The sequence below is a fragment of the Salvia splendens genome, chromosome 17, assembly GCF_004379255.2.
Source record: "Salvia splendens isolate huo1 chromosome 17, SspV2, whole genome shotgun sequence".
Taxonomy (NCBI): Eukaryota; Viridiplantae; Streptophyta; class Magnoliopsida; order Lamiales; family Lamiaceae; genus Salvia; species Salvia splendens.
In genome coordinates this window covers 23,423,409-23,567,587 of record NC_056048.1, presented here as the reverse complement: position 1 = coordinate 23,567,587, position 144,179 = coordinate 23,423,409, and the positions used below count along the sequence as shown (strand labels likewise).

The following is a 144,179-nucleotide window of genomic DNA, read 5'->3' as shown; positions in this document are numbered from 1 at the left end:
GTTGGAAGCAATGATGGGTCCACGCTAACCGTGGCGTCAAGCAGCACATCCTCCCAATAAACCACGGTGCGGTTTAGAGAGAGGATGTAAGGCAGGGTTGAGTTGATGAAGATAGAGAGGATCTGGCTGAGCGTTCCGTTTTTGGAGAGGAATGACTGAATGGAAGGGTCGAGTTTCCAACAGTTTGGAGTGACCTCGTCGGCCCCGGCGTGGAAGAATTGGTCCGGAAACATGGAGGCGACGTCGTGGACTATGTTTTGTACCACTTGGTAGGTCTTCGGGTGCAATGGGTTGAGTTGGCCGGTTCCTGGCTCGGCTGCGTACCGGTCGTCCCAGCTGGCTCCTGCGGGCCACCAGAATACATCGGCGCATGTGATGATTTCTGGGTAGGCTTTGGCCCATGATCCCGTGTGTGCTGCAACAAAACCAACCCACAAATAGAGATTAATTTTGGTGGACAGGATAAATGAGACTAAACAACAACTTAGCAGTGGACGAGACCAGTTTTAGTACTATAAATAAAATGCACTTCTAATTTTGGTTAACGACTCAAAATGGAGGAAAAGCAAGACTAATTTACAAAAATCTAAACTCACTTACAAAAATTTAGTAGTAAATGATATGGGTTTTAAACTTTTAATTCAAAATTTAGTAAATGAGACCAGTTTTAATACAAAATCGATAGACTAACCAGGCATATCAATTTCCGGCACAACTCTAACGCCGCGCTCCAGGCCAAACTCCACCACTCTTTTCACATCCGCCACCGTGTACACCATACCCTCGCCGTACGCTCCTTTCTCCGCCATCTCCGGCTCCGACGGCACCACCAGCGGGAACGAATGTGAGTCGGTAACATGCCAATGGAAAACGTTCAATTTATTCATGCTCATGGCCGCAATCAGCCGCAGCAGATCCTCCACTCCGTAATAGTTCCGCGCGGTGTCTAGCATGATCCCCCTGTGCATAAACAGTGGTACGTCCGAAATGTACAACCCGCACCCCACCCTCGACGACGGACTCGCGTACACCAGCTGCGACAGCGTCTCCAGCCCTCGCATCGCGCCCCACGCGGTCTCCGCCGCCAGCGCCGCCGCGCTGCCGTCGTCGGGGATGGTGAGGGAGTAGGATTCGTTGACGCCGTGTGCGAGCGGAGCGGAGGCGTCGGAGATGGTTATCGTGAGCGCGGCGAGCGGAGGCGACGAGGTCAGGTTGAGATTCGGGGTTACGAGGGGGCGGTGGTGCTCGGTTAGGATCTGGTGGAGGTAGCGGCGGACGGCGGGGGTGAGGTGGGGGTGGGGCGGGGCGGAGATGGTGAAGTTGGGGGAGAGCGCGATTGCCTGTGGGCGGGGCCACAGGAAGGTGGTGGGCTTGGGCCAGACGTTGATTGGGAAATCGACGGCTGAGATTTGTGGAATGGGAATCAATATTGTGGAGATGAGAATCAAGGATAAGTGGTGAGAAAATGAGGGGTAACTGATGTGATCCATACTAGGATGTTAAAATTGAATTGTGCTATGATTTTTTGTGAATGATTTGGACCATGTAAAGGGGCTACTGCGTATATGTAGCGTTTGTGTTTTATTTAATCGTTGTTGTAGTAGAGTCATGTGGATTATAATTAAACGAAATTGAAGAGTTTTATGTCCAATTGTAGCTACAAGGTTGATAGCTCAATTTTCAATAGTAGTCAATCACGAATTGTGTAGTTCAAATGGTATTCTTTACTTTTGTGAGTGATAAATATATATGTTCAATCCCCATTCTCCCAACTACAGTATATGTATTTAGTTGCAATTGAATTTCGGCTTTTTATAACTATACCAAATTAATTTGATAACTCATTGAAGTTATGAGATGGTAACATTAAAGAGTCACTAGCTAGATTGTACGTATAACAAATGTCAATTTTCAACATAACTGTCGATTACTTCATATGTTCCCAGTTAGGTTGAGACGTCTTTTGGACATGAGATTTAAATTGGTGTTTAAGATCAAAGTGGAAAAATAATAAAGTATGAGAGATAAAGAGAAAATAAAATACTCCAATAAAGTTTTATCCAAAAAGTGAAACGATTCAACCACTTTGAGACAGTCCAAATAATAATACGGCTAACTATCATAGGATGGAGAGAATATTATTTTTTCAAAAGATCAAGTGTAAAATTATACTCCTATTTAGAAACTAAAAGTCATAGTTAAATATGCAAAATAAGTAGTACTCCCTCCGTCCCATAATATATGAAACACTTGGGAAATGACACGAGATTTTAGGAAATATTATTTTGTGTATTAGGTGGAGAAAGAAAATAGTATATTTATATTAATGTGAGGGGGAGCTTTTTCCAAAAAAAAAAAGGAATGTGACATCTTTTGTGGGATAAACTAAAAAGGAAAGTGCGACATTTATTATGGGATGATAGGCAAATCTCTTTTTTTTCACAATTGAAGAGGTAAATATAATCTAGCTCGAATGATAAGTAACAACAAAATTTTACTATATAGAGCATTTGGTTGTATAGTTATTCTAGCTTCAATATCCCACATCAATTATGGAAGTTTATAGACTAAATTATGTAAGCCAATAGATGTAAGTTTATAGACTAAATTATGTAAGCCAATAGATGTAAAGTTTATAGACTAATAGTTGTTTTAGGTGAGTTCTATTATATGGGCTCTAACAATTGTTGTTTTAATTGAGAAGAATGGCGATTTTGAGTATTATGTTATTAAATGTATAATAATAGAACTATTAGTGTGCATTACCTTTTTTTATTTATAAATGAATAGTATAAATTTAGGTCGTATCAGAATAAATTCGAATTCAAGACCTATAACATCGGACATTAACCATACTATTATTAAATCAACACACACTAATATGCATTTCTTCACATGAGTAGAAAATAGTACTCCCTCCACATATCTTGACCGGCACGAGATTTTAGGAGTTATTGATAATGTGTTTAATTTGAGAGAAAAAATGTGGGTGCAAGTATTAAAATAGAGAGAAAAAGAAAGATAAATATTTTAATAAGAGTGTGAAAAAGTGGATGAGTGACATCTTATTTGAGATAAATAAAAAAGAAAAACGTGTCATTTTAAGTGAGACGGAGGGAGTAGTACTAACTTATGCAAAGTGGAAAGAAAAAAAATATTATCATGTTGTACTATTACTTTGTCCGCTTGTGATTTGGAGCTATGGGATTGTCTACAGAATTTCAGCATTAAAATTTTTAACTGCATTCTTTATCATATATCAGAGCCTTATAATCATTATTTAATTATTTATTTTCAAAAGTAGGGTCATACATAGTCATTAGTTTAACTTTAAGCATGTCAGTTACGGACAAATCAGCGTTATTAATAGAGTAAAGTAAACTAAAAACTAACTTTTCTGTTTTAATTTAAATGGCCGGCACGGCAGGCATAGTAGTCTTCGAAGTTTTAGCCGTCAAATATGATATATTATTAACTAACAAATTAATCTTCCTATGTCACATATAGACTCGCAGGGTAACTTAAAATCAAGATTATTTCACTGAGATGTTGACAAATAGTATTACTCAAAAAATGGCTACATATATTTTAATATCGTGTATCGGCTCTTTATAGGGTGAAATAAACTTACTAGTTAAAGTAAATTAGATGAGATTATTATTATAATATAAACTCTTAGCCATGCTTCATTTGGATACTGATCCGAGACATTATTTTCCGTGAGATGTGCAATAAAGGAATCAAGCCATATCTACTTTTTTCCGTAATTTTTTCTCATTGTTAATCTGAGAAGTGTAGTGTAATTTTATTGTAGAAAAATGTAGTAGGAGTATTATCTAAATGTCAAAATTTTCTCATGCTTAATTACAGTTTTTGACGAGATCTCTGGTCTGAGTCGCAAATGTGAACCGACATTGAAAATAGATATAATAAACCTTCACTTTTAAAAAAGTTGCAAATGTGACAAATGGCCAAAATTCATTTTTAAAAACTTGCAAATGTGACACAATGACAAAATTTCAACTTTTTTTTATTGACAAATAAACATAATTTTAAAATTCGCGTCACTGGTGATGCCGAACTAAAAATTTGCAACTTATGGATAAACTGGTAGTAGTAGTAGTACAAGTTATTTTGAACTTGAGCTTTGTGTAGTTCGCAATATTATCCATTTTTTTTAGATCCATTTTTGCATGTTTAATTTTTATAAATCGGTCTAAAAGCAGAGCCATAAAAATATATTCATTAAATATATTTGATTATTGGAAATATAAATGTATTGTTACAAGACAAAGGATGTATATAGACTGATTTGCGTAAAATTAAACAGAAAGAAAGAAGAAGTCGATCCATTAAGTCGAAATAAAAGCCCAAAAGTAAGATATTTGGGCTGGAAATTTTAGCAACTCGAGATTTGGGGCATCACATAAAATCAGACCCATTATGATTTTAAATAGTGTCTCTAGTCTGTACTACATAAGAGTAATATGGGCCATCAAACAAAAAATATATGTATTTGCGGTTTAGAGAAAATGACAGAAGGTTTCGATTCTGGAATTGAAATTGTAAACATGGGCCTATCAAAGAAAATAAAATTGAAAATAAATGATTAATCGTCAATTCCCGAGGTTACAAACAAAGCAAGTCTATATGCAAGATGCATACTTTCGTAAAATTGGTGGTTTTCTTATATACGTCAGCGATTTTAATTCAACAAATTGATTTTCATTTATTTTGTGAAATCAGTACATGTGAAAGTTCGGTTCAGTCTGAATGAATCATCAAAGAAGCTAAAAGCTAACGCAATGTAGTAATTTTCATTTATTCTACCTAAAGATCAATTGATTAAGTGAGCTTTGAAAATTTTGCATACGTTCTTGGTAAATTAAGCTAGTTGGTGTATTGTTAGGGTATCCACAGTAGTAGAGCCCGTGGCACTGAGCCAAGCTACAAAACTTGGTCGGGCCACCAAAAATACTTATTCACACTATGGTGGACAAACCCAAGCCACCAAATGAATTATTTTTATTTTTATTTTTTGTATATTTTAATTTAAGTAGAATACAAATTATCGGACTATAATATTTATAAAAAATGCATAATTTAATAAAAAAATTAAAACCAAATCTTCGTTGTATTATAGAAAGGGCAAAAATTACACAGCAAAAATTATTGACATCACACAAACAACACCGCGAACGCATATCACGCTCTGCCCCCGCCCCTACGATTCCAGACCTCTTCAACCAAATCAGCCTGCAGTGTCGTATGCGATGTTTCCCTCCGCATATCGGTGAACCGTTGGATCAAGTATGCATTAGTACGCGGTACACCCATCTGCAGTGGGGCGGTGGCAATACCTTGACTCGTACTAGCACCCTCTTCCGGTGCCCAGCGCTCAGCAGCAAATCTTTCGTCATCTATTATCATATTGTGCAATATGATACATGCATACATGACAGAGGCGACATCATTTTCGTGCCAAACTCGTACCGGGCACCGTAGAATGGCCCATCGCGATTGGAGGACACCAAAAGCTCGCTCAACATCCTTCCTAGCACCCTCTTGTTTTGCCGCGAAATAGGATTGCTTCGGCCCAACCGGTTGCCAGATCGTCTTGACAAACACTGGCCAACAAGGGTATATCCCATCGGCCAAATAGTATGCCATGTTGTACTGCGTGCCGTTGGCAACTCGTCATTGAAGAGATGAGATGACTGTAGAACGTTGATGTCGTTGTTCGACCCTGCGACACCAAAATACGCATGTTAGATTCTCAAACGGTAGTCAGCAACGACTTCCAGGATCATCGTGAGGTGTCTCCCTTTGAATCCAGAAGTGAACTGCCCCTTCCAAGCCACCCGGCAGTTCTTTCACTCTCAGTGCATGCAATCGATACTACCCAACATCCCTAGAAAATGGTGCACCGTCCCGTGCATATCTATCAATCTCTGGCATTCATCGGCATTTGGCTTCCGTAGATACTCCGGACCGAAGATATCCTGGATGTCATTACAAAACTGTCTCAGCGTCTTTAGGGAAGTTGTTTCACCCATCTGTAGGTATTTGTCGAATATGTCAGCGGGACCGACATAGGCAAACTGCCTAATTGCAGCGGTACACTTATGATACGTCGACAATCCCATTCGGCCGCTAGCATCACGTCGCATGTGAAGCACCTATACCGCTGCGCCAATATCGTCACTATATGGATGAAGAGCCGTTGCGACATTCTAAATCGGCGACGGAAAATCTCTGTCGGATAATGAGGGTTATCGCCAAAGTAGTCTTCCATCAGCCGCTGGTCGGCCCCGACATGGTCTCGGTGGATTGTCCGCTGATGATGGATCGGCCGAGGGACAGCCGCCGCCGCCGCCGCCGTCTCCTCGCCAGCTTCACGTTGCACCTCTTCAACCAGTTCATCGAACTCCCTATCGATCAATTGTTGAAACTCATCGTCGGAACTCATTTTTTGAAATTAGAATTGAGATAAATTGAAAAGAGTGGAGATTGGAATGAGGTAAAAAATGGGAAAAAATGGGTAGGTTTATAGAATTAAGAAAATGAAAAAAAAATCAAAAATGGGTGAGACGCGGCTCTCGGCCGCTACAATAGGGGAGCCGCAGCTCGTGCCCAAGCGCCGCGGCCGATCCGCCGGCGTGGCTCTCCCTGGCAACCCCCCAGCCGCGGCCTTTGGTGGCGCTCGCAATCAATGGCGGATCCAATGTATAACAAGGGGTACAACTGTACCCCCAAATATTTCCTATTTAATTATATATGTAGACATTTTTAATACTAACACCGAATTGGTATAGTGGTATTCGACCTCTAATGTTAGGTGAGCCATCTGGGATCGATTCCCAGGAGCTGCGGTTCTATTTTAATATTTTTTTATACACTTATTTTGCTCTTTTTAATTATTTTTAGATCTTTCCCTATTTATTGTATAATTGTTACTGTATAGCAAAATATTAAACTAATTCATACGTAACAAATAATTTATGGTAGTTATTATATTTCTCTCTGCTCAAATATTTTGTGTTCTTTCAAAGAAATTCATTTATTTTATGTAATTTTTACATTTATATTTATATACGACATTCACAACTAATAAATATATAAGACATTTACAACTCACAAACTATTGGTATAAAATATTTAAAATTAGTAGTAGAAGAAAACTTATCGATTTTAAACTTTAAAGTCCTATGTCTCTATTGTTAAATATCGTACCCCCGAATCAAAATTTCTGGATCCGCCACTGCTCGTAATAGGGAGCCGCGGCCGAGCCACACGCGAGCCACGAGCTGCGGCTCCCCTATAGTGGATACTCTTAGACCTTAACATTTTGAATTAAAATAAGAATAACTTGATTTGGAGATTATTTCTATTGTCATTTTCAGAAAAAGCAAGCAAGGAAAATAAAGAAAGACTTCAATCATCTGAGAAAGGAAAAGTGAAAATAAAGCGAACACGAATATTCATTACTTGAAGTAAGTTGTAACGGACAAACTGCGGTAACTCCAAAATTTAATGAGTGCACATCAATTATGCTTATATGGTATAATGATATGTATCGTTGAATAAATGAAACCTATGAAGTGCATCAATAATTGAATGCCCTTAATATCATGCAGAAAAAACTTATTATATTGTTCAATGTTGAAACCCCATTTCAGTGGCGGATCCGGGATTTTTAATTCGGGGATACGACATATACATTGAAACTTTAAGCTTTGATCGATCACTTTTCTTCCATTTTATTAGTTTTTATATGAATATTTTTATTAATTATAAATTATTTATATAGATATAAATATACTAATTACATAATACAAAAATACTAAATCTTTTGAACATAAATTATTTGAATAGAGTTAAACTATTTCTAAAAAATAAAATAATATAATCACTAAACAATTGATAAATTATTTGTAATCATATATAAATAGGAATATAATAATGATTCAGGAAAAATTCAGTTCTTGTCAAAACAAAAGAAATTTTATCATAACTATAAATACTGCAAAGTCACATATAGATAAAAATAATATTTTCAAAATAAATAACAATATAATAACTACTCCACAAATAGAAAGTAGATTAATGAATTAAATGAAGTAGAAAAAAGGAATACTATTACTTACTACCATCTAAATAAAATACAAGAAAATGAAATGTGAGAAGGAAGGACAATAAATAAAATGCAAGAAAACCAAAATATTATGCAATAGCCAAGATTAGAACCCTAGTTGTTGTTGAAGAGAACAAGCAACACTCTAGACTACTTAGCTTCATTTTGAAATAACATTACAATATATATTTAACATATCAAGTTTTGAGGTACAGTTGTATCCCCGTCCTACGCTGGATCCGCCAGTGCCCCATGTGGATATGGAACTGTAATAATCGTTATCATATCATTAAAGTACGTAATTGCAATTAAATAATCACCCTCATCAAATGTTTACATACATGCAGCTTCATAATCATCATGACTGTCCAACTCGCGATTCGCCCATCACTAAATCTGCATTTTCAATTTTTTAATGAGAATGGAAATTTGACATTTTAATAGTATAAGATTTCATATGGTTATTTCCTCACGAAAACATTACTGAAACCTATTTCTTACTCCCCAAAAATAATTAAAATTTTTAATTGCATGCAACTTTTTCTATTTAAATTACCAATTTTTTTTATAGAAAAGTATACTACCAAAAAGTGATTTTATAAGGACTAACACAATCCAAATTACATGATATTTTATCAAATGCTGAAAAGGTAATATTATAAGATAAGAAATACTCCATCCGTCCCGCTTTAGAGTCCCGGTTGGAATAAACTAATAAAAAATAACTACAAAGTAGCCATAAAATTGTTAAAAGTGGGTCCCAACATCCACTACAACATTTATTTATTACACACTCAATTAAAAGTGAGTCTCAACATCCACTACAACATTTGTTTATTACACACTCAAATATTTTCTTAGAACATGTGCCTTACTCAATCGGGGCTCCTAAAACGGGACGGAGGGAGTATCTTTTAAGTGATGATATTATGTTTGAGTTAATGATGAGGTGATGCTAAGAAAATGAGGTTCTTTAGATATTTGGCTTTCCTGTAGTCAATGATGAGCTTTTGCGTCTTGTGTAGAAAAGAATATGAAATAATTGATCATATCATTTTGTGGTAGATTTTCTAGTAGCATGTGGTATTTTGGATGCAATTGCTGGAATATCATCTTTTGCATGCCCAAATATCCAATATCTTGCTTTATTACATGGATGACTCACCGTTCAGGAGATTTGATAAGAAAATTTGGAGCTCTCTCTTCTACGAGATCTCTTGGTCAATTTGGTGGATCATGAATAAAGTAATATTCGAAAAGATGAAACCAAATTGGAATGTAGAGAAAAAACTACTTCGTTGGAGGCTTGGATTTTTTTTTAAAATTTAAAGGAGGATCGACGGTGGTTTCCCACCTACCCCCGAAGTGACTCGGACCCCCGGCCTAACGGTTGGAGGTGAAGCGTCTTACCAAGCTGCGCTTCGTTGTCAAGGTGGGACCCAATGGGTCCACCAGCCCCGCAGGAACGGGTCCAGGATTTTTCACCTCTCCCAGCTCCTGGGTCCAGGCACGGGTACAAGATTAATCACCTCCCGAAGCTCTGGAGTCAGGCCAGTGAATCCACTAGGCCCCAGGGAAATTAATCCCCAAGATGGGCCTCCCAGGGGTCGAATACGCGACCTCTAGGATGACGCAGTATCCTTGCCTCTCTTCTCAACCAGTTGAGCTAAGAGGCTTGGATATTCATTGGAGGCTTGGATTATGGATTAAGGCCATCTCCAAAAACTCAAACTCATTTTTTAGTATATGTCACACCAAAAAGTAGTTTTACTCCAACCATTTACCCCATATTTAAGTCTTACACAATTTTTGAGTATTTGTCTCATGAAAATTTTGCAGTATACACCATATTTGGTGTTATTCCATTGAAAAACTCAAAAATGGGTTTGAGTTTGGTGTATGGTTGGAGAAATTATTTACACAAAAAATGAGTTTTGGTGGGTTGGAGATGGTCTAAAGGGTGGTGTCCAAATTTTCCTTACTCGCCCGGGCAAATATGCGAAGACTTACCTAAAGTTAGAAGATAGTTGGGACACAAAAAAAGTATACCTATTGGGTTGTGGCTTTTCAACTTTGTTGTGGATGTTTGACACTTTGCTAGTGGTCTTTTGGTTTGTCGAGTGCTCTTATTGGGCTTGTTTTTTAGGTGGTTATAAGTTGTGCTTGGTATGTTAATTTTTGTGCTGTTTCTTTACTTTTTGGGAACTTTAGTTTTTGTTCAAGCTTTTATAATTTTTTTCGCTCATCATTTTTAAATGGTTAGAGCCTCTTTTTTTTATCAAAATAAATAAATAAAAATAAAGTAAAATTAATATTGGGAAATGACATGATATTGTGTTGAATTGGAAATTATTTATATTAACAAAATGAAATTTTGGTGAAGTAAATGATGTTAGTATTTAGCAACAATGATATTGTGTTGAATCGGAATTGATATTTTGTTTTGCTTTTGATAAGATGATGTTTTTTAATAAAATGATATTCTTAAAATTACACTGATCTACAACAATAATAGTATTGAGTCAAAAGAAAAATGATAGTATTGTAATACTAATAAAATAGTACTATAATATTTTGAAGATGGAATAATAATAATGATCTTCACTCTTCAGGAATAATGACACTGACTCAAAAGGAAAAGCGTGAACTACAAAAATGGTCCTTGGACTATGGATTTATCTCGCTCATAGTCCCTGACTTTAAAAATATCGTAAGACATCCATGTACTAAGGGTTTATCTCAAATTTGGTCATTTTGCCATTTTCTGATACGAAAATACCCTTTTGAGCATTTGGACAATTTGATCTTTTTACACTTTTAACATTTTAAATCTTATATTATTTCAGTGATATACTAAATTTGATATTATTTCAAAATTATCATTCTCTTCCCTTTTGTCATCTTTCATTTTATTTCTTTATTTCAATATTAGATTTAATTTTATAAAATTAAATTTTAAATTTTGATTTTTAAATATCAATAAATTTTATTAATTATTAAAATGATTAAATAACAAAAACTAATAGTTTTAATCAATATTTGATATTGTCTAATATTTAATCAATAAGGTATGCCGACGACAACTTAGATTTAATCAATATTTAATAGTTTTAATCATAAATAGATCATATAACACTATTTATTCTGAAATAAATATGCATCTAATGTAAGACTAACATAATTTTCATTTGTTTATTTGAAAACAATCAAAACTAACTAGAAAATTTCAACAAAAATACTCCTATATAAAATTTTTAGTAGTATCAAATTTTTAGTCAACTTCATAATATTTAATCACAAGCAATTATAACAACCAAAAGAAGGCTAAATAGAATAGCTCCTATTTTTCTATCATGATTAATATTATTTTTCTGTACTTCTTCAATTAATTTTTAATATTAATATTAAAAATTGCTTGTGATTTAGCCTTCGTTCGGTTGTTATAATTGTTTGTGGTTGAATATTATGAAGTTGACAAAAAATTTGATCCTACTAAAAATTTTATATATGAGTATTTTTGTTGAAATTTTCTAGTAAATTTTGATTGTTTTCAAATTAATAAACGAAAATTATATTAGTCTTACATTAGATGCATATTTATTTCAGAATAAATCGTGTTATATGATCTATTTATGATTAAAGCTATTAAATATTGATTAAAACTAAGGCGTTGTCATACCTTATTGATTAAATATTAGACACTATCAAATATTGATTATGTCTATTAATTTTTGTTATTTGATAATTTTTATAATTAAAAAAATTTATTGATATTTAAAAATTAAAATTTAATTTTGTAAAATTAAATCTAATATTGAAATAAAGAAACAAAGTGAAGGATGACAAAAGGGAAGAAGAATGATAATTTTGAAATAATATCAGATTTAGTACATAACTGAAATAATATCAGATTTAAAATGATAAAAGTGTAAAAAGACCAAATTGCCCAAAACACCCAAAAACCCCCCAAAAGGGTATTTTCGACCGAAAACAGTGAAAAATGACCATTTTCGAGATAAACCCTTAGTCCAGGGATGTTTGACGATATTTTTAAAGTCCAGGAACTATGAGCGAGATAAACCCATAGTCCATGGACCATTTTTGTAGTTCACTCTAAAATTAAATCTAATATTGAAATAAAGAAACAAAGTGAAGGATGACAAAATGAAAAAAGAATGATAATTTTGAAATAATATCAGATTTAGTACATCACTGGAATAATATCAGATTTAAAATCTTAAAAGTGTAAAAAGATCAAATTGTTCAAATGCTCAAAAAGGTATTTTCGTATCAAAAAATGGCAAAAAGACCAAATTTGAGATAAACCCTTAGTCCAGGGATGTCTGGCGATATTTTTAAAGTCTAGGGACTATGGGCAAGATAAACCCATAGTCCAGGGACCATTTTTGTAGTTCACTCAAATGAAAAATGATATTGTAATTTTTTTTTGGTGGAATGATGTTTATTAACAAAATGATATTCTGATGAATGAAAAATGTTGTTGATCTTCAATTGCGCATGTTGATCTTCAATTGCGCAAATTGAAAATAATGTTGTGTTCTATGTAAATATCGGATGCATGGGAGCATATGGAATGAATAAAATATCCCAAAATTGATATTAGCATATACACAAAATGATATAAAATCTGGAATAAATCTGAATGCTCCATTTTCAAATCTTATGGCTTAGATTAGTAGTTGACTATTAATTTAGGAGGGTTTTTGGACTACTATGACTAGTTGTCTTTAGAGGGTATTCGGTTTGCAAGATTATATCTCGGGATTATATCTCGGGATTAAATATGCATTGTGTCTGATTCATGAGATTTAACTTCACAACTCAATTTTAGATGGATAATTAGTCATAGCTTATCCCCCTCCAACTAAAATAATCTTACAATCCAATCTTATATGTATTGAAACCGAACACCATCTATACGTATCGAAAATCGTTGGTGCACACACGACCACAAGCCGCAATGCAGTCCGTGTCACAAAAAGTCTGAATTCAATTGAAGTATGAACGTTTAGAATTTGTTTGAATTAATTTTTATACACCAACTTGAATGAGTGGACTTGCATAGTTGCATAATGTGAAGGCATGGCATATACACGACTATATTTTATTTATTTATGCAATAATTCCATAATGGGTCATTGATTTTTACCTAATATGCTCCCCCAGTAATTAAAATTAATCACAAAATAATGTTTCTTCCTGATTGACCAACCAACCCAGAAATCTGTACCTATTTAACTACCTTCGCCGTATTAAACAATGTTCTTTATTAAAGCATAATAATAAATTAATTCCCAAACCACTATTATAATCATAAATTAATCATTAATTGAACGAGTACAGCAAATATATCATTTCTGATGCGATTCTCCACAATTTAATCACAATCACACGTCAATAGCAACGTTCAAAACAATGCCTATACTATACACAAAGAGTTAAATCTTGCACGAAATCCAAACAAACCCCAAAAGTAATCTTGCTTGGCACTTGGTTTTTGTACCTCTTTTTTTTACATATATTCCATTTCATGATGTCCAATTTGTCTCGTCCGTGGTCCTTCAACATTATCCACACAATTTATTTCTTTTTAGAAAAAAATTATTTTTTTTTTCCAGTTTAGAACAAAATCATGAAAAGTGGAATAATATATATGTGTAGCAAGATGAGTCGCATTTTCAAGAAAAAAAAGAAGAAGCCTCTTCCAATCGAAACCCCGTTCGTGCTCCCATCTGCATTGCCGTCGTGGCCTGCAGGTTTTCACCATTTTCGGTGTTAAATGTGTGTATGATCAACAATCACCATGCTTCAACACATTTTACTCTGTTTCTTCCTCTGTTTTGGCTCAGGTGAAGGCTTCGCAACTGGAATCATCGACCTCGGAGGCTTGCAAATTCGCCAAGTCTCCACCTTTACCAAAATCTGGGCCGCAAATGAAGGCGGCCTAGACAACCTCGGGGCCGCCTTCTTCGAGCCCAATGCAATCCCCGATGGCTTCTTCATGCTCGGCAGCTACAGCCAGCCCAACAACAAGCCCCTCTCCGCCTCTGTTCTCGTCGGCGGCGGCGGCGCCTCGTTGAAGCCGCCGACTGATTACACACTTGTTTGGAGCAGTGAGGGTTTGAAGATAAACCAAGACGGGGTTGCCTACATTTGGCTCCCGACTCCTCCCGACGGGTACAAGGCCGTCGGGAGCGTCGTCACGAGCTCCCCCGCCAAGCCCGCGCTCGACAAAATCCGCTGCGTCCGCGCGGATCTCACGGATAGCGTCGAGCGCGAGGATTGGATTTGGGGGAACTCGAGTGGGTTCAGTGTCTACACGTCAAGGCCTAAAAACAGGGGACGTGAGGGTTTGGGGGTTCCAACCAACACGTTTTTAGCTCTAAAAAATGGATCTGATTTTGGAGTAGTCTGCTTGAAGAATGCTGCTGCTGCTGCTGCCAATGCGGCAAAGGAAGATGATTCTGATCAGATTAAGATCACAGCAATGCCTAATTCTGATCAGATCAAGGCTCTGATTGAGACATACTCCCCACGCATATATTTCCACCCTGATGAGCAATACCTCCCTTCCTCGGTCACATGGTTCTTCCAAAACGGCGCACTTCTGTACACGAAAGAGGAGGAGTCGAAGCCCGTTCCCATCGATGCAACGGGCTCGAATCTTCCCCAAGGAGGAGGCAACGACGGCTTGTACTGGATCGATCTCCCGGCCGACAATACAGCGAGGGAGAGAGTGAAGAAAGGTGATTTATCAACCGCAAATGCCTACATTCATGTGAAGCCGATGTTTGGTGGCACATTCACTGATGTCGTCTTCTGGCTGTTCTACCCTTTCAACGGCGCAGCAAAGGCTAAAGTGGAGTTCTTGAACATTGGCTTAGGCAAAATAGGTGAACACGTTGGTGATTGGGAGCATGTGACTTTAAGGATCAGCAACGTGGATGGGGAGCTGAAAAGGATGTATTTTGCACAGCACAGCAAAGGGGAATGGGTGGACGCCTCGGGGTTGGAGTTCGTGGACGGGAATAGGCCGGTGGCGTACGCGTCGTTGCACGGGCACGCGGCCTACCATAAGGCCGGGCTGGTGCTGTCGGGGAACGGGAGCGTTGGGATAAGGAATGATAGTGGGAAGGGGAAGATGTTCATGGATTGTGGGGAGAGGTATGAGGTGATAAGCGAGGGCGAGCCGGGGTGGGTGGAGTATAGGAGGGAGTGGGGGCCGAAGATTAGCTATAGCTTTGATGAGGAGGTGAGGAATGTGGAGAAGGTGTTGCCTGGGAAGCTAAAGAGTGCGTTTGATAAGGCTGTGAGGAGTTTGCCTAATGAGGTGTTGGGGGAGGAAGGGCCTACTGGGCCTAAGGGGAAGGATAGTTGGCTTGGTGATGAGAGCAGTTAGTTTCTCAATTCATTATTAGTAATTACTAGTAGTAAATTTTAATTTATGTTTGCTTCTTGTTGCATTCAAAGAAGATGCATGAGAGTGTGAGTAGAGTTTTTCTATTAAAAATCTGCAGGTGTGTTAGTAATATTTTAATTTTTGAGAAATACATAAATGAAAAGTGAGATCACATGATTTGTCGGAACTCTGAAGTAAGGTGGAGACAGTTTAGCTAATTTGATGTAATGGATCATCCTAACTACTTTCTTTTTGGGAACGGTTTGAAATGTGAACTTTTAACTTTTAAGGCATCCATTATAATATACCCTAAATAAGGTGTTGTGGGAGTCATGACATGATTTGTAAAGTCTTAAGGTTTAGTCATATTTGGGTAAAAGAAATTTGAATAATGAGAAGGAATGTTGGGAATTTGTGAACCTGACTATACATGTTCTGACACAGTTACAATTGCAATGAACCTTTAACATTGGTCATTCAATTTTCATCTCACGTAAAGTATTACTAGTGGGATAAGAGTATAAAACGTGCTATTAGCTGAGCTAAACTAATGTGGTGATGATGATCAGAGTAACGATAAGCAATACACCACTATGTACAATTAAGGTCCACTTCTCATAATTTAAAGGAACCTTTCCCAACTATATAAATGAAAAAAGAATAAAATATCATAGTGAAAGGTGTACCTAGGAAACCTCCAAATTGTCATGATTGAGTTGACAAAATGTATTTCCCACCCACCACTATCTAATTAGTGCTGATTTTTCCTCAAACGACGGCAATATGGAGATTGTCGGTAAATCTCATTGGCGGCGGTCCTTGGGCTGAGACGCGTGTGGAGCCCTCGCGGCTGCTGTTTTGCTAATTTAATACTCCCTCCGTCCCGCACTACTCGCACTTATTTCCTTTTAGGGCGTCCCAAGTTACTTGCACTCTTTCCATTTTTAGTAAAAAATTTCACCTACAGCCGTCATTTTTGACTTTCCTATACACTCATTCCTTAATCTCCGAGCCGAAAAGGAAATGAGCGAGTAGCCCGGGACGGAGGGAGTATTATACTGTTATTCACTTGCCCCAATTTAATTGGGCTTACAATCCAATGGCTTCCTTTTTATTAATTAAGTATTTAGTTAATTTTTTAAGTTTTACTGATAAAATCATAGTGTATTGAAAATGGTTCTTTGCTTAGTTAGTTATTCTTTGAAAACTTACTTATAAATTTATATTAAACTTAATGCTGTTATATCGTATAAAGCTTAGTTTAAGGCTACGTAATGTCCCAACAATTGTTTGCCGATAGTTGATGTAAACAATAAGTAGGTATAATATTAATTAGTTTAGTATCATATGAAGTCGTTTCACATGTTGTTTTGATTGATGTACATAAGTATATTATTAAGCTATGGCATTACTAGAATTTACATGATTGCAAAACCAGAACAAATTAAATAGTTTTTCTAAGTAGATTTTAAAGCTAAAGTGCAAACCAATTTGACAAATTTACGGCCAAATACCATTTTCATAAATGGATTTTGGAACGATAACGCATCCGCTGATATGTTCCTTTAGAAAGCGACTAAAAAAGAGAGAGAATTTGATAAAATTAATTTGCAAACTCCTGATTTTAGTGGAAATATGCAAACTCCTGATTTTATTGTCAACACATATTTTTTTAGTACTTTATTTCATCTCCAAGTATAAATTGTACCTTAGGATCTGATTTATTTTAAATCAATTTTAGTCAGGAATGAATGTTATGTAGACCTCTTAAATAGTGTTCCCCATTTGAGTGGAGATTATGTTTAATTCCAAACTTACTTTTTAGTCATCCTCGTAAAAGTTACTCCATTTTTGGTATATAAGGCCATTAGCAATGGGGTGCCCTATGGCGCGCCACGTCATCAGTTTTATCCTCCTACCCCCACCTACAATGTGGCGCCTTAAGGCGCGCCTTATGGCGCGCCCTATATGTTTACTATTGTTTTGTTAATTAATTTAATTGTTTTCAAATATGTAATGCAAATTAATTAAAAAATACAACGAGTAACTAAAAACCGGTGAAGATTGCATTGATTAAAAATTAATACATTTATAAAAATTAATACATTATAAAAATTAAAAAATTACAATACGAATTAAAAACTAATACATTTATAAAAAACCTTCATTTCAATCACACAACATAATCATCTTAATAACTCGAAGAAGCAAATTCTCGTTTCACCGAATTCTACTTTTTAATCATAAATTTTCATTTTTTTTTATCACATTATCATCTTAATAAATGTATAAAAGAATTTAGTTTTCAAGATATCTCAACTATTGTTTGTAGTCCAACGGTTTGGATTATTGCCTTCCAAGCAATAGACCCGGATTTGATCCCCGGCAAACGCATTTTTTAAAGTAAAATGTGGGCATCGTCTGCGCACACAATGGCGAGGACGATGGCGGGCACCCACAATGTGGTCATCATCGTCCGCGCCCGAGGACGATGGACGCCATCGGGCGCCCCATTGCGAGTGCCCTAAGTATCTTATTTTGCCATTTTCATCCATCCACCAGTACAAGTCTCATTTGCCTTTTGTCATTTTTGGTAATGGATCGCACATTCCACTAACTTTATTCCACTCACATTTCATTATAAAACTAATATATAAAAGTAGAACTCACCTTCCACCAACCTTTTCTCACCCATTTTCTATTACTCCATTTGTCCCAAATTAGGAGTCTCGTTGACTTTCTACGCTCGTTTTATAAAAATAATAATAAATAGTTAAAGTGTAGAAATGGTAAAGTAAGCGAGAGAATAATGTAGAGAAGAGTCTTCTCTAGAGGGAGTACATTTCTTAAAACTCATGTCTGGTCAAATGTGGCTTTATAATGGTCGACAGATAGAATATTAATTAAAGAATTTAGCATTATAAATGTTATAAAGATCGATTCACATGCCACTTATTAAAAGGTTACTCCCTCCGTCCCACAATAGAAGTCCTAATTAGTTATGACACATGTTTTAAGAAATATAAAGAAAAGTGAGTTAAATAAGTTAGTGGAATAAGAGTCTCACTTATATATATTGGTTTTATAATAAAATGTGAGTGAAATAAATTGGTGGAATGTGGTGCCTACTTACTATTTATGGTAAAAATAAAATATGACTCATATTGTGGGATGGACAAAAATGGCAAAACATGACTCTTATTATGTGACGGAGGGAGTATATAGAAAAAGTAACAACGCAAAACGAAAAAAGAAAATAAGTCTATAAAAAACCCCACTAATCCACTATTGCTATAGTAGAGGTTAGTAATTCCTAAGTAGACTACTCTTATAATGAAGTTACATTTTACAGTTTGAATAAACTTTTAACTCTGCCAATATATGTGAATCAGTGCCAAACTAGTGTGATGATAATGGAATGAACTCATATTTCATGAATTGAAGTATAAATGAAAAAAGAAAATCTCACTTTTAATAGAATAAAATGTTCAAAATGATAGCTGCACCTAGAGGCTAGAAGACTTCCAAATTGTTGACAAATGGTTTTACCCATCCACCACGGCAATACAAAAATTCTCTGTTCAGCATGAATATTTATTTAGGTTTCTGGTTAGATACTTTAAAACAACAAACGAAGAATTGAGAAAAGAAAATAATGAAAGTTTTACCACATCGGAAAAAGAGTAGTATTCTTTATATAATAGAAGGTAATTAATTTACATCTTGGCATTAGATGAAGTGGAGGGGTTGAGGCCCAGTGTAAACGGCAGAACCCAGGAAAGTCCCCAGGCCACTTACCGCAGAGATGCAGGCTTGGAAACAGGTAAATCCCACGGGCCGGTGATCCTCGGTTGAGCCTTCGTGGTCATCTTGCCCATGGTGAAATTTGGCCAATGCTACGGTTATTCACTTGGCCCAATCTAACCTAAAGATGGCTTAGGCCATCTGCAACGCTGTCTCTTATATTCGTCCCTTAACCGTCTCTCTTAAATTACTATTCATGGGCCCCACTGTACTTTTTTACTTCATCTCTTAACTAAGGGACGAACCTGCAACCCTCCATCTTTTATCCGTCTCTTAAATTACTAATCATTCAATTTCATTTTTTATTTTTATTTCCAACAACTTCATTTAATAAAAACACACTTCATTAAATAAAATAAAATAAAATTACAATATAAAATTCGTAAAATCCTAAAAAAATTAAAAATACATAATTAATAATTTCCTCAACCAAATTTTGTCCAAATGTGCTCCATTAGATCATCTTGGAGTTGGGCGTGGGCGGTAGAGTCACGTGTCTTTGCCCGAATAGATAACCATTCTTTTATAGACGGATGCACTCCACTGCGAGGCGGACTACTTGCGGTAGAGCTTTCGGGGGCTTCAGGGTTGAACCAATTTCCCGCCTCAGGTCTTTCATCTTGGACAATCATGTTGTGTAAGATTATGCACGTATACATGATGTCGACCATACTCTCCATGAACCACGTACAAGACAGGGCTTTGATTATGTTGAAGTGTGCTTGGAGAACCCCGAACGACCTCTCCACATCCTTGCGAGCAGCCTTCTGCTTCTGCGCAAAAAGAGTCTGCTTTGCGTTCACAGGCCTGTTGCACGTCTTTACGAAGGTTGGCCTCTTCGGGTAGATGTCGTCGGCAAGATAGTACCCCATTTTATACCGCCGGTTGTTAGCGAGGAAGTTGATGGCCGGCGCTTTACCATCCAAAACTTCGGCGAAGAGGTCGGATTGGTGGAGCACGTTTACGTCGTTGATCGATCCGGGGACCCCGAAGTACGCATGCCAGATCCATAGCCGATAGTCGACAACGGCCTCGAGTATAACGGTGGGGTGGGTGCCTTTGTGGCCGCTAGTATACTACCCCCTCCACGCCACATGGCAATTCTTCCATTGCCAGTGCATGCAATCGACGCTGCCAAGCATCCCGGGGAATCCGTGCACTTCTTCGTGAAGGTGGAGCAGAAACTGACAATCTGTCGTGCTTGGCCTCCGGAGAAATTCGTCGGTGAAGACTGCCCGGACGCCTTTGCAGAATTGGATCAAACACATTCTCCCAGTGCTTTCTCCAATGCGGAGGTATTCGTCGAACACATCCACCGTTTGTCCAGTCGCAAGTTGACAGATTACTGCAGTATATTTCTGCAGCTTCGTGTGGCTGGGACGACCGATGGCGTCGAACCTTTCTTGGAAGAACTCTTCCCGGGCTGCCAATGTATTTGCGATGTGGAGAAATAGCGGTTTCCGCATGCGGAAATGTCGACGGAAGTAGGTATCTCCCCAAACCGAGTTATCGCAGAAGTAGTCGCGGACTAACCTTGCGGCGCCTTCCAAACCCGTCTCCACTCCACTAGGTGTGTTTTATAGGGAGTAGTAAATATACTAAACAGGAACCTTTCATCTCTCAAGCAATTTTAGGTTACGAAGATAGATGTGAAAACGCGTATCTCTACGTGTTTATTTGAATGGTATGGTAATTTTGATGGATCAAATTTAAATTAAATATGTTTAACTTTGTAATTATTCAAATATTTATGAATTTATTGCCATAAAAGAAATAATATCACCATATAAAAGTATCATGAAATAGGAGAATTACTTATATCCAAACACGGTTGCATTTCGTCATCCTAAGCGGCTATTCAATCTAACAAAGAATTTCATAATTTAAAGTTGAATCATCTTTTTTTCTTGGCCTGAAGCTGCTGCCCCGTCACGATCATATCAATTGTAATAACTGTTTGAAAATGATCGACTAGCACTAACTTTACAAGAAACAAAAATTTATGGTTAAGGTTAACCGATTGCCAATTAATCATAATTGCATGCAAAACCCATCTCGCTCACTCCCTAGCTAATTTTAATATCTGCAAATCAATTTGTTTTTAAATTTTCATATAAGCTGAAATTGTCACATTTTTATGAAAACATCCACTTCAGACTGATTTTTCAAGTTTCCTACTTATATCTAATTATGTAGTCTTGTAGATGTGCGTGAACGTACGTGTCTCTTGTTATTTATATAAGGGGAAGGAGATTACTTGAGTTGTAATGTTGTATGTAAAAATTGTATAGTTCCTTTGTTCTATTATTGTCAATGTATAAAATATTATACGAATTATTAATATTTCACCTTTATTATATAATAATTTCTTTTGAACAATTATATGAATGGACATATATTCATGTCCGTGCATTCGTGTATTTGTGCGTTGAATTTAATTTTTTTACATATTATAATTGTGACTACTTTTTATCAATATTATAATAAAATGTAATATCCAATTTTGACTTTGCAGATGACAAATAATATATATGATGGTTAAGAAATTAGAGACGGTTGCTTCACAATCGACTCTACTGCAGTTCGGCACCATTGACTATTATACATATTTAGGAAATTAATCACCATATTCCAATCACTAAATACACAAAAATCACTAAAAAAAATCCATATTGCACTACATTTTTTTAATTATTCTCCCATTAATAGTATAATTTCCACGGTTTTATGCAATTTACAATATGTATAATACAATGTACCTCCGAATTCTCATTAATTACTTAATGATGACGCAGATCTTCTCAAACTAAATCATATTGTAATAAATAAATGCAATTTTCCATAGTAAGACGCAATTTAAATAAAAAAGAACCCAGATCTATTTCCATCTTAATAATATACCCTACGATTGGATAATAGGGAAGTCATTAAACATAAAATAATGCATGCATATATTAATATCAAGGGGAGTTTATAATTAAAAAAAAAAGTTGGTCAAAAGCTGCTGAATATAAATAACAATACACTCCGAAATGAGATGAGTAGACCAAGTTCACCAAATTTATATATTCTTATAGTTATAGATATAATCCAAGCCCCATATTATATATAACAAAACCAAAATCTAGCAATGCCAGTGTGTTTTTCCTTGCAGAAAGTGAATCAAGAGATCACAATTATATTGTAATGATCTCTTCATCCCATGATCGTTTCGATTCTTGCAAGAATTTCCATTGTTTTGCATTATTTATAATAATATATAAGTATGTACATGTCGTTGTAGGCCTGCAATATTTGATGCATGCATGTTTTTTACTGATTATTTTAATCCGACTCTTGTGTTTATTTTGTTTTGTTTATGTTTTAGAATTCCTTCTTGTTTTTGTTCCATTTCCCAAAAAAGTGAAATAGTAAGAGTGTATAGTTTATTCAGAAGCCTAAAAAGGAGACAGTTTTGTTGTGTTTGTTGGCAGAGCTTTCGAGAGAAGGATTAATGGAGATACAACAACAAGGTGGCACTGAAGTGAGGAGGCTTCACATCGTCTATTTTCTGAGTCGAAAGGGCCGTATCGAACACCCTCATCTCATTCGAGTCCATCGCCTCTCTAGAAATGGCGTTCGATTGCGAGGTTTGTTTGTCTCCTAATTTTAAACTCACAAAACCACATGTGTAAGTGTGTATATATGTATGTGACATTGTGAGATGCAGATGTGAAGAGATGGCTGGCGGAGTTGTAACGACCCGCTAAGCCGATATTATTAGAAATAATATTATTAGCTTGATTATTTATATAAGTGAATTTTAAGCGTTTAAATCCGAATTGCGATGGATCGTCGTTGTTGTTTGTTTTGACGTTAGGTAAATGAAAATAACACGTAAATATATTACACCTATATGAATATAATAAATTTTAAATAAATAAATAAAGTCCCATAATCAAAATTTTAATGTTAGTTACATCAAACAAAAGTCCAACAAAATTTAATTTTTACATCATATGTTATAAGAAAGCGGGTACTTCGACACGGAGGACCACGAACTTGAACCAAGTATACCTACACCAAATTCAATGTATAAGTAAGCAAATACTCAAATAATTAATAATAATAAAAAAAAAATTATTATTAAAATTTGTTTAGCTTATCCGAGAAGGACCATAGTCATGGCAGCATTAAATGTTGCCTTGATGAGTAATAGACATAATGAAGGTTGCATTAATGAAGTGTGGAAAAATTCTTCATCCTCTGACACATGGTAATTATTCTTTGCAATAATACTTGCAAGTTACATCATTTGCCATCTTATATAAATCGGTACATGCGCTTTCTTTCACCATAAACATCACCATCATATATCCTAATCATCCCTTCACAAACCCCACATAATCCCTTCACACACCCCACATACTATTTCCTCTGCCACTCCAATTCCACGTCGAACAGAGGAGTCGAGGAAGGAGAATTTCGCACAATCGTGCAATCAAACGAAGGTAAAAATCTTTTTCCTTTTGATCGGTGTTATTCATATCATGTTCGTCGTACATCATTCCCACACATAACTCAATCATCAATCGAACACTGCCGTGGCTAATCGAAAACACGAAAGAATATAACCTTGTTTTAAACTTATCTTTCGGGTTGGTTTCGGGGCTGTTCGGAGGTGAATCGGGGCTGTCCCGTCTGAAGTCGGGGGCTGCGACCGTGTTTCGGGGCTACTGCGACAGCAGCGGGGCTGTTCGGGTTGGTTTCGGTGCTGTTCTGATTGACGTCGGGGCTGTCCGAAGCCGGTGAAGAGTTCCCGTGGCTGCTCACGAACAGCGGCGGCAGTTTCTGGTGTGGAACGGCGGCGGTGTCCTTGATTCCGCCAACGAGCAGCGAACAGCTGCGATTTCCGCCGGGGAAGACAGCCGCGGTGGCTGCGGCGAATCGACGAATCAGCAGCAGCGGTGGCGGCTGAGCGACGACTTCCTTCTCCTCTCGCTGCATCAGCGTTTTCCGCGGAAGATAAGACGGTGGTGGTGGCGAAACAGCGTAAAGGTCGCCGGCGTAGGACGATGGAGGCCGACGGATTTGGGATTTCTCCAAATGAGGATCTATGGAAAATTTGGGGGAAAATTTTGTTAAGGAGAGTGAGGGAGGCGGAAGTGCCGAGAGAGAGAAGGGGAGTATTTTTACTCCTTTTTCTTTGACTTTTAACTTGGGCCTTTTGTTTTTTTTAAGATTGGGCTTTTGTTTTGTTTTAAGAAATTGGGTTAATAAATTAAAATTAGAGGATTTATTTAGTTTGGGCCATTCTTTTTTAGTTGGGCATTACAAAATAAAATGGAGAGATAAGGATGAGTTAAAAATTGTTTTGGGGCTTTAAAATATTAATTTGAGTGATAAGGTGGAGAATTTGGGTTTTGTAAATAAATCATTGGGTTGATAATTGAATTAATTGTGGGGACTTGTTTATTTAGTTTTAGAATATTTTTTCCAAGGCCGAAATAAATATAAATTCTCGGTGGGAAATTATTACGATAAGTTAATCATGGGATTGAATAAATTTTTAGGAGTTATTTAATTAATTTCGAAATAATTTTGAAGTATGAATAATTTATCCCAAGCCCGGAAAATATATAATTTTTCTTAACAAAGGGGAAATAGTTGCGATAATTCAATTATGGGCTTAAATAAATTTTGAGATTTTTGTTCGATATTGTGATGAAAAATACGAGGAGCTACCGGAGGAATTATGGGCGTAAGCGGCCGACCGGCATCGCCCCGCGACGCCTCGGGCGGCCACTAAGGAAATGGAAAGAAAGAGGGAGACGATGTTCTCAAGTCACATAAATAATTAAGGTTAATAAAGAAGTGCTATTACTTAAATTTCTCAATTTAATTAATATGCAAGTTTCTAAAATTCTTCTGACGGTGAACAAATGATAAAAGAAATAAAGTAGGAGCATGCATTCCTATAAGTATGTGAATTTCTCGAGTCTTATTAGTACGTTATTTGTTTTCAAAAGGCTATCTCCGTGAGTTAAGGGTGGAGTCAGGAAAATTCAAGTTAAGGGGTTTTAAGCAGTCGAGGTGAGCTTTCTTATACTAAAATACAAATCGTATTTTATGAAAACACGAACACATGTTCATCATTTTTTTTAAGATGTTGTCCTGCCATAAATGTTTTGTGTATGATGCCTATCTGTTTGGCTAAGGCCAAGTGAAAATGATGATATAAGTCGAATTCGGGTCCCAGTGAGGGTGGTGTCCCCGCTCGGACTAGTGTACACAAGCTACCTCTGACATGTTGGGCAGAGCAGGTGACCGAGGAAGGTGGCCACCTTCCCGGCACAAGGATACCTCTGACATATTGGGCAGAGAAGGTGACCGTGGAAGGTGGCCACCTTCCCGGCACATGTATGTAAGGTGACCGTGTGAGAACACCATCTCAACGGCACAATGTGATCAGATATGGCTAAGTACAGGAAAAAGGGACTGCAGTCCAATGTGATATTTTTAGTAAGCTCGGGTCTTTTCAACAACACCCCGAGTGTTACTATGATGATGGCTTGACAATATGTTCAAATGTATATGTGTAATTTTCGGCAATGTGTTCACTGAGTACTTTTTGTACTCAGCCCTGCATATATTTCTAAATGTGCAGGTTGAGCAGCGAAGTGGTGGAGGAAGTGCTATTGAGACAAGACATTCAATTCAGTCAGATTTTGACTCTCGGAGGTTCATGTCTTCATACATGGAACCGCGTTCATTTGCTTCCGTTGTGCATCTTAAAATACTCAGGTCTAATTTTGTTCAAAACTCTGATTTTATTTCAAGCTCTTCCCAGTTGTTTCGAGCTATGGTCGATTTTTGTTTTCCCCTTTCTTCCCCGTTTCTTTAATCCTCCCCTAGTCCCGATCAACCGTGTTTTCTATCCTTAGAAAATGCGGTCGTGACAGAGTGGTATCAGAGCATTCTTTCTCGCTCTGAACCGAGAGTCTTCTTTGAAAATCTTTGGTCTAGCCTTGTCCCACTAGGCTGTCTAATCGATGAAAATGCTCTTAGCACTTCCCTCCCATCGCGCTCAACGAGGAAAAAGGTAACTTGTTTTTTTTTTCAAAAGAAAGTCAATATATTTAAAAGTTTGAAATGGAGAAATAGCTAATGCAGTTAATTTGAGTGAACAGATGAAAATACTGAGTTTAAAGAAAGAGTTGATGTTTCTTGATTTGGTAGCATGCTTAAAGAAAGAGTTAGTATGTTTTTTTCTTGGCTAAAGACTGTGAATGTATGAATAAAAGAAGTAACTTTCCTAAATGGAAAAAGGTACTGAAATATGAAAGTATAACGTATACGAGTCTGGTACCAATTGGTGAAATGACATCTCTTTTTGAGTTAGTCATTGAATCATGTTGCTAGTATGGGGAAATCAAAATTCCCAAGAACTTAGAATACTTAGGTTTGCGTTCCTTCTAGAACACAATATGAACTCGAACTTAGAAAGTACAGTATGAACATTTCTCGCTTTCCCGAGCGACGAAAAGAAAAGGGTGCGATAAGAAAGAAACTTCGATAAAAGCAATCTAACATAGAACAAAACGATGTTTCTGGAAAGATGATAGAAGTTGGATGCCATTTTCTACGTCCCAATGACATGAATAAGTTGGGTTAGCTATTGTCTTTCTTGACAATCCAATCACTACAAAGGGTCGTACCTTCGATCCAACTAAGTGATATAAACATATTTAGCAAGAGAATTGACTGCAACGTAGACAAAGAATCCAGTCTTGCAAATAATAAGTAAGCAGAAACGACGTGTTACGAGGATGAGCGTTATGACGAATAGAGAGTACCAAAGAGTCGTATTCCCAACATATGGTCATTTGACGTGATCATAAAGTGAAATTAGCTTGTGACCAAAGTATCCCATAACTCATTTACCATCCTCTATAAAGAATTAAACAATGGAGTATTACCATTGTAGTTAACCAAGAAGATTCATCAGCAATGTTTACTTGGATTCCCATGAATTCCATTTTTTTTTCTCTCTCGCACCCCCCTTGATCAAAATACTTTTATTGAATTAAGATATCAAATGACTTCTTTTGCAAGGTAATGTGCCATTACTTTCCCTCTTCTATGTCAAGGTTGTGAATCGCTTTCAGTTTTGAGCTTACTCCCTCATGTTTTCTGATAACCTACAGTGACTACGGTCCTTCTTTACTCATTCTGTATAAAAGCAATACTTTGACTCTCTGAATTCTTACCACCAAACTCCTATACTCGAAGCTGCTTTATTTATAGCCTTCAGAATGAACATGTTTCCCTAAACTATTGTCTCTTGAATAATAATATATTCTTCAAAGATCGTTAGTAGACCTTTTGTGATTTTAAATGTGTTTGTTGACAAGCTCTTTAATTTATAAAGAACAGTCCCCTCTTCTTAATACCACTATGATTATTCCATCATGCTTTGAGCTCTTTAGCAACTCTAAGTCTAAAGTAATTTGTTCTCTTCCCAAACTAGTTTGCTCTGGTTGTCTTCTCTACTAGTTAATTTCCGTGATTGGATTATAAACTTTGTGAATTCATTAACGTGATATAGTATCACGATGTTGTTGACCCAAAAGGGTAGTTCCTTGTTATTCTTCTTTCTCAAATCCACTTGAGACCATTCATTTTCAGTCTTACTATTTTGGAGCAGCCATCTGGTGTGACCTTAAACCTTTTAATTTGACCCTTTGTGTTTTCAGACATCCTTATTGACAAGCTCTTTGTTTTACCTGAATACTCTCATCTTCTGAATTCAAATATGACTGTTGTCTCTTGATTTGAGCTTTTCTGCAAGCTCCACGTTAAAGCTGGCACATTGCTTCTCCCTTGGCTAGTTTCCTCTTGTTGCTCTCTTTATTAGTTAGTTTCCCTGGATTGCTTATAAACTCTAAACATTTCGTTGATATGATATTCTATCGCAGTGTTGTTGAGCAAATTGCAATTGTTTGTTTTTTTCTATTCTTTTTAAATCCATTTGTAACCCACCATCTCAGGTCTTCTTGTTATCATCTAGGGATACTTGAAACTTTTCTACTTCACTGTTCATTTTGATTATATTATTGGCAACCTATTATTGACATCTACATTCTATTCATCATACCATCACTTTCACAATTTATTCCATCTGACAAGCTCTTCCCTCAATAAAATTTCCCAAGCTCTATGGGTATAGCTAAAACCCTTTGAAGTTGTATTTTTCTTTTCTGTGAGTAAGCATAATGAGCCCAATTGAGCCTAGTCTTTGCACTTCATGAAAACCTTTGTTGCAAGCTACTGGTGAGAGTTTGTGGTGAACCAAACACTCACGTAATTGAAATAATTATAATTGTTTTGTTTTCATGGTTACCTTGGAGCCTACACAAAGCAAGAACGATTCGAATATTTCTCTTGGGATCCCAAATTCAGTTCCTATCAAAGTTAAAACTGTTAGACCACCTCTAAATTTCCTCGCGTGAGACCCTATGAAATTCTATAGGAAGTGGGCATAGTAGCTTATCGCTTGGCATTACCACCCAACTTTGGGAACACACACAACGTATTCCACGTCTCCCAACTTCGAATGTACGTGTTTAAAAAAAATGTGATGCGCCACGAAAAATCGCTCTAGAGTCTGACCTGAGTTACGAAGAAAAGCCGGTGGAAATACTAGATTGAAAGACGCAACAGCTTCGGAACAAGTCGATTACTACAGTGAAAGTTTTGTGGAACAAACCACGGACCAGAAGAGGCAACATGAGAGCTAGAAGAGAAAATGAAGGAGAAATATCCCGAGCTTTTTGTCTAAATACTCCCTAAATTTCGGGACGAAATTTCTTTTAAGAGGGGTAGTATGTAACGACCCGCTAAGCCGATATTATTAGAAATAATATTATTAGCTTGATTATTTATATAAGTGAATTTTAAGCGTTTAAATCCGAACTGCGATGGATCGTCGTTGTTGTTTGTTTTGACGTTAGGTAAATGAAAATAACACGTAAATATATTACACCTATATGAATATAATAAATTTTAAATAAATAAATAAAGTCCCATAATCAAAATTTTAATGTTAGTTACATCAAACAAAAGTCCAACAAAATTTAATTTTTACATCATATGTTATAAGAAAGCGGGTACTTCGACACGGAGGACCACGAACTTGAACCAAGTATACCTACACCAAATTCAATGTATAAGTAAGCAAATACTCAAATAATTAATAATAATAAAAAAAAAATTATTATTAAAATTTGTTTAGCTTATCCGAGAAGGACCATAGTCATGGCAGCATTAAATGTTGCCTTGATGAGTAATAGACATAATGAAGGTTGCATTAATGAAGTGTGGAAAAATTCTTCATCCTCTGACACATGGTAATTATTCTTTGCAATAATACTTGCAAGTTACATCATTTGCCATCTTATATAAATCGGTACATGCGCTTTCTTTCACCATAAACATCACCATCATATATCCTAATCATCCCTTCACAAACCCCACATAATCCCTTCACACACCCCACATACTATTTCCTCTGCCACTCCAATTCCACGTCGAACAGAGGAGTCGAGGAAGGAGAATTTCGCACAATCGTGCAATCAAACGAAGGTAAAAATCTTTTTCCTTTTGATCGGTGTTATTCATATCATGTTCGTCGTACATCATTCCCACACATAACTCAATCATCAATCGAACACTGCCGTGGCTAATCGAAAACACGAAAGAATATAACCTTGTTTTAAACTTATCTTTCGGGTTGGTTTCGGGGCTGTTCGGAGGTGAATCGGGGCTGTCCCGTCTGAAGTCGGGGGCTGCGACCGTGTTTCGGGGCTACTGCGACAGCAGCGGGGCTGTTCGGGTTGGTTTCGGTGCTGTTCTGATTGACGTCGGGGCTGTCCGAAGCCGGTGAAGAGTTCCCGTGGCTGCTCACGAACAGCGGCGGCAGTTTCTGGTGTGGAACGGCGGCGGTGTCCTTGATTCCGCCAACGAGCAGCGAACAGCTGCGATTTCCGCCGGGGAAGACAGCCGCGGTGGCTGCGGCGAATCGACGAATCAGCAGCAGCGGTGGCGGCTGAGCGACGACTTCCTTCTCCTCTCGCTGCATCAGCGTTTTCCGCGGAAGATAAGACGGTGGTGGTGGCGAAACAGCGTAAAGGTCGCCGGCGTAGGACGATGGAGGCCGACGGATTTGGGATTTCTCCAAATGAGGATCTATGGAAAATTTGGGGGAAAATTTTGTTAAGGAGAGTGAGGGAGGCGGAAGTGCCGAGAGAGAGAAGGGGAGTATTTTTACTCCTTTTTCTTTGACTTTTAACTTGGGCCTTTTGTTTTTTTTAAGATTGGGCTTTTGTTTTGTTTTAAGAAATTGGGTTAATAAATTAAAATTAGAGGATTTATTTAGTTTGGGCCATTCTTTTTTAGTTGGGCATTACAAAATAAAATGGAGAGATAAGGATGAGTTAAAAATTGTTTTGGGGCTTTAAAATATTAATTTGAGTGATAAGGTGGAGAATTTGGGTTTTGTAAATAAATCATTGGGTTGATAATTGAATTAATTGTGGGGACTTGTTTATTTAGTTTTAGAATATTTTTTCCAAGGCCGAAATAAATATAAATTCTCGGTGGGAAATTATTACGATAAGTTAATCATGGGATTGAATAAATTTTTAGGAGTTATTTAATTAATTTCGAAATAATTTTGAAGTATGAATAATTTATCCCAAGCCCGGAAAATATATAATTTTTCTTAACAAAGGGGAAATAGTTGCGATAATTCAATTATGGGCTTAAATAAATTTTGAGATTTTTGTTCGATATTGTGATGAAAAATACGAGGAGCTACCGGAGGAATTATGGGCGTAAGCGGCCGACCGGCATCGCCCCGCGACGCCTCGGGCGGCCACTAAGGAAATGGAAAGAAAGAGGGAGACGATGTTCTCAAGTCACATAAATAATTAAGGTTAATAAAGAAGTGCTATTACTTAAATTTCTCAATTTAATTAATATGCAAGTTTCTAAAATTCTTCTGACGGTGAACAAATGATAAAAGAAATAAAGTAGGAGCATGCATTCCTATAAGTATGTGAATTTCTCGAGTCTTATTAGTACGTTATTTGTTTTCAAAAGGCTATCTCCGTGAGTTAAGGGTGGAGTCAGGAAAATTCAAGTTAAGGGGTTTTAAGCAGTCGAGGTGAGCTTTCTTATACTAAAATACAAATCGTATTTTATGAAAACACGAACACATGTTCATCATTTTTTTTAAGATGTTGTCCTGCCATAAATGTTTTGTGTATGATGCCTATCTGTTTGGCTAAGGCCAAGTGAAAATGATGATATAAGTCGAATTCGGGTCCCAGTGAGGGTGGTGTCCCCGCTCGGACTAGTGTACACAAGCTACCTCTGACATGTTGGGCAGAGCAGGTGACCGAGGAAGGTGGCCACCTTCCCGGCACAAGGATACCTCTGACATATTGGGCAGAGAAGGTGACCGTGGAAGGTGGCCACCTTCCCGGCACATGTATGTAAGGTGACCGTGTGAGAACACCATCTCAACGGCACAATGTGATCAGATATGGCTAAGTACAGGAAAAAGGGACTGCAGTCCAATGTGATATTTTTAGTAAGCTCGGGTCTTTTCAACAACACCCCGAGTGTTACTATGATGATGGCTTGACAATATGTTCAAATGTATATGTGTAATTTTCGGCAATGTGTTCACTGAGTACTTTTTGTACTCAGCCCTGCATATATTTCTAAATGTGCAGGTTGAGCAGCGAAGTGGTGGAGGAAGTGCTATTGAGACAAGACATTCAATTCAGTCAGATTTTGACTCTCGGAGGTTCATGTCTTCATACATGGAACCGCGTTCATTTGCTTCCGTTGTGCATCTTAAAATACTCAGGTCTAATTTTGTTCAAAACTCTGATTTTATTTCAAGCTCTTCCCAGTTGTTTCGAGCTATGGTCGATTTTTGTTTTCCCCTTTCTTCCCCGTTTCTTTAATCCTCCCCTAGTCCCGATCAACCGTGTTTTCTATCCTTAGAAAATGCGGTCGTGACAGGAGTTGCGTGGGAAGGAGATACCGGAGTCATTTTCTTGGTCATACAAGAGGTTTGATTTTTGATGAAAATGGGAAATTTGGAGATTTTATGGTTTTTTTTTTTTTGGTGAGATTTTGATTGATTTTGTTGTGCAGGAGATATAAGACAGGATATGTGTGGCAGGATTTGCTAGATGATGATCTCATTACTCCCATTTCAGACAATGAGTATGTACTAAAAGGATCTGAGATTTCATCCATCAATGTTAAAGGTTGTTATTATGATTGATTGATTTGGTTATAGTTAATGGAATTGGATTTGTTTGTGTTTCTCAAAATTGAATCTTTTGTTGTGGGATGATGATGCAGAGTATCCATACACAGAGGAAAAGTGTGGTAGTAATAAAAAAGATGAGTTATCTTTAGAAAATCAGACACAACTAACAGATGCATTAGTTGATGTCTCAACGAAACCGCCGTCTGAAATCGAGGAAGAATCGCCTTCTTTTGGGTCGGAGACATCTACATTTACAGATGACTCAGGAAAAGCTGAGATGGAGAAAAGTTCAGACACAGTTACACAAGAAAAACCAACTGTGAAAGAAAAAGTAAGCCGCCTTGTGCCTTTTTACTCGACACTTTTGATGAGGAGGAGCAAGAATATCGCGGTTGATGAAAAGAGTGTTGCATCCACTGCTCCTGAGGCTGAGGCCGGGGCTGTGGCTGTCGAGTCATGCAAGAACGTGGCATCATCGGAGCCTCAATGCACGAAGAGCAAGAGCAGCAAATCAAATTTGCTCAAGAGCCTGATCACTTGTGGGGAGATAGGGACGAAGGATTCCGCGGTCTTACCAGTGAAGACGCAGAACAAGCCTTTGCTGAGCACGTGTTCGAGTGAGGTGGAGAATGTTCGTTCAGACGCGTTGTGCAGAAGGGATAGCGGCTTCGGAGGCTCTCAGAGGGTGTTTGGGAATTTTAATTGGACTCAGAGAGACTTTAGTAGAAGGTATTTCTTGCAAATTATAATAATGTTAAATAACTTGCTTTATGGAAAAATGGTGAATGATTGGTGTGTGTTGTTCTTGAATTCTGATAGAAGGAGTGTTGATGGGATTGAGGATTTGAAGTGGAGCTATAGTAGTAAATCAGCAGAGCAGAAAGCAGCTTGTGCTGCTGCTTATAAGCCAATGAGCGGGCCGAATTGCTCGTGAGTAGATGTCATCATCTCGAGTTTTATGAGTAGACGAGGCACCGGAATGTACTGATGTGTTCGTTCGTGTTGCAGGCAATGCGGGAAGGTGTTCAAGCCGGAGAAGATGCATGCGCATATGAAGTCTTGCAAGGGGATGAAAGCTATGTCGAAATGTGGTGCTGCTGATAAGCCATAAAAAAGAAATGCAAAACGATCCAATGCTCTTAGTCTAAAGATATGCGATATCGATTTGGGGTTTTAATTCAGATATGTAACAATCACGTAAGCATTTTAACAATTAAGGCATAGAGTAATATATTAAGGGTATGATCAAATGACATGCTTCAAAACAAAGGCGAAATGAAAACAACCATACTACTAATATACTGCCTTCATGAAGTGATGCATCTTTTCTAGCTCACTGGGCTTAGAAATCCTACATACAAATTTCAAGAAGTTCATAGATTTAAACAGATATTATGATTTGAGACAAAAAAGGTCTATATCAAGATTTTGAATAGCTTGAAGATTTCCAACCAACAAAATGAAAAGGTTTAAATTGACAAAAATTGTGCATTAGTTCCACAAACAAACCTGTCCTCCAAATGGCAGTGACTCAAAAGGATAAATAGGAAAAGAAAAGATAATTAAGAGTAGAAATGGGAATATCACATCAAAAATTTATAGAACATAATACACAGAAGCATCCCCTATATTCCAAGTTCCCAATCTCTAGACCCTAAGATAGGTTAGAATATAACTTTTTAAGGCTCGGAGCCTCTCATCTTGCATGCATCTTCATCTTTGCACCACCTTCAAATAGGCTGAATTACTTGAACCTCAAATCTCAGGCAACGAACCAACAATCATGCAAGCACACCCCTAACTGACACATCATATAGACGAAAGAGTTCGCAAGCATCAGAGCTACAAGAAATAGTCGGGTGTCCTCCGAGTTACATCAGGTTCTCCTCTCCTTGGAGCTGGCTCAAACTACAGAGATGAAGTCACAATGAACATCATCAATCAACTGCTACAGAGTACAGCCTACATGCACCAATCTGGAGACCTATAATTGTTTTTGCAGAAAATGAACATACTGCAAGAGAATAGAGGCAAAACCTGGATAAATGTATGCTCCCTGCAATCATCAACTTCCAAAATGGATGCCATATTACCACAGCGATAACAATAGTTTGGTGCACTAAATATAGTGACAACCTTTTGCTCCTGTGGACAAATCAAAATCAAGGATGAAAATCCATTCCAACTCATGGCAGAATAGAAAGAAAAAGGTCTAATATGGATTTAAATATTTACATGAGCCCAGTTATATCCTTCCATAACCAGTTGATGAGCTCTGGCAATTAGTTTTAGGTTGTTGCTGTGGTTGAATTGCTCTGATATGTCCTGAGGAATAAGTAGGCATAATTAAAGGAGAAACTAATAAGTCAAGGTCCTTAAGGAAGAATGAAAACCAGAAACTTCATCAGGCGGATAAATACCTGCCCAAAAGTGTATCCAGCACCACGAGGAGATATACCCCAGCCACAACGGTCATCAGGATCAGACCACAAAAGATCACACATCGGACCTTCATGTGGAACTTCTTGAACACGGTCGAAGTTTCTTATGTTGTCAAGGGTCTCAACAGACGGGGACAATCCACCATGCAGACAAAATATTTCAGATTCAACCTACACAAAGATGACTCTCAGATTCGATTCAATTGCAAGCACAATAAACCAAGCACATCAAAAACAATCCGGGTGCATATAAACTATGATTGAAATCCTTCAGTCCTTATAAAACAGGTTCGCCAGGGTTAATAACAAAAGCAATCTTGCAATCACTGATGTCAAACAATACAACAACAAAAAATGCTCCAAAGAACTGTTGGAACACCCCTGATATCAAACATGCCAGTGAAAAACTTTGAAATAAGTTATTATTAAGGATGAGAGGGTTCTACGAACCAATGCAGTCAGGGGAAAATAATCGAACAGGTCGGTGAATATCTTCCAAACATTAGCATTTCCATACCTATAACAAAAGAGAGATTTTCAAGGCATTAGTATTTATGAAGGATGGAAATACTTGTGCATATTAGGCAACTCAATTGAAGAGGTTGTAAAAGCATCCTTGTGACGTTACAGATACTCGAATACATCATTGCTGTAATACATGGACAGAGATAAGTTATAGAAAACTGGATCCACTAACGTATCTATCAGGCCAACATACTTCACATAAAAGTCTTAAGTCCGTCCTCAGAAACTACTAAGAATTTACTTGTTCTAAGCCCTCTGTTCTCAGATTCAGTACTCCCTCCATCTCATTAAAATTGTCCTTGAGACCCGGTAATGGATGTTAAGAAACAAGTAGTTTATAATTAAATAGGAGAATGTAGCTTTTGTTGAAGGTATATTGGTCCAAAAAGTATGAAAGAGAGAACTAATAAATTAAGAGAGATACACAAAAATACAAGTGGGGCCACGATGGCATGTGGTGTTTGTTATGTTTTGAATTTCCAATTTAGGTAATGACCTATTGAAATGGGGCGTCCAAATAAGGTAAGGTGGCCTATTGAAAATTTGAAATGGGACATAGGATCATAGGAAGTATTTTGTAGGAAGACATGATGAATTGATGATAGACACGAATCTCCCAAGTAACATATCATGGAAACAGGAAACCAACTATAAATCATACCACCTAAATCTATTGACGAGATCATATCATAATCTTTGGTAAGGAAAGTTTCCCTTAACAATGACACCTAAGTAAGCATACTTTGCCAGACTATTCAAGCTTAAGATTTCAATATATTGAAACAATCGTAGAACGTATGAAAAAGGGTAAAAAAAACTCACTTGCGCAAACATTCATCATAAAAACCATATACTTGAGTAATCTGCAGGGATGACAAAAAAGAATACTCAGGCAATAGTACATGGATATTAGTTTAAGGACTGAACAATTACATTAAAAAAGGGCAAGTAGCTAAAACAACAATGGCCTCCTGAATATTAAAATAAATACTTCAAGTTCCTTGGATGGCGAAGAAGATACAGAAAGGTATGAATAATATAAAGAGCCAGTTAGATGAACACATATTCTGGGACAAATAAAATAGTCCTGATACAAACAGCTAACTAAAAGAAAAATGATGATTGGACAAAACTCAGGAAACAACGAAACCTGGATCTATAGCATTAGCTCCCCAACAGAGAGGTCAGGCTGTCAGCAATCTCAAACTTTAAGACTAGATCCAAATTTGGTTTTAACAAATGTTAGTAGTCCAATGCCACGCAAAACATCTTCTAATGTCATTATCTCAGTTGCAATGACGCTTTACCACAAAAAAGAATCTGGTATTAACTGTTAAAAGTTAGCTGCAGCACAAACAAAACTCATATTAACCATTCAAAATCAGCTGCACATACAATCAGAAGATAAAATAATGTTAAAAGATTAAAATGCACAAGGAAGCTATTGAAACACATATTTTTTCTAGCATACCGAGGTTGATATGTCAATTTCCAATAAACTCAATAAATTTGTAAAAATAAAAACAGGTTCCAAGCACTTTAAATATATAAAGAGGAACACTAATAAACAAAAAATAATCAGTACCTGTCTACTTTCATGGTTTCCTCTCAGAATAGTGATACGTTGAGGATAGCGCACTTTTAAAGCCACCAATAGCTGTAAAATAAGAGCATCTCTATAAAGATGTTTTTATAAAGCATTTGAAGGTGCACAACACAAGAACATTGGTGGCACTGGAGGAAAGGACAGCAAATAGAAAGGGGAAGATGAGTGTAGAATACAAGTAGAAGTAGAAGAAGTAAATCTCTAAGAAAACTATTCAACACCTACCGACTATCTCCTAAAATTTAAAGATGCTATAGGGATGATTCTAAAACCAGCGTCATTAGGATTGTTCTTAGAGTTAAAATTTTCACTTATTAATGCCCAAATAAAGTTATCAACATTGTTCCCCATCAATACAGAAGTAATATACATAGATAATTCAAAAATAGCAGTAACTGGACTTGTTCTTACAGTGACAGTCTCCACTGAATAATACCCCCGATCAACATAATCTCCCATGAAGAGATAGTTTGTGTCTGGACACTGTCCAAATGAAAGATGAACTAATATGAGAAACTACTCAAGCATTAGCAAACACTTTTAACTGAAAGTTGAACAAAAATAAAAGATAGCAAACTATAATGCACAAAGCAATACCTTCCCTCCGATGCGGAATAGTTCAGCAAGATCATGAAATTGACCATGAATATCACCACAAATTGTCACAGGACTTCTCACTGGCTGCAGCAACAAAGAAAGCAAGCTAGCATTTCATATTATACAGTTTTCATATATATCCTCAAATTACCCAGAAAAAAAAAAGACATTGAGCCACCTCAGTGAAACTCCAACTTACAGTGATATATAAAATGTAGGAATGTAGTGAGAAAAAAAGAAACTGTTTTTCCAAAAGTAAAACAGTTTAGATAGTCATAGATGAACTCATAGTATATTTAAAAATGTTAGTAAACATTAAACAGTAAGATGCATGTTAAAAAAACTAGAGAAAAAAAAAATTATACCTGAACATTACTCTCCTCCATTAGTATCTCCTTGGCCTTCTCACATAAGGTCCGAACCTACACTCAGCATATAACCAACACTAAAACTACAATACCAATTTCATGTCCATGATGATTGACTGAAAAAGATTACACAAGTAAAACAGAACATGCAACACACTTGAAAGGAGAGATCATACAATAGGGTCAATCCATCAGAAAAATATAGACAACCATGCCACAAATTCTAAATCAAACTGCAAATGAGTTGACAAAGCTACCAAGGTTGACCACTCAAAGGAATGACCATAAAGATCATGAATTCGAACTCTCTTATCAACTAAGAATAATCTACCGAGTCCCCACTTCTCACTTAAAAGAAGGATCAAAATCTCAATCTGCTCTCCATTAGTTACAGTAAGAAGTCTACTATTTCTCTCCCTCATTTCTGAGGCTGAAAATTACAGATAAGTCTGTGGATACGCTTGCAGCAGTCATTTCCAAGAAATTCCATAAATATCCAATAAGCCCTACAATAAAGTTATCTACTTTGAGAAATATAACGAATTAAGCATCCGCATATACCTCTAAACTTGTCAAATTCACCAATCCGTACAAATTGACCAGATCCGTAAAATTCAAACTTACGATAATCCAAACAGAAAATCAACAAAAGCCTTGAAAAATAACAAATAAACGAAGAAATTACATCTGGCTCTGATAAAGGCTTGCACTGGTTGAGCTGAGCAATCTGCTCGTCCAGATTCCCATGTGTGTTCTCCGCCACCAGATCCGCGCTCATCTTGCTTCTTCCTCCTTCTAGTTTCAGATCCACTGTAATTCAGTCGCCGCCGCCTCCCCACCACCGAAAATTGGCGCCTCGGGAGGATATGACTTCACCACTAGGGCAAATTTGGGGAACTGAGAAAGTGTTCGGATAAAGATATACAGGATTCAGTGAATCTAGAGAGAGAAAGAGTAGGAGAGGAAAACGAGAACTCGCGAAGAGGGAGAAATCAAGGGAGAGAAAATTGAACTTAAAGAAATGGTTGATCTACTGTTTTTCTAATCGTCTTGAATTTTGATTTTTTTAGGGCCTCCACAGTGGGGCGAACGATAGACCGCCCAATGCCTCAGGCGCGCCATCGTCAGCCATTGTCGGTGCGCGGACGATGGACGATTCGTCGTCATCGCCCTACTTAGTCCGCGGACGAAGCGCGGACGATAAGGCATCGTCCGCGCCATCGGCCGCCCACTGTGGGCGACGCGGACGATGCAACGAGGTTTTGATTTTTTTTATTTTTTAAATTCGAAAATTGTGTTTATATAAATACCCCTACTCCACATTTCATTTGTAACCTTTCGATTCAGTTTTCCACTCTCAACTTACGCTATAGGGAGCAGCTCCGTAAGCACTGGGATCAGGTGAACAAGCAAGTCAACCTGTTCGCGGCGGAGTACGAGAAGTGCTCGAGGGAGCAGGGAAGCGGCGAGAGCTTGAGCGATGTGCGCGATAGAGCGCTGTTGTCGTACCAGTCCCTGTACGGCGACTTCAAGCATTTCAATATCTGGGCGCTCTTGAGGGAGAAGCAGAAGTTTCAAGAGGATGAAGACCACCGACGCTGGTGGTTACATGAGCAGCGAAAGCGGAACTCGTCCGGTGGACTTCAACTGGACGTACACAGAGGAAGAGAGTTCTGGCACACCGATGCCCACCCGATGTCCTATAGGCGTCAAGGCTGCGAAGAACAAGAGGAAGGCGAAGGCGACATCCTCCTCGCAAGTCGCCTCCCCATCGCCGATCCCGACCCCGACCCCGGCAGTACTTGCCTACTCGGAGTTGGCAACGGCCTCAATGTCGCGGACGTTGTTGGACACGCACAACGCCCTCATGAAGTGTACGGATCCGGTCAGAGCCGAATATCTCCAAGGGTTGATCGATGAGCTGCGACGGAAGTTGGGAATTTGGTAGAGTAGAACTTTTTTTTATTATTTCTAACTCGTGTAACTTTTTTTTAATTAATGTAGTATTTGTCGTTTTTCACTTAATCGTTGTGTTTTTTAATTAGTTTGCATATATATATTTGAAAACATTTAAATTAATTAACAAAACAATAGCAAAACATATAGGGCGCGCCTTAGGGCGCGCTTTAGGGCGCTCCACTACCGGTGGAAGGGTAGGAGGATAAAATGCTGACTTGGCGGTACATAGGGCGGGCTTTAGGACGCCCCACTGCTGATGCCCTTACTGTTTAATCTGTTCTCATATTTCGAATTAATTTCACGGGTCGTGATCAATTGAGTTTTTTTGGCCTAATTGAAAACAATAATGCATTATCAGCCCCTTATTTTTAATAAATGAGTGATCCAAAATTTGTCAAATGGAATTTATTTTATGATTAATTAATTATAAAAGGGCATAATAGTAATTTCAGTTGAAAACAAATGAACAAGATTCCCAGCAACCTAACCCCCACTCTCTCCGATTCCGACCTCCGCGCCACCGCCTACGAGATCTTCGTCTCCGCCAACCGCTCCTCCTCCTCCAAACCACTCACCTACATTGCCAGCACCGGCCACACTAATTCTCCCAATAGCAGCAGCTCCAATGGCGGCTCGAATTCTAATCTGCAGAGATCTCTGACTTCGGCGGCGGCGTCGAAAATGAAGAAGACGCTGGGGATGAGATCCACCAACTCGAAGCAGAGCCCCGATTCGGGCAATTTGGGCTCAGGAGGGAAGGTGAAGAAGCCGGCGACAATTGGAGAGCTGATGAGGATTCAGATGAGGATTTCCGAGGCCGCTGATTCGAGGATTCGTAGGGGTTTGTTGAGGATTTCTGCTTCGCAGGTTAGGAACACATGTTTCCTCAGTTATGGAATTGGAAACGAGATTCAATTTTAGTATCTAGACTTCAATTGTGATTCTGTTTCTAATTTTTGGCATTTTCTAATAGATTGAGCTCTTGATCAAGGGTGTGCAGTAGCCAAAATTTGATAGTTAGACCATCCACAATGGTGGCGAGCGGACCGGCTAGCCGATCTCCGGCGCTCGCCGAACCAATGTAAGCGCCATTTCGGCGAAAAAATCGGCGAGCGCACGCCGATTCGCGAGCGCTGGGCGATGCGCTCGCCTGTCCGCTCGCCGCCATTGCATGCTCCGGAACGACGAGCGATCGACGAGCAATTTTTTTTTTCGAAACACTATATATATGCACTTTGCACGTCATTTTCATTCGCACCACTTGTTTTAACGAGTACTCTATCTATCTTAATTTCTGTACAAGATCAACAACGTGAAATGGAGAACAACAACGAAGGTACTCCAATGACGAGCGGGTCTCAAACTCCCTCGGTACCCATGGGAGGTGGATGGGGTCCGATGCCCGGGTACTACAACATGTACCCGTGGCAACAGATGATGCCCGGGATGGCAGCCGGGGGGAGTATACCAGGGGGAGTATGCTGGGGGGTTACCGGCGATGCCGGGGTGGGCACCCGGGATGCAAATGATGCCGGGAGGGGTACCGGCGACGCAAGGGACGCCGGGGGGGGACATCTATCGCCCCAGTTTTGATTCACACATCGACCCCAGCGGAGGTGCAGTTCACGCAATATGAGACTTTCTCCTTAGAGGAGTTGGGGTTTGATCTTCTCGGTGCGGAGGAAACTCCCGTTCAAACATGGGGAGTAGGGGCCCCCCAAAGAAGAAGGGCAAGGGGAAGGACAAGAGGGTCGGCGAGTCGTCGCGGCCGGTTGAGGACGACTGCTCGGTACGGAGAAGGTGGACGGATGCGGAGAACGTCGCGCTATCCAAGGCGTGGGTGAGTGTTTGCGATGATCCTCTCACTTCGAACAATCAGAGTATCATCAACATGTGGGCCAAAATAGCAGCAGCCTACAAGGCATTTTGCCCGGAGGGGAGGCCGCGCAACGGGGAGGAGTGCCTGAAGGCGTGTGACCGAATCAGGGTTGGGGTCCCTCGATTTTCGGGTTTGTACGCCAACGCCCTCCGCATGCAGAGTAGTGGCCAAACGGAGGATGACTGCAGGAGGATAGCGGAGAAATCCTTCCCCCAGTCCGGGTTGTATAAGGAGTTCACCTACTGGAACTGCTATGAGGTGCTGAACCTGAACGACTCCGAGAAGTTTCGGGCATGTGTCGACGCTGGCTGGCCGAAGAAGCAGCGACTGAATTATATGGGTGATTACAGCGGCAGCAGCGGTAGTTCCCACGACCTCCCCGAGGGTGCTCAGGAGCTCCCGTCCCCTCCATCGTTCCCTTGCCGAACTCGCCCAGTTGGTCAAAGGCGGGCGCAACGGGAGGCAGGGGGGGCGCCGGGGGGTCCCAGGAGGTCCAGTCGGCATCCCCCCTTGGCCAGTCGACAGAGGATCTCAAATTCTTCGCGCGTCAACAAACGCGTGCTCAGATGGTCAAGATCTTAGCCGATTGGAAGGCGACAGAGGACCCCGAGGAGAAGAGCTTTCTTCACGCATTGCTCGTGAGCACGCGTGACGATTTGAAGACCGGGAGGGCACGGGGTACCGGCGGCGACGGAGACGGAGGCGGCGGCGACGAGGGCGACGGAGACGAGGAGTGAGGCGGAGGTCGGTTTTTTTTTAATAATGTAATTTTTTTAAAATTAATGTATTTTTTAATGTACTTTTTTTAATTTAAATAATATTATTGAATTTTCCTGTATATGTGTCGTAAATTTAATTCCGTATTTTGTGTGATTGTCAATTATTTGTTTTATATAATTAGGAGTGATGTGGCTAGGCTATTGTTGGACTATTTGCTTGTCCTGGTGATGTGGCAGTAAGATTTTTAGTGCTGATGATGTGGCAGGAGGAGTTTGTGGCTGGGCTATGGCTGATCGAAAGCCATTGTGGATGCTCTTAATGCATGTTAAATTTGGATTTGAGAGATTGATTTTCCAAAATTTGCTTTCGTTATAGGATTTGAACTTTTTGCAAGCTTAATTATTGATTCGTTTATGGAATTGAAAGTTTTAGGGTTTGGTTTATCAATTGTGTTGGATGTGAGCTGAATTGGGGTATCAAGCTTAATCATAATGCACTCTAGGTGTTTGGTGATATTCCCCAGTTGGGAATTAGTTGCTAAGAGTTAGATTCAAGATTTAGCTATCTCTCTTTTTAATGTCAACTACGCTCATATAATGTCAACTACATATAAAATCTATGTCAACAACATATACAATTCATGTCAACTACACACATATAATGTCAACTACATATACAATTTATGTCAACTACACACATATAATGTCAACTGCATATACAATTCATGTCAACTACACACATATAATGTCAACTACATATACAATTCATGTCAACTACACACATATAATGTCAACTACATATACAATTCATGTCAACTACACACATATAATGTCAACTATGTGTACAATCCATGTCAACTACATATACAATTCATGTCAACTACACATATAATGTCAACTACATATACAATTCATGTCAACTATACACATATAATGTCAACTATAAGTTATTGACATTTGATGTGCAGGTTGTTGACATTTGATGTGCAGGTTATTGACATTTGATGTGCAGTATATTGACGATAATACCCCCAAGTTGATATAATCTACTTGCAGTTGACACGGAAATGTTGTGGATGAATAGCTGAAAATGCATATCAATTCTCAATTAAGCTAAAAAATCTCAACCTAACAGAATCTTTAATTTTATTTGGTTATAAGTTCTATAAAAATATACTCCCTCCGTCCCGTGCTACTCGCACGTTTACTTTTCGGCTCGTCACAAAGTCCTTACACTATTTATAATTTAAGTTAGAATTAATGCATTTAATTAATATGTTAGTTTAAGTTAAGAGCTCTTTTATTAAGTGATGTCTCATTACACCTAAAATTCTTTTTTAATTACACAAAAAAATCAATCCCAAATTTACGGCCTAAAATGAAAAGTGCGAGTAGCATGGGACGGAGGGAGTAGTAAAATAAATATATAAAAAGTTTCTAAACATAAGGTTTAATAATTTATAATTTCTCCAAAAATAAGTTCAATTATTATAAGCAATAATTTTTACTATAATAATTAGTTGTTTTTAGTATATAAACTTTAATTTCAATCATTTTCTATTTTCTCTCAAAAAGAAATTTCCCATTCTAATTTATGTAAGTAACATTTTATCAACTTATTAAATTTCAACATATTAGAGCATCCGCAGCGGTGGCGGTTGGCGCCACCGCCGTCCGTGCCAGCGGCAAGGCGAAGGACCGCCACCGCTGCAACCGCGCCGCTGGCACGGCGCTGCTCGATGTATCGAGCACGTCCGTGCCAGCGGACGCACACGTGGCGGTCTCCCATTCGCCAACGGCATAGCCGTTGGTTTCAAACATTTTTTTATTTTTTTTTAAAAAAAAATCGGATTTTTATTAAAAAAATCGATAAAAAATAAAAAAAAAAAATTTCACTTCCCCAAAAAATTATATCCGTTTATAACCGTTTTTCCCCACTTTTTAATTTTTTTTTTATTTTTTTACCCCAAAAATACACACTTTCATCTATAAATACCCCCAATTTCACTCCAAAAAATTCACACTTTCACTACACAATTCTCATCATCAATCTCTCATATCCATTTTCATCTTCCTCTCACACCCTACAACACCACTATGTCCGGTAACGACGACAACCCAAGCGGCTCTCACGGTTGGAACCCCGAATGGTTCGGTTCGCAACCGTTTCATAGTCCGGAAACGGAATATTCGGCCCCTCCTCTCACCCAAGATTCGGGCGTTCCGAGTGGCTACCGGCCATACCCAATCGACGATCAAGGTGCCTCCGATGGGCGCTACGGGTGGACACCGGAGCCTAGGCCTCGCGCCCCTTCCCAAATGCCGAATCCTCCATCTCGCGCCGGTGTCCGCACACCGTACTCACCGGCGGAGATGGAAAGATTGTTCAAGGCGTACTTGGAAATCTCCGAAGATGCGGTGGTTGGAACGAACCAATCCGGCGATCACTTTTGGTGGCGCGTCTCTAGCCGGTACAATGCACACCGGCCGCCGGGAACGATCGAGCGCAACGAGAGTATGGTGCGCAACTGCATCGGCCGAGCCAACGAAGAAATTGGCAAGTTCAACGGCTATTTCATCCAGGAGTCCCGGAATGCCGGGAGCGGCCGAAGCGAGGTCGACATCATCACCGCCTCGCTGAGCACCTACCAATCCATGAACGGTAAGTCGTTCAAATATCTTAACGTTTGGCAGGAGACGCGGACGCACCGAAGTATAAGGGAGGCATAACATCCTCCTCTAGCGGCTCCTCCAAACGCTCACGGTCGGCATCCCTATCCGACGCCGGCGAAGAAGTGGCTAGCCAACTCGCCGAAGCTAACTTGGGTAGCCCCGATGCCCAACCAAGCGGTTCCCGACGCCGACCGCAAGGTAGGAAGAAGGCGGCGGCCGAACGACGTCGCGCCGCGACTCCATCTGCCCCTGCTCCCGAACCCGCACCCTATGTTCCACCTCCACCCCCGAACAACTCGTTGTGGGCCCTTTTGGCCCAACTCAATATGGCCGATAGGTCAACTATGACCCCCACGCAACTTCAAACGCACGAGTCCATGATATTGGGTCTCCAAAAACAATTGGGGTTGGTGCCGCCGGATGCGTAGTCTTCCTCGGGTTATATTAGCCAATAATTATGTAATTTTTAATTTTTAGGAGTTTAATTATGTAATTTTTAATTTTTAGTATTTTAATTATGTAATTTTTAATTTTTAGGATTTTAATTATGTCTTTTTATTTTATTTGTAATTTGTTATTTTTATTGTGGTTTTTTTAATGAATTTTAGTATTATGAAAATGTTTTTGTGTAATTGAATTTTATATTAATTGTGCTCGTCCTTGCGGAAGAGCACAGTTGTGGGTGTTGTGCTCTTGCCAGAGAGCAGGCATGAATAGTACCGCCCGGGCCCACAACCGTGCCGCTGGCAAGAGCACGGTTGTGGATGCTCTTAACCACTATACACTAGCTCATTCCTATTTTTTTTTCTTGGTCTTTCCGCACTGATATTATATTACTATAGGAGTATTTATTTGCATTTATGTTGATGAAACAAAAGATTTATCGATAATAAATAGTAATAGGTTTTTAAAAGTTATTATGTGGCTATCGAAAAACCAAAGCTGTTATGTGGCGCTTACATCATTTAATTTTGAATGTATGGGTACCACATATGTATTAATCTCTACTTTAAGCTTTAGGTGTGGTGACTGGTGATACATTTAAAATTTATTTTTACAATTTCTGAAAAATACAACACACAGACACTTCCTTGTCGATGTAGACACATGAATTTGATATTGATCACATATCATATAATATCAACAATTCGTAGTTAAGTAAGAAAAAAATTGCATTTGCACAACACATTTTCCATTTGAAAACGCAATGGCAGAGCATTCTTGTTATCTTCAAGAACTTCCAGTTAGAGCTTGTTTTCTTCAATAGCTTCCACAGAGAGATCATTATAGGCTAGAGAAAAGTGAGTAGGCATGACAACATTTATGTACAGGGGCGGACACAGAAAATTTATTTAGTAGGGGCTAACTTGTAAATGATACCCACTCTGTTCTTCGTGGTGTTGAGGGTGTTTTTGTCGTTAAAAATTTGAAATAGTGAAAAAGTAGCTTAAATAATATTAAATCAAATTTGTCGGACTTTAAAAGATATTTTCAAAGTTTACAGACAAAAATGAGAGTTTGACAAAGTTCGCAACCTAAAAAAATGTTCCATCTGTTGAATTACAACAACTAAACACTCTGAATTTGTTAGGTATCGATAGTTTTAGAAATACAAACTTATGTGAATATTAGTAATAGTTTTAGAAATACAAACTTATTTATAATTAAATTAAAAATATAAACAAGAAAAAAACTAAACTTATCAAGCAAAATAAGCCAGAATAACCAATTCTGGAGTATTTGCATAATTCTAGTGTAGGAAAATTTTAAATTAAAGAAGAATTCGTTTGGATTATAGCTCTAGTAAATCATTTTTTTAGTAATATTTAAAAGCTAATTCTCCTACACCTATGCAATATCTATTGAAGGCACTTCACAATAAATTCTGAATATTTGAAACAGCAAATGCACATTAAAAGAGGCACAAATCAAGTCCGTATCTTTTATTTACAGTATATTATTTAATATTGTCTTCTTCTTCCTCAAACCATTATCACCATTGTTGCTCTTCTTCAACTATTTCAGAATTTCAAATTCAGCCCCGCTCATCAATCAATTTCCAATGATTTAGTCTTCAAAGATATTGGTTTTGTAAGGGCTAAGTGGATGGATTTCAAAAATTTCAAAAAAATAACAAACTAAAAACAGAAAAAAAATTATTGGGTAAGGGCTTAAGCCCCACCATCTTCCCACGTGTGTCCGCCCCTGTTTATGTAATTATGTTCCGTTCATCATTTCCCTATCAATGCAAGATTTTTCCCTTACAATTTGTAAGGCTGTTGCTCCAAGATTGTCATTTCTTCCTTCAAGTACTTCATCGGTCGTACGAGTCATTGATAGTCGCTAGTTCATCTACGATGATGCATAGAGATTTGCCAAAGAGTTCGTAGATTGTGGATTGTAGCGGTTTTGGGGCCCAAATAATGCCAAAAGACCGCCTTGATACCACTATAACAAAGTTACAAGAGAATTCATGATCATTGTTGGTCGGAGAATGACCATTGAGAATCAATCGGAAAGAACTTAGGACTACTGTCTTTGAGGGCTTGGATAGGGGATGCAAAGTGTGTATAAAACAATAATACTACCCCAACCCTCCTTCTCACTAAATGTGAAGCGTTTTCGTGTTAGGATTGTTCTACTTAAATTACACATTTTTTTAAATGGAAACAACCTAATCTCTACTTTATTCTTTCTTTTATTTTGTTGTCTCTCCACTTAACACACAAAATAACATTATATAAAATCTTTTATCGAAAAATAAATGCTTCACACTTAGTGGACATGAGAAGGAGTATTATGATTTCATTTCTTGAATGTAGAGGATGATTACATTTGCTATCAAAGGAGATGCAAGAGGTTATTCATCTAATTCATCCAGTTCATGAATGTCAAATGATTGAACTAACTATGCCCTCAACTTTATCCAGTTGCTACTCTATGTCATCGATCATCTTTCCTTCCTTTGCATGCATCAAAATGATAGCTTGAACAAAATAAATACACAAGTATTAATTTATACAAATCCATAAATCAGATTAATTTAAAATTTAAAATAAAGTCTAAATATTTGAATTAGTCATGATTAGATTTTTTACATAAAATATTTTACTCATACGTCTAAAATCTTTCTGCCATTGTAACGAAAAGTTTTAAGCAAAGGCGAAATATTCAAACTAGTGACATACTACTGTATATTTTTTTTTCTAACTCTATAATACTAGTCAATTTGAAGTAGAATATAGATACCACTCAAATAAAAATAGAACATAAAAATTGAACATCAGCAATTTTACAATAAAAAAGCAAGTGAAAACATTCGGACAACTGACCTCCCAACTCTTAAAAGAAAAAAAAATATACCACTTGTCTACTACTGAATTTTAAATTTTTAATAGATAATTCTTTCTAAATTATAATGTGCCAATTGTTATGACTAGCAGTTGATTTAGACATGGAGCACCCAAGTTACCAACTTTCTTTATGAGACATTACAAAACTGGATTGTAGACAAGTATGAATGTGTCATGCAATTGTGGAGAGATGAAAACAAGAAATATGGTCCCCTCAAACAGGACATAGATATTTCAGAAAAAATGTGGTTCAAGATAACCCTGTCCATTTCTGATCACAAATGCCCTAAATCAGGCACTAAAATCTTGAGGTTGTCCCTATCTAGGCATCTGCTACACATAAAAAACAACACTAATCTAACATATAACAATTATTTCCTTTGAAATTCAACAAGACACTTGAAGCAAACCACAAAAAATAACATTGGCTGTGCAAACACAAACCAGTAGCAATAAGCATGTCCGTTAACATTATCCGACACATGTAGTGAAACGAGTCGCTATAAATCAAGAACTGGCGGCACGAAATTAACCAATGATCCTGACTGCCAAGACTCTTAACAAATGATATGCCTTAGGCACAAGCATCAGTTGTTCAGTGATCAAATTTGAGTCTAAAAGCTATTGGTTCAGTTATATGACTTTGATTTCGTCATGTGATATGACTTCAAGAATATAGAAACATCTTTGAGCTATTCCAGCAGAGGAGCAAGTAGAGGTGTTACGGTCGTCTCGGGAAAATTCATGCTAAGTGTCACTAGTATACCAGCCAGTGCAGAGACGGCTGGAACAAGCCCGAGCCCGTATCTGGTGGCAGACAATGCGAATATGAGATTGTCTTTATGCACTTCGTCCGGAGTTGAGCCTGCATAATAAGTGAATCTAAGCAACCAAACATATGGAACACAATCCAGGGGTACTACAAGAACTTACTTTGATATGACTCGAGAACTGTTAATGCTATTCCACATATTATTTTGTCCAAAAAGCTCAATGATCCGTAAACAAAGGCACATTCGTTGAGATCTCCACTGACTAGGAAGCTCTGCATGCTCATCCCGGACACCTGGTCATTCAACGAAGGCCATTGTCAAGAAATGTGACCGACATTCTCATTTAAAAAAATACGAATACAATCACATGCTGCGTACCATCATCAAGGCATTTGCTACTCCAATCACTACTGATATAAGGTACATGAAATATTTCATGCTGCTCGGCAAAAAGAGGACGACAACACCAGAAATCATCCACAGAAGGCCCCCAGCGGAATAGGCAACCTTCAACCTATGACTACTCCACGCCATCTCCTATGTAAACAACGAGCGTTAGTGGAAAGATGTTAAGTTGATCGAATGAGTAAGAAATTCAGAGGCGATTTGGTTACAATCGAACCTGTAGGATAATTGATGTGACGAAGCTGCATACATAGATGACAGCGGGCACCTAGCCACACAAATTTTGGACATGTTACAAGACATCAAATATACTACTAATATAATGGACGAAAGCATAGCAGAACTTGTAACCATTGTGAAGGCATTGCGACAACTGGTCATAACCACTCGGCTTGTTGAATTCAGGGTGATGCAGTTCACCATTGACCTATAACAAGAGCAGGCTTGATTGCATGTGTGCAACTTGAACGAGAACAAGACATTATTATGAATACGATAAAAGGCTTGGATTACATGTGTGAAATTTGAGTAGCGGCCCAGCCAATATTGAAAATTGCAGCGAAGACGCTATAACTGATGGTTTGTGCACTAGATGAATAGGAGCCTATAATTTTGCAAGGCATGCAGCCACCAAAGACGGAAGAAAATGAAGCTGCAACCAAAAGAGATCCCGCAGCATGCCATAGCTTGAAGCTCCCGTACCTGTCGATCTATTAGAAAAAGAAACCCGAGATTATCACCTTTACATACTCTAGCACTTCAGCGCAGAAATATGATAATTTTGTATGTTTATAGAGATGTGCATTTGTTTTTAAAGCATAAATGAACTTATAAAATACACGTAACAGTTCACCCGAAAATACAGTCATGAAGCCGTCAGCAATTTGACCAGAGAGCATGACAATGGCAGCATCACTATAAAGAGAAGGCCAATGCATAAATATCAAACATGAGAAATCACCAAAACAACTACAAAAAGAGAAGCATAGCTAGGGAGTGAGAAGCAAAGTCCAAACCTTGGGGATAGGCGGATATCGGTCATGAAAACTAAGAGATATGTAAACCAACAAGCAGATGTTATATCATTCAGCATATGTCCCACACCATAGTAGAAGACGGCACATCTTCCAACGGGCTTGGTGCATGAATCATCATCAGTTGAGGCCCCAGTCATGCTGTTTTACAAGTCTCCAAGTTTTTCTAAGTGGTGAGTTCCTGCAAGGTACAGTCATTTGTTCACCGCGGAGAGGGAAAGTAATAGTAAAAATGCGAGGGATATTCCAAAACCTTCATCAACCATCCATGCATCATGATAACTAGGTATATATGAAAATTTTCAATATGTTAGAAGAGTTTGATCTCATACCTCTGTCACTTTAGATTCCCATTTCAACTCTGCCTTTCCTTGTTTCATGGAAGCATATATAAGTTATTCAGTATTTATTTAAGGAATCTGCATAGGGAAAAAAAGGAACAAATAAATGACAATCCTTATCCCGGAATAATATTTTCCATTTTCACTTTCTCTGAATTCATAGGGGCTTCTTGAAATAAAATCGATCAAATCTTCAAGTTAATTATAAATACATGCATAACTATCTAAATATTGAATTGTGTCGAACAACTTTTATGCATATGATTATAGTTTTTTTTACTACTAAGTTTTTTTTTGTAAGTGTAAGGGTTAGAAAATAAACTTGAAAACCTAAATAGTGAGATGCCATTCATATTTCATTTAATTTGAAGATATGCTCTTACGATATACACAACTGTCTAAATATCTGCATTGGAAAAGTTAATCTTGTCCTAAATTATGCAACTATAAAATATACTAGTATTAATTCATTTCAAAATAACTTTAATAGCAAATACCTAAAATGTATTATTCATATTCTATTATAGTTGCATAAAATACTCAAATCAAGTTTTCACTTGCACTCAAATTAAGTATTTGATCATGAAATCAATTTTTAACTATGAATGGGTTGTATAACTTGTAAGATAAAGAATCGAGTACCCAGAAAGGTAAAATACAACAACTGAGTACCCAGAAAGGTAAAATACAACATCAAGATTCAAGAACTAAGATACAGAAAGAAGAAGTATATAATTTCCCTAATAACACTCTTCTTTGTTCAACACCGAAACCCCCAAGCACCATCGGGAATGCTCCATTAGCTCGATAGGCAGCACTGAAATCCCCGGAGCACACATGGCTTGAGTATTAGGGTGAAAACTCACGAAAAACGTGCCAGAACAAGCATCCACGGAGAATACATCAACAATAACGCATTCGAGCTTTCACGTGGTTGACCACAAGTTCTGCACCTGTTCCAAAATTGTTATGTTTCTTCTCAAATAGGCAATTCAGAAAGCAAATCTGCACTTTCATCTCCATCCTCTCTCTTAGATTTAGCTTCGAGTTTATTCTGCTTCCCGATGGCCTCAGATATAGCCTTTGGCAGCCAAAAGCCAGGCCGCTCAAGAGATGATGCCCGATCAAGCACCAGAGGCTCCCGGAGAGTGATTTGGATGCCGTCATACGTCCACAGGCTTAAGTGTGCTTCACCTTTCAAGCCTATCGAGAACCAACCCAATCCTGCCACTGCAACATCGACACTGTTCACGTCCCAGATTGTTCCAGATGCTTTAACATCTCTTTTCACCCATTCACCCAATTCAGGGACCCTGTCTTCCCCAATAGGCGGCTGAAATACGTATGAAACCCAAAAAAAATGTCATAATTGTTCTTTATATCAAAACTGTTACCACTTGAGTATATATACACTGTGAAAAAGAAAGGATAAAAGTAATCTGAAACAAGGTAAAGAGGGTTAAAAGTGAGAAGTAACATGTAATGAAACATTTACAGAGCAAACTGCCCAGCATAAACGACTAAAAGACTAGTTTCAATTAGAATAAGAATTTCTCATGTGAAAGCACACAAATTATGAAATTGTGAAATAAGTGAAACCATTCCACAAGATTTTAATCTCAGAGGGTCATTGATATATCGGATGCAAGTAATGTACAGTTAAGAACCACTTATTAGTTCAAAAAGTAATTTAGGTAAAACTAAAAACCAACATGTTTAAGTAATTCCATTTAACTGGCTCGGGCTCTCACCTGCAATCTAATTCCAGCATGCTTGTTCTTTGTCTCATCAGCATTTTCCATCTTTCCCAGGTGAAGAGACACACTATTTGATGCCCAGATTGTTACGTAGATAGTTTGTACAGAAGCCCGTTCAAGATCAAGTCTGACTAAGCCACCAACATGTATGGTTTGACCAGCCTGCATGTGTATAAAATAATCATTAAGCTTGATAAAGCATATGATCAACAATGTGTTAAAGTTAAAGGCATCTGTTTGCTTGACACGAACAAGGAGCGCAGGAAAAGAACAAGGAACAGAGAAAAACCATAACTAATTGGATAGAAACTGAACATTTGAAAATATATTACAAAAGATAAATCTCCACTGAAAAGGTCACACATCGGGAAAGGGCTACACACAAAGTTACAAAACCTTATTTATAAGACTCTGCAGACACTCCTAATTCAAATAAAACACTACCTTGACTCTAAAAAATATTCCCTCTCTCTAAAAAAGTACCAGCTAGAATCCTTGACACAATAAACAACTAATAATTTATTAAAAACTAAAAGAACACAGGGAATAGAGAAGAAAAGAAAACGTCCCCTATCACTAGACCTTGCTTACAATGCTATGACAACTGAGGGTGCTATCAACAGAGATAAGAAACTAAGAAAGAGAAAGAGGTCATATAAGTAGCACAATCGAAAACACTAAGCATGTCAAGTGGAAAGAGAGAGAAAAAAGAAACTGGAGGTCATGGCAAAGGGAATGAGACTATCAGACAGACAAATGGACAATGATATACTAATATTTTCAGCTAATTATATGATGCATTGGTACAGTAATCAGGTTTTTGGCACATATATTCTTGTCACCTCATACACTAGCACCTTCAACATAAACAGCAATATTGTCCATTACAAGATGTGGCACAAAAACTAACACATTCAGAAGGGGACCAAACAAGAGTTGAAGGAAGTTCACAGATTCTTCTAGAATCTAGATGAATTTATGGTGATTAGGGGAAAACATAAACTGAGTTTCTTTGGTGACATAATTATATACTTACCCGACTTCACAGATTCTACTGAAGGCTAGTTCCCTGTTGATACTGTCTCAACCCCTCCCCGGACTCTCAATTTCAGCCTTTCAGGGATAAAAATATGTGCATTATGGCATTTCCCTGCTTACACTATATCAGCTAAGAGATGACCCTTAAAGTTCTAGCATTGCTCAAAGTGAAAAATCAGCTAGTAGTACAAAAAAGAAGCTTGTTCCTCGTTACTCATTAGACAATTAATCTCTCATCTATGTTTGAGCAGTAAATAGCAATCTATAGTTGCTAAGTGTATTACCAAAAGTCTAGGTATTGAATAACTACTTGCCTTTATTCTAAAAGTTCTGGGCTGAAGCTCTTTCCGTATCTCAGCCATTTTTTGTTCATCCCTGTTCAATCTCATAGACATTAAATACGGGTGCAAAAGCCCCGGTGTGTCGTACATCTTTGCCTTAGCAGGAAGAATCCCTCCAATCCTCAGTATCCCAAGTGTTGTTCCAGGAATCGGAGCTTCTGTCAGCTTTGCAACTTTCACACCTTCTTTCTTGGAAAATGCATTGATCAATGTCGATTTCCCAGCATTCTGAGATCCAATAACCCAAACATTCCCTCTAGGCCCAGCCAAATTCTTGATGAAAGCAAGCAAGTTCCTCACACCCAAATCTTTCCTAGAACTAACCATGTAGACCCCAGTAAGCTTAGGTGCACCATTTGCCTTGGCACGGTGCCGAACCCATCTATCCAACCTCGCGGGTGAAATCTGGGAAGGAAGAAGATCAACCTTTGTAGCTACCAGAACAAGCTTTGGCAACTTTTTACTATTCTTGCCATCTTGACCCTCTGCCAACGCTTTGAACAAGGACTTGGCTGCACGTTTAGGGAATGACCCCTCAAAATCAACACAGTCAACCACCATAACCACCACAGTGGAATCCGCATTCCCCGTGGGCTTCATCAATCTCGTGCTTATCAACCGATCAAAATCAAAATCAGGTATCAAATTCTCAGCCACCTGATTCTTAACACACCCATAATTCCTAAGCGAATGGCACCTCGCACAAACTGTCACCTCCACTATCTCTCGTTCAGCCTCCCTGGAGATTCTCTTCCTCTCTGCCTTGGACACCTTTTTCCTTTTCCTCTTCTCTAGTGTCTCCTCCGTGGTGTTACCATATCCAACACCAGCTGGAGCGAATCCATCTAACTCTTTCGAGTACTCATCGTCCTCATCTTCCAACTCCGATTCCCAATCATCCGAATCCCAGTCACTCCCATCCTTTTCAAGCTTCTCCAGTTTAGCCTTAATGTCATCCTCGTCATCATCACTATCCAAGATCTCCAATTCACTGAAGTCCTCATCAAAATTCTCATCCAATAAATCATCTATTGTTTCAATCGATCTTTTTACTTTCTTCTCTCTTTCCTGAAAATATCCTGGGAAGTTTGGGTCTCTATCTTGCATAAAGACTCCACAACCAGGACATATAGGCCCATAATTCTGATCATCATCTCTCCCTTCGCTCAAAATCACACCTTTATCACCTTTTCTGGAATTACTCGCATATCTTTTCTCAATTTTCTGACCAATTGCTCCACTACACCTTACCAAACACAAATCCTTCTTGTAATGCTTTTCTTTCCTCCTTCCTATATCCAATCCTGTAAAGAAGGGATTAATACTACCGTGTTTTGTGCATATTTTCTGAAAAAACGAAATGGAAGAAGAAATATAGAAAAAATTACTGGTAAAAAGCTGAAATTTTGACGAAGGTTTTCTTCCAATACTGTTCTTCAACGATAGATTGACTGTGCTTGAAGATAGAGAAATGGTTGACAGCATAATTGTCATTCTAGTTTCTTTTCACCTTAGTAATTTCCTTCTTGAAACCGTTGAGGCTTCAGGGTTTAGGACCTGGTAGAGCAAGATAAAACCCAATGAACACAGCATAAAATTAAATGGAAATACTTGATGTAGAAAATCAAAACACAGAATGATGAAATCGGAGAATGGATAATCCACAGTCAATTATACAGATGAGGAATAGTTGGTAGCGCCGGAGCTGGAATTTGGGATTGGTTGGAGTCGGAGCGGTGAAGTATTGTGGTTTTTAGATTCTTATCCAAAACTTTATTTTTTTCGAAAACAGTTTTGTGAATTTGGAATCTGGAACAGCAATATAATACACAGAAAGAGAAAGAGATATGAACAAAAACTGAAAGTAGGCCGAAAGAAGAAAAAATAAGTGCTTACCATGACTGCTATCGATTTCATCGAACAATCAACTGGAACATGAGATCTTTTTAATTCAACAGTCAAAACTAAAGCATAAGAAATAAGCAAACGTAAAAAACTTCAGATATTGAACAAGCCTCTAACAAATCAAAACTCAAATAAAGCCAAATTAGATTAGATTAAGCAAAAACCCCTCAACTTTTAGCCAAGAACCAAATGATTCATTTTTTTTGTATTTTCCCCCCAACATAATTCCACCAGGTCTCCAATAATAAATCGAGAAAAGAGCTTGATTCAAGTATAGGAAGAGCTAGATTCCAATTATTCATTTACCCAAACTTTAATATAGAATTAGTACTATCACCCGTCCTATGCACGGGTCCTATAATTTTCACGTACAATGAAGAACAAAAGAAAATATATACTCCATCCGTTCCAAGGTAGTTGAGTCGTATTCACTTTTGGATTGTTCCAAGATAGTCGAGTCATTTCCTTTTATAACAAAAATTTTATCAATTCTTTAATCTCGTGCTCAAAAGAAATGCTCCAACCATCTTAGGTCGGAGATAGAACATAAAAAAAGTAATTAACTGCAGGGTTAAGAGGACGTAAAAGCAACATTCCTAGAGGATAGATTGTATTAACCTCCCGTCTAAAATATGTCCAAACAACTTTTAGAAATGTAATTAAAAAATGCTAATAAGTAATAACTCCTTTTTTGCAAATCTAGCATAAATCCCCCCAATTTTCCCCAAAAATACTTTGTTTTTAAGGATATATAGATATAGATTGGAGGCAAAAAATTGCGATATGGAGTACTATAATTTTAATTGTCTTAAAAAACTTTTTCTTTGCTTCCATAATCCTTTTGCAAACTGATATGATTGATTGATAATATAATAGATTTAGTTAAATTAAGCCTTATGTCCTATTGACTGTTAATCTAAACATGTAAATGAGGTTCATGAAATCTAATTGTACTAACCATTGGATAAACTAATGACATTGCAGCTTTTAAATATATAATAATTAAAATTATAAAAAATATGAAAAAACCCTTCCCATTACATTCTGGCAGAAACAACCATTTCAAGTTTGCTCACAAATTCCCTCCCAAACATTCATTTGAAAATTGGCTCCATTCCTTGAAAATTTCCCCCTAAAAAACTTTGCTTTTAAGAATATATAGATATAGATTTGGAACCCATTCATACCTATAATTGAAGAGAAGACATGCTAAATGTTTGCTTCATTTTCTATAATTGAAGAGAACACATGCTAAATGTTTGCCTAAGAAAATGAGAGGGAGATGTGGCAGTGAACAAATGACGACTAATTTTTCCAGCACAACAGAGTGAGACGGTGTCGAGAATAAAGGGAACCGAGGACAACCGATGGAGAAGAGAAAAATTATGATGGCTCTGTATCTATTCCGCTTAGAGCATCCGCAATAGCGCTTTCCCGCGGACGTCCGACCGGCATGCCGGATGTCCGCGTGGGACGTCCGCCATTAGGCGTGGGAGGGACGGATGCGGACGTCCGCTGCGGACACCTCACATCCGCGGCTTTCCGGCGACGTCCGCCATTGCGGTGCCACGACGGACGTCCAGGCGGACGTCCCGAATTTTGATTTTTTTATTTAAAAAAACTCTATATATACGGCTCGTTGAATATCATTTCATTCGCACCACTTGTTTTAACGAGTTTCTCTCTCTCAACTTTCATTCCTTTTGAAGATATATGGAGCACGATAGTGGTTCTCCCGCCACGAGCATGTCACAAACGCCGACGTTTCCCGTTAGAGGTTGGGGAAACGCTGGCGGAACTGTGGGATGTCCGGGATGATGCCCGGAATGGCGCCGATGATGCTCCAACCCCAAATGGCGGGGATGATGCCCGAGTACTACAATATGTACCCTTGGTGTGCAGTGCAGAGATGGGTGGGTTGATGCCCAAAATGCCCGGGGTGGGTGAAGGGATGATGGGGGGAATGATGCCCGGAATGACAGCGGGGGTGGGGGGAATGATGCCCGGTATGATGCAGGGCACGCCTGCCGCTGTGGGGGGTAACAGGCTGGGGACCCCCAATCACCTGGGGATAATGCCTATCGCCCCTACATGGATTTATTGTCTAGCGATTCCCCCCAGAGTACTCCTCTGGAGACTCAGTTCACCGGCATTGAAACTTTCTCTTTTGAGGAGTTGGGGCTATCTCCGGTCAGGGAGTCTCCCACTGAGATGCCACCGGTGGGAGGGAGGTCGAAGAAGAAGGGCAAAGGGAAGGGCAAGGGCAAAGGCACTACCTCGTCCTCGCATGCGGGGGACGAGGGTGGGGCAGGGGCCGAGGGGGGGAGGAGGCCGGCGAGGGAAAGAGGACCATCTAGAGCTTGTCGGAGTGCGTCGCACTGGCTCAGGCCTGGGTCGGTGTAGTCGAGGATCTCTACATCGGGGCTAACTAACATATCGATAGAATGTGGTGGCGCATTAACCAAAGCTACCTCCAATTCAAACCGCCAGGTGAGAAGCCTCACGATGGAGAGCAATGCCGGAAACAGTGGGAGCGGCTGAGGAGGCAGCTCAGCCGATTTGCCGGCATCTACCAAAACAACCTCAGCACGGCAACCAGCGACATGTCCGCCGAAGATGTGAAGAATTTGTCCATGCAGCAGTACCCCGGCAGGTCTTTGAAGTTCGACAAATTCAAATATTGGGAGGTCTATCTTGTGGTGCAGACTTCCGCCAAGTTTAGTGCGGGTGTTGAAGCTGGCTGGCCGAAGCGGACGAAGATCAACGCCTCCGGCGAGTACAGCAGCAGTGCCGGTTCCCACGACCTCGCCGACGCCGAGGCAGAGTTACGAACCCCTCAATCGTCTTCCCGCCGTCGTCGCCCGGTTAGGCAAAAGACTGCGACGCGGATGCTTAGGGGAAGCGCCAGCGGGTCCCATGAGGTCCAATCGGAAGCTCCTTCCCAGCTCAATCCCGAGCTTTCCCATCTCGCCCGCACGCAGCAAACGCAGAGCCTACTAGACACCATGGACAAGTGGCATGCAACGACTGATCCCTTATACAAGATGATGTTAAAGGATGCCATCGACAGTCTGAGGCGCGATTTGGGGATGCCGCCCCTGCCCGAGAGTGACGCCAGGACTGGCATCAGGGACAACGAGGAGTGAGACTGGGCCGCGTTTGTCGAAGCTTTGGGGTATAATTTTTTTTAACTATGTATTTTTTTAAATAATTATGTATGCTTTTTACTATTTAAATAAAGTCGTTGCGTTTTTCCCGTATTCGTGTCGAAATTTTAATTCCGTAAATTGTTTAATTTGGTGAATATGTATTTTTTTATTGTGGATGTCCGCCGAGATGTCCTTGAGGATGTCTGCCATTGTGCAATGGGATGTTCTTAAGACGCGACAGTGCAATGGGAGGTCCTTATGACATGACATGAGGTGTTTTTGGGAAGTCCGCCGAGACATCTGCACCATTGTGGATGTATTTCCCTTGACCTTGGGCTCCAGAATTTAATACTAGGAATAACTTTAATACATTTCTCAACAATTTAAATTTATAGTATTTGTTAATTTATCTATCTTTTTATACATATATAAAAGGAGAATTTTAAGAAAAATAATAAAAATGCCATTATAATTATTTTAATAAAATTGTTAAATGTAAATGTTTTATTGTTCTTGTAATAATTGGGAAGTTGAAATGAAAAAGATTTGGAAGTGAAACGATTTTGAAAGAAAAAAGAGGCGAAAAGGTTTTAAAAAATGAATAATGTGTTACTCGTATGAGACATTGGCATATCTTAAAATGATGTGTCTATTGTTACATTCTGAATCTTCATCGCCATGATTCTTTTCGGAAGAACGTTCTAAGAACAGTTTTTACTTGACAAATTGCTCGTAAAGTCATGAATTTTCAAATTAGTTTGGTTTTTCCCGTGAATTTTAAAGTTACATGGAAAGTCACGAACTTTATCGGACTGTGTAAATTTCTCATCCGCCCCGACCAGATAGATTTTCGACACAAACATATCCTACGTGGCGCGCCGGATGCGTGACTTGGCAAATGACAAATTTAGGGTTCAATTCGAATTGTGGAATTAATGCTACTTTTATGTTGAATTCGATTTGTATGTTTATGTCGATTTGTATGCTGAATTTGATTTGTAGAATTCGATTTGTATGTTTTCATTTGTGCTACTTGTATTTTTGTGATAAGTCCGAGGTTAGAGATAGAAGAGAAACAATAAGAATTAGTGGAGTTGCCAAGTCACACCTCCGGTGCACCACGTAGGATAAGTTTGTGTCGAAAGTCGAAAGAGGTATGTACACAGTCCGACTTTTTATGCAATATTTAAAGTTCATGGGAAAAACTAAATTATTTTGAAAGTTCATGAATTTATTAGCCATTTGTCTTTTTACTTCTTTTACATTGGGGCGGCAAGTGAGGACCAGAAAAGGTAACATATCGTATTGGTATTGGTATTGGTATTGGTATTGTTGCACTTTGCACTGTGAAATAAACATTCTCCCTAGAGAATGCTTTCATTGAGATTTGATGTACTAGTGATGTTCACTGCAGGTTGACGAAGACGAAGAGATGGAAGAGTTCTCTAGCTCACTAGAGGTCTGAATTTGAAAAATTCTGTAGCTTTGGCTCATCAAATGTTGTGTGGTTCTGGTATTGGTTAGTGAATTGTTGATTTTATGAGTGAAAATGATGAAGATTGGGCTGTTTGAAATGGTGGATTATATACACTTCAGAAATTCACAGGTCTCCTTCTCTCCACACACACATATCAGTGCAATCAACAAGCTCCTATTCCTTGTATCCACTTCGCCGTTTTTTATTCTTTGAACTGAATAAAAATTCATTTTTGCTTTTCACTATAAATTTGTTTTTATTAGTACCCTTTAATTATGCAACTCCATACTACGTGTATGTCACACCAACCCTCTGGCATATATATTTATAATAAATAAATACAAATTAAATTAAAGAAATCACACATTAATCATTTCACCATCCAAAATACTATAATTAAAAAAATCCATCATTTACGAGACTTATTTACAAATATTCTAAACCCGCATATATAAATGACATTAAATATCGTAAACAAATTCAAATCCAAATGCATATGCATCTCTGTCCCATTTATCAGAACTTTTCACTTATTTTTCTTGGTTTAAATCGTTTATCCCGTCCATGATGGGTCATTGACTTTTTCAACAGCTTTTGTTTATATTTTTAGACCTTTTATGATTCTTTTCCAAAGAGAATATGACTTTGCTTTTTTTAACTTAAGTTTTGTTTAGCACTATTTTCCAGATTAGCAGTATTATATACTACTAAAAAGCAACTGTTATGAATTATTATGACTAACTGAGCATAATATTATATTAGCTCCTGTAACATTATCATATGAGTAAGATTCCTTGATGAATTACCTTATTTATTGTTGCTCTTTTTTTTGGGTGAGGTAAATTATTGCTCTTTATATCTACACTTTCAGGAACTTATGTTATCTTTACCTATTACTAGTCGAATTTGGATAAAGTTGTAATAATCTTAAACTAACTGCTCAGGGCTCCCTTTTTTTCATAGATTCAGTACAGAATATGAAGTCACTAAAAGCAATAACATTATACTCGGGCAATCAATCGACATTTTCTACGAGTTTCTACTAATCTACTGCACTTGTTTATATAAACTTTTAATGCATCTTTTACGATATTCACCTCTAGCATATATCTAACTGTTGATCTGATTATCTTTAGTTAATAGCTTAAACCCTTTATAATTTAGTAACATTCTCGTTTTAACTTATCTATAAATTCTTTTAATTTCTTCCGTTCATGTATCGTGCGTAATGCTTATTTTATCTCATCAACTTCAATATCAAACTCCTCCTGCCACATCATCAATACTAAAAATCCTCCTGCCACATCAGAAATAGCCCAGCCATAGCCTAGCCATATCATAAATAGCCCAGCCACATCACTAATAACACAATATACGGAATTTAATTTACGAGACATATACGGGAAACATTAATAATACTATTTTAATTTTAAAAAAGTACAATAAATTAAAAAAGTACAATAAATTTAAAAAGTACTAAAATTTTAAAAAAGTACATTAATAATAAAAATTACATTAAAAAAAGTACATTTTACAAAATTACATAAATAAAGTGGTGCGAATGAAAATGAAGTGCAAATCGCGTATATATAGTGTCTCGAAAATTAAAAAAAAAAACAAAAAAACCGCTGGGCGATGCGCTGGGCGATCCCGACGCTGCAATGGCGCCGAGCGGATCGCCCAGCGCCCGTCGACCGCCTAGCGCTAGGCGATTTTTAATTCTGAAAAACCGCTCGGCGGTTTTCAGAAGCTGCAATGGTTCGCCTAGCGACCGCCTAGCGCCGGCGCTCGGCTAGGCGGTGCGCTAGGCGCCATTGTGGATAGCCTTATCATTCTGTCTTAAGACTACTTGACTAGTAAGCTAAAGAGAGATATTTCCAAAAAGTTAATTGTCACCATATATGTATAGTGTATCCTTTCAATGTAAAATAAGAAGTCATTTTCAATTGAATATTTTAATATATAATTCATCTTATTTATTTCTATTTTTTTTCATTTTTGCAGAAAAGTCACGCTAATATTGATTTATATCTCACTTGACAACTATCTTTCTATATGTAGGAAAATTTATATCCATTGTCTCTCTGTTACTAAACTTTTTTTTTAATAACGCTTTAATGTACTTCAATTTCTCAAGTGTCCTTTATATAATCATTTAACAATTTTGGTTCAATTGCAACCTCTTTAAACTCTTACTACTATTTTAGAAAGATTACACTATAAATACAATTGTGTGAGAATCTATGGTCTTTTTTCATAAGTACATAAAATACTCATATAATTAAACAGTGTTGCAGGGTGGCTGACCATTCTCATCTCGACGACACATACTCAGGAATGTCCATATTCTAGACATGTTAAATACAAATACAACTTATGACCAACATGTTTAATATGATATGCAAAAATGCAGACTATCCCAATAGGATCGTATCCCTGCTGTGATACCACTTAAATGTCACACCACAACCCCTCTGGCATATATATTTAAAATAAACAAATACAAATTAAATTAAAGAAATCACATATTAATCATTTCACCATCCAAAATACTATAATTAAAAAAATCCATCATTTACAAGGCTTATTTACAAATATTCTAAACCCGCACATATAAAAGTAGGATCCACATTCCACTAACTTTTTCAACTCACTTTTCATTATATTTCTTAAAACCCGTGCAGGGACGGACCTAGCATGAGCCAAGCCACCGCTCCAGCGGGGGCTTGGCCGGCGCCGGTCTCAGAACCCCACCATCACACCATGGCCGGAGGACGCTGCCGGTGTCTGCACTTTCAGTTTTTATGCAGTGATAAGAGGAAGGGGAAGGAGTTAGAAAATTAATTACTCTCGTTTACTTTACAGTTGGCAGCAGTAGGGTCCATTTTTTTTTTATTATGGAGTAGTAATTGATTTGGGAATATCCGTTTTCATTTTGTATGATTAGGATTTGGGAAATAGGAGTACATTATAATATAACTCTAATTATGTGTTTTTAGAGATTTATCAATATACATTTTTATTGGAGGAATAATGTTGTGTGCTATTTATCTTGCATTTAGTTTAATATTTATGTTTTAATATAAAAAATGTTACTAATAGTTATTTAAATTATGAAATTTGGTCCAATTTTGGTTAATCTGTTAAAATATTAAATCACGAAAGTTAAGATTGTTCTCAATTGTCTCATTTATGTAAACAAAGTCATAAAATGTAGACATTTATTATACTAATGTGGTAGTAATTAAGAAAAATTAAAATTTTATGATTTAATATTCAAATTAATGTTATATAACTTTCCAAATATTACTACTTCTGTCTCATATTAGTTGCACTTTTCATTTTAGGTCATAAACTTTGGATTGATTTTTTAGTATGATTAAATTAGTATTTTAAATATAATGAGTGATCACTAAATAAATGAACACTTAACCAACATAAATGTATTAATTAAATACTCTAATTCTTAGTTAAAAAAAATAGTGTAAGTAGTTTGGTACGAGCCGAAATACAAAAGTGCAAGTAACACGGGACAAATGGAGTACTAAACTTCATAATTTGAATGAATATTATCACATATAAAAATATTTTTGCATTTAAACTTCATTATTTATTTGTGTTTTATCATTTTATAAATTTATAAAAATAAGTAGGATAGGTAAGATTTTTTGAAATACTGTTTTAAATATATATATTATTTTAAAAATTTCAGCACCGGCTTATTTGGATTTCTAGTTACGTCCCTGAACCCGTGTAGGGTCAAAGTGAGACAATATTTAAGGGACGGAGGGAGTATAATTGAAGGAAGTGAAAATATTTTGGTAGAAAGAGAGGTGGAAAGGTTTTAAAAAATATTCCTAATACGTTTTGTGCGATTTTGTTTATTCTTTAATTTCTTGGTTAAGTTGTTTCACTAATGAACTACTACTATATATGTTCTGAAATATATGTTGTTGACGTGTGGGTGTAGTTTTTATATTAGAGGTTCAAGAAAATTTAATCACTATTTATAAGCTAATAGATAAAATTTTATTTTTTCTTTTTAATGTATAATATTTGATATTATATACTGCACATTTTTACATGAAATGCAATATGTCGTGCGACGGGTGAGATACTAGTTACCTATATAATATTTGACTAGAAGTTCAATATTTGACTAGAAGTTCATGAACAGGAGCCGGGGCCCGAGGCAGCGTCTACGGCGAGAGGCAGCGAGGAAAGCGAGGCAGCACCGAAGAGAACTTTGAGGCAGCGAGACAAGCTGCGACCGCCGAGCAAATTCCAGAAGTAGAGTGTAGGAGTCTATTTTGTTTATTAATTCAGTTTGTTCTTTCCTTTTACGTATTTTATTTTTCTTTGAACATTAATTAATTGCTTGTTGAGTCGGGCCTGATTTATAAGCTCCGTTCGGGTTTTCTTTGCGGTTCTTTCCCGAATTGACTAGGTTAGGTCGAACCGCCCTAGGGACCTTAGTATAAAATAGGGTATTTCATTGACCATTTTTTTTATGAAATATTTTCCCTAAAACCTAACGTGTGGAACAAACCTTGTTTCTTCTTGTTCGTCTATTGCTGCCCTCACGGAACACGTCCGCCGATCAGCAAATCTGATCAATTCTTCGAATATGTCGAAGAGCATGATCGCTACTGCAGCGAGAGAAGGCTGAAAACCGGGCCGTTGCGGAGAACGTCTGTAACATCTGGTGCTTTCATTCCGATACTCGACAACACATTCTTTAATGGCGTCAGACCTGCCACTGACAGAATCAACATCGGCGCTGCCCTTGGGGCCGACGCGGCAGAGGACTACCGGCGAGATGGGGGGACAGAACCCGACGGACCCGGTCACGCTGGGGTTTGCGCAACTGAACGCACGCTTCGACAAGATGGATCGACGGGTCGATAACTTGGAACGGCGGCCGATAATTCATGACGGCGCCGAGGCTGAGTTTGATGAGGCCGAACAGGAATGGGAGGAATACCGTAGACAGGATCGGAACCCACGTGAGGGCCACGACCGCCCATACCGCCACCAGGTTCGAGGGCGTGGAAGACCCAATCGTAGGGGTCGCGGGGTTCGTTTTTGGGGATGGTTTGAATCAGGGCCGTTCTTTTCAGCGACGTGGTAAATACAGAATGGGTCACCGTCGAGACAATTGGGACCCTCCCCAGCGGCACGACGAGTGGGACGATGACGATGAGCACGCGGTAACGTGCTGGGACCCACCACAGCGCCGACACCGTTTGAACCGCCAGGGATCTGATTATTCTCCTGGCGTGAGGATGGATGCACCACACTTTGATGGTTCAGATGCGCCCAATTGGATCTCACGCGTGCAATATTATTTTGATCATAAACGTATCCCGGAGGCGGAACGCTTACACTATGTCGTCATGCTATTTGATCTACCGGCTTCGGAGTGGATATTTAACTATCGAGATACTAATGGCTTCGTGACATGGCCAGAGTTCTTGGACGACGTGAGACATCGATTTGACCCTCAAAGCTTCAGAAATTACACGGGATTAATTGCCAAATTAGTCCAAACGTCCACCGTAGCTGATTATCACGCAACGTTCGAACGCTATCTCAATCGGGTGACCGATTTATCGGAGTCGACCTTAATTCCAATTTTCATTCAAGGTCTTAAGCAACCCTTGCAAGAGAAGGTAGAATTGCAGTATCCGGATTCGTTAGCCGAGGCAATGGCCTTAGCGCTGCGGCTGGCGGCTACACACGACGAACGGCCACCCACGTCGTCGTACCCGCGCCAGCAATGGGCTGGCAAAGATCAACGGCCTCCTACCAACCAGTCCCCGGCACCCCCGCTGCAAGAACCGCAGGGTCGCGAAGCGAACAAATCGCGTACATATCCAATTAGGGTGTCTAATGCGGAGAGGTCGGAGCGAGCTCGCCGAGGCCTTTGTTATCACTGCCCCGAAAAGTGGGTAACGGGCCACGTCTGTAAGGTTAAATTGCTTTGCTATATGGCCGACGAGGTTGAGGAGCCGCAGGCTGACAATGCGGGAGAGCCGATCTCCGAGGACGAGTTGATTACTGCAGACTTATCACACCTCCACTCCTTGGATGGCCGAGGGAGTTCGAAGCCATTCATTGTACATGGGACGTTGGGCGATACCGCCGTCAGGGTGTTGATTGACACGGGGGCGACACTAGACTTCCTCCATCCGAGAATTGCGGAAGCTCTACAATTGGAACTATCGCCGATTCGACCGTTCCGTGTACTAGTGGGTAACGGTGAATCTTTGCCTTGCACTCATATATCACGGGGCACGAAACTAACGTTACAGGGTACGTTGTTCTTGGTGGATCTCCATATTCTCGCCCACCACGGACTGGATGTCATTTTGGGAATGAATTGGTTGGAGTCACTAGGGAAAGTGTCAGCAGATTTTGTCAAAAAGACGTTGGAATTTACACACGGGGGTCGTACGGTATTTTTGCAAGGATTGATGCCCGGACCAAAGCAAATTTCATTACAATCGTTATATGCATTGACGACACAATCAGCCGACAACGAGTTCTATGAAATTGTACTGATTGACAGTGCGACCGAGGGTGTTAGCACCGCCGAACAGGAGTCTTTCCCTCCCGACCTGCCATCTGACATCATGGAGGTATTGACGGCACACCGGGGGGTTTTTGACCAGCCCCGAGGTGTACCTCCGCCTTGCCCTTTTGATCATAGGATTCATCTGTTGCCAGGAACAAGACCGGTCAATGTTCGTCCTTACAGGTACCTCTACTTTCAAAAGACCGAAATTGAGAAGCAGGTACGCGATATGTTGGAGCAGGGCATTATTCGCCACAGTCATAGCCCTTTTTCATCACCAGTACTGTTGATTCGTAAGAAGGACGGCACGTTTCGCTTTTGCATTGATTACCGCGCTCTCAATAAGGCTACTGTTCCGGATCACTTCCCTATACCCACGGCGGATTAATTATTTGATGAATTGGGCAATGCAAAGTATTTTTCAAAATTGGATCTACGCTCAGGTTATCATCAAATTCGAATGAGTGAGGGCGACATCTTTAAGACAGCATTCAGGAGCCGGGGCCCGAGGCAGCGTCTACGGCGAGAGGCAGCGAGGAAAGCGAGGCAGCACCGAAGAGAACTTTGAGGCCGCGAGACAAGCTGCGACCGCCGAGCAAATTCCAGAAGTAGAGTGTAGGAGTCTATTTTGTTTATTAATTCAGTTTGTTCTTTCCTTTTACGTATTTTATTTTTCTTTGAACATTAATTAATTGCTTGTTGAGTCGGGCCTGATTTATAAGCTCCGTTCGGGTTTTCTTTGCGGTTCTTTCCCGAATTGACTAGGTTAGGTCGAACCGCCCTAGGGTCCTTAGTATAAAATAGGGTATTTCATTGACCATTTTTTTTATGAAATATTTTCCCTAAAACCTAACGTGTGGAACAAACCTTGTTTCTTCTTGTTCGTCTATTGCTTCCCTCGCGGAACACGTCCGCCGATCAGCAAATCTGATCAATTCTTCGAATATGTCGAAGAGCTTGATCGCTACTGCAGCGAGAGAAGGCTGAAAACCGGGCCGTTGCGGAGAACGTCCGTAACATTGGTACATGAGATTTAACCCACAACTCAATCCTAGATGGATAATCATGGGATAATTAGTCTTAGCTAACCCCCAATGACTAAAATAATCTCACAATTCAATCCAAGATTGTATCTTGGTATTATTTTATCTTGGAAACCAAACACCACCTCTATGTATACTTTTTTTTTTTACAGAATCCTCCGGATTGGCAAGAAATTTTGAATTATTTTAATACTTCGTCCGTATTCTTGTAGATAATTTGAAGGTGTTAGCTCATGTTAGTATGTTACTTTCATAGTTTTGGATTCTTAATTCTTAGTCATTAATTAGTACGGAGTATTATAATTTTCAGTGTGAGGATATATATTTCGTCTTGATTTTAGAATATGAAATCATATATCGACCTACCATTGTATCCTTAGCTTAGCTTAAACACGTTACAAAAAATTTATCTGTTAAAGACACAAAAATTGAGGCGCAATTACTAACGTTTAAATTTTTTTTAAAAAAATAATCATAATTTAAGATACAAAAGAAATAGGATGCTTCTATTTGTGTTTTCGATAAGTTTTCTATCGAAAGAGAGCATTGGGCTAACATATTTAAAAATGGTATAATTTCAAATCTTGATGCCTTAAAACATTTGTTCCTATTTATTGCCGCTTTCAATATATTACCAAATATTAGTCAATCATCCCCTTAAAAAGTTTTATAATGGTAGGCAGTGGCGAACGCAGAAATATACATTGATAGGGGCTGAGATTTCTATTTTTTATTTCAATGTATATTTTTGAACAATATTCATCATTTGTAAGGGCTGTTACACAATAATTTACATTAAATATCAATAAATTTCACAAAAAATTAATAGAAAAATGTTTAAAAAATAAATTCATTAAGGGCTTTAGCCCCTAGTCACCTCCATTTGGGTCCGCCCATGATGGTAGGGTTATCCACTCTTATATAGATGAGATATGATCATCATCAAGTTGATGCGGGACAAGATTTAGGAAATTAAACACGCCCCGCACGGGGCCGGAATTACACATCAGACTTCCATCACGTGGGTAGGCAAGACAAGAGATATTGAATAAGAACATGAAAATAAGAATTGAACAATATAGATGAAGGTACGAAGAAGAGAGAAGGATAAACTAGAACTTTATTGATCTGATTCAAGACAAAGAGCTAGTAAGAGCACTGACAGATATCATATTAAAACAAAATGATGGAAAACAAAGTACTAGAAAAAGAGTTAAGAGTTGAAGAAAGTTTGATAGTGTCAATGTGACTTACAATGGCTATTGATCCATTTGGAAGATTGACAAAGGCCTCATGTTGAAGAGGAGAAGATACCGAAAAAAGAGAGGAATCACAACAAACATTATGTGTTGCTCCAGTATCAAGGAGCCAAGAGATTTTAGATGATGAGGTGTAAGTGTGTAACCAATTCAGCCCTCATCCAAAAACTTTAGGACTCAAATTCTTATCCAATGTGATTTTATTAATTTTTTGTTCAATTGGGTCTGAATATTAATATTAATCTATCTTACAAATTGTAATTAGTTAACATGGTCTCACCAACAATTATCCTTTCATATATTTTCAAACCTGAGGTGGTTGATTGAGTGTATATACATAACTTGTATTCTATCTAGCTCAAACATCATATAGAAATTCTAATCAAGAATTATGGAAAAAATTGCATCAGGTGTTGATGCCTAAGATACCACCAAAAATGAACAATTAAACTTTAGTAAAATAAAACAATTGCCGACTCGAGGTGATGTGGATCCAAATAGACTTACCATTCACAATTCTTAGTCTCGTGGAGTCGTGGACCATTTGCCTTAATCCACAAGGCTCCTTTTTCATTTTTTTTTTAGTTTCATTCATCGAAATGCCAATTTAGTAGTACGTTTCTTTGTCAGTAATCAGTCATATAACATGAAAATCAGTCACCTATAACCGCATGAAAATTTCACCATGGACAAATATGAAAAATTGATATTTTTTTACTATATTTACTTCAAGTTTCATACATTGTAAAATTGGCCAGAAATCAACGCAATTTCATGATTTAATCAACAATTATTGGTTGAGATTTAATTTAAATCTCCCCATACATTGATACAAACATAACAAACGAAAGAAAGTGGGGCAAGTATGATTGTATTAGTATAATCGTAGTTTTCACTAGAAAATTTGCTGGCCATTCCATCTATGTCATCCCCTATTAACAATACATGAAATTAATAATTATATATACTACTAGATTTCTGCATAATCTTACATATATACATAGCTGAAAGAACAAGTGACTGAAAAAAAATCCGATTTTGCAGACATGGGCTTTGACTATAAATAGTGAAGAGTTATTATCTGATGGAATATCGAGCTAGGTATCAAGAACTCACACTAATTAATTATTACTATGATAAAGCATACTCCCTCCGTCCCGGACTACTTGCACGTATTTCCTTTCTGGGCGTCCCAAGTTATTTGCACTTTTTCCATTTTTAGTAAAAATTATCACCTACAACCGCAATTGTTGACTTTGCTATACACTCATTCCTTAATCTCCGTGCCGAAAAGGAAATGTGCGAGTAGTCCGGGACGGAGGGAGTACTAGCTACTCTATTTTAATCCAGAATATTCTCCTCATTTCAAGAATCGTGACTAAGCTACACTCCCTCTCAACAGAAAAAAATAATTGTCTACAATTTCATTATTTGCCGATGTGAGTCTGTGACAGGTGGTGGAGTTGGAGGCTGGCATTGGCTGGGCCCCCAACCAATTTCTTATATTTTTATTTTTATATTTAATCGTTTGATTGGTACATTTATCTACTCCCTCCATCCCATAATAGATGACACACTTAGGAATTGACACGAGATTTTAGGAGATGTTATTTTATGTGCTAGGTGGAGAGAGAAAATAGTAAATTTATATTAATGTGAAAGAGCTTTTTCTAAAAAAAAGCAAATGTGACATCTTTTGTGAGACAAACTAAAAAGAAATGTGTGACATCTATTATGGGACGGAGCGAGTATATCACAATCAAAGATTAGTCGTTTCAATAATCATCCAATCTCTCCTAAAACTAATATATAATCTCTTTGATTTTATCTTTCTATTACCTAGCGTACTACTAATATAGTACTAATGATATTTGCTTCATCAATCATCAACATATGATAGTGGGAAAATGCAAATTTTGAATTATTGTATTTCTTTAACAGTCAGCATGCTAATTTCTTTTACCTGCTTTCAACGTTCATTTAATTAAATTAATATAGTATGTATCTCATATTTATAACTTTTCATATTCAACCATATTTTGACTTTTGGTACGTATGCTTCATTGTATTTGTAGGAAACTAACGTTAGAGGTAGCTGCAATTCAGCAAATCAACGTCATCTAGGTATGGTTTTAATCAATCTACCTGTTTGGATAAGCTCAACTTCATTACAATTAACAAACCCATAGTACTACTAACCCAACTTAAACTTGACATAATACTTTCTTTGTTTTCTACTAAATGTCCAACTTTGATTCGGCATGGGTTTCTCAAATTCGAATTATATGTTTTAAGAAATATAAAAAAATAAATGCAAAAATCTAGTGAAAATGTTAGTTATACTTTTGTAAAATCATGTGATTGAAATGATAAGTTAGTGAAATACAAAATACATTTATCAAAATTAGTGAAAATGTATTGAAATATTTAATGATAAATATTCCCAAAATGAAAATATAAAACATTTAACATGGAATTCAAGGAATAAATAATTAGAAACATACGAAGACAATACTTACAAACCCCAACAGAATTCCGATTTCTAAAATTGAACAAAGGGGGAAAGTATGACATCAGAGTAAGTTTAAATGATGAGAAAATATTCAACCCTTGTGTAACAGCAAAAATCATGCATTCTATACATAAGTTGGAAATAAAATTAAGCTAACCATTTTACTTATAAGCATGCATCAAATTTTATAAGTATAAGAATGTGGCCATAGCTTCCTCAACTTTATTTTATATTCATAAAAAAAATTGTAGTGTGATTAGACGAATCATAACAAAGGAAAATGTGATGGAAAGGCACTGTGTAGCTCTGTTTTAAGCTAAAAATTGGATTATGAAAAGTATAGGTTCCATCCATGCAAGCAAAAGTATGGCAGTGATAACAAGATCTGGTTTGGTCGGTGACACGTGTAAGATAGAGAGCAGTGATTGGCCCAATTTATAAATATAAAGCACATACATTTTCACCGCCCATTACGTATTTTCCATTCTTTATAAAGAGGACTAAGTCTAATTTATCCATCAATGGAAAGAGAATCCATTAAATTATAATGCATCCAAAGCAAAAAGGACTTGACCCCAATTCTTCGTGTGGAAGAAAATTCATTTAATTATTTATTTATTTATTTATACGTACCAACAGTGCTTAAGCCACATGCACCCCGACTTTCGATGTCCCTTTTTTATTAGTTGTATTTTAATGGAAAAGTTTATTAGTTGTAAATTTAACCTATCAATATCATGACTCCCATGAGAAAAAAAAATTATCGTGAGTTATCAGGCTATCCACAGTGGCGCCTAGCGCACCGCCTAGCCGAGCGCCGGCGCTAGGCGGTCGCTAGGCGAACCATTGCAGCGTCTGAAAACCGCCGAGCGGTTTTTCGGAATTAAAAATCGCCTAGCGCTAGGCGGTCGACGGGAGCAGGGCGATCCGCTCGGCGCCATTGCAGCGTCGGGATCGCCCAGCGCATCGCCCATCGGTTTTTTTGTTTTTTTTTTTAAATTTTCGAGACACTATATATACGCGATTTGCACTTCATTTTCATTCGCACCACTTGTATTAACGAGTGGTGCGAATTTTTATTAATGTACTTTTTTTTAATGTAATTTTTATTATTAATGTACTTTTTTAAAATTTTAGTACTTTTTTAAATTTATTGTACTTTTTTAATTTATTGTACTTTTTTTAAAATTAAAATAGTATTATTAATGTTTCCCGTATATGTCTCGTAAATTAAATTCCGTATATTGTGTTATTAGTGATGTGGCTATTGATGTGGCTGTGCTATTTATGATATGGCTAGGCTATGGCTGGGCTATTTCTGATGTGGCAGGAGGATTTTTAGTATTGATGATGTGACAGGAGGAGTTTGTGGCTGGGCTATTGCTGGGCTATCACCACTGTGGATACCCTCAGTATGGTTAATTTTGTAATTATAGAGAAAGAGGAAATTAAAGTACTAAAAAGTGGTAATTTTCTTTTTCCTTATTTTTTCAATAATTAATTAGTTCAGAGATGAATCGATACGCAAATGAAAAATATGTATTCAAAATTTTGAAAATATGTGGTTGAAATAAATCTCTACGTATAGGGGCGGGTCACACATGCACACATGATCCCTAGACTCTCCCAAACTATTTTTTAGGGGCTTCACATTTCAAAATTTCTTGATTCGTCGGATTTGGAAATTTTGATCTTCACACGACTGCAAAATAAGGGGAAAATAACGTTATTTCACAAGAAAAATAAAATCAATTCATTATCTTAAACAAACTAAATACGAGTATAAAAATATGTTGATTTCTTCCTCATCCAAACTAATATTGTCACTCCATCACATAACAATATGATCTTTTAAAATACTACTACTTTTTTTGCGTCCACCACTATGTACACATCAAATAAAAGTATGAATGAATAATGATAAGCATAGGTGATATGTGAATAATATAACTGTATCTTTTATTTTGGATATATAGGAGAATATGAGATTGATTTTTTTAAAAATATTCATTATTCCCTCCGTCCCACATAATTTGGGACACTTTGACCGGGCACGGGTTTTAAGAAATGTAATGAAAAGTGAGTTGAAAAAGTTAGTGGAATGTGGGTCCCACTTTTATATATTAGTTTTATAATTAAATGTGAGTAGGAATGAGTTAGTGGAATGTGTGGTCCACTACTAAAAATGGTAAAAGTGAAATGGGTCAAATTATGTGGGACGACCCAAAATGGAAAACTGGGTCAAATTATGTGGGACGGAGGGAGTATTTGCGTAGATTAATTAAATGGAGCAATTAAATGGAGTGGACTTTGGAAGTCTACGTGATCGTAACTCGTAATAATACCCCCACTTCTTGGTTCGAAAATATTAAGATTTGACTTTCAATGCATAGACTTCAGCACTTCACAATATTAAATTATTAATTATCATACATATATAGTGGCTAGGAAAGAAAGACGCAAACCTATTGACACTCAGAATCTCAGATCATCAGATGTATTGTTCATCTATTCTAAAATTGACAATTCCTCATTAAATTTTATTACATTTAATTAGAATTTAGTAATTATAATTGAAATGTAATTATACAAATGCAGTTATACTAATACTTCTTTCATTCGCAACAAAAAGTAGTTACTTTTTGCCATTTTAACCAATCTACCAAAATAGTCATTTTTCATGTATGTAGGTAGCTACCTCCATGGTGGAATCCATTCTACTAACTTTATTTGTTCATATTTATATATTTATAATTTATGACGCATTCAATAGTTCCATAGTATTTAACTTGATATTTCCTTGTCAATTCTAATACCATTAATAAATCGCATTCCATATATATTAACTAATTTCAGTTAGAAAGTGATTATTTACAAAATGACACCACAAAATGTCAAAATCAGCACTTCCCTAATTAAAAGCGTGTGGTCCTGACGCAGAGTAATTAACAAAACCTTAATCCCACCACCCCTCTTCTACACCTCTATAAAAGCCACCAAAATCTCAACCACATAAAACAGTCTTAACACCAGAGCCAAATTAAAAACACTAATTCCAGTCATGTCAAACGGCTACAGCCACTCCCCTCCGCCTGTCCACCTCTGCTTCTTCCTGGTCATCCTCTTCACCTTCGTCGGAATCACCTGGTACGTCAACTACGAGTCCATCTTCGAGGGCATCTTCGATCAAATCAAGCTCCTCCTCATGCTGTCGCCGCTCCTCCTCCTCCTCGCCGTGCATTTGCTCTCCGCCTTCGACGCCTCCTTCTTCTTCCTCCCGCTGCCGGAGCAGGACTCCTTCCACCGCGCCGGCGGCACGCCCTGGGGCGTCGGCCTGCTGCTCGTCCTCCTCTTCTTCATGATCTCGTACCAGTCCGACTTTCGTGAGCGCTGGTTTCCGCTGCTTAGTTGATCGGCGACGTCGTTTTTGGATACTTGATTAATTAAATATGATCGCCATGTTTTGATGTGTATATTGTACATCTTCTTCAAGTTTTCTTCTTGTTTTGGGGTACTTTTTTTTGTTTTCTACTCTCTTTTTTGGTGTCTAGTTAACTTTTTATTGTTAATGAGAGGGTTAGAGTTAATGGTGTACTATATAATCTACTATGTTATTAATTCTACCTTTTATTCTTATGGTATTTAACTAATTCATAACTATTTATCAAGTTTAATTTGATATGGACTTACTAGTCTCTCTCTTGTGTGATGTGGTGTTTTTTGCTTTCTAAGTTTTTTTTTGTGTGTATTTAGCTTTTTAATTATTAATTAATGAGAAAATTATGGTTAACGGTCATGTACTATTATAATCTAAGCTTTATTTCTTTTATTTTTACTATTTCTATCTAATTCATCAATCTATAGTTTCATTAGTATCTAGTCTCTACCAACTATTTAATTTGTTCAAGAATATTTTAGGTTAATATTTGAATATTTTTTTAATAATATTTTACGTACTAATGTTATTTCATTTCAGCTACTATGTTTGTCCGCTAAACGAATCTATTTAGATCCTAAATACAAGACAAAAGCTTATTCGGTTTCGAATTAAATTCAATTAGAATTTATCAATGCAAATGAATTAACTAACTTTTAATTAAATTCACAATTAGAATGTAGTTTATTTATAGATTTGTATACGTTTGGAATTTTAAAATTCATTTTTCAGTTTAGGAATTTTAATATGTTGGTTATGAGTCTATGACAGTTTTCCAAAAGTCAGACTTTATGGATAGATAAATAAGTTCCGAGTATCGAAGCAATAAATAGTTGGTAGGAGTGCATATTATTAGGTTAAAATAGGACGCACATTTAACAATTTAGGGCTTATAAACGAGAAAAATAATAGTACAACCCAATAATAAATAATAGTACTCCAAAGGATATTTACGACTTATGTTTGGTTGCCAGGATTCTATCTGGGAAAGTAATCTGATTTCTTAAATTTTAAATTCCTGTGTTTGTTTCCGTTTTATGTATAACACCAGAGCCCATCTCGGCCCGGCTAAAAATGCACAGTTAGGCTGATTTATGTATCCGACAAATTTGTTAGGATATAACACTGTTCTCTCAAGATATCCGCCGCCTCCCCCCTCCTCCATTGGCGCCGCCTCCCCCTCCATCGTGGGCTCATCTTGAGTGCGCATGTATGGGAGGTCATCAAATCAGAATGATGCTCGTTATTCAGAACTACAAACGAATGGTAAGTTAGTTGTAGGATTATAAAATTTATAATATGCTGTTGAAGTCATCATAAATAAAACCAAACTTCTCACGTTAGTTAAAATTAATGTTACACTTAAAACAAATACAATTTAAGGCCTGTAATACCTAGTATGTTGGGCCTAATTGGTTAAAGGTTTGATACAATTTAATGCTTGTTTATCGTTTTGGGCTTATATCTCACCATCATGATTCAGTTTTGCAAGGGTCGGTTCAAGGCCTGGGATTTCAGCATATATAAACCTCAAATTGGATTCGGATCCACCATGTTAGTCAATAAGTCCGCCATTACATGTTACATTTCTCCTTTTTTGTTCATCCGTTAATAAATATTTCATTTCATTTCACTTTTATTATTTTTAGCAAAAGGATCTCACCTTCCTCTAACTTATCTCATTCATATTTTATTATAAAATTAATATAAAATATTCCTTCAATTTTCTTATAGTTGAGTCATTTCCCATTTTGGAAAGTCCCCTCATATTTAAGTCATTTTCAAATAATTAACACTTTTCTCACTTGTGTTGGAAAATTTTAAAAAATAAAAAACAATTTAGGATGAAAAGAAAGCGTTCTTAAATCAAGGACAAATTAACTCATTCTTTTGCTTTAGTAGGATGCTTCCATTTGTGTTCTCTAATTTTAGTTAGGATTCCAACAATAATGACGTTTTTGAAGCGTTGGTGGTATATTAGAAATTAACATAAATTATCTTCCTTAATTATATTAAAAAATGTCTTTAACGTGTTTTTTTATTGTTGTAATGCTATATATGACTAATTATCACATGATTATCCATATATGATTAAATTGTGAGATTTAATTTTATGAATTAAATACAATACAAACCGATTAAGACTAAATTTTAAACATGTTAAGCCTCTATCAATTTATTCTATTTTCTATTTAAAATATATTGTAATTATTATTAAAAACACTAGAGTTCTTATTAATAAGGTTTTTTTTTTCTGAACTGAGAATTTAACTATAGCACACTAAAGAGCATATCTACATATTTCTAGGATTTATAAGATTATATTATAAAAGTTAGTGCGTTCAAATATAAAAGTTTATACCTAACAAAATGTGTTTCTTTTAAATATGTGGAAATATATTGCAATTTATATTCAAAACCACATTTTATGCAACTATATGGAAAAGTTGTGGCAATTAAAGCTAGTATTCTGACACCGTTATCGCATTATTATTGAATTTTGAAATATATGCAACCCGCAATCCAGTGGAGACATGCCGCATATTTAATTGTGACCCACCATTAACCCAACTACCCTACGCAACAAAACTTGATGATTATACAAATCAACTAAATGAAAAAAGATAATAAAAAAATATAGTACTATAAACTACATTTAGCAATCATCAGAGCAACGTTTACTTTTGAGTGAGGATAAAGATTGATAAATATATTTAAATTAATCTATCAGTATTTATTTTGATGAAGTAATTAAATTTGAACTTACTTGATTATAGTATCATTTAAATATAATTAAAATTTTTCTATTAATATTAAACTATCACACTAAATAAACGGCTGCTGGTACATTCAAAATGAAGTTTCATTTTTGTTGGCCTTTGTTTGTTTAGTTCCTTTACCTCAAAAGTGTGCATTTATATAATATCTACCACAAAGAGTTCTTAAAAGTGTACTTGCATATATAATACTCCATATACCACAAAGAACGCATCGATCCCAAATTAATTTAATTATAATAAATTATTAAGATCTACAGTTCAAAACAAAGAAAAATCTTATTACCACTATATATAGGGATTGGATTGAAAAGCCGCAGCTACCAAAATAAAATGAGTTGGATTACAATAATCAATTATGGGCTTTCCATGTGAAGTCAATTTATATGGCATTTTCCTTTTGTCATTGTTTGTTGATTCTCATAAATTATGCTTTACCAAACATGCTGAACGAGTGACGACCTAAAAAGAGGGGCGTGTAATAAAAGAGACTTATAAAAAGTGATTTTTTAAAAAATGAAAGGGCAATTGGAGTCTCATAGATTTGGATAAGAAAATATAGGAGTAAACAACTTTTATAAAAGTTATGAGTAATGTAGTGATATTTTGAAAGGAGATGAATAGTATGTGTCACTTTTTAATAAGCTCTAGCTTGCATCGCATCACTATGCAACTCTAAATAAATAGGACTGCATAATCTTTATAGAAATCCAGTAACTTAATCAAACCTTGCTCAGCTTGATCTAATGAGTCAAAATAGTAAATTACTCCAACTACTAAAGAATAATCATACTTAAAAAGTCTCAACATTTGAAGAACAAATTAAAGATAAAGGTAGGCATAAAGTAAAGCAATGCTATTGATCATTTGTAAATAGTACTTACAAGAATATAACATCTATTCGTATTCTTTTTCTTTTTTTTCTATGGCAAGTGAATACTTCCTCCGTCCTAAATAAATATTAGATCATTTGAAATGACTCAAGTTTTAATACATAATTGGTAAAGTAAGAGTATGATAAAAGTAGTTGAAATAATATAGTGAATGGTGTGATCCATAAATAATCAAGTAAAAGAGAATGAGAAAATGTTACTATAATAAATGAATATAGACTATTCTATGGGACATGTGAAAAAAGAAATTGAGTCTATTTTTATGGGACGGAAGGAATATAAATTTAAAGGCCGTGCCACGATAGATTAGAACCCAAAACCTTTAGCTTCGTACCATACACTCTATCTACTTCTTGACCAACTCAAACACACAACTTCTATTAGTAGCATTCTATTTATCCTAGCTTAGAAGGTCGATATATCATACTCTTATATAGAATATTGTTCCATAAAGAATGAAACATATACAAATTCAAACACCTATAATCTTACTCAAAAAAATTTATTTGTTAATTCAATAATGACTAATGCGCAGTCGACAACATACACAAATGAATTTATTGATTCACAAGAGAAAATATATGGATAAATATAGGGATGCCCCAAAAATCAACAACAGTGAAAGCAAAAGCAAGAAAATTGGTCTTATCAATCGATCTTTAGCTTTTTATATATATATATATATATATATATATATATATATATATATATATATATATATATATATATATGGTTTTGATCCATGCAAAACCATTCTTAATACAAAAATGTAGAACCAAGCATACAAAAGTCATTTTTAGGTCATTGTAAGCTTATTTTTACGTCATTTTAGTAAGGATGACATGAAATGATCTTAACATGACCTCAAACCCAAAGTTTATAATAAGACCTAAAACTGCTTTACAATGACCCTCCGTGTTTTTGTTTAATTATTGACCATTGGATTGTCAAATCTCATGGTCAGGATTTGGTCTGGATTTTGTATTAAGATCAAGTTTTGTATTGATCATTTTCCTATATATATATATATATATATATATATATATATATATATATATAGAGTTGTGATCAATGTCGAACCAATTTTAAAGACCGAACTAGAGACCAAATCTGGACCATTAGATCTAGTTTTTCTGATGAGATGTGCTACTGTGTAATTTTTTCGGTCTTCATTACAAGCCCATTTTACTTCATTGTATATGTTTATTACTTCATTCCGTACGTAATACCTTGAAACTACAACATGTTTTTACTTTCTTCTAGTAGGTTTTGAAATGATTCAACATATGTTTCATTTGAATTCATTGACCTGAGTTTTTACTTTATTTACATTAAAAAATGCAATTTATTCAAGTGCGTTTATTACTTCATTCAGAAACGTTATTACTTCATTGGATAATGTTTTTATTTCATTCCAGTAGGACTTCAAATGCTTCTACACATACTTCATTCCAATAATTTATTACATCATTCCATGTGTTTATTACACCATATCAGCGTTGTGGCGGTGGTGATAGATATTGTGGAGAGAATGAACGGCACGCGACGGGGAAATCGCATTTACGTACTGAATGAAGTAATAATCCTACTGGAATGAAGTAAAAACCTACTGGAATGAAGTAAAAACCTACTGGAATGAAGTTAAATCTTCGTAACATGTTAGTATGACATATTTACCTTCGGATGAATTAAAATAGGCTCGTGATGAAGGCGAAAATAATTGATAAATTTGTGTCTCTCATCCATAAAAAACTAGATCTAAAAACCCTAATTTGGTATGGTTCGATGGTTCGGTCTTTAAGAATGGATTTATGAATAATGAGACTCTATATATATATATATATATATATATATATATATATATATATATATATATATATATATATATATATATTACTCCTCTTTACAGCTTATTTCCTTACCCATCAAAGCATCAACTTTTCAAAACCCTAATTAATATGTGTGTGATTATAGTTATAGATATCTTCTTGTCTTCTTCTATCAAGATCTTAATTTATCATTAACACATGGTAGCAACATTAATTGAACAAACATGGTCATGGAAATATTATCTCAAATGTGGTCTCTATTAGGGCTTCTAACAGTGATCCAAAACATTCTCTCAACTCAACTCCTTGCATGGCTACATTGCCTCTCCGATTCCCTCCAAGATATCCTCAGCCCTCACTCCTCCTTCGACATCCCCGAATTCACCTGCCACGGCGGCGTCGACGTCAACGACCTCTACCGCCAAGCCACCCTCTACCTCAACTCCATCAACCCCACCTCCACCTGCCGCCGCCTCTCCCTCTCCCGCTCCATATCCTCCACCCGAATCTCCTACTCCGTCGCCCCCAACCACACCGTCGTCGACTCCGTCCGTGGCCACCGCCTCTCCTGGACCCACTATAGGAAAACGTGTGGAATTTCCAAAAGTCTCGTGTGAAATTTCCAAAAGTCTAGTCTTTTGGCCTTTCATGTTTTTTGGTTTCCCTTAATTCCAAGACCTTTGAGGTGGCCTCCCCCATCCTATAAATAGATGGGTTTTAGGAGAAGAGAATATAACAAAAAATGAATCACTCTCTCTTCTTTCTAGCTTAAGCATTCTAGTTCGCATTAGGAGCATTGCATTGCACGGTTCTCGCCTCCAATTCAAGTTCACCGGAGCCTACGAGTTTGAGGTGCTTCAACTCGATAGGAGGAAAGTCGTTTCATCTTTGGGGACATTACGCCAATCCGTGAGCACTAGCCGGGGCGTATTTCGTCTTGCGGAGAGAGGGTCACCTCGACTCGACTTGAAGAAGAATATAGTTTGCATCTCTTTACTTTCGTTGTAATTTATTTGTTACATTTACCTTCCAGTTTTGTGTTCTTTGTAATAGCAAGGGTTGCTCGTGTAAAGGCTACTATATTTCTAACAATCGCAAGATGAAATATTGTACTCTTGTTGAAATCATGTCGACCGAAGCTGGAGGAAACATGAAATTCAAAGCTGGAATAAAGCAACGAACGGTCGCAATGTCAATGCGCCATGGAGTGGTTAATTCCTTGAGATCTATTCTCTTGAGAATGATGTTTATCGCTTGTCATTTGACAAGCAAGACCAATTTAGATTTGGTAGTAGTAATTGGGATGCATGGGTTGATGAATATATCAATGCACATTTGGTTCAATATAATTGTGTACTTATTGTTGGAAACAATACTATGCAAATTATTTGAACTTGTTGTTAAAAACAACAAAGATCACGAGGTGATCGCAATGGTCTCCGACGTGGACCATGGTAATAATCCAAATGAATGGTTTGTTGATACGGGTGCCACATGTCATGTGTGCTCCGAGAGAAGCGTTTTTTCTACTTACAAATCTGTTGAAGGTAGAAAAGTACGCATGGGAAACCAAGCCTCTTCTAAGGAGGTTGGTGTGGGTAATGTGTTCCTAAAATTAGGATCCGGAAAGGTTCTTACCCTCAAGGATGTGCTGCATGTCCCAGACATCCGAAATAATTTGGTGTCAGGCTCACTTCTAGTAAATCATGGATTTTCACTATAATTTGAGTGTGAAAATGTTATATTGACCAAGTATGAAAAGTTCATAGGTGAAGGTCACCTAGTGAATGGGCTTTTTGAGCTGAATGTTACGGTCATTCACCATGGAAAAGGATTAAGAAATAAGGAAGATGACACATCCTCTTATTTGCTTGAGTGCTCTGATTTATGGCATAAAAGATTGGGACATGTAAATCTAAATGCTATAAAAAGATTAGTAAATCTTAATTTACTAAAAGTAGATAAGTTTAACTCACAAGAAAAATGTGAAGTCTGTGTTGAAGCAAAAATGACCAAGCTACCGTTTCGCTCGGTAGAACGGAGCACAAAACCTCTAGAGTTAATCCATACATACGTATGTGATTTAAAATTTGTGCAAACTAGAGGTGGTAAAAAGTACTTCATCACATTTATAGATGATTGCACAAGGTATTGTTACCTTTACTTATTAAGAAGTAAAGATGAGGCAATTGAAGCGTTTAAAGAATTCAAAAATGAAGCTGAAAATCAACTTAATTGTCGAATTAAGTGTGTTCGAAGTGATAGAGGTGGTGAGTATGTAGCGCCGTTTGCAGAATTATGCCATGCAAGTGGAATAATTCACCAAACCACAGCTCCATATTCTCCTCAATCAAATGGTGTTGCTGAACGTAAAAATCGAACACTAAAAGAGATGATGAATGCTTTGTTGATTAATTCAGGATTACCCCAGAACATGTGGGGGGAGGATGTGTTAACAGCGAATCATATCCTGAATAAAATTCCACTAAAAAATAGGGATGTGACTCCTTATGAGTTATGGAAAGGGAAGAAACCTTCATATTCATACCTCAAAGTGTGGGGGTGTTTAGTGAAGGTAGAAGTGCCACCTCCGAAACAAGTTGCAATAGGCACTAAAACAGTCGATTGCATCTTTATTGGCCATGCACTTAATAGTAGTGCCTATTGTTTCCTAGTCCATAGGTCAGCTGTGCCTGGCGTGGCTGAAGGAACAACGATTGAGTCAAGGAATGCTATATTCTTTGAGAATGTATACCCTTGCAAGAGGCAAGAGGATCGTTCTAGTGAAAGAATGATGGATGAATCCACTAGTTCTAATCCTCCAAAAAGGACGAGGTTAAGTCCTAAGGATGTTGAACCAAGACGTGGTAAAAGAGTTAAAGTTGCTAAAATATTTGGTCCTGACTTCATAACTTTTTATGTTGGATGACGAACCAAAGTCATTGGCGGAAGCTCTGTCTGGCCCAGACGCGGCGTGGTGGCAAGAAGCTATCAACAGTGAAATTGAATCCATCATGAGAAATAATACTTGGGTGTTAATAGACTTGCCTGAAGGCTGTAAGCCTTTAGGGTTCAAGTGGATTCTGAAAAGGAAATATAAGCCCGATGGTACTATAGATAAGTACAAAGCTCGCCTAGTTGTCCAAGGCTTTAAGCAGAAAGAAGGGTATGACTTTTTTGATACCTATTCACCTGTTACGAGAATCACTTCCATTCGGGTGCTTCTAGCGATTGCTGCTTTGCACAATCTTGAGATTCACCAAATGGATGTGAAAACTGCATTTCTGAATGGTGATCTAGAAGAAGAAATATATATGGAACAACCCGAAGGGTTTGTTGTGCCTGGGCAAGAGCGTAAAGTATGCAAACTGGTAAAGTCATTATATGGGTTGAAGCAAGCACCATTACAATGGCATTTGAAATTTGACAACGTGATGTTGGCAAATGGATTCACTATCAATGAGTGTGATAAGTGTGTTTACATTAAGAACACAGATAACGAGTTTGTTATTGTGTGTCTGTATTGTAATAGCCGAGACTTAGATTTCTCGGGAGTTATGAAATAAAATACTAGAACTTTTATTGACAAATGAAAGAGTATTTTTATTTCTTGAAAAAGGGTACAATTACAATTTTCAGAATCTCAAACTAAATTACAATCTTTGACAATGAAAATAAAAGTCGAGCTACACTACTACATTTAGAAATCTCTAAGGGCTACTTTGGCCTTCGTCATCGGGCCGTCTCGGCCCCAGATTTTTCAAACGAGCCGGGAGGGCGAGACCACGAGGGAAGACAGCCTCGTTGGCCAGTCGCAACTCCTGCCAAAGCGCACGAAAGAGAACTAGTTGCATGAATAGAGACTGTTGGTGGATTGTGATAGCTCGGCACCGAGCTCAGCAGTTCGCCACCAAGCTCGGCAGTTCGGCAGGGAGCTCAGCAGTTCGGTACCAAGCTCGGCAGTTCGGCACCAAGCTCGGCAACTCCGTGATCTGGAGAGAAAGATCAAAACATGAAGAAGAGCTCGGCTGTTATGACAACTCGTTTCAACAGCCGTTAGATCTCCTCAATTGTTTACAGAGACAACAAGAGAAGTGTATTAAGAAAGGGAAGGGGAAACAATACCTTTCAGAAATGTGAGTGAGTGTTGGATCGAAAGAGGCAAACTCCAGCCAGCAGGCTCCCCTCCAGCTAATACTCTGCAAAAGAAGACAAAATTCATGAATGAATCAGAGTACAAGGCAGCACAAAACACCAAAATCAGTTAAAGGATGCTGCAAGGTCAGCCAACACTCAGCCTCTGCAGCTTTCAGTTACAAGATATGTGTTTATATACACATTCTAAGCCCCTCGGTTACTATACCACACCACAACACCTTCCACTTAGTAGCAAAGTAACAAGCTAAAGAGAGGGAGGGAGAACCGAGAGAAAGCGGAAGGAATCGAGCAAGAGTAAGAGCAGCCTCACTCAGCAATCACAAGAGGTAAATCCTCCAAACCATACTAGCATCATGTAGTACACAGTAGATAGCCAAGAATGAGAACTTAGGAACACATGAGCTCAAGAACATAGGAGTATGCCTTAGAACCCCACATCAGAACATAATCAGTAACATAGAAACGGCTACCACTGGCTCAACCCCTCCATGAAATCAAATCAATCATAGCAGAATGTAAGAAAATCCCCTAATGCTCAAGTCACAGTATCTTTTTCGCCAGCTTCACTTAACAACACTAGAAAGATTTAAACAAGAAACTTAGCTTTGGAGGGAGAATGGCTCTGGCCGAGGTGCCGTGCTGCCAGAGGCGGAAACGCTAGATGAGAGGCAGCGACCCGACGGCGGGGTGTCAAGAGCGGTGGCGAGCCGAGACAGCAGGCGATCCCGGCATACAGTAACGGCAACGGACCCTACCGTGTTCAGCCTAACCCCTGCGAACAGCGACGGCGTAAGCCTCGCGAAGCTGGATGCCTCCCCACTGGCCCTCGACGGTGGCGGCTCGACGAGCTCACGGGAAGGGGTGACAGCACCGACGAGGGACTGCTGCCTCGACGCGACGGAGGGTGAATCGATGGTGATCCCGCCGAGGAACGGAGGAGCGCGGAGGGTCGCCACTTCCCTTCACTGGCGAGAACGAGACGGAGCTTCGCGGAGGGAGCGGACGTCGAAGAAACTAGGGCTTTCTCAATTTGGGGTTTTAATTTTGGAGAAAGGAGGAAATGAAGAATGGGGAAAAGCCGATGGAATCGGCTGATTGAGGAAGGGAGTATGTTTTTTTTGGGCCAGAAATTATTTAAGTTGGGCTAGATTTAATGTGAAGGGAGTCTTTGGGCCTTTCCACTATTCATCTTTTGGGCCTCTTTTAGAAAAGAATAAAAGAAAAGAGAAGTGGGCCGAAGGATACTTTCTGGGCCAGATTAATAATTTCTAACTGGGCCTGAGAAATTATTTAGTAGGACCATTATTTTGGGTTGGAGCCATTTTCTTAAGATTATTTCCAAGAGTTAATGGAATTAATTTCCTAAGCTACGGAAGAAAATGAAAAGAATGTTCGCCGTGATAAAATAAAAGCCAATAAATAATTAAGCGAACTCTTAGCCCGGAAAGTATTTTAAGATATTTAAATTAATGCGGGAAATAGTTTTCGGCCAGTTTCCGAATAAATTAAATCGCAGATTTAATTAAGAATTAAGATTTCCTAATTTTAGAAGAAAGGAAATAAAATAATAAAGGAGCACGCTTAGGCATGCATTCATGCAAATCAGTAATTTTTTTTAAGCCTAATTCAAATATACGAATTTTTGTAAAGGAACGTCGTCGCTCGACGCATAATCTCAGAACCGGGAAGCACCTATTTTGCAAGAGTTAAGCAATTGAGGTGTGGGCTTCTTTCCTTTTTATTTACAGAACTCTATGAGAATAAGTGTGAATATTTGAATGAGTTGTCATGCCATATTTTATTTTGTGATTGCCATTCATGGTTAAATCGAATTCGGGTCCCAGTAGGTCAGTAAATCCTACTCGGACTAGTGTACACGTAGGGACCGTGAGCTAGCGCTAGGTTGGCCGGTCCGTGGGTCGTGAGCTAGCGCCAGGTTGGCCGGCCCAGTGATCGTGGAATGTGGCCACATTCCCGATTCACACAGCTTGATATGGTATATCATCAGAAAGTTAAAAGACTGCAGTCTATTTCAGAAAGAAATAACAGATTTTAGTGACCGGGACTTATTTTCAGAAAAACCCCGTGTTCACTCAGCTTGGCTGACAACTAAAAGAAAACAGTTTTCGGCATAAGCCACTGGGTATATAAAATACTCAGCCCTGCATATTGTTTTCCTTAATGTGCAGATTGATCGATCGAGGCAGAGGAGGTGTTGGGACAGAAGACCAAATAAGTAGGAAGGTAGCGGGTGTAGTGTGTCTTCATACATACTACATCTGTCTTGGTACTCTTCCGTTGCGCAAATTCAGAACATTCATTTAACAAAGACAATTTCTCATAACTACTCTGATTCAGCATGATTTGTACCCTCAACACACTTCAGACAATGTTTCTTTTGATTTAAGCATCTTATGATGAGTTGAGACAGTTTCAGTATGTTTTAGTCGCGGTAAAGCTACACTTTCTTTGACTAGGGAGATGTGGTCGTGACAGAGTGGTATCAGAGCACTTTTCTTTCGCTCTGACCCAAGAACCTTCCTTCTAAGCCTCAGTCCAGAAAAGATAGTACTAGGCTAGAAAATGAACAGAATGTTAAGTACAAGATCCCAACACCTCAGCTCGACACGATCAACTGCAGCAGAAACAGGGGTCGACGCCCGCTCGTCCAGAAAAGAAAATTGTAAAGAAAGAAAATGAAAATTTTGAGATTTTCAGAAAAAGGAAAGAATTTTCACAGCCCTTTATGGGAACGAAAATGTTTAATTGAGATTTTTGCAAGATGCAACGTGATAGCTGATACTTTGCATGAGATATGCTTAAAGTATCTGTGACTTATGAGCTTGACATGAATGTATAAGTGTCATGTGGACTATATATGCGAACCTAGAGTGCTTTAGAGAAGTACCTTAGGTGGGACATATAGAGCCAAGTACAAGTAGAACGAGAATTTTTACCGCCTTCCAGGGTGATGAGACCAATTAACACCCATCAGTTTGGGTAAGCTTCTAATTTCAAGGAATTATGAGAAAGAAAAGACGAACCAGAAAGTACTATTGTACTACTTATAGACAGCAATTAAAGGAAGTCCATTCCTTTAAGCACACAGATAGTATACATATATATATGTATACTAGACGATGAACCAAGAAGTTCCCAATGTCTTTACAAAGACCAAGTTATAACGAAAATAGTTTACCTTCCAGCTTGTTCGGGAGATGCATCCCTACACGGAAAGAGATCGTACCCGCGATCTAGTAAAGTGATCTAATGTGGCGTAACAAGCCCAAGTGGCTACGTGATCCAGAAGCGATACTTATAGCGTGCTACGAAGCACGATGGAGAATGTGATGTTTTACCAGAATCGGCGTTCTAAGTTATCAAGAACGATATGAAAGTATGACCTCCAGCTGCAGTTATCAGTTTAATAGCACGAGAAACCCCATCTTGAAATGTATGGTTTCCTAGAACGCGTTTATCATGTCAGAACTCCACAAGAACAAACAAAGAAGTGTCACATAACTAGAACCGATGAATATAATCAATAGTACTTACTTGGATCCCAGTGAAATTCTTTCTAAGAGTCCTCCCAGAGCACGGTACCCCCGTCTATTCAGACTTTAGTTTGACTCACAAGTAACATGCCAGTATTCATTTCTCTATGCGAGGTTTGACTCACTTCCAGCTTATGGACTGCAGTCCTTTTTGACTCATCGTACATAAAGAGTAAAGTTTTGACTGTTTAAGCTCCAGTCGTAAACCCTAAATTCTACAGTTGTTCATATCCATGATCTTCGGAATGAGCGTATTCCTCAGACATTCTTTGAACCTCCGGGACAACGATGTCCTGTCGGCTATTAAGACCTTTGATTGACTCACGTTCTGCAAGTAGTACGCCACTTTCATTCTCTTCAGGAAAGCGGCGACTCAGTTTCAGTTCCCAAATTTTGGATACCTTTATGTTTCAAGCATCGTTATTTGTTGTTGTCTCCTTTGAGCCCCAATATTGGAGATTTATATCTCGATTTCTTGGACCTATGCAATGAAATTTCATTCTTACGATGCTTACGTTGTGATCCCCAGAGTGATCAAGACAGTTAAACATTTTCCTCAGGGAATTTCATGTGGTGCTGGAACTTTTTACCTCCCTATTTTGAGATCCTACAAAGGTGAAAATTTTTCGACCTCGATTCCAGCACATGTATTATTCCTAGTCTCGGAATTTTTCTGCAGCTCGAAGTTAAGGCAAGCATATTGCACCTTTCCCTAATGAGCTTGCCCTAGCTGATTTTCTGGATAGTTCATTTCAGTGCGTTGCCTTAATGAACCTATGAAATCATTGATGTGATTTTGTTATTCCATATCAAGATGCCTTTGAAACATGATCAATGTTCCTTCATTGCAATCGCCTACGTTTATAAATTTTCGTGGTTGATCATCTTAGGCGATGACATGTTTGAACCACTGTCCTTGATGCCCAGATACTTTCAGTTTCATTGGACAACTGTATTGTCCTAGTTTGCAGCTTACTATGGGAATTTACAGTTAATTCATTTCCATCCAGTTTTCATGACCTATCTCATGATTATTTCTAGCTCCCACCAGGGGTGAGCCTCAGCTTCTATGAGTTTGCCTGGAACCAGTTGAACTACGTAGTTCTTTGAATGAACTCAATACTTACCTTCAAGGTCGATTATCGACAAAAAAAAATTCATATAAGTTGAACAAGAGATGTTATTCTAGTCCAGTTGGGTATTCAGTAGCCCTTCAAACTTTCAGTCATACTCTCTTGTGTGAATAATAATCCAAGTTAAGACTATTAGATTAATCATCGAGTTATTGATACGAGGCTAGCAGAAAAAGGCATGGTCTCAATTTCTTTCAGATACGCATAATAAATATGTCCCCATGGAGACACGTGCAGGAAATGATGCACCAACCAGAAGCGTCGCATAACCGACAGCAAAGCGTTAAATACTTCGAATCTACGTACCGCTTGTGACCAGCAGGTGGAAGATCGAATATTTTGTTGTATAGAGAAGCAACTAGCCTTGAGTAGAGAAATATCAAGGAATATTTGTGGATTAAATGATGTCCGAAGACGTAAAAGACCTATATGGTAGTTTGAACGATCAAAATGCTTACTCCGAGTAAGATAAGTAAGCCACAAGAACAAAGACTCAATCATGGGCATGTAATGAAAGCCATGGAGAAAGTACGAGTGTATTCGTAGTTTATGTTTGACGGAACAAATCCCATCAGCAAAAGGGATTCGCAGGAAAAGCTAAAGCTGGAGAGACATTCGGGAAAGAGGAACGCGTGATAGCATCGCTACCCTCACCATCCCTACGATGAAAGGATAAATCGAAATTCTTCTGTAAAGAGTTATCGCAGGAGAACCGAAGTAGAGCTCTATAATATAAAAGCAAGGGAAGACGCTAGCAATAAAACGCGAAGAAGTACTCTATGAAATGCCACCCCCAAATTAAACGGCTCAGAAAGGAGCTGTCGATAGAGTTTTATAGACACGAGATCTAGACCATGTTGGAAAGTCATGCTAGATTATCTCACCAAGAATCGCTTAGTCGAACCAAAAGGGCATGGAGACAATAGCGTTGGGAGAAAGAAGCCAACACATCCACATGCACCGGCCCAGTGTTCAAGAATTAACGCGAGTAGAACAGAGTGTGCGCTAGATCATGACGAAAGAGTCGCGGTAGGCACAAAAGTATCTTGGAAGAAGTGAGAGTAGACTACCTCAGCTAAGCAAGAGGTTAAGAGGTTAATATGCAGCTCAACTGACGATGAAATCTAAAACGAGGAATGGTTTCAACAGCCAGACGAGATGAAACGTCTAATGGATGACTCGAATCAGTCATAAGATCTCAGTCACCATATAGAACGGCGCTTAAGAAATAAGATAAACTTAAGATCCAGTTACAAGAATAAGTAGACCTAGGTTTCATCCGACCCAGTGTATCGCTGTTGGGCGCACCAGTACTCTTCGTGAAGATGAAGGATGAAACTTTGCGAATGTATATCGACTATCGAGAGCTGAACAAGTTAACCCTCAAGAACAAGTACCTTTACCGAGGATCGACGACCTCTTCGACCAGCTGCGAGGAGGTGGTGTGCTCTCGAAGATGGACTTGAGATTGATTTATCACCAGCTGGGAGTTCGACAGAACGGTATACCTAAGACTGCATTTCGCACCAGATATGACCAGTACGAGTTTACAGTAATGCCTTTTGGGCTTACAAATGCCCCAGCCGTGTTCATGAACCTAATGAACTGTGTGTCCCACCCACAGATGGACAAGTTGTCCTAGTTTTGTAGATGACGTGTCCATTTACTCGAGGAACGAGAAGGAGCCCGAGGATGCATTTGAGGGCCACTTTAGAAACGTTAAGAGGCGAGAAACTCCATGCTAAGTTCAGCAAGTGTGAGTTCTGGCTTAATGAAGTGAATTTCCTTGGACACATAGTGACAGCAGAAGGGATCCGAGTAGACCCCGCTAAAGTTGAAGCCGTGCAACGTTGGCAGTCACCAGCGACGCCCAACGAAATTCGAAGTTTCCTAGGTCTAGCAGGGTACTACCGGAGATTTATCAAAGGATTTTCTAGGATAGCGAGGCCAATGACTCAACAGCTCAAGAAATGAATTAAAGTCAACTGGACCCCAGAATGCGAAGCAAGTTCCAGTTGCTTAAGAAAAAAAATTGACCACAGTGCCAGTTATAGCCGTGCCAGAAGCGGGGGGTTGATTATGTGGTGTATACAGATGCATCTAAGGTCAGACTCGGGTGCGTGCTGATGTAGAAGGGTAAGGTGATAGCATTTGCGTCACGCCAGTTGAGGCCGCACGAGTTGAACTACCCGACGCACGACTTGGAATTAGCAGCAGTGGTACACGCCTTGAAGATTTGGAGGCATCACCTATATGGAGTTCGATGTGAGATCTTCACAGATCATAAGAGTCTCAAATACTTTTTCGAGCAGGAGGATCTGAATATGAGACAGCGCAGATGGCTGGGACTAGTCAAAGACTACGACTGTGGTATAAACTACCACCCAGGCAAAGCCAATGTGGTAGCAGATGCCTTGAGCAGAAAGACTGCGCCTCAAGTGGCTGCTTTCCTCACACAAGAGGAAGAGCTTATCCGGGAATTCGCCAAGATGCGACTGGAAATAGTAAGAGCCCCGGAGACAGTGGACAGCAGAATATCCACCTTGGTCATAGAACCAGATTTAAGAGCCAGAATCGTTGAAGCCCAGAGAGACGATGACGCTCTAGAAAAGATCCGTCTCAGAGTAAGGACGGGAAAAGGGGAATACTACCGCGAAGAGGCGGATAATGCTCTCACTTTCAAAGGGAGATTATGCGTACCCAATGAGGAGACACTTAGGAACGAGATCATGAGTGAAGCTCATGAGACACCCTACACTGCCCACCCTGGAAGTACAAAGATGTATCAGGACTTGAAGAAGCAATTTTGGTGGGATGGCATGAAGAAAAGCATAGCATCGTTTGTAGAAAGATGCCTGGCTTGCCAGCAAGTGAAGGCGTTACATCAACGACCCTATGGAAAGTTACAGCCTCTCGAGATTCCAGAATGGAAATGGGAGCATATAGCAATGGATTTTGTGACAGGATTGCCAAAATCACAGCAAGGAAACACTGCCATCTTGGTGATTATAGATCGACTCACCAAAAGTGCTAACGTCATACCAATTCGTTTCACATACGGATCTGACAAGTTGGCACAGATTTATGTGCAAGAGATTGTGCGCCTACATGGTGTACCAGTAACGATCACCTCAGATCGAGATTCAAAATTTACTTCTAGATTTTGGATAAGCCTACAGCGAGAGTTAGGCACTCAGCTGAATTTCAGCACAACATCCCATCCACAGACAGACGGACGGTCCGAAAGGACGATTCAGACATTAGAGGATATGTTGAAAGCCGTAGTGCTCGACCGTGGAGTAAGCTGGGAGCCAGTACTTCCACTTATAGAGTTTTCCTACAACAACAGTTACCAGACAACCATAATTATGGCCCCATATGAAGCACTCTATGGGAAGAAATGTAGATCACCGCTTTACTGGGATGAAGTTGGTGAGAGAAGGATACTCGGACCAGACTCGGTGGAGGAAATGATAGGAATTGTCCGACAGATCCGAGGGAGAGTCAAAGAAGCTCAAGATAGACAGAAATCCTATGCAGATGCTCGCAGAACGGATTTACAGTTCAAAGCAGGAGACATAGTCTTTCTGAAAGTATCCCCATCGAAAGGGATAACCAGACTTAGCGTCAAGGGCAAGCTAAAACCGCGTATTATCGGACCTTACGAGATCCTAGAAACAGTCGGCCCTGTGGCGTACAGATTAGCGCTTCCGCCAAGCTTCGGGAATGTTCATAATGTGTTTCATGTATCACAGTTGAGGAAGTACGTGTTTGACCCCAAACACATAGTGCACCAAGAAGAGATGGTGTTAGAACCAGATTTGAGCTATGAAGAAAAGCCAGAAGCAATTCTGGACAGAAAAGTTAAAGAACTGCGAAATAAAAATATTGTAACAGTGAAAGTCCTTTGGAAGCATCACGACCGCAAGGAGGCGACGTGGGAGCTCGAGGACCAGATGAAAGAGAAGTACCCACAGCTTTTTGCCTAACCGAGACAAAATTTCGGGACGAAATTTTTGTTAAGGGGGGTAGAATGTAATAGCCGAGACTTAGATTTCTCGGGAGTTATGAAATAAAATACTAGAACTTTTATTGACAAATGAAAGAGTATTTTTATTTCTTGAAAAAGGGTACAATTACAATTTTCAGAATCTCAAACTAAATTACAATCTTTGACAATGAAAATAAAAGTCGAGCTACACTACTACATTTAGAAATCTCTAAGGGCTACTTTGGCCTTCGTCATCGGGCCGTCTCGGCCCCAGATTTTTCAAACGAGCCGGGAGGGCGAGACCACGAGGGAAGACAGCCTCGTTGGCCAGTCGCAACTCCTGCCAAAGCGCACGAAAGAGAACTAGTTGCATGAATAGAGATTGTTGGTGGATTGTGATAGCTCGGCACCGAGCTCAGCAGTTCGCCACCAAGCTCGGCAGTTCGGCAGGGAGCTCAGCAGTTCGGTACCAAGCTCGGCAGTTCGGCACCAAGCTCGGCAACTCCGTGATCTGGAGAGAAAGATCAAAACATGAAGAAGAGCTCGGCTGTTATGACAACTCGTTTCAACAGCCGTTAGATCTCCTCAATTGTTTACAGAGACAACAAGAGAAGTGTATTAAGAAAGGGAAGGGGAAACAATACCTTTCAGAAATGTGAGTGAGTGTTGGATCGAAAGAGGCAAACTCCAGCCAGCAGGCTCCCCTCCAGCTAATACTCTGCAAAAGAAGACAAAATTCATGAATGAATCAGAGTACAAGGCAGCACAAAACACCAAAATCAGTTAAAGGATGCTGCAAGGTCAGCCAACACTCAGCCTCTGCAGCTTTCAGTTACAAGATATGTGTTTATATACACATTCTAAGCCCCTCGGTTACTATACCACACCACAACACCTTCCACTTAGTAGCAAAGTAACAAGCTAAAGAGAGGGAGGGAGAACCGAGAGAAAGCGGAAGGAATCGAGCAAGAGTAAGAGCAGCCTCACTCAGCAATCACAAGAGGTAAATCCTCCAAACCATACTAGCATCATGTAGTACACAGTAGATAGCCAAGAATGAGAACTTAGGAACACATGAGCTCAAGAACATAGGAGTATGCCTTAGAACCCCACATCAGAACATAATCAGTAACATAGAAACGGCTACCACTGGCTCAACCCCTCCATGAAATCAAATCAATCATAGCAGAATGTAAGAAAATCCCCTAATGCTCAAGTCACAGTATCTTTTTCGCCAGCTTCACTTAACAACACTAGAAAGATTTAAACAAGAAACTTAGCTTTGGAGGGAGAATGGCTCTGGCCGAGGTGCCGTGCTGCCAGAGGCGGAAACGCTAGACGAGAGGCAGCGACCCGACGGCGGGGTGTCAAGAGCGGTGGCGAGCCGAGACAGCAGGCGATCCCGGCATACAGTAACGGCAACGGACCCTACCGTGTTCAGCCTAACCCCTGCGAACAGCGACGGCGTAAGCCTCGCGAAGCTGGATGCCTCCCCACTGGCCCTCGACGGTGGCGGCTCGACGAGCTCGCGGGAAGGGGGGACAGCACCGACGAGGGACTGCTGCCTCGACGCGACGGAGGGTGAATCGATGGTGATCCCGCCGAGGAACAGAGGAGCGCGGAGGGTCGCCACTTCCCTTCACTGGCGAGAACGAGACGGAGCTTCGCGGAGGGAGCGGACGTCGAAGAAACTAGGGCTTTCTCAATTTGGGGTTTTAATTTTGGAGAAAGGAGGAAATGAAGAATGGGGAAAAGCCGATGGAATCGGCTGATTGAGGAAGGGAGTATGTTTTTTTTGGGCCAGAAATTATTTAAGTTGGGCTAGATTTAATGTGAAGGGAGTCTTTGGGCCTTTCCACTATTCATCTTTTGGGCCTCTTTTAGAAAAGAATAAAAGAAAAGAGAAGTGGGCCGAAGGATACTTTCTGGGCCAGATTAATAATTTCTAACTGGGCCTGAGAAATTATTTAGTAGGACCATTATTTTGGGTTGGAGCCATTTTCTTAAGATTATTTCCAAGAGTTAATGGAATTATTTTCCTAAGCTACGGAAGAAAATGAAAAGAATGTTCGCCGTGATAAAATAAAAGCCAATAAATAATTAAGCGAACTCTTAGCCCGGAAAGTATTTTAAGATATTTAAATTAATGCGGGAAATAGTTTTCGGCCAGTTTCCGAATAAATTAAATCGCAGATTTAATTAAGAATTAAGATTTCCTAATTTTAGAAGAAAGGAAATAAAATAATAAAGGAGCACGCTTAGGCATGCATTCATGCAAATCAGTAATTTTTTTTAAGCCTAATTCAAATATACGAATTTTTGTAAAGGAACGTCGTCGCTCGACGCATAATCTCAGAACCGGGAAGCACCTATTTTGCAAGAGTTAAGCAATTGAGGTGTGGGCTTCTTTCCTTTTTATTTACAGAACTCTATGAGAATAAGTGTGAATATTTGAATGAGTTGTCATGCCATATTTTATTTTGTGATTGCCATTCATGGTTAAATCGAATTCGGGTCCCAGTAGGTCAGTAAATCCTACTCGGACTAGTGTACACGTAGGGACCGTGAGCTAGCGCTAGGTTGGCCGGTCCGTGGGTCGTGAGCTAGCGCCAGGTTGGCCGGCCCAGTGATCGTGGAATGTGGCCACATTCCCGATTCACACAGCTTGATATGGTATATCATCAGAAAGTTAAAAGACTGCAGTCTATTTCAGAAAGAAATAACAGATTTTAGTGACCGGGACTTATTTTCAGAAAAACCCCGTGTTCACTCAGCTTGGCTGACAACTAAAAGAAAACAGTTTTCGGCATAAGCCACTGGGTATATAAAATACTCAGCCCTGCATATTGTTTTCCTTAATGTGCAGATTGATCGATCGAGGCAGAGGAGGTGTTGGGACAGAAGACCAAATAAGTAGGAAGGTAGCGGGTGTAGTGTGTCTTCATACATACTACATCTGCCTTGGTACTCTTCCGTTGCGCAAATTCAGAACATTCATTTAACAAAGACAATTTCTCATAACTACTCTGATTCAGCATGATTTGTACCCTCAACACACTTCAGACAATGTTTCTTTTGATTTAAGCATCTTATGATGAGTTGAGACAGTTTCAGTATGTTTTAGTCGCGGTAAAGCTACACTTTCTTTGACTAGGGAGATGTGGTCGTGACATGTATGTTGATCATATGTTGATAATGGGCAGCGATAGTGCCATTATTAACGAGAGAAAAAACATGTTGAAAAGAAATTTCGATATGAAAGATATGGGTCTAGCTGATGTGATTCTCGGAATCAAATTATTGAGGACTAATGAGGGAATTGCCTTAACGCAATCTCATTATGTTGAGAAAATGCTTAAGAAATTCAACTTGTTTGATTGTAAGCCAGCAAAGACTCCTTTGGAGCTCAATGTCCATCTGAGCAAGAATATGGGTGATTCTGTTGCTCAAGAAGAGTATGCAAAGGTCATAGGAAGTTTGATGTTTAGCACAAACTGTACTCGACCTGATCTTGCTTGTCCTGTAAACAAGTTTAGCCGATTTACGAGCAACCCAAGTAAGGAACATTGGAAAGCTCTGTGTAGAGTTTTGAGATACTTGAAGTATACTCTTAACTTTGGGTTGCATTACACAAGATATCCTCAAGTACTTGAAGGGTACTGTGATGCTAATTGGATCTCTGATTCAAAAGACTCATTTTCGACAAGTGGGAATGTGTTCACTGTGGAGGGTGGTGCTGTCTCGTGGAAATCAACGAAACAGATGTGTATTGCTCGTTCCACCATGGAATCTGAGTTTATCGCATTGGATAAAGCAGGGGAAGAAGCCGAGTGGCTCAGAAATTTCCTAGAATGTATTCCATGTTGGAAGAAGCCAGTGCCCGCAGTATTGATACACTGTGATAGCAAAGCAGCTATAGGTAGAGCACAAAGTGGCTTTTATAATGGTAAGTCTCGACATATTCGTCGGAGACATAATACCGTAAGGCAGTTGATCACAAGTGGCATTATCTCAGTTGACTATGTAAAGTCAGTGGATAACTTAGCGGATCCGTTAACAAAAGGTTTTAACCGTGATCAAATGCATAAATTGCTAAAAGGAATGGGACTGAAAACCACATCTTAAAAGATGAGTATAGTGGTAACCCAACCATACGATTGGAGATCCCATGAGATTGGTTCAATGGGAAAACAAAGCTATACAAATCTAGCTGTAACACTCAGAAGATTTTAATCTTCGCCCATTCTTTAGAAAGCATTGAGTGTTGTAACCTGCACGTGGTAAGAGGTTAAGTCTTTAGACTTTTAATGATTCTTGAAATCTCAAGGAGATGCAGTATGGCAGGATACTCATGAAAGAATCACCTATGTAAGTGAGAAGTGGGGCCGCTTCGTGTGTGTGAGTCACTTATGAATTCCAAAGAGGTGTTCCACGGCTGAAACGGACACAAACGTGAGAACTGATGGAGTTGAGACAATATTGTGTTGATGCTATTGACTAGGCATACACCAAGGAGGAATAGTTCAAGGCATCGCGTCCACTAGTCCGCCGGTTTGTCCGATAGTGTTGACTATGGAAGGTTCAAAACCACAAGTTACCTCTCCAAATACAGTATCGTTTCCTGAGAACTGAGCAAAAGAGTCTGCATACATGCATTTGTGTCTGGTGTTGGTTTGAGCTTGCAGCGCTCTAACCAATGTGGGGGATTGTAGGAAAACGTGTGGAATTTCCAAAAGTCACGTGTGGAATTTCCAAAAGTCACGTGTGGAATTTCCAAAAGTCTAGTCATTTGGCCTTTCATGTTTTTTGGTTTCCCTTAATTCCAAGACCTTTGAGGTGGCCTCCCCCATCCTATAAATAGATGGGTTTTAGGAGAAGAGAATACAACAAAAAACGAATCACTCTCTCTTCTCTCTATCTTAAGCATTCTAGTTCGCATTAGGAGCATTGCATTGCTCGGTTCTCACCTCCAATTCAAGTTCGCCGGAGCCTACGAGTTTGAGGTGCTTCAACTCGATAGGAGGAAAGTCGTTTCATCTTTGGGGACATTACGCCAATCCGTGAGCACTAGCCGGGGCGTATTTCGTCTTGCGGAGAGAGGGTCACCTCGACTCGACTTGAAGAAGAATATAGTTTGCATCTCTTTACTTTCGTTGTAATTTATTTGTTACATTTACCTTCCAGTTTTGTGTTCTTTGTAATAGCAAGGGTTGCCCGTGTAAAGGCTACTATATTTCCAACACCCACCACGTCGACACCATTGAAGATTCGGTAGAGGAAAGGCGCACCTTCATGCTCGAGCTCCCCAAGCACTCCAGACTAGCGATCATCGCCCCATATTTGGACCATGTGGCGGCGCGTGCGGCGGAATTTGAGCGCGTGCTGCTCGACTGCCGCCTCTTTACCAACAACGCAAGCGGCTCGTTCGATTCGAGATGGTCGTTGGTGGCGTTCCGCCACCCCTCCACATTCGATACGCTAGCGCTGGAGCCGGAGATGAAGAAGCAGCTGGTGGAGGACTTAACGACGTTTGCTGACGGCGGAGAGTTTTATAAGAGAATCGGCCGCGCATAGAAACGGGGCTATTTACTGTACGGACCTCCCGGCACCGGAAAATCCAGTCCCATCGCCACCATGGCGAATTTCCTCCGCTACGACGTGTATGATCTCGAGCTCAGCAAAGTTAAGGACAATTCAGAGCTCAGGGTGTTGGAGATATAGCTATAAAAAAACACTAACCGGGCGTAATACAACCCGAGAGAAGACAAATAAAATAGAAACGAAAATTACAGTGGAAATTCGAAACTGTAAAGATGAACTTAGCCGAGTCGATGAAGGCCTCTTTCCGCAAGACGAGATACGCCCCGGTAGTGTTCTCGGTTTTGGCGTGTCGTCCCCAAAGATAAAACGGCTACGTTTCGTTCGTTGCAATACCGCAGTTGGAACGAGCTCCGGCGAACTGGAAGAGGAAGAGGGCAGAGTTTTCGACAGAAAAACAATGCAGAGATGGGGAGAGAGCTTATGCTATTATGCTTGTGAATGTTGTGTCTAATGCAGTGGAATAGCTAGCCTATTTATAGGTCAACCCACCATGCAGGGTCAACCAAGCCATGAAGGCTCATCATGGCAGATTCGTAACCGTCGGCGGTTACAGGCCAAGCCACCACGCTTGACTATCCATGACTCCTAGCTCAGCTGGTTGAGAAGGGAGGCAAGGATACCGCCCATCCAGGAGGTCTTGAGTTCGAATCCTGGATGGTGCAACCTGGGATTAATTTCCCCTGTGGGCCTTTACAAGGCTTGTTGCCTTGGGGCTTGGCAAGCTGATGAGCCTTGACATGTCCAGGACAGCGCTGGTCTACGGGCCGAACCCGTCGGAGGGTGGCTGGTCTACGAGCCTGACCAAGGCTAGTTCACGAGACCGAATCCGGCTGGAGGGAGGCTAGTTCATGAGCCACGAGGGTTGGGAAGGGCTAGTTAGCTTGCCAAATGTATCACGAACTCCGATGTATGTGTGTGTGTAAAAAAAAGCCACCACGCTTGACGATGTGTCAAGCCACTTGGATTGCTGACTCGGCGGTGGTCTAAAAAGATTAGTAATGGTCCAGACCCAAGCCAAAAGACCACCCAAAGACCAATTGCCAAGATCCAAGTCCAAGATCGAGATCGGGCCCGGGCCCGCGACCACGAGCATGAGCTCTGGCTCCGGCGGGCGGGCGGCGCGCGTGTGCGCACGTGTGGGCTCTTTCACCCATCTTGATCCACTATAATTATTAAGTAACATAAATTCACTTAATTTAAACACATTAAAAGATGTGCCACTTCTCCAATATGGGATAATTAACACTAGTTAATTATTCTCTAAGCTCAAACTTCAAGCTTTAATTAAAAGCTAATTATGCCCAACTTTAATCCACTATTTCTCACTCATCGGAAATCGGATTAGAGGAAGTGAATATACTACATTTATCTACGTAAAATGTAGATCAACGCTATATCATTTAATTTCACAAAATTAAATGTCTCGTCACATTTATTGTTTGGTCAAAATCCATTGACCGGACATATTTAATCCATAATTTTGCAAACCCCCACATGAGTGGAAATAGCCAAATGCATATGCATGCAGACACAAGTTCAACCCTCGAGAGGTGTATAAGCATAAGGATAGATAGTTGTTGGCTTTGAACCCTCCATAGTCGACACCATCGGATACACAGGCGGCTTAGTAGTGCGATGCTTTGAACTAATCCCCCACGGCGTGCACCGAGACAATGGTGTTAACGCTTAAACACCTCAACCTCATCCGTTCTTACGTTTTGTGTCCATTGCGGTCTTGGACACCACTTTGGATTCATAAGTGCGTTTTATGAAGTGACCACACTTCGCACTTACATAGGTGATTTTTAGTCAAGTACCTTGCCATACTTGGTGTCTTTGAGAACTCCATCTCTTTGAGATCCTTAAGAACCATTAAAAGTCATAGACTTATCCTTTACCACTAGGCATGTTCTCCAACACTCTATTGCTCTTTAGGGAATAGATATAGTTGAGTGTTTCTCATGAACTCTCATAGCTTAGTTTTCCCATTGAACCAAGTTCTTGGGATCTTCAGTCTTCATGGTTGGGTTACCACTATGACAATTCTTTAATTTGTGGATTTCAAACCCATTCCCTCTAGCAACTTATTCATTTGATCACGGTTTAACCCTTTGGTTAGCGGATCCGCTAGATTATCTATTGACTTCACATAGTCAATTGTAATCACCCCTGTTGTGATCAAAAGTCTCACGGTGTTATGTCGTCGACGAATGTGACGAGACTTCCCGTTGTACAAGCCATTATTCGCCCTTCCAATAGCGGCTTTGCTATCGCAGTGAATCATCACCGGAGGTACAGGTTTAGACCAACATGGAATGTCCTCGAGGAAATTCTTAAGCCACTCGGCTTCCTCACCAGCTTTGTCTAGAGCTATGAATTCGGATTCCATGGTTGATCGGGCTATATAAGTCTGTTTCGTGGATTTCCACGAGACAGCAGCGCCCCCGATGGTAAAGACATATCCACTAGTGGAAAGTGAGTCTTTATTATCGGATATCCAGTTTGCATCACAGTACCCTTCAAGTACCGGGGGGTACCTTGCAAAATGCAGCCCATGATTTTGAGTATGTTTTAAGTATCTCAAAACCCTTACAAGAGCTTTCCAATGCTCTTTGCTTGGATTACTCGTGTAGCGTGCTAGCTTATTCACGGCGCAAGCAATATCGGGTCTCGTACAATTAGTCAAGTACATAATGCACCCGATAACCTTCGCATAATCTTCTTATGCGACAGGTTCGCATTTGTTCTTGCTAAGGTGAACATTTAGCTCTATAGGCGTCTTAGTCGGCGTGCTGTCATAAGCATTAAATCTTTTTAGCACTTTCTCCACATAGTGAGATTGTGTTAAGGTGATTCCCTCGGATGTTCTTAGAATCTTCATTCCAAGAATTACATCGGCTAGACCCATGTCCTTCATGTCAAAATTTCTTTTCAACATGGCTTTAGTTTCGTTAATCATTCGGGTACTACTGACCATGATTAACATGTCATCAACGTAGAGACATACTATAACATATCCGTTATTAGTATTTTTTTTCCTGGTAAAATTGATAATACATTTTTAAAAATTTATATTACCTCATTTAGGCAAAATATATCATTAAAATAATAAAATTCAATTGAAGTAGTAAAAAATTTAAATTTAAGGAAAAAAAATACACATGAAAAAATAAAAGTGGTTGAAGTGAAAAAGGTGGGCCTCTCATGAATCTTACATTACTCATGTATAGTCAAAATTGGAAGACTATAGTTTGATTATTACTTTATGCATATGTTATTGTTTTTACTGGGATAAAAAAATAAAGGTTTAGATTAAATCTTTCACCTCATTATTGACACGTAGAGAATCTAAATCTTTCACCTCATTATTGACACGTAGAGAATCTAGCTTTTCAATGTCTTGAAAGAACAAACATGCTATTATAAATATATACCACTCCTATTACTTAAAAAAAACATACATTATATAATTAATGAAGCATGAGCTAAGTAAGGGTTTGACTATCCTACCACATAGACAAAGGAACGGCCAACAAAAGCACCCAAAATAGAATAATATTCTCAGACCACTAATTAGAGCACGATTTATTGGATGCCCCCATATAATAATAGTAGTAATAATTTGAATAACCGAGTGAGCCACGTGGCCGAAATCTATGAATAGAACTCCACCTATCCGACGGTCCAAATTCAACCTGACCTCCTTTTCACCCAACCCATTCTCTACAAAGAAACGAAATTAATCAGAGTTCAAACTCAAATTCAAACCAAAAAGCAATCAAAAGCGGAGATGGGGGTGGTGATGATCGACGGGACGACGGTGAGGTCGTTCGTGAACGACGAGGAGCATTTCGTGAAGGGCGTGGACGAGGCGTTCGTGGAGCTGGACCTGAACCAGGACGGGGTGCTGTCGCGGTCGGAGCTGAGGCGCGCGTTCGAGTCGACGCGGCTGGTGGACACGGACTTTGGGGTGGACGTGGCGATGCCGCCCGAGGAAGTGACGAAGCTGTACGACTCCATCTTCGCGAGGTTCGACTGCGACAACAGCGGGACGGTGGACCAGAAGGAGTTCAGGGACGAGATCAGGAACATACTGCTCGCCATCGCCGACGGCCTCGGCTCCAACCCTATTCAGATGGCGCTCGAGGAGGGCGATAGGAATCTCCTCAAGAAGGCCGCCGATCTCGAGGCCTCCAAGACTGCTAAGCCTAATTGATTTGATCATCATCTTTTCATATTTCACTTGTGTTGTGCTCTGTTTTTGTTTCTTTTTTTTTTTAATTATTGTGGCAAATGTGTGTTTGTATTGTATGGTTAATGGTTATGGTAGTTAGTTTTCCTTGAAATGTTACCGTTTTTGGGTTTCTAAATGTACGAATTGGTGTAAGAATTTATTCTATATCCAATCGAATGACTCAAAATTGATGAATAAGAACATGAAAAAATAAACGACGCCTGAGAGATTCGAACTCTCGCGGGGAAACCCCATGTACTTAGCAGGCACACGCCTTAACCACTCGGCCAAAGCGTCTTGATGCTTATCTTCTCTTTTATTTATTTATAGATATAAAATTACACCTTTTGTTGTATGAATTACTTGCGTTATAGTTTGACTAGGGACTGTTATATTCCTAATTCAATACTTAATTGTTAACTATAACTAAATAATAGTCATTAGATATTTAAATTAAGAGCCTATATCATCAGTCCTAAAATGTCAATACGATCAAAAAAACGTCAATAAGGGTATTAAGATCAATTTACAATAAATTAGTTGTAATTAACTTTAGAAAAAAATCTCATAACTTTAAAACGCATATAAATTTTTCGATTTAAATTATTTTTCGCACAACATATATCAAATTAAAGATAATTTCATAAGGATTTTAACGAGATCTCACTTGCATATGTTCCGATGTCAAAATTTGAAAAAAAAATCGAAAATTTTCAATTTTTCCGTACAATAACAAATGTCAATATAATATATAAAATATCTCAATATAATACATGTAGAATGTCAATATAAGCAATGTATTAACATTCTCAAAGCATTGTGTTGACATTCTCAAAGCATTGTGTTGATATTTTCGAAACACTATATTGACATTTTCATCCAAAACCTTAATATGGTAGTTTTTTGTATCTTTTTTCGATTTAATTAATAAAAACAAAAATTACACGTGACAAATTGTAGACCACAAGTTTTCTAAAATCCTATGATCTTAAATTAGTTGTAGTTAACAATTAATCACTTCCTTAGTTTGATATTGGTACAAACGTTTTATTTGTGATTAATTCATTTTAATACATTCTATGGAGCTTCTCTCCTTTTTGAGTTTAAAAATAAGTCGTATAAATGTGACTTTAAACATTGCGGCTCAACCACTACTGCTCTTAAATGAGTTCAAATTGAAGAGTTCTCTAAAGGCTACAATAGCTGCACAAATTTACCTATAAATAGCCCTACTCTTCATTGTTAAACACACACAAACAAATAAAGCTGGAATTTAGAGATACATCTCATCCAAATTAAAACTTAATTGAAGATTTTAGGTGTCTTGACTATCATTCAATTTTTATTAATCTTCTGAACTTCTTATTGGTCCAAATTACAATCTTAGACTTGGTATTGTAAGGCCACCCTCAACGCGTTACGAGGGTGGCCCGAGTCACGTTACGGAGGGACGAGACAAGCACGGGACGCGTTGCAGCGTCCCGGCCCGTCACCAACCCGTCCCCAGCACGTCACGCGTTTCGTCACTCCGAGACGCGGCACAAGACGGCTCACCACGCTCTCCCGCGACGTGGCGCGCTCCCAGGCCATCTCTATAAATACTTCTAATTCATCCTCATTTCACACACAACTACACATCTATTCTTCCCAAATCATCTCCATTTCCTCTCCAATTTTCATCTCAAATCATCTCTCTTTTATTCTTCCCCCAAATTTAATCGATCTCATGGATCCGTATGAGCAAATGCGTCGAATAATGGAAGAATCACTTGAAGAAGATAGACGCCGGGAGGCGGAGGAAGCCGCGCCGCCCCAAAGACGCTCCCGGACTTACATCCATCGTAACCGGGAGGAAGCCGCCGCAAGGTTAGTCCGCGACTACTTCTTCGATAACCCGGTGTGGGGAGATACCTACTTCCGCCGCCGTTTCCGCATGCGGCGACCGCTATTTCTACACATCGCAAATACATTGGCGGCCCGGGAAGAGTTCTTCCAAGAAAGGTTCGACGTCGTCGGCCGTCCCAGCCACACGACGCTACAGAAATGTACTGCAGCAATCCGTCAGCTTGCTACTGGACAAACGGCGGATGTGTTCGACGAATACCTCCACATTGGAGACAACACTGGGAGAATGTGCTTGCTCCAATTCTGCAAAGGCGTCCGGGCAGCCTTCACCGACAAATTTCTCCGGAAGCCAAGCACGACAGATTGCCAGTTCCCCGGGATGCTTGGCAGCGTTGACTGCATGCACTGGCAATGGAAGAATTGCACGGTGGCGTGGATGGGGTCGTACACGAGCGGCCACAAAGGCACCCACCCCATCATTATACTCGAGGCCGTTGCCGACTACCGGCTATGGATCTGACATGCGTACTTCGGGGTCCCCGGCTCGAACAACGACATAAACGTGCTCCACCAATCTGACCTCTTCGCCGAAGTTTTGGATGGTAAAGTGCCGGCCATCAACTTCACCGCTAACAACCGGCGCTATAAAATGGGGTACTATCTTGCCGACGACATCTACCCAAAGTGGCCAACCTTCGTGAAGACGTGCACTAGGCCTGTGAACGCAAAGCAGACACTTTTTGCGCAGAAGCAGGAGGCTGCTCGAAAGGATGTGGAGCGGGCGTTCGGGGTTCTCCAAGCGCGCTTCAACATTATCAAAGCCCCGGCTCGTACGTGGTTCATGGAGAGCATGGTTGATATCATGTATACGTGCATAATCTTGCACAACATGATTGACCAAGACGAAGGACCCGAGGCGGGAAATTGGTTCAACCCCGAAGCCCCGGAAGCTCAACCGCCAGTAGTCCGCCTCGATGTGGAGTGCATCCGTCTATACAAAAACGGTTGTCTATTTGGGCAAGGACACGTGACTCTTCCGCCCACACCCAACTCGAAGATGATCTAATGGAGCACATTTGGACAAACTTTGGGGGATGAAATTAAATTATGTATTTTGTAAATTTTTTAAGATTTTTAATTATGTTTTGTTAATTTTTTTCGAATTTTATGTTGTAATGTTATTTTATTTTTCATGAAGTGTGTTTTTTATTAATTGAATTTGTTGGAAAAAAATAAAAAAAATAAAATTGAATGAATAGTAATTTAAGGGACGGATAAGAGACGGAGGGTTGCAGGTTCCGTCCCTTAGTTAAGGGATGGAGTAAAAAAGTACAGTGGGGCCCGCGAATAGTAATTTAAGAGACGGTTAAGGAACGGTATAGTGACCGCGCTGTGGAGGGCCTGTTGGTTCTACTGATTACAAGAGATAAAGGCCGGGCGTAATACAACCCAAAAGAAGGAATACAAGAAACGAAACTGAACTGAATTACAATGAAACAAATAAACCGTGAATGTTTAGCCGAGTCGAGGAGGCCTCTTCCCGCAAGACGAGATACGCCCCAGTAGTGCTCTTCGGTTTGGCGTTTCGTCCCCAAAGGTAAAACGACTACGTCTCTTTTGATGCAGCACCGCAATTAGTAGAGCTCCGGCGAACTGGATGGAGGAGAGAGCAGAGCTTCGACAGAAAGACAATGCAGAGAGGGAGAGAGCTTATGATGCAGAGAATGCTTGGAATTGTGTGTCCTAATGCAGTGGTATGGCTAGCCTATTTATAGGCCAAGCCACCATGCAGGGTCAACCGAGCCATGAAGGCTCATCATGGCAGATTCGTAACCGACGTCGGTTACGAGCGTGTGGCAGACGTGTGCCTTTCGCATGTGGAGCGTGTGGATTTCTCACGTGGCAGCCGTGACTGTGCCTCGCTTGACGACGTGTCAAGCCACTTGGATTGCTGACTCGGCGGTGGTCCAAAAAGAATAGTTTGGGCCAAGCCCCAAGCCCAAAGACCACCCAAAGACCAATTGCCAAGATCCAAGTCCAAGTCCAAGTCCAAGCCCAAGATCAAGATCAAGATCGAGATCGAGATCGGGATCGGGATCGGGCCCGGGGCCCGCGGCCCGCGGCCCGCGCCCAAGCCCACGAGCACAAGCCCACGAGCGGCGGCGGCGGCGCGCGCGTGTGTGCGCGTGTGGGCTTTTTCACTCATCTTGGTCCACTATAATTATTAAGTAACATAAAGTCACTTAATTTATACACATTAAAAGATGTGTTAATCTTCCAATGTGGGATAATTAACACTAGTTAATTATTCTCTAAGCTCCAACTCCAAGCTTTAATTAAAAGCTAATTATGCCCAACTTTAATCCACTATTTCTCACTCACCGGAAATCAGATTTGAGAAAGTGAATATACTACATTTATCTACTTAAAATGTAGATCTACGCTATGTCATTTAATTTCACAAAATTAAATGTGTCGTCACATTTATTATTTGGTCAAAATCCATTGACCGGGCATATTTAATACCATGATTTCTACAATCCCCCACATGAGTGGAAATAGCCGAATGCATATGCATGCAGACACAAGCTCAACCCTCGAGAGGTATATAAGTATAAGGATAGGTAGTTGTTGACTTTGAATCCTCCATAGTCGACACCATCGGATACACAGGCGGCTTAGTAGCGCGATGCTTTGAACTAATCCCCCACGGCGTGCACCGAGACAATGGTGTTAACGCTTAAACACCTCAACCTCATCCGTTCTCACGTTTTGTGTCCATTGCGGTCTTGGACACCACTTTGGATTCATAAGTGCATTTTTTATGAAGCGACCACACTTCGCACTTACATAGGTGATTCTTAGTCAAGTACCTTGCCATACTTGGTCTCTTTGAGAATTCCATCTCTTTGAGATCCTTAAGAACCATTAAAAGTCATAGACTTAGCCTTTACCACTAGGCAAGCTCTCCAACACTCTATTGCTCTCTAGGGAATAGATATAGTTGAGTGTTTCTCATGAACTCTCATAGCTTAGTTGTCCCTTTGAACCAAGTTCTTGGGATCTCCAGTCATCATGGTTGGGTTACCACTGTGATAGTTCTTTAGTTTGTGGATTTCAAACCCATTCCCTCTAGCAACTTATTCATTTGATCACGGTTTAACCCTTTGGTTAGCGGATCCGCTAGATTATCTATTGACTTCACATAGTCAATTGTAATCACCCCTGTTGTGATCAAATGTCTCACGGTGTTATGTCGTCGACGTATATGTCGAGACTTACCGTTATAGAAGCCATTGTTTGCCCTTCCAATAGCTGCTTGGCTATCGCAGTGGATCAGCACTGGTGGCACTGGCTTAGACCAACATGGAATGTCTTCAAGGAAGTTCTTAAGCCACTCGGCTTCCTCACCAGCCTTATCCAAGGCAATGAACTCCGATTCCATTGTTGATCGGGCTATACAGGTCTGTTTTGTGGATTTCCACGATACAGCACCACCCCCAATAGTAAAGATATATCCACTTGTTGAAAGTGAGTCTCTATTATCGGATATCCAATTGGCATCACAGTACCATTCAAGTACCGGGGGGTATCTCGAGAAGCGTAGCCCATAATTTTGAGTATGTTTTAAATATCTCAAAACCCTTACAAGAGCTCTCCAATGCTCTTTGCTTGGATTGCTCGTGTAACGACTCAACTTGTTCACGGCACAAGCGATGTCAGGTCGAGTGCAATTAGTCAAGTACATAATGCACCCGATGACCCGTGCATACTCTTCTTGAGCAACGGGCTCGCATTTGTTCTTGCTCAAGTGAACGTCGAGTTCAATTGGAGTCTTAACCGGCGTGCCATCATAGGCTTTGAATTTATTCAATATCTTCTCAACATAATGTGATTGTGTTAAGATGATTCCATCATTCGTTCTTAGAATCTTCATTCCAAGAATTACATCGGCTAGACCCATGTCTTTCATGTCAAAGTTTCTCTTTAACATGACATTTGTATCGTTAATTACTTGAGTGTTGCTACCCAAGATTAACATATCATCAACGTAGAGACACACTATAACATGACCGTTATTAGTGCTCTTGATGTAGACACACTTGTCGCACTCGTTGATTTTAAACCCATTTGATAACATCACATTATCAAACTTCAAGTGCCATTGCAATGGCGCTTGTTTCAATCCATATAGGGACTTTACGAGCTTGCATACCTTTTTCTCTTGTCCAGGTACTACAAACCCTTCGGGTTGTTCCATATAGATTTCATCTTCTAGTTCACCATTTAGAAACGCGGTCTTTACATCCATTTGATGAATCTCAAGATTGTGCAATGCAGCAATAGCGAGAAGCACTCGTATAGATGTAATCCTTGTTACAGGTGAATAGGTATCGAAGAAGTCATGTCCTTCCTTTTGTTTAAAACCCTTTACTACTAATCGGGCTTTATACTTATCAACTGTTTCATCGGCCTTAAACTTTCTTTTAAGAACCCATTTGCATCCTAAAGGTTTAGCACCTTCGGGCAAATCAACCAACACCCATGTGTGGTTTAGCAAAATTGAATCAATTTCGCTTTGAACAGCTTCTCTTCAATGCAGCCCGTCTAGGCCAGCAAAGGCTACTTTTATCGATGTTGGTTCTTCATCCAACATGAAAGCAATGTAGTCAGGACCAAAAGTTTTTGGTGTTCTGACTCTATTACCACGTCTTAGTACTGTAACTTTTGGATCGGGCCTTGCACGCTTGCGCGATTCAGGTTCCGCATCTGCTGATTTAGAACTAGTGGCTTCTTCTTCCACTTGTTTAGAACTAGTGGCTTCTTCAATTCTTGTCTCAGAATTGGTTGAGACTTTTTCCTTGTCTTTGCAAGGAAATGTATTTTCGAGAAATACAGCATTCCTCGACTCAATTGTTGTTCCTACTGTGATAGTCGATATTTCAGACTTGTGAACAACAAATCGATATGCACTACTGTTAAGTGCATATCCAATGAAGATGCAATCAACCGTCTTAGGTCCGATTGTAACTTCTTTGGGCGGAGGAACCATCACCTTTGCCAAACACCCCCACACTTTGAGGTATTTGTAGGATGGCTTCCTTCCCTTCCACAACTCATAAGGAGTGACATCTTTTCCTTTGAGAGGGATCTTATTCAAGATATAGTTGGCTGTCAAAACAGCTTCCCCCCACATGTTACGTGGTAATCCTGAAGTTAGAAGCAGTGCATTCATCATCTCTTTTAGAGTTCGATTTTTGCGTTCTGCAACACCATTAGATTGTGGTGAATATGGAGCAGTTGTTTGATGAATTAAACCACTTGCGTTGCATAACTCCTCAAACGGGGCTACATATTCGCCTCCTCTATCGCTTCGAATCATTTTGATTTTTCAACCAAGTTGATTCTCAACTTCGTTCTTATAATTTTTGAACGCTTCTATTGCTTCATCTTTACTTCTTAAAAGATAAATGTAGCAATACCTTGTGCAATCATCTATGAAAGTGATAAAGTACTTTTTACCACCTCTTGTTTGCACCATCTTTAAATCATATACGTCCGTGTGAATTAATTCAAGGGGTTTTGTGCTTCGTTCAACCGAGTGAAACGGCAACTTAGTCATTTTTGCTTCAAGACAAATTTCACATTTATCTTGGGTATCCAATTCATTAGCCTTTAGTAAATCTAAATTCACTAATCTTTTAATAGCTTTTGAATTCACATGTCTCAATCTACAATGCCACAAATTTGAAGACTCAATCAAATAAGAGGAAGTAGATGCTTTATTCTTATTAGCCAGTGGCTTTGGAACACGCAGTGTTGCTACACTAAGCTTGAAAAGTCCGTCGGTTACATAACCTTTTCCGAGGGACTTCCCAAACTTATACAATGCAAACCTATCGGATTCAAATACAAGTTTAAAACCCTTATTCACTAGTATTGATCCTGAAACTAGGTTCTTCCGGATGTCCGGAACGTGCAGCGCATCCTTCAAGGTGATTGAGACGCCAGACGTCATCTTTAGGATTACATCACCAACTCCGAGGATTTCAGACGAGGCTTGATTCCCCATGTTTATCTTTCTCCCTTCAACGTTGTTGTAGGTGGAGAACATACTCCTATCTGCGCAAACATGTGCAGTAGCGCCGGTATCAATATACCAGCCACCCTTGTTGTTGTTGACAAGGTTGACCTCTTCAGTGACCACAACAATGAGGTCGTTCTCATCCCAGTCCTTGAATTCCTTCTCAATGACGTGGGCAGCCGGCTTCTTCTTCTTGCTACGGCAGTCTTTAGCAAAGTGGCCTGGTTTGCCACACTTGTAGCAGTCGCCTTCAAACTTCTTTGAAGGCTACTTTCCCTTCCCTTTGTCATTTGGACGGTTTGGGCGAGGGCGTTTGTTGGAGGGTCCGCCCCGCTCCAACAGATTGGCTTTGGCCTCATTTGGGGTGAAGCCCTTAGCCTTTTGATCACTTTTGCGCACGTCGGCCTCGATGCGCAACTTCACGATCAAGTCTTCAAGGGTCATCTGCTTTCGCTTGTGCTTGAGATAACTCTTGAAGTCCTTCCAACTTGGAGGGAGCTTGTCAATGATCGTGCACCTTAGGAACTTATCGGGCAATGTCATCCCTTCAGCCACTAAGGAGTGGATGATCATTTGGAGCTCTTGGACTTGCTCCATGATGGGTCGAGAGTCGACCATTTTGTAGTCCATAAACTTGGATGCTACAACCTGTTCAGTCCCTGCAGCATTGTCTATGCTATATTTCTTCTCTAGGCTTTCCCACATTTGTTTAGATGTGGTTACATTGGAGTATACATTATAGAGGCTATCATCTAATGCACTTAAAATAAAGTTTTTACATAGATAATCCCCTTTTCTCCAAGCTTCATAGTCCGCCATGACTTCGAGCCTAGTCTCTTGGTCGCTTGGCGCGGGCGGCTCGTTCTCCGTGAGGAAGTTGGCGACGCCCAATGTTGTCAAGTAGAACAACATCTTTTGATACCACCGCTTGAAGTCAGATCCTCCAAACTTTGGTGGCTTCTCGGCAGGTGGCATCATTCTTGGTGCCAAAGGTGCCGCAGTTGGTCCTTGGAAGGAACCAATTCCGTTGCCCCCGAAGGAGCCAACAACGTGGTTGGGCATAGAGCCCCCACCATTCACGTTAGGCATAGAGCCCGCCATGGTCGTACCAGCCCCGAAGGGACTAGCACCCGCATGAGACCCGAAGGCCCCAGCATTCGTGTGAGACCCGAAGGCCCCAACACCCGATCCATTAAAGGACCCGAAGGAACCACTCAAAGTGGAACCAACCGACCCACTCGAAGTGGATCCACCAGTGAGCCCAAGGGGGTTAACGAACTCCCAAGGGGTTGTTGAGGAAGAAGGATAGCGCCCGGGAGTGGGCATCATCGTCGGAATCGACGACGTGTTGACAGGTCCAGTGGTCGCCATGGTTGAAGGAATGGCGGCGGTGGTGGCGGCAGCGGTGGTGTTGGATTCCGTCGACATCTCCAGCAAAGGTGTATTAAGTTTCGAAAGTATTTAGTTCAGTTTAAAAGGTCCAAATCCCTTCAAAGGCAAGCTATCTCGTCTTGCGATTGTTGGTTCTACTGATTACAAGAGATAAAGGCCGGGCGTAATACAACCCAAAAGAAGGAATACAAGAAACGAAACTGAACTGAATTACAATGAAACAAATAAACCGTGAATGTTTAGCCGAGTCGAGGAGGCCTCTTCCCGCAAGACGAGATACGCCCCGGTAGTGCTCTTCGGTTTGGCGTTTCGTCCCCAAAGGTAAAACGACTACGTCTCTTTTGATGCAGCACCGCAATCAGTAGAGCTCCGGCGAACTGGATGGAGGAGAGGGCAGAGCTTCGACAGAAAGACAATGCAGAGAGGGAGAGAGCTTATGATGCAGAGAATGCTTGGAATTGTGTGTCCTAATGCCACCATGCAGGGTCAACCGAGCCATGAAGGCTCATCATGGCAGATTCGTAACCGACGTCGGTTACGAGCGTGTGGCAGGCGTGTGCCTTTCGCATGTGGATTTCTCACGTGGCAGCCGTGACTGTGCCTCGCTTGACGACGTGTCAAGCCACTTGGATTGCTGACTCGGCGGTGGTCCAAAAAGAATAGCTTGGGCCAAGCCCCAAGCCCAAAGACCAATTGCCAAGATCCAAGTCCAAGTCCAAGTCCAAGTCCAAGTCCAAGATCGGGATCGGGATCGGGATCGGGCCCCGCGCCCGCGCCCACGAGCACGGGCTCGGGCGGGGCGGGGCGGGCGGCGGCGGCGGCGGCGCGCGCGTGTGCGCGCGTGTGGGCTTTTTCACCCATCTTGGTCCACTATAATTATTAAGTAACATAAAGTCACTTAATTTATACACATTAAAAAATGTGTTAATCTTCCAATGTGGGATAATTAACACTAGTTAATTATTCCCTAAGCTCCAACTCCAAGCTTTAATTAAAAGCTAATTATGCCCAACTTTAATCCACTATTTCTCACTCACCGGAAATCGGATTTGAGAAAGTGAATATACTACATTTATCTACGTAAAATGTAGATCGACGCTATGTCATTTAATTTCACAAAATTAAATGTCTAGTCACATTTATTATTTGGTCAAAATCCATTGACCGGGCATATTTAATACCATGATTTCTATAGGGCCTAATTAACAAACCTCAAAATTCGATGTTGTTACTTTATTGATTCCACCTTCAAACTAAATTCTTGTTTTTTTTTTGTATTTTGACTCGTGTATTGGTGAAAACGAAAAGTAGTCAAAAGAACGAAAGACCTCCCCACAAATAGAGGTTGAATTGTACTCCCTCCGTCCCGCACTACTCGCACGTTTCATTTTCGGCACGGAGATTAAGGAATGAGTGTATAGCAAAGTCAAATATTTAGGTGCAAATTTTTACTAAAAATGGAAATAGTGCAAATAACTTGGGACGCCCAGAAAGGAAATAAGTGCAAGTAGTCCGGGACGGAGGGAGTATTAACTTACAAAATATTCCACGACTTATATTTCATATTACTACTCCATTTGTTTTGCTTATTTAAAATGAGAGTACATTTTTTCTTCTTAGTAGTATATCTCAAATTGACACATTACGGTACTCCCTCTGTCCCATAAAAGAGTTCTATTTTATTTTTATCAAAAATAATAACTAGATCACATATTCTACTAACTAACTTTACTCACATTTTATATTTAAACTCGTGTCCACACAAAATACGACTATATTGTGAAATATAGGGAGTACTATTTTGAAAAATAATAAAGTAACTTAAACACTCTTTCAAAGTTTAACTAATACATTCAATCATTTCATATCTCCATTTCAAACATCTAATCATCATTTTTATTTTAATATCGGTAAACAATTATGTGTCAATTTACTCCCTCCGTCCTCTAAATATTATTCCACTTTGACCTGAGATGAATAATAAGAAATGTAATGAAAAATGAGTTGAAAAAGTTAGTGGAATATGGTTCCTATTTTTATATATTAGTTTTATAATAAAATGTGAGTAGAAATGAGTTAGTGGAATATGAGGTCTATTACTAAAAATGGTAAAAAATGAAATGAGACAATTTTTGTGGGATGAACCGAAATGGAAAAATGAGACAAACTTTTAGGGACGGAGGGAGTATTATTTTACTTGTAAGTATTTCCTATATTCTATTATTCTCTCTGTCCCTTAAATTTGTCTCACTTTGATAGGGCATGGATTTTAAGAAATGTAACGAAAAGTGAATTGAAAAAGTTAGTGAAAGGTGAGTTCTACTTTTACATATTAGTTTTATAATAAAATGTGAGTAGAAATGAGTTACTGAAATATGAAATCCACTATAAAAAAATAGTAAAAAGTGAAATAGGAAAAATTTCGTGGGACTGACAGAAATGGAAAAATGGGATTAACTTTAGGGACTGAGAGAGTATTTTGTTTATAAAAACTACTGTATTAGAGCATCCGCGGCGCTGCTCTCCTGGACGGACGACGTCCATGCCGCTGGTGCGGCGGTGTGCTGTCCGCCACTGTGCTCTTGCCGTTGGCACGGACGTGCTCGATGCATCTAGCACGTCCGTGCTGCTGAGCAGGCTGATGTGGCGGCACGGGATTGGCCAACGGCAAAGCCGTTGGCATTTTCGATTTTTCTTTTTTTAAAAAAATCAAATTTAATCTAAAAATCAATTTTAAAAAAAATATGTATTTTTATGTATTTTAATAAAAAATCAATTATGTATTTTTTATTATTTTAATTATGTATTTTTATTTTTTAAGATTTTAATTATGTAATTTTTAATTTTTAGGATTTTAAGTTTGTAATTTTTATTTTATATGATTTAATTATGTAATTTTTATATTTTAATGTATTTTTAGTAATTGAGGTATTTAAATTAAATAATGGAATGATGAGACCCTTTAGCATGTCCTTGCGGAAGAGCATGAATGTGAGTGTTGTGTTCTTGGGAAAAAGCCGGGAGTAAAAAAGTAATAAAACTGGGTCCAGGTCCACATCCGTGCTCTTTGACAAGAGCACGGACATGGATGTTGTTAGTCCCAAACTAGCTGCACAATTTCATAGAATCGAGGAGTACTTTATATTGATTCAATATACTCCATACTCATATATTTAAACGAGTCCAGAGTTAATGATAAATTAAGTAGTTCATTAAAGCATCCGCAACGGTGGCGACGGTCGCCACCGCCTCCGCGCCGCTGGCAAGGCGAAGCACCGCCGCCGCTGCGCTCGCGCCGCTGGCACGGCGCCGCGCCAGCGAGCAGCTGACGTGGCGGCACGGGATTGGGCAACGGCATAGCCGTTGCCTTCAAAAAAATTTTTTTATTTAAAATCGGTTTTTAATTAAAAAAACCGATTAAAAAAAAAAATTTCACTTCCCAAAAAAATTATAACCGTTTATTACCTTTTTTACACTTTTTTCCCCCCAAAAATACACACTTTCATCTATAAATACCCCCACTTTCACACCCAAAAATTCACATCAAACTACACAATTCTCATCTTCATTCTCCAATATCCATTCTCATCTTCATTCTCCAATATCCATTCTCATCTTCATTCTCCAATATCCATTCTCATCTTCATTCTCCCATATCCATTTTCATCTTCATTCTCTCATACCCTAACAATGTCCGGCCAAGGCGATGACAACCCGCCCTCTCACGGTTGGAACCCCCAATGGTTCGGGGGACAACCGTTTCCTAGTCCGGAAACGGAATATTCGGCCCCTCCTCTCACCCAAGATTCGGCCGTTCCGGGTGGCTACCGGCCATACCAAATCGACGACCAAGGTGCCTCCGAAGGGCGATACGGGTGGACACCGGAGCCTAGGTCGACCGCCCCTTCCCAAACTCCGACTCCTCCTACTCACGCCGGTGTCCGCACAACGTACACTCCGGCGGAGATGGATAAATTGTTCAAGGCGTACTTCGAAATCTCCGAAGATGCGGCGGTTGGCACGAACAAATCCGGCGATCACTTTTGGTGGCACGTCTCTCGCCGGTACAATGCAAACCGGCCGCCGGGAACGATCGAGCGCAACGAGAGTATGGTGCGCAACTGCATCGGCCGAGCCAACGAAGAAATTGGCATGTTCAATGGCTATTTCTTCCAGGAGTCGCGGAATGCCGGGAGCGGCCGGAGCGAGGTCGACATCATCACTGCCGCGCTGAGCACCTACCAATCATTGAACGGAAAGTCGTTCAAGTACCTCAACGTTTGGCAGGAAACGCGGTTACACCCGAGGTATATGGGAGGCGTAACATCCTCCTCTAGCGGCTCCTCCAAACGGTCAAGGTCGGTATCCCTATCCGACTCTGGCTCCGAAGAAGTGGCTAGCCAACTCGCCGGAGCTAACTTGGGTAGCCCCGACGCCGGACCAAGCGGTTTCCAACGCCGACCGCAAGGAAGGAAGAAGGCGGCGGCCGACCGCCGGTTCTCCGCGACTCCATCGGCCCCCGCCCCCGAACCCGCACCCTATGTTCCACCTCCACCCCGAACAACTCGTTGTGGGCCCTTTTGGCCTAACTCAATATGGCCGATAGGTCAACTATGACCCCCACGCAACTTCAAACGCACGAGGACATGATATTGGGTCTCAAAAAAAAATTGGGGTTGGTGCCGCCGGGTGCGTAGTATTCCTCGGGTAATATTAGCCAATAATCATGTAATTTTATATTTTTAGGAGTTTAATTATGTAATTTTTAATTTTTAGGATTTTAATTATGTAATTTTTAATTTTTAGGATTTTAATTATGTCTTTTTTATTTTATTTGTAATTTGTAATATTTATTGTGGTTTTTTAATGAATTTTAGTATTATGGAAATGTTTTTGTGTAATTGAATTTTAAATTAATTGTGCTCGTCCTTGCGGAAGAGCACAACTGTGGGTGTTCTGCTCTTGCCAGAGAGCAGACAGAAAAAGTGGGGTCGGGCCCACAACCGTGTCGCTGGCAAGAGCACGGTTGTGGATGCTCTTATTACACAATTAATAAAGTGTTAATGTTAAAGGTCAACATCGACGTCTCCCCTACGGACCGTGACGAAACGTAAGGCCTAACCCCACTTACCAAATTCTCAATACCCAATCCAATCCCTATCCCAACCACCGCAATCATGTCCGCCTCCCCCTCCACCGTCGTCCCCCGCCTCTTCTACCATCCCGCCTACTGGTGCCACTCCTGCGACATGAGCATCGGCCTCCCCCCTTCCCCCACCCCCAACGCCCTCCTCTGCCCCCACTGCCACCGCGACTCCCTCGAGCAGATGGACATGGACATCGACTCCTCCTCCTCCGTTCCCCCTCCCCCTCCCGACGACAACTTCCTCCTCAACAGCCCCTACCTCCACCGCCTCATCCACCACCTCACCTCCGCCGCCGACCCTCGATCCGACCCCGCCCCCAAATCCTCCATCGACTCCCTCAAGGAATTCACCGTCACCGACGCCTCCATGCTCTGCCCCGTCTGCAAAGACCCTTTCCTTGTGGACTCCGTCGCCAAGGTCATGCCTTGCAACCACAATTACCATCCCGATTGCATCGTGCCGTGGCTCCAGATCAACAATTCGTGCCCCGTTTGCCGCTACAAGCTTCCGGCGGTGGAGGAGCGGGGGGCGGAGGGGTTTGTGGGATCGGTTAGGATTGAGGAATTGGTGGATGATGAGGCGGATTTGTACGGGTTTAGGGACACTCTGAGGCATATAGCGAGGAGGCATCGGTGGAATAATAATGAGAGTAATGTTGGGAGTGGGAGTGAGGGGAATTTGTTTTCCCCGACGCAGATCGGGGAGGTGGAGAGAGGGGATGGAGTTTTGGAGAGGGAAAACAGCGTCGAGACTGTGTCGAGCTGGCCGAGGTGGCAGGCGGAGGAGAGAGGAGGTGGAGGAGGAACTGACGATACTGATGCATTTGCTCGAAGCTGAGGTTTTGGTGGGGAGCTGTAATTGGATTTTGTATTGTTACGCATAAATTAGAGGTACAATTTGGTTATTTCTTTCTTTTGTTTTGGAGTTGAATCGGATGAATTTGGTTACTAGCTCTAGTTGGTTTCGTATCTTAGACTGATGGCGCTTGAAACAATCTATATGTGCAAAAGTTTTAGTTTTGACCAATTAGATGATATAAATTGCACTTAAAAAAGTGTTCTTGAATATTAGAGCTCAAAGAACTCATTTTCAAAGATTGGCATCAGTGTGCAGCATGATTTTCTAGAGGCTGTAAGCATGTACTGGTTTTATGGAATGCTATTTCATGTTCTTGCTTTTGGAGTGCTGGTTACCTAAGTTGCCATTTGAAAAAAATTGTTGCTTTGTGCTTTGGTATTGATACTATTTTTGAAGAACTTTTGTTTATTAAAGTTCACATTTTTACTTATTCCAGGGTTAATACAACACGTTTTAGTTTATGCGAAGGAAAGAGGACTTTTTTTGAAGTAGTCATCTTTTATTCCAATCGTATTTCTCATTTCATATACAATGTGTTCAATAAACTTCGGTTGCTTCACCTAAATGTTTTTGTGCTACTGAATAAGCATAGAACAAGGTTTTGGTAAGTTTAATGGTGTCAGGTGTGTTGCTACTTGCTAGAGAGCTAGTACTTTTTTCTTTGGATTTTCATAGTTCATATGTGATTAGGCTACATTGAAGACATTGAATATGCTGTTACATAGTTGGCCAAGAACTACTTTTCTGAATGCTGCGTTGAACAAATAATTTGGTGTGGTAAATGGAAAGATGGAAGTATAGATTGCCTGCACTTAGTCTGTAATTCAATATTCTTTTCACCTCACAAAAATAAGTCTTTTTCCTTAATCATTGTAACCGATCAATATATATATATATATATATATGAACAATTAATGATTAGTGAATGGTGATCATATATTGGAAATGCAGCGGAAATGAACTCTATGGTACAATGTTCAGTTTACCTCTATTGTAGTTGCTCGGTAATTATCTCCAATTGGTTTTTAACCTCAGTTTGATTAAGATTGTATATAAGCATACACTCTTTTAGTAAAATCATGATGTTTCTTGTAAAAGTACACACATTTATGCATGAACTGTCAACACTTACCTTTACACCTGTTTTGTTGGTTCTACTGCTACAATTGTTCTCTGTCATTTGGTGGAAGGGGGGGAGGGTGTTGGCATGCATGGTGGCATCTAAAATAGTACTCCCTCCATCCCACCCTAAGTGGTGCATTTGCTTCTTGGCACGCGATTTTATGCAGTGTTGTTTGTGAGTTAAGTGGAGAGGATAAAGTAAGAGAGAAGTAAAAGTTGTGAGAGTGATGTTTCTATATTAAGAAATGTGTCATTTAGGGTGGGACATCTCAAAAACGAAAATGTGTCTCTTCGGGTGAGCCGGTGAGATGGAGGGAGTATGATTTTTATGAAGGTTTAGAACTTGACTTTTACCCATATGTTTAAACGGTAGCCCCTAGCTTACAGCCTTGGTGTATGCTTCTTAAGGGTGAAAGAATCATGCCGCAACCAGCTTTTGCGCTATGAATTTTGTCCTTTGAATCTCCCTCCATTAAGAACTCCTTACCTTATGGCTCACTTGATTTAATTTGTGTTCTTTAAAGTCCTGTACTTTCCCTTCATCCAGATTTATTTAATTTATGCATATTTTTTTGGGGGGGGGGGGGGTTGGGGTTGCTGAGAACTACTATTGTTTGAAAAGATCTACACTTGTCTAAGAGATTGGTTGATAACACAATCACTGCGACACAGTTTTGCTTAGTTTATTATCAGTACAATGCCTATCACAGAGAAAGTTATTTGCCAAACATTAGGGTTGCTGATTCAGTGAGGTTGTGTTATTTCGTACACATGTTGGCTGGACACAATTTGTTGCAAACTTGTTAACTGCCTTGGCCACTTGTCCTGAATTCTGTTTATAGCTGTAAATTATAAACTGTTTGGATAGTTAGTCATTTGGGATAAAAAAGATGACATGTTTGCCATAATAGCGAGTTGTGATGCTAAACTTTATCTGGCCATATAAAATGTGTAGTTCAAAACTCTACCTTGGAGGCTCTGTACTATTTCTATGGTAAAATGTACTAGTACTTTTTAAAATTCCATTGTTGTAATGGCTTGGATTTCATCTCACTTATCTATTAGAATCGGCCATGCTGCGTGCCTTAAATATGTTAACCTGGCTTATCATTCTAGAATCCAAATAGAGATGAATGCAAAAACAATTTCTGGTTTACTACTTGGAAGAGAACTCCTTCAACAGCTTAGTATTGAATTTTTAAGTTATCCTATTGCTGGTTTGAGGACTGAATATTGCTGAGGTACACGCATGACAAAATTCACTAGACGTTCATTCTGGCTCTCGTGAATGATGAAAAAGGTCTCTAATTATAATGTGATTAATGACCAAGGAATTAAGTACTCTTTCTGTTACTGAGATTTAGTAGCTTTCCTTTTTAGCTTCATATCAGTGTTGCTGGATTGTCTGCCTAACATTTATTCGTTGGTGGTTACGTTTTCAGGTTATGTATATCCCTAGGAGGTCAAGGGCCGAGGCCATGTTGTCACGTGTAACGAGTGTAGTGAAGTGTAAATTAGCCATGTCTCTTCCATTCAATAACCCAAAAAAGAAAACTGTGAATCTTCCCTTCCCTTCCCTTCCCTCCCTGCTCTCAGCTTGTGTGATTAATATACTCTGTAAATCACACTTGTTTGGTAATTAACAGACAAAGGATTAGTTGCATTTCATAAATCCCTCTTTGTAAAACCTACCTTCCTTTCAAGATTGTTTGTTTCCCGAGCTAATACTATAGTCGGAGATTGTGAAGAAAATTGATAATATGATCGGTAGAGCTTGGCTTATTGTGTCCTCTAATTTATTAAATCTTGTGGACAGACTATGATTCCAACAGAGGCAAGAGGACTAGCCTTGATACTACATGATGTTAAATGAACAATTTATTGTTATTCATAATTTAATTTGTAATGCAGGATTGGTTAGTTTTCCACATATCAGTTCAAGTTTATATGAAAATTTGGTAACTATGTTATTTTATGCAATTAACAAATTTGCAAGCGTTAGGCCATTTTTCAATACTGTGAAAAGAATCACTTTTATTTATTTATAAAACAATAGTTTTTTTAAAAATAATTTTATTATGAGAATTATGACTTTCAGCCGTTTATAACATATACCTGAAACTTGTGAAAGTTGGCCGTTCATAATCGACAGAGTTGGCCATTGTTTTTTTCAGTGTTTTAAAAATCGGACCGGATCGACTGATTCAACCGCGAACCGGCAGGCAGTCCGGTCCAGTTCACCCCTAAAAACCACTAGCACATTGAATCGCCGCGAACCGGTGGAACCGGCCGGTCCGACCGTGAATCGAAAACCGGTTTTTTACTTTTTCAAAATATTTTTTAAGATTTGTTATGGTTGCTAGGACTTGAACACATGACCTCATCTCTAAATACCTACTCCTTTACCACTCTACCACATGATCATTTTGAAATATTATGAACATTAATTATCCTTATACATTAAATCTGAAATTCTTTTTCCACAGAAACTAATAATTCATTTTAATTTTATATTCTTTTAAGAAATTGTTAATTATAATGTCTAATACTATGAACAATGGCAATCAAATAATGCACAAAGGAATATGACATTCACCTATTCACTCATGTACAGTTGTACACAAGCAGTCACATAATACCCAATACATGATAAATAATGTAAACTATTAGCTAAATAATGTACAGATTCAATAAAATAATGCACACAAGAATATTGCATTCAGTCATTCACCCAAGTACACAAGCAGTCAAATAATGTCTAATACTTGATAAATAATGTAAACTTCCAGCTACATAATGTACAGATTCAATCAAGAAATGCACACATGAATAATGCATTCGTCTATTCACTCATGTACACAAGCAATCACATAATGCTCAATACTTGACAAATAATGTAAATTACTAGCTAACTAATGTACAGATTCAATAAAATAATGCATACAGAAATATTGAATGTATAATACTTGATAAATAATGTATAATACTTGCTAAATAATGTACAGAAACAATCAGATGATGCACAACGGAATATTACATTGCACAAACTAGATTCATATACACAAGCAGTCAAATAATGCATAATACTTGAGAAATAATGTTTAAAAATAGATAAATAATGTATAAAAATAGATAAATAATGTACAAAGGCAATCAAATAATGCACAAAGGAATATGACATTCACCTATTCACCCATGTACATAAGAAGTCACATAATACCCAATACATGATAAATAATGTAAACTATTAGCTAAATAATGTACAGATTCAATAAAATAATGCACACAAAAATATTACATTCAGCCATTCACCAAAGTACATAAGCAGTCAAATAATGTCTAATACTTGATAAATAATGTAAACTTCCAGCTACATAATGTACAGATTCAATCAAAAAATGCACACATGAATGATGCATTCACCTATTCACTCATGTACACAAGCAACCGCATAATGCTCAATACTTGACAAATAATGTAAATTACTAGCTAACTAATGTACAGATTCAATAAAATAATACACACAGAAATATTGAATGTATAATACTTGATAAATAATGTATAATACTTGCTAAATAATGTACAGAAACAATCAGATAATGCACAACGGAATATTACATGCACCAACTAGATTCATATACACAAGTAGTCAAATAATGCTTAATACTTGAGAAATAATGTTTAAAAATAGATAAATAATGTATAAAAATAGATAAATAATATACAAAGGCAATCAAATAATGCACAAAGGAATATGACATTCACCTATTCACCCATGTACATAAACAGTCACATAATACCCAATACATGATAAATAATGTAACGCAACCGTAACTAAAGTCCACGAATATCAGTCCTTCTTCTATGGTTTAGTTATCAGCGTCGCTAGGGTAGTAGTTTAAGCCGATACACATTATGCACCAAATCGTACTAGGTAATGCATGTTATTGACTATATAATGGACGATTTGTGAACTGCAATGTATATGTTTTCTGAACCGTTTTGTTTGTTTATGTTATATAATTTAATGAATAGTTTAAGATAGGCACTGGTTGCTTGTTTGGGGCACGTTTCAATTATTCCCCAAGGGTTTAGCAATCCTTGGGGCTAGGGTGTAGTATGGTTTAAGCAACGCAACCGTAACTAAAGTCCACGAGTATCAGTCCTTCCTTTGGGGTTTATTTATCATCTCGACTAGGGGGTAGTATTAATCGATAAATGTAATGTACAAATAATACTGTAAAATGTAATCTATCTAATCAGTGATGTACAATGTATGTACTATAATGTATAATTTTTTCTGATATGTTTTTGTTATGATTGTATACAACAATTTAGTTTGCTCAACACTTCCCCACTAGTGGCCATATCTGAAGCTCTATAGATGGTCGACCTTCCTCCCCCTTGGTTTCCTATGCTCAGGAAGCTCTTCCTGAGTTGTACTTGTTCCAGCCTATGCTAATCTCTCCCGGAATTTCTGGGCAATTCCAACTGGAATTACATCATCGACCGCTTCGTCGATGTCCAATCTAAGCTGCTTCACTGCTGTCCAACATACAACATCAGAACATGATTGAATGTATAATACTTGATGGTCGATGTATAATACTTGCTAAATAATGTACAGAAGCAATCAGATAATGCACAACGGAATATTACATTGCACCAACTAGATTCATATACACAAGCAGTCAAATAATGCATAATACTTGAGAAATAATGTATAAAAATAGATAAATAATGTACAAAGACATTCAAATAATGCACAAAGGAATATGACATTCACCTATTCACCCATGTACACAAGCAGTCACATAATACCCAATACATGATAAATAATGTAAGCTATTAGCTAAATAATGTACAAATTCAATAAAATAATGCACACAAGAATATTGCATTCAGTCATTCACCCAAGTACACAAGCAGTCAAATAATGTCTAATACTTAATAAATAATGTAATCTTTTAGCTACATAATGTACAGATTCAATCAAAAAATGCACACATGAATAATGCATTCACATATTCACTCATGTACACAAGCAAACACATAATGCTCAATACTTGACAAATAATGTAAATTAGTAGCTAAATAATGTACAGATTCAATAAAATAATGCGCACAGAAATATTGAATGTATAATACTTGATAAATAATGTATAATACTTGCTAAATAATGTACAGAAACAATCAGATAATGCACAACGGAATATTACATAGCACCAACTAGATTCATATACACAAGCAGTCAAATAATGCATAATACTTGAGAAATAATGTATAAAAATAGATAAATAATATACAAAGGCAATCAAATAAGCACAAAGGAATATGACATTCACCTATTCACCCATGTACACAAGCAGTCACATAATACCCAATACATGATAAATAATGTAAACTATTAGCTAAATAATGTACAGATTCAATAAAATAATGCACACAAGAATATTGCATTCAGCCATTCACCCAAGTACACAAGCAGTCAAATAATGTCTAATACTTGATAAATAATGTAAACTTCCAGCTACATAATGTACAGATTCAATCAACAAAATGCACACATGAATAATGCATTCACCTATTCACTCATGTACACAAGCAATCACATAATGCTCAATACTTGACAAATAATGTAAATTACTAGCTAAATAATGTACCGATTCAATAAAATAATGCACACCGAAATATTGAATGTATAATACTTGATAAATAATGTATAATACTTGCTAAATATTGTACAGAAACAATCAGATAATGCACAACGGAATATTACATTGCACCAACTAGATTCATATACACAAGCAGTCAAATAATGCATAATACTTGAGAAATAATGTATAAAAATAGATAAATAATGCACAAAAGCAATAAAATAATGCACAAAGGAATATGACATTCACCCATTCACTCATGTACAGTTGTACACAAGCAGTCACATAATACCCAATACATGATAAATAATGTAAACTATTAGCTAAATAATGTACAGATTCAATAAAATAATGCACACAAGAATATTGCATTCAGTCATTCACCCAAGTACACAAACAGCCAAATAATGTCTAATACTTGATAAATAATATAAACTTCTAGCTACATAATGTACAGATTCAATCAAAAAATGCACACATGAATAATGCATTCATCTATTCACTCATGTACACAAGCAATTACATAATGCTCAATACTTGACAAATAATGTAAATTACTAGCTAACTAATATACAGATTCAATAAAATAATGCACACAGAAATATTGAATGTATAATACTTGATAAATAATGTATAATACTTGCTAAATAATGTACAGAAACAATCAGATAATGCACAACAGAATATTACATTGCACCAACTTGATTCATATACACAAACAGTCAAATAATGCATAATACTTGAGAAATAATGTTTAAAAATAGATAAATAATGTATAAAAATAGATAAATAATGTACAAAGGCAATCAAATAATGCACAAAGGAATATGACATTCACCTATTCACCCATGTACATAAGCAGTCACATAATACCCAATACATGATAAATAATGTAAACTATTAGCTAAATAATGTACAGATTCAATAAAATAATGCACACAAGAATATTGCATTCAGCCATTCACCCAAGTACATAAGCAGTTAAATAATGTCTAATACTTGATAAATAATGTAAACTTCTAGCTACATAATGTATAGATTCAATCAAAAAATGCACACATGAATAATGCATTCACCTATTCACTCATGTACACAAGCAATCACATAATGCTCAATACTTGACAAATAATGTAAATTACTAGCTAACTAATGTACAGATTCAATAAAATAATGCACATAGAAATATTGCATTCACCTGTACACAAGCAGTCAAATAATACCTATTAATTGATAAATAATGAATACTAATAGTTAAATAATGTATAGATTCAATCAAATAATGCTCATAGGAATATTGCATTCACCCAATCACCCGTATACACAATCAGTCAAATAATGGATAATACTTGACGATTAATGTGCAAACAGTGACTAATAATGTACCCAATCAATAATGCACAACAGAAAATTACATTCATCTACCCCCATTTAAAAAAAACCCGCCGACGAATGCATCAAGGAATACTAAATGACGTACATCAACACCATGAATTCTACATGCAAATGAAATAGATCTTTCACCTTCAGCCGGCGTTGGTTGAGATCTTGAAGGTCGGCCTCTCTTTATCATAATGTATCTGCGAGACGAAACAAATATCAAAACCCGCTAAGATTTCGTCGACAAAATCTGCTACTAAAGCATGGTAAACCAGAAAATAATTTCACACCCAATAATAGGCAGAACCCTAACAAAAAAGGAAAACGAATTTAAGATTTCAGCAAATCGAGACCAAGGTGAGTTTGAAAACAGACTTTTTTGGGGATAAATTATTGAATCGACGAGAAGGTGGGGTGGTAGGCGGCGGATATTGCCGATTCACGGTGAGTATTACAGAAAAATTAACATTTTTGAAACCCTACCTTTTCGTCGCCTTCAACAAGATGGTCGCGCACTACGGGAATAATGTTTGGACGGCAAACCTTCCAAAAATCGCGGTCTCTCTGTAGATTTCCGGTTGCTTCAGGTGGCGGCTAGGGTTTAGAGAGTGATGGGAATGTGGGGAGACAATTTGCAGTGATGAATTGAGGGAGTAGATGGAAGGTGATAGCAAAATCCCTCTTAAATTTCGCACATTCCATTTTGGGCGGTTTTGGTACTGTACATTTACTAATTTACCCATATAATGCACAAAAGGGCCCTAATAATGCAAGGACGGGATCATTAGTAAGCTTATCATCCGGATCGTCCATCCCTCAAATCTAACGGTTTCAATTAAGAATGAACTTAAATCTAAGGGAGGAAAAAGAGATTAACACTACCCCCCTCTCTCTCTATATATATATATATATATATTAAAAAGTGTTTTCAATGTTGGTGCTCAACTAAAACTAAAGGACACAAATGAAAACGTATATGAAACAAAAGATTTAGGTTTAGTGGACAATTGTGTCCTCGACATTATTGGTGTTTTTTTTTGCACCTTCAATTTTGGTTGGTTTTCAAAAAAATTCTACATTAGTAATTGTGTTTCTAATCTGTGCTTTTTTTTCAGTGATATGTCTATAGGGTTGTATTAAGATGACAACACTAATTCAAATGACAACATACCACTAATTATGACCGCTAGATATAGAGATCCTATGATATACAAACTGCCACATGGCATCATAAATATATACAAAAAAATATGGAATTAGGCGTGAAGGGGTATTAAAGGTATGCCACTAAACGGTTTTTATTCTTCCCTAATTTCAAGCAATTAAAAGTATGGTAGATCTCAATGTGCTGAATGACAAACATAACTCGATTTCTACAGTCCTCTTCTGCAGGATCTTCGTTTGCCTTCCTTTTCCTAACCATTGTAATAGTCCTGTGTTGAATGACGAAACTATTAGTATGTTTGCTCATTCTCAAGTTTGACAAGCAGCAAGCATATATGTAGTAAGCAGATACTATATGATAGAACAAAAGCAATTAAACCAGCAAGCATATGTATGGAATCACATAAGCATTTTTCATACCAGTGACAAGCAATCTGAAATCCTTTTTCTAACCATTTTAATTTGCAAGTCCTATATTCAACGACCAAAACTATTAGTCTGAATGCTCATTCTTGAGTATGTTAACCAGCAAGTAGATATGTAGTAAGCAGATATACAGTACAACATAAGCAATTGAAGCAACAAGCAAATATATGGTAACACAAGCAATTTTCAAACTTATGTCAAGCAATTCGACATAGTTTTTTTAACCATTCTTATCAGCAAGTCCCATGTTCAATAACCAAAACTATTACACTGTAGTAAGCAAATACTATATACTAAAACAGAAGTAATTGTAGTGGCAAGCATATATATGGTCACACACAAGTATTTATCCAACTTGTAACAAGCAATTCGAATCTATTCAAAATCGAACCCAAACAAAATCAAACTCGAAATCAATATATACCAAAGCAAACAATTGCATACACAAGAGCGTCGGAGGAGGAGCTATGAATAGCAGACATCGCCACCCTTCACAAGACGCAATGAGAATGAGAGAGGGGTTGTTAATTGCTGCAATCGACGGAGAAAACTGGTGGAATCAAGAACCGGTGGCGACGCTGGAATCGAAAACTGGTGGCAGAGAGAACTGGTGAAAGAGCGCCAATTAATTGGAGATTTCTTCCTAGGGTTTCTGGATTGAGAGAGCAACATGATTAATTGGATAATAGGGGAGAGAGAAAGGTTTGAGAGAAATTCTAAATGTATGTGCAAAATATACGACATTTTCAAATCCTGTATCAGTTTCTTTGTTGGCAAAATGACTAAAATAACCATACAAGCAATATTATGTTAAGTGGCAAGCAATCCGGACTCTATTCCTACAATTCAATCTCATCCATCCACTCAAGAGATCGGATAGTTTATAATGGTGTTAGGTTGTCATTTTAATTATAGTGTTACGATAGTGTTCTCCTATGTCTATATCTATTCATATTGTAATCATGAACTTTAATTGCATAGTATTATTGGATTGTTCACTGTATAGGTTAATTGATATCCACTTGGTGTATGGGTTAATTGATATCCACTTGGTGTATTTATTTACGTGATGACGACATTAACAAACAAAACAATGAGGTGCAGGTGGAGTCTTTGATATGTAAAGGTCAATTCATCCAATAAAGTTAAATTCTCTAAATTATGTCTCACATCGACTTGGTGAAGATCACTTCTAATCTATATAAGTATGGATAACCCTCCCCCTTATGAGACCTTTTAAGGGGTGAGTGACCCATTTTTAATATGGTATCAGAACGGGCCCAAGTCGATGATGGTTTTCCCTTTATCTCTTATTTACCTCACGAGTGGAAGACCGATGTCCTTTCCGGCCCACATCGATGATGGTTTCTCTTGCATTGCCTACCCACGTGATGGAAGACCGATGTCCTTTCCGGCCCACACGTGAGGGGGCGTGTTAAATTCTCTAAATTCTGTCCCACATCGACTTGGTGATCCCTTCTAATCTATATAAGTGTGGATAGCCCTCCCCCTTATGAGGCCTTTTAAGGGGTGAGTGACCCATTTCTAATAATAAATGTAGTACAATAAAACTAACAATAAGTCAAGGAGTTGCTGGGAGAAAGGGCGATTTTGTGTTTTCAATATTCTGTAAGCATCTTATTTTTTAAAAAAAATATTAAAACAATTTACATTATTGCGACAAAATACAATTGAAAAATTGCTATAATACGGGTTCTTTACCTTTTCTATTTATGTTGAGTTAGTTATGGGGTATAATAATGCACGAGATCTTCGAAAACTTGGTTGCTGTTTTTAATATTGTGGCAGATCTTTGATGAAAACTTAGTTGTTGTTTTTACTATTTTGTAGCAGAATCTCAAATATGAAGGGTCGAGTACTACTAGTGAATTGGGAAAACAAGTTAACTTTAGGTCTTTAGCTAATCAACTAGTTAAGATAAACATGATATATTTCTATTTGTCCGAATGTCAATCAATTAATAAAAGAAGAAAATAGAAAGTATTGTGCATCATTATGAAATTTATGAAATGAATTAGCTCTCCACTTAATCTAGGTTCTAATAGAATGATCTAGATGCACTTACATATATGCCACTTGTCCAAGGACATGCATGTTATATAAATAGTCTCATGAATGTTGAAATCGTGTGCCCGGTCAAAGGATTTTGACTAAAAATAAATGTAACAAGATATTTAAATTTGTTAAATTGACGTAGTGTATTCAATTTCTTAAATCCGATTCCCGATGAATGAGAAGTAATGGATTAAAGTTAGAAGTGAGCATTCAAGTTTCGGTTCGTTTTTTGTCCAAACTGAATTTAGTTCAAAACCCAAACTGAACCGACTCGAAAACCGAACTAAACCGAAAAAATTGAAATTATATGAAAAAACTGAAAAATCGTTAAAAAGATATATACTCCCTCTGTCTCATTCAAGATGGTGGAGTATCACCATGGTGAAGAAGAGTCGACATGTGAATTAGAGGGGAAAATGAGGGGACAATACCCTATATGGTTCATGTAACGAGCACTCAAATTTCAGGACAGAATTATTTTTTAAGGAATGTAAAATGTAATGAGCCAGAGTTTCTATACGACTTTTTAAGCTAAGATTTTATTATGTTACGATGCTTTCTATATACTTCTTATAAACAAGAATTTGTAATGTCCGAGTACATAATTAAGGGTCCAATAAAAATCCAAATATATAAAGAGAGATGAATGTAATTTTTTTACAAATAAAATAAAGTGAAACGCCAAGTCCCAAATGGGTTACATTACACCCATGACCTTTCTCAAATAATTCATGCACCACATAATGAAAGGAGATCAGTCCCTAAAGCCAAATAAGACTTGAAGGGAAAATGTTTTTATTCAAGAATATTTTTTCCATAATTTTAAAATGGGTATGAATTAACATATGGGCACTTGTCGTATGAAAAAGGGAGACGCTTGTTAAAAGAGATACATGTCGAAACTTCTTCACATAAAAGCTAAGTGTGAAGAGGTGGAGCAGCTGCAGAGGGCGTCGGAGGTGGAGATTGGCGGCGGAGGAGAGGCCAAGAGAGAAGAACAACAATTTCATAGAATTATACAGTATTCTGCCACATAGCTATTATGAACAGCGATGTGTTGTTCGAGATCCTCTTGCACTTCCTGTACGACCCCTCTTGAGATTCATATGTGTCTGCAAATTCTGGCATTTCGTCATTGATTCTCCACACTTTAAATATCTGCACACCTTGCGGCTTAACAACAAGAAAGATGAGGAGGTATATCTACAGTTTTCTTTAAATCTTGAATATAGTCTTTTTGGGAAGTGTTAAGATGGATCGATTTCTGGGGGAAGGATTTTATTTCATTGATTCAACATTGTACAAGAGGTATTGTTAAATAGACCTAGAATTGGCTATACAAGGAAAGCTAATTAATTTACATTGATTTGATATCTTCTATTCTTGGTAGTGTATAATTGTGTGATCTTCGGTAATTTGGAGCTGATTTCTCGTGATCCTCCGAGATCTTCTCCAACACTCCCCCTCAAGTTAAGTAACGAGATTCCCGATGCTTAACTTGCACAACACTTCTCGAAATGACTTCGAGTTTACTGCCTTGGTCAATATATCTGCCAACTGGTCCTCGGATTTGACATATGGCATCTCAACTATCTTTGCTTCAATATTATCCTTGATAAAGTGCCTATCGACTTCCACATGTTTGGTACGATCATGTTGAACCGGATTCTCTGAAATACTTATGGTCGCCTTATTATCATGTAAAAAATCATGGATTAAATATGCCCGGTCAATGGATTTTGACCAAATAATAAATGTGACGAGACATTTAATTTTGTGAAATTAAATGACATAGCGTCGATCTACATTTTACGTAGGTAAATGTAGTATATTCACTTTCTCAAATCCGATTTCCGGTGAGTGAGAAATAGTGGATTAAAGTTGGGCATAATTAGCTTTTAATTAAAGCTTGGAGATGGAGCTTAGGGAATAATTAACTAGTGTTAATTATCCCACATTGGAGGATTAACACATCTTTAATGTGTATAAATTAAGTGACTTTATGTTACTTAATAATTATAGTGGACCAAGATGGGTGAAAGAGCCCACACGCGCGCACACGCGCGCGCCGCCGCCGCCCGCCCGCCCGAGCCCGAGCCCGTGCCCGTGCCCGTGCACGTGCTCGTGCTCGTGCTCGTGCTCGTGGTCGTGGTCGCGGACGCGGGCCGCGGGCCTCGGGCCCGGGCCCGAGCCCGATCCCGAGCCCGATCTCGATCTCGATCTCGATCTTGATCTTGATCTTGATCTTGGACTTGGCAATTGGTCTTTGGGTGGTCTTTGGGCTTGGTGCTTGGCCCAAACTATTCTTTTTGGACCACCGCCGAGTCAGCAATCCAAGTGGCTTGACACGTCGTCAAGCGAGGCACAGTCACGGTTGCCACGTGAGAAATCCACACGCTCCACACACGGATGGCACACTCCTGCCACACGTCTGTAACCGACGTCGGTTACGAATTGCCATGATGACAGCCATCATGGCTGTTGACCCCCTGCAGTGGACTGAGCCTATAAATAGGCCAGCCATTCCATGCATCACTACACAATTCAAAAAAGCATTCTGCATCATAAGCTCTCTCCCTCTCCCTGCATAGTTCTTTCTGTCGAAGCTCTGCCCTCTCCTCCATCCAGTTCGCCGGAGCTCTGTTGATTGCGGTGCTGCATCAATAGAGACGTAGCCGTTTTACCTTTGGGGACGACACGCCAAACCGAAGAGCACTACCGGGGCGTATCTCGTCTTGCGGGAAGAGGCCTCCTCGACTCGGCTAATCACACTGGTTTAGTAGTTTCGTTTATACGTTGTATTTTTAAGTTCAGTTCTTCCTTTCCTTTCTTTTGGGTTGTATTACGCCCGGTAGTTATCTTTGTAATCCCAGAAACCAACAATCGCAAGACGAGATAACTTGCCTTTGAAGGAATTTGGACTTCTAAACTGAACTAAAACTTTCGAAATATTAAACACCTTTGCTGGAGATGTCTACCGACTCCAACACCGCCGCTGCCACCACCGCCGCCGCCATTCCCTCCACCATGGCGACCACTGGACCGGTCAACACTTCATCGATTCCCTCGATGATGCCAACTCCTGGCTTCCCAGCCGCTTCATCCACCGTCCCTTGGGTTTGGGACAACCCCTTCGGGGCGTCCACTGGTTCCACCTTTGGTGGTTCGGTTGGTTCCACTTTTAGTGGTTCCTTCGGATCCTTTAATGGATCGAGTGTTGGTGCCTTCGGGCTCAATACTAGTGTTGGATCTTTCGGGATCAACACGAATGCTGGGGCCTTCGGGTCTCATGCGGGTGCTAGTCCCTTCGGGGCTGGTACGACCATGGCGGGCTCTATGCCCAACATGAATGGTGGGGGCTCTATGCCCAACCAAGTTGTTGGCTCCTTCGGGGGCAACGGAATTGGTTCCTTCCAAGGACCAACTGCGGCACCTTTGGCACCAAGAATGATGCCACCTGCCGAGAAGCCACCAAAGTTTGGAGGATCTGACTTCAAGCGGTGGTACCAGAAGATGTTGTTCTACTTGACAACATTGGGCGTCGCCAACTTCCTCACGGAGAACGAGCCGCCCGCGCCAAGCGACCAAGAGACTAGGCTCGAAGTCATGGCGGACTATGAAGCTTGGAGAAAAGGGGATTATCTATGTAAAAACTTTATTTTAAGTGCATTAGATGATAGCCTCTATAATGTATACTCCAATGTAACCACATCTAAACAAATGTGGGAAAGCCTAGAGAAGAAATATAGCATAGACAATGCTGCAGGGACTGAACAGGTTGTAGCATCCAAGTTTATGGACTACAAGATGGTCGACTCTCGACCCATCATGGAGCAAGTCCAAGAGCTCCAAATGATCATCCACTCCTTAGTGGCTGAAGGGATGACCTTGCCCGATAAGTTCCTAAGGTGCACGATCATTGACAAGCTCCCTCCAAGTTGGAAGGACTTCAAGAGTTATCTCAAGCACAAGCGAAAGCAGATGACCCTTGAAGACTTGATCGTGAAGTTGCGCATTGAGGCCGACGTGCGCAAAAGTGATCAAAAGGCTAAGGGCTTCACCCCAAATGAAGCCAAAGCCAACCTGTTGGAGCGGGGCGGTCCCTCCAACAAACGCCCTCGCCCAAACCGTCCAAACGACAAAGGGAAGGGAAAGCAGCCTTCAAAGAAGTTTGAAGGCGACTGCTACAAATGTGGCAAACCGGGCCACTTTGCCAAAGACTGCCGCAGCAAGAAGAAGAAGCCGGCAGCCCACGTCGTTGAGAAGGAGTTCAAGGACTGGGATGAGAACGACCTCATTGCAGTGGTCACTGAAGAGGTTAACCTTGTTGATAACAAGGGAGGCTGGTACATCGACACCGGCGCTACTGCTCATGTTTGCTCCGACAGGAGCAAGTTTGCCTCCTACACTGCTGTTGAAGGGAGGAAGATCAACATGGGGAATCAAGCATCGTCAGAAGTCCTCGGCGTTGGCAACGTGATTCTCATGATGACGTCTGGCCTAACTATCACTTTGAAGGATGTGCTGCATGTCCCGGACATCCGCAAGAACCTAGTGTCAGGATCAATACTAGTTAATAAAGGGTTTAAACTTGTATTTGAGTCCGATAGGTTTGTCTTGTATAAGTTTGGAAAATCCATCGGAAAAGGTTATGTAACCGATGGGCTTTTCAAGCTTAGTGTAGCAACTCGAAGTGTTGCGAAGCCATTGGCCAATAAGAATAAAGCATCTACTTCCTCTTATTTGATTGAGTCTTCAAATTTGTGGCATTGTAGATTGGGACATGTAAATTCAAAAGCCATTAAAAGATTAGTAAATTTAGATTTACTAAAGGCTAATGAATTGGATATCCAAGATAAATGTGAAATTTGTCTTGAAGCAAAAATGACTAAGTTGCCGTTTCACTCGGTTGAACGAAGCACAAAACCCCTTGAATTAATTCACACGGATGTATGTGATTTAAAGATGTTGCAAACTAGAGGTGGTAAAAAGTACTTTATCACTTTCATAGATGATTGCACAAGATATTGCTACATTTATCTTTTAAGAAGCAAAGATGAAGCAATAGAGGCGTTCAAAAATTATAAGAACGAAGTTGAGAATCAACTTGGTTGTAAAATCAAAATGATTCGAAGCGATAGAGGAGGCGAATATGTAGCCCCGTTTGAGGAGTTATGCAACGCAAGTGGTATAATTCATCAAACAACTGCTCCATATTCACCACAATCTAATGGTGTTGCAGAACGCAAGAATCGAACTCTAAAAGAGATGATGAATGCACTGCTACTCAGTTCAGGATTACCACATAACATGTGGGGGGAAGCTGTTTTGACAGCAAACTATATCTTGAATAAAATCCCTCTCAAAGGAAAAGATGTTACTCCTTATGAGTTGTGGAAGGGAAGGAAGCCATCCTACAAATACCTCAAAGTGTGGGGGTGTTTGGCAAAGGTGATGGTTCCTCCGCCCAAAGAAGTTACAATCGGACCTAAGACGGTTGATTGCATCTTCATTGGATATGCACTTAACAGTAGTGCATATCGATTTGTTGTTCACAAGTCTGAAATATCGACTATCACAGTAGGAACAACAATTGAGTCGAGGAATGCTGTATTTCTCGAAAATACCTTTCCTTGCAAAGATAAGGAAAAAGTATCAACCAATTCTGAGACAAGAATTGAAGAAGCCACTAGTTCTAAACAAGTGGAAGAAGAAGCCACTAGTTCTAAATCAACAGATGCGGAACCTGAATCGCGCAAGCGTGCAAGGCCCGATCCAAAAGATACAGTACTAAGACGTGGTAATAGAGTCAGAACACCAAAAACTTTTGGTCCTGACTACATTGCTTTCATGTTGGATGAAGAACCAACATCGATAAAAGTAGCCTTTGCTGGCCCAGACGGGCTGCATTGGAGAGAAGCTGTTCAAAGCGAAATTGATTCAATTTTGCTAAACCACACATGGGTGTTGGTTGATTTGCCCGAAGGTGCTAAACCTTTAGGATGCAAATGGGTTCTTAAAAGAAAGTTTAAGGCCGATGGAACAGTTGATAAGTATAAAGCCCGATTAGTAGTAAAGGGTTTTAAACAAAAAGAAGGACATGACTTCTTCGATACCTATTCACCTGTAACAAGGATTACATCTATCCGGGTGCTTCTCGCTATTGCTGCATTGCACAATCTCGAGATTCATCAAATGGATGTAAAGACCGCGTTTCTGAATGGTGAACTAGAAGACGAAATCTACATGGAACAACCCGAAGGGTTTGTAGTACCTGGACAAGAGAAAAAGGTATGCAAGCTCGTGAAATCCCTATATGGATTGAAACAAGCGCCATTGCAATGGCACTTGAAGTTTGATAATGTGATGTTATCAAATGGGTTTAAAATCAACGAGTGCGACAAATGTGTCTACATCAAGAGCACTAATAACGGTCATGTTATAGTGTGTCTCTACGTTGATGATATGTTAATCTTGGGTAGCAACACTCAAGTAATTAACGATACAAAGGCCATGTTAAAGAGAAACTTTGACATGAAAGACATGGGTCTAGCCGATGTAATTCTTGGAATGAAGATTCTAAGAACGAATGATGGAATCATCTTAACACAATCACATTATGTTGAGAAGATATTGAATAAATTCAAAGCCTATGATGGCGCGCCGGTTAAGACTCCAATTGAACTCGACGTTCACTTGAGCAAAAACAAAGGCGAGCCCGTTGCACAAGAAGAGTATGCACGGGTCATCGGGTGCATTATGTACTTGACTAATTGCACTCGACCTGACATTGCTTGTGCCGTGAACAAGTTAAGTCGTTACACGAGCAATCCAAGCAAAGAGCATTGGAGAGCTCTTGTGAGGGTTTTGAGATATTTAAAACACACTCAAAATCTTGGGCTACACTTCTCGAGATACCCCCCGGTGCTTGAAGGGTACTGTGATGCCAATTGGATATCCGATAATAGAGACTCACTTTCAACAAGTGGATATGTCTTTACTATTGGGGGTGGTGCTGTATCGTGGAAATCCACAAAACAGACCTGTATAGCCCGATCAACAATGGAATCGGAGTTCATTGCCTTGGATAAGGCTGGTGAGGAAGCCGAGTGGCTTAAGAACTTCCTTGAAGACATTCCATGTTGGTCTAAGCCAGTGCCACCAGTGCTGATTCACTGCGATAGCCAAGCGGCTATTGGAAGGGCAAACAATGGTTTCTATAACGGTAAGTCTCGACATATACGTCGACGACATAACACCGTGAGACATTTGATCACAACAGGGGTGATTACAATTGACTATGTGAAGTCAATAGATAATCTAGCGGATCCGCTAACCAAAGGGTTAAACCGTGATCAAATGAATAAGTTGCTAGAGGGAATGGGTTTGAAATCCACAAACTAAAGAATTGTCATAGTGGTAACCCAACCATGATGACTGGAGATCCCAAGAACTTGGTTCAAAGGGACAACTAAGCTATGAGAGTTCATGGAAAAACACTCAAACTATATCTATTCCCTAGAGAGCAATAGAGTGTTGGAGAACTTGCCTCGTGGTAAAGGCTAAGTCTATGACTTTTAATGGTTCTTAAGGATCTCAAAGAGATGGAATTCTCAAAGAGACCAAGTATGGCAAGGTACTTGACTAAGAATCACCTACGTAAGTGCGAAGTGTGGTCGCTTCATAAAAAACGCACTTATGAATCCAAAGTGGTGTCCAAGACCGCAATGGACACAAAACGTGAGAACGGATGAGGTTGAGGTGTTTAAGTGTTAACACCATTGTCTCGGTGCACGCCGTGGGGGATTAGTTCAAAGCATCGCGCTACTAAGCCGCCTGTGTATCCGATGGTGTCGACTATGGAGGGTTCAAAGTCAACAACTACCTATCCTTATGCTTATATACCTCGCGAGGGTTGAGCTTGTGTCTGCATGCATATGCATTCGGCTATTTCCACTCATGTGGGGGATTGTAAAAAATCATGGATTAAATATGCCCGGTCAATGGATTTTGACCAAATAATAAATGTGACGAGACATTTAATTTTGTGAAATTAAATGACATAGCGTCGATCTACATTTTACGTAGGTAAATGTAGTATATTCACTTTCTCAAATCCGATTTCCGGTGAGTGAGAAATAGTGGATTAAAGTTGGGCATAATTAGCTTTTAATTAAAGCTTGGAGATGGAGCTTAGGGAATAATTAACTAGTGTTAATTATCCCACATTGGAGGATTAACACATCTTTAATGTGTATAAATTAAGTGACTTTATGTTACTTAATAATTATAGTGGACCAAGATGGGTGAAAGAGCCCACACGCGCGCACACGCGCGCGCCGCCGCCGCCCGCCCGCCCGAGCCCGAGCCCGTGCCCGTGCCCGTGCCCGTGCACGTGCTCGTGCTCGTGCTCGTGGTCGCGGACGCGGGCCGCGGGCCTCGGGCCTCGGGCCCGGGCCCGATCTCGATCTCGATCTCGATCTTGATCTTGATCTTGGACTTGGATCTTGGCAATTGGTCTTTGGGTGGTCTTTGGGCTTGGTGCTTGGCCCAAACTATTCTTTTTGGACCACCGCCGAGTCAGCAATCCAAGTGGCTTGACACGTCGTCAAGCGAGGCACAGTCACGGTTGCCACGTGAGAAATCCACACGCTCCACACACGGATGGCACACTCCTGCCACACGTCTGTAACCGACGTCGGTTACGAATTGCCATGATGACAGCCATCATGGCTGTTGACCCCCTGCAGTGGACTGAGCCTATAAATAGGCCAGCCATTCCATGCATCACTACACAATTCAAAAAAGCATTCTGCATCATAAGCTCTCTCCCTCTCCCTGCATAGTTCTTTCTGTCGAAGCTCTGCCCTCTCCTCCATCCAGTTCGCCGGAGCTCTGTTGATTGCGGTGCTGCATCAATAGAGACGTAGCCGTTTTACCTTTGGGGACGACACGCCAAACCGAAGAGCACTACCGGGGCGTATCTCGTCTTGCGGGAAGAGGCCTCCTCGACTCGGCTAATCACACTGGTTTAGTAGTTTCGTTTATACGTTGTATTTTTAAGTTCAGTTCTTCCTTTCCTTTCTTTTGGGTTGTATTACGCCCGGTAGTTATCTTTGTAATCCCAGAAACCAACATATCACAGAATAACTTACATGTTTGTGACGAGAACATCTCTAACTCCTTCATCAGCTTCCGCAGCCATAGTAGTTCGGTCAATCCACTCTTAATACCTCGAAACTCAGCTTCCGCGCTGGATAGTGCAACCACTTTCTGTTTCTTACTTCTCCATGTTACGAGATTTCCTCCTACAAAGGTGAAATACCCCGCGGTGGACTTCCTATCATTGGGGTTCCCGGCCCAATCAGCATCAGCAAATCCATGTATCTGCAAGTGTCCATGTTTTTCGAATAGAAGTCCGTGTTCGGCGGTCCCTTTCAGGTAGCGAACGATTCGGAGGACTGCCTCCCAGTGCTCTTCTTGGGGTGCGTGCATAAATTGACTCACCACCCCCACGGCATAGGCAATGTCTGGTCTTGTATGCGATAGGTAAATCAACCTTCCAACTAGTCGTTGGTACCTTCCTCGATCAGTCTGTGTGGCCCCTTCTTTCATCTGTAATCCATGATTCTGGATCATCGGAGTATCGGCAGGCTTGCAATCTATCATTCTCACTTCGGCTAGCAGATCCAACACATATTTCTTCTGATTAATAAAAATTCCTTTCTTCGACCTGAGAACTTCTATACCCAGGAAATACTTCAGTGGTCCCAAGTCTTTCATCTCGAACTCGCTAAACAAGTTCTTCCTCAGTTCAGCCATCTAGTCTGTGTCATCTCCTGTAAGGATCATGTCATCTACATATATGATTAAGCAGGTAATTTTACCTTCTCTCTTCTTGATAAACAGTGTGTGGTCGGAGTTACTCTGCTCATATCCATACTTCTTCATGACTTCTATGAACCTTCCAAACCAAGCCCTTGGGGATTGTTTTAGTCCATATAACGTCCTCTGCAGCTTACACACCTCTCCTACTTGAAACTCATCGGTGAACCCGGGTGGGGGTTCCATAAACACTGGCTTTGGTAGCTCTCCATGTAGAAAGGCATTCGTCACATCGAACTGATGGAGTGGCCAATCCCGGTTAGCAGCAATCGAGAACAACACTATCACCGTATTAATCTTTGCTACGGGTGAAAAGGTTTCAGCATAGTCGACGCCGTATGTCTGAGTGTACCCCTTTGCAACAAGTCTGGCGTTATACCTCTCTATTGTGCCGTCTGGCCTTCTTTTGATTGTGAACACCCAACGGCACCCAACAGTTCTTCCCCCTTCTGGTAGCTTATCCTTGGTCCAGGTGTGGTTTCTCATCAGTGCCTTCATTTCAGTGAGCATAGCCTCCCTCCAATGCTTATGCTTCATTGCTTCCTCAGCCATTGTGGAATATCTTCTTCTTCGTATAGGGCAGCTTCAAACGCCCTGGCCATCTTTACCAAATTTCCTTGTACGAAATTAGCCACCCCGTACCGACTTTTCTTCTCAATCTTTTCGGGTGAATATTTTTTCGGTGGAACTCCTCTTGTGCTTCGGGGAGGAAGAATATACATCCCAGTGTCGCTGTCAACTGTGTTATCTTCCTCTGAAGGTTCTGCACTTATTGGATCAGTAGCAACCGTATTGAGATTCAGTTCAGTAATTACCTCGGATATCGGTGAAGGAGGATCGAGGGGTGGATGCGATGACTCACTGTCCGTAGGCAAGGCATGCTCGGCGGTAGTGACAACTGGTTCTGGTGGATCCTCAATCGAAGAACTTGGAAATGGCACCACCCAACTTAGGTAGTCCACTGAACTATCCGGATCATTCTCCCCCTGACTACTAAGGTGGGTGTGATAGAAAAACTCGGTTTCCAGGAAGTTGCAGTTCATGGTAGTAGTAATTTTCTTGGTAAGAGGGTTAAAGCAGCGGTATCCCTTTTGGTTTACCCCGTATCCCACAAAAACACATTTGGTAGCACAGGGAGATAGTTTGGTTCTTTCGTGTTTAGCGATGTGGATGTATACAGTGCAACCAAAGACTTTGGGTCGGAGGTTCATGTGTTGGGGAATTTTGGACATTGAGGATAGGACATCAAGAGGGGTTTTTTTCTTTAGGATTTTAGTGGGTAAACGATTCATTAGGTATACAGAGGTGGCTATGGCTTCCGGCCAGAAATGTTGTGGGACTTTCGACTCAATCATTAGGGCTCGGGCGATTTCTAGGATGGTCCTATTTTTCCGTTCCGCTACCCCATTCTGTTATGGTGTATAAGCACAAGAGGTCTGATGAATCATTCCATGGTTTTGAAAGAACTGGGTCATGGGGCTATTAATGAATTCCCCCCCACCGTTATCAGATCGAAGTGTTTTAATCGAAGCAAGAAATTGGGTTTGAACCATTCTGACAAACAAAATAAACTTATCCATAACCTCAGACTTATGTCTCATAAAATAAATCCAGGTCATTCGTGTGCAGTCATCAACAAATATAACAAAGTATCGAAAACCATTCCCCCCGGCAAAAGGTGCGGGACCCCACACATCAGAATGAACTAACGAAAACATAGACTGCATACGATTGTTCGAAAGTTTAAACGATTGTCTGTGGCTTTTTGCCAAAACACATGTTTCACAAAACAAATCAGACGGAATTGAAAGGTTCGGAAAAAGTAGTTTAAAGTAACCAGGAGAAGGATGTCCTAGTCTTCGGTGCCATAGCCAAATTTCTTGTCTCGTGGATCCGTGAGCCAGCATCGCACTACCATGTTGAGCTATCTCGTCCACGTAGTAAAGTCCACGGTGCTCAGTGCCACGCCCAAGTATCCTCTTCGTCTGAATATCCTGTAAAATGCAGAAGGTAGGGTGCATTAGCAGAGTGCAATTCAATTCCTTCGTTACATGACTAATCGACATCAAACGCTGAGATAAAGTCGGGACATATAAACAATTTTGGAGACGGAGCGTGGGAGAAATTTCTATAGTACCCGACCCTTCAACAGCAATTAATTCCCCACTAGCGGTCTTAATGTAGGTTTTAGTGATTTTACTCATGCTAATAAAATCATCAATATTCGGGGTCATAGTATAAGTGGCCCCACAGTCAAAAATCCACCCTTTCGTCATATTCGTTCCCTTATGTACATGGAATGCAGTGGGTAAGTCTTCTAAAATAGCAAAAAGATTTTTTGTCACATAATCACAAATTTTGGGGCTGTTTTCCAAAATATTAGAGGCATAGGGGTCAAAATCTGATATCACATAATCTGGGGGTCTGCCATGCAAAAAATGGGGTCTTTTTTCTAATTTCCGAAAGTTTGTTGGGGAAATCTCTATTTTCCGAAAATGGCTAGGGGCTATGTCTAATTTAGCAAAAATTCTAGGGTTTGGTTTTAAACCAAACCCAATACCTCCTTTCCCGATCGGCGCCGCTTCCTCTCGTCCGGCGAAATTGCCGGCTCCCCTGATGCTGCCGCCGCCGGTTGAGGTCTCCGGATTCATCGCCGGTCCTTGGTTGGTCATTCCCCCACGACCACCGTTTTGATTCCGGGGTTGTTCTTCCTCTGGGAATCCGACAGCCATCTTCACCGCCCTCGTCCGCTGCCTCTCCTCCCACCATTCGGGATAACCCAACCGCTTGAAACACGTCTCGTACGTGTGTTTGGGCTTCTGGCAATGAGTGCACCATAGTCCCGATTTATCCAGGCGGTTTCCCGGTCGGCCGGTAGTTCCAGCGGGACGCGGCGGTCCTCCACCCCGGTGTATTGGTCTGTGGCTCTGTGCAGCGAGCCCACTTCCGATTCCTTCTCCCGATGATGTATCTCCGGTATTCATGCCGACGGCTTCAGGGGTGGGGGAAGATGATGCCGGTGGCATGATGTGTCGTCGAGCCGCCTCCGTCTTCACCCATCCATACGCCGACTCTACTGACGGGTAGGGATCCTCCTTGAGGATATCCCTCTTGATCGGG

The 144,179-nt window shown here is 39.3% G+C and overlaps 12 protein-coding genes, 3 long non-coding RNA genes, 1 other non-coding gene and 1 pseudogene across 19 annotated transcripts in view; 8 read left to right on the top strand and 9 right to left on the bottom strand.

Moving 5' to 3' along the window:
* LOC121774753 (beta-hexosaminidase 2-like) overlaps window positions 1-1,639 on the bottom strand; it is a 2,290-nt gene extending 651 nt beyond the window's left edge. The window contains exons 1-2 of the mRNA XM_042171633.1: window positions 692-1,639; window positions 1-415 (exon numbers count right to left, since the gene is read on the bottom strand). The exon at window positions 1-415 is cut by the window's left edge and continues 651 nt beyond it. Of these exons, the coding sequence (XP_042027567.1) occupies window positions 1-415; window positions 692-1,490 (1,214 nt within the window). The 5' untranslated portion in view covers window positions 1,491-1,639. The remainder of the gene's footprint in view (window positions 416-691) is intronic.
* Window positions 1,640-13,599: 11,960 nt separating this feature from the next.
* On the top strand, window positions 13,600-15,741 carry LOC121775446. The gene is made up of 2 exons (XM_042172528.1): window positions 13,600-13,911; window positions 14,005-15,741. Exons 1-2 carry the CDS (start codon window positions 13,788-13,790, stop codon window positions 15,552-15,554), a joined length of 1,674 nt encoding a protein of 557 aa, XP_042028462.1. The 5' UTR covers window positions 13,600-13,787; the 3' UTR covers window positions 15,555-15,741.
* Window positions 15,742-23,276: 7,535 nt separating this feature from the next.
* Window positions 23,277-25,321, bottom strand: LOC121774750. The gene is made up of 2 exons (XR_006044989.1): window positions 23,973-25,321; window positions 23,277-23,414 (listed from the first exon to the last, which is right to left on the bottom strand). It is a non-coding gene; the product is annotated as an uncharacterized LOC121774750 (long non-coding RNA).
* Window positions 25,322-29,409: 4,088 nt separating this feature from the next.
* Window positions 29,410-31,454, bottom strand: LOC121774749. The gene is made up of 2 exons (XR_006044988.1): window positions 30,106-31,454; window positions 29,410-29,547 (listed from the first exon to the last, which is right to left on the bottom strand). It is a non-coding gene; the product is annotated as an uncharacterized LOC121774749 (long non-coding RNA).
* A 768-nt stretch (window positions 31,455-32,222) lies between these two features.
* LOC121774745 (protein SOSEKI 1-like) lies at window positions 32,223-33,938 on the top strand. The gene is made up of 5 exons (XM_042171624.1): window positions 32,223-32,274; window positions 32,568-32,683; window positions 32,781-33,417; window positions 33,508-33,618; window positions 33,697-33,938. Exons 1-5 carry the CDS (start codon window positions 32,228-32,230, stop codon window positions 33,797-33,799), a joined length of 1,014 nt encoding a protein of 337 aa, XP_042027558.1. The 5' UTR covers window positions 32,223-32,227; the 3' UTR covers window positions 33,800-33,938.
* A 194-nt stretch (window positions 33,939-34,132) lies between these two features.
* On the bottom strand, window positions 34,133-39,212 carry LOC121774746 (serine/threonine-protein phosphatase PP2A-2 catalytic subunit-like). The gene is made up of 11 exons (XM_042171625.1): window positions 38,911-39,212; window positions 38,223-38,279; window positions 37,858-37,941; window positions 37,672-37,743; window positions 37,240-37,311; window positions 36,477-36,517; window positions 35,580-35,646; window positions 35,109-35,300; window positions 34,924-35,013; window positions 34,726-34,833; window positions 34,133-34,596 (listed from the first exon to the last, which is right to left on the bottom strand). Exons 1-11 carry the CDS (start codon window positions 39,001-39,003, stop codon window positions 34,531-34,533), a joined length of 942 nt encoding a protein of 313 aa, XP_042027559.1. The 5' UTR covers window positions 39,004-39,212; the 3' UTR covers window positions 34,133-34,530.
* Window positions 39,213-39,373: 161 nt separating this feature from the next.
* On the top strand, window positions 39,374-40,250 carry LOC121774748. Its single transcript, XM_042171626.1, has 2 exons — window positions 39,374-39,484; window positions 39,573-40,250. Exons 1-2 carry the CDS (start codon window positions 39,374-39,376, stop codon window positions 40,143-40,145), a joined length of 684 nt encoding a protein of 227 aa, XP_042027560.1. The 3' UTR covers window positions 40,146-40,250.
* A 9,250-nt stretch (window positions 40,251-49,500) lies between these two features.
* On the bottom strand, window positions 49,501-51,160 carry LOC121774500 (major facilitator superfamily domain-containing protein 12-like). The gene is made up of 8 exons (XM_042171364.1): window positions 51,003-51,160; window positions 50,826-50,901; window positions 50,500-50,696; window positions 50,302-50,413; window positions 50,204-50,254; window positions 49,960-50,118; window positions 49,742-49,874; window positions 49,501-49,673 (listed from the first exon to the last, which is right to left on the bottom strand). The coding sequence occupies exons 1-8, from the start codon at window positions 51,158-51,160 to the stop codon at window positions 49,501-49,503; spliced, it is 1,059 nt and encodes a 352-aa protein (XP_042027298.1).
* A 793-nt stretch (window positions 51,161-51,953) lies between these two features.
* On the bottom strand, window positions 51,954-56,675 carry LOC121774861 (GTP-binding protein BRASSINAZOLE INSENSITIVE PALE GREEN 2, chloroplastic-like). 3 transcript variants are annotated; one of them, XM_042171739.1, is made up of 5 exons: window positions 56,394-56,675; window positions 55,886-56,054; window positions 54,471-55,801; window positions 53,113-53,280; window positions 51,954-52,694 (listed from the first exon to the last, which is right to left on the bottom strand). In XM_042171739.1, exons 2-5 carry the CDS (start codon window positions 55,989-55,991, stop codon window positions 52,341-52,343), a joined length of 1,959 nt encoding a protein of 652 aa, XP_042027673.1. In that variant the 5' UTR covers window positions 55,992-56,054; window positions 56,394-56,675; the 3' UTR covers window positions 51,954-52,340. The 3 variants fall into 3 exon arrangements, with proteins under 3 accessions (XP_042027673.1, XP_042027675.1, XP_042027674.1); XM_042171741.1 differs by lacking the exon at window positions 56,394-56,675 and adding an exon at window positions 56,163-56,379; XM_042171740.1 differs by lacking the exon at window positions 56,394-56,675 and adding an exon at window positions 56,175-56,379.
* Window positions 56,676-65,959: 9,284 nt separating this feature from the next.
* LOC121774499 lies at window positions 65,960-67,993 on the top strand. Its single transcript, XM_042171363.1, has one exon. The coding sequence runs from the start codon at window positions 65,960-65,962 to the stop codon at window positions 67,991-67,993; it is 2,034 nt and encodes a 677-aa protein (XP_042027297.1).
* Window positions 67,994-75,425: 7,432 nt separating this feature from the next.
* LOC121773557 lies at window positions 75,426-76,093 on the top strand. The gene has a single exon (XM_042170437.1). It carries the CDS (start codon window positions 75,481-75,483, stop codon window positions 75,829-75,831), a length of 351 nt encoding a protein of 116 aa, XP_042026371.1. The 5' UTR covers window positions 75,426-75,480; the 3' UTR covers window positions 75,832-76,093.
* Window positions 76,094-81,584: 5,491 nt separating this feature from the next.
* LOC121774498 lies at window positions 81,585-99,911 on the top strand (annotated as a pseudogene).
* Window positions 99,912-103,350: 3,439 nt separating this feature from the next.
* Window positions 103,351-104,190, top strand: LOC121774814. The gene has a single exon (XM_042171673.1). It carries the CDS (start codon window positions 103,582-103,584, stop codon window positions 104,005-104,007), a length of 426 nt encoding a protein of 141 aa, XP_042027607.1. The 5' UTR covers window positions 103,351-103,581; the 3' UTR covers window positions 104,008-104,190.
* Window positions 104,191-104,240: 50 nt separating this feature from the next.
* On the bottom strand, window positions 104,241-104,322 carry TRNAS-GCU. The gene has a single exon. It is a non-coding gene; the product is annotated as a tRNA-Ser (tRNA).
* Window positions 104,323-118,454: 14,132 nt separating this feature from the next.
* On the top strand, window positions 118,455-122,380 carry LOC121774813 (E3 ubiquitin-protein ligase RZF1-like). Its single transcript, XM_042171672.1, has 2 exons — window positions 118,455-119,384; window positions 121,917-122,380. The coding sequence occupies exon 1, from the start codon at window positions 118,525-118,527 to the stop codon at window positions 119,329-119,331; it is 807 nt and encodes a 268-aa protein (XP_042027606.1). The 5' UTR covers window positions 118,455-118,524; the 3' UTR covers window positions 119,332-119,384; window positions 121,917-122,380.
* A 2,313-nt stretch (window positions 122,381-124,693) lies between these two features.
* On the bottom strand, window positions 124,694-129,844 carry LOC121774815. 2 transcript variants are annotated; one of them, XR_006045028.1, is made up of 4 exons: window positions 129,523-129,844; window positions 127,992-128,941; window positions 127,653-127,708; window positions 124,694-125,019 (listed from the first exon to the last, which is right to left on the bottom strand). It is a non-coding gene; the product is annotated as an uncharacterized LOC121774815 (long non-coding RNA). The 2 variants fall into 2 exon arrangements; XR_006045027.1 differs by having other exon boundaries at window positions 124,694-125,016.
* Window positions 129,845-143,015: 13,171 nt separating this feature from the next.
* The window catches only part of LOC121774497, a 1,607-nt gene continuing 443 nt past the window's right edge, over window positions 143,016-144,179 (bottom strand). Inside the window, exons 1-2 of the mRNA XM_042171362.1 lie at window positions 143,620-144,179; window positions 143,016-143,053 (exon numbers count right to left, since the gene is read on the bottom strand). The exon at window positions 143,620-144,179 is cut by the window's right edge and continues 443 nt beyond it. Coding sequence (XP_042027296.1) covers window positions 143,016-143,053; window positions 143,620-144,179 — 598 coding nt within the window. The remainder of the gene's footprint in view (window positions 143,054-143,619) is intronic.

Bases quoted from the DNA above. Each gene is read 5' to 3' on its own strand.
- LOC121774748 (XM_042171626.1), top strand. From the start codon at position 39,374: ATGGACGATTCGTCGTCATCGCCCTACTTAGTCCGCGGACGAAGCGCG. The intron at 39,485-39,572 runs GTTTTGATTTTT...CTTTCGATTCAG, and splicing joins GACGCGGACGATGCAACGAG to TTTTCCACTCTCAACTTACG.
- LOC121774746 (XM_042171625.1), bottom strand. From the start codon at position 39,003: ATGAGCGCGGATCTGGTGGCGGAGAACACACATGGGAATCTGGACGAG. The intron at 37,744-37,857 runs GTATTGCTTTGT...TCATTTGGACAG, and splicing joins TATTCCGCATCGGAGGGAAG to TGTCCAGACACAAACTATCT. The intron at 35,014-35,108 runs GTATTTATCCGC...CTTATTCCTCAG, and splicing joins CTGGATACACTTTTGGGCAG to GACATATCAGAGCAATTCAA.
- LOC121774813 (XM_042171672.1), top strand. From the start codon at position 118,525: ATGTCCGCCTCCCCCTCCACCGTCGTCCCCCGCCTCTTCTACCATCCC.
- LOC121774814 (XM_042171673.1), top strand. From the start codon at position 103,582: ATGGGGGTGGTGATGATCGACGGGACGACGGTGAGGTCGTTCGTGAAC.
- LOC121774861 (XM_042171739.1), bottom strand. From the start codon at position 55,991: ATGACAATTATGCTGTCAACCATTTCTCTATCTTCAAGCACAGTCAAT. The intron at 55,802-55,885 runs GTAATTTTTTCT...CCTTCTTTACAG, and splicing joins AAAATTTCAGCTTTTTACCA to GATTGGATATAGGAAGGAGG. The intron at 53,281-54,470 runs GCAAGTAGTTAT...ATACACATGCAG, and splicing joins CCAGAACTTTTAGAATAAAG to GCTGGTCAAACCATACATGT.
- LOC121775446 (XM_042172528.1), top strand. From the start codon at position 13,788: ATGAAAAGTGGAATAATATATATGTGTAGCAAGATGAGTCGCATTTTC. The intron at 13,912-14,004 runs GTTTTCACCATT...GTTTTGGCTCAG, and splicing joins ATTGCCGTCGTGGCCTGCAG to GTGAAGGCTTCGCAACTGGA.
- LOC121774500 (XM_042171364.1), bottom strand. From the start codon at position 51,160: ATGACTGGGGCCTCAACTGATGATGATTCATGCACCAAGCCCGTTGGA. The intron at 50,255-50,301 runs GTAGTATATTTG...TTGTGTGGCTAG, and splicing joins TGCTTTCGTCCATTATATTA to GTGCCCGCTGTCATCTATGT. The intron at 49,674-49,741 runs GTAAGTTCTTGT...CTTATTATGCAG, and splicing joins AGTTCTCGAGTCATATCAAA to GCTCAACTCCGGACGAAGTG.
- LOC121773557 (XM_042170437.1), top strand. From the start codon at position 75,481: ATGTCAAACGGCTACAGCCACTCCCCTCCGCCTGTCCACCTCTGCTTC.
- LOC121774499 (XM_042171363.1), top strand. From the start codon at position 65,960: ATGACGGCGCCGAGGCTGAGTTTGATGAGGCCGAACAGGAATGGGAGG.
- LOC121774745 (XM_042171624.1), top strand. From the start codon at position 32,228: ATGGAACCGCGTTCATTTGCTTCCGTTGTGCATCTTAAAATACTCAG. The intron at 32,275-32,567 runs GTCTAATTTTGT...TTTGTTGTGCAG, and splicing joins GTGCATCTTAAAATACTCAG to GAGATATAAGACAGGATATG. The intron at 32,684-32,780 runs GTTGTTATTATG...ATGATGATGCAG, and splicing joins TTCATCCATCAATGTTAAAG to AGTATCCATACACAGAGGAA.